At 29.2% G+C, this 144,179-nt stretch overlaps 1 protein-coding gene and 1 long non-coding RNA gene across 3 annotated transcripts; one reads left to right on the top strand and one right to left on the bottom strand.

Moving 5' to 3' along the window:
- The first annotated feature begins 58,360 nt into the window (after window positions 1–58,360).
- On the top strand, window positions 58,361–71,385 carry LOC147812730 (uncharacterized). Its single transcript, XR_015432383.1, has 3 exons — window positions 58,361–58,828; window positions 64,577–64,653; window positions 69,885–71,385. It is a non-coding gene; the product is annotated as an uncharacterized LOC147812730 (long non-coding RNA).
- An 8,560-nt stretch (window positions 71,386–79,945) lies between these two features.
- LOC107450413 (WD40 domain-containing protein denticleless) lies at window positions 79,946–130,697 on the bottom strand. 2 transcript variants are annotated; one of them, XM_043055936.3, is made up of 15 exons: window positions 130,496–130,697; window positions 127,265–127,341; window positions 126,125–126,164; window positions 119,407–119,493; window positions 118,237–118,419; window positions 116,612–116,674; window positions 113,679–113,761; window positions 105,252–105,331; window positions 105,062–105,162; window positions 100,314–100,415; window positions 96,601–96,713; window positions 90,481–90,570; window positions 85,599–85,707; window positions 81,767–82,167; window positions 79,946–80,266 (listed from the first exon to the last, which is right to left on the bottom strand). In XM_043055936.3, exons 1-15 carry the CDS (start codon window positions 130,575–130,577, stop codon window positions 80,195–80,197), a joined length of 1,683 nt encoding a protein of 560 aa, XP_042911870.2. In that variant the 5' UTR covers window positions 130,578–130,697; the 3' UTR covers window positions 79,946–80,194. The 2 variants fall into 2 exon arrangements, with proteins under 2 accessions (XP_042911870.2, XP_071042872.2); XM_071186771.2 differs by having other exon boundaries at window positions 81,773–82,167.
- Between the last annotated feature and the right edge of the window lie 13,482 nt (window positions 130,698–144,179).

Below are 144,179 nucleotides of genomic sequence, written 5' to 3'. Positions count from 1 at the left end.
AAAAAAAATTCTGTATGGCCTACAATTAATGTGTACTATTGTCTACTTCACTTATAAGCATTTCTCTCCATTGCCTTCTAAATATTATTAATTGTTGGTTTTAAGGGGATAATTTAGTGGACACTTTAGTAATTTTTTATAGTTTTTGGGTTCAAGTGAAGACTTTGATACTAATACCATATCGAAGGAGAGGTGTCAAAATTTCGAAAAATATATACATATGCTGAGAAATCTGTATAAAGCATTTTCTAAAAATATTTTATTCTGTCTATGTCACTCGATTTATAATAGTTAGCACAGGTGTCGCTAGGATCGATGATGGTGTAAGTTACGATATAAGGAAGAAAAAAAATTTCTGTATGGCCTACAATTAATGTGTACTATTGTCTACTTCACTTATAAGCATTTCTCTCCATTGCCTTCTAAATATTATTAATAGTTGGTTTTAAGGGGATAATTTAGTGGACACTTTAGTAATTTTTTATAGTTTTTGGGTTCAAGTGAAGACTTTGATACTAATACTATATCGAAGGAGAGGTGTCAAAATTTCGAAAAATATATACATATGCTGAGAAATCTGTATAAAGCATTTTCTAAAAATATTTTATTCTGTCTATGTCACTCGATTTATAATAGTTAGCACAGGTGTCGCTAGGATCGATGATGGTGTAAGTTACGATATGAAAAGGGAAAAAAAATTCTGTAGGGCCTACATTTAATGTATACTGTTGCCTACTTCACTTATAGGCATTTCTCTCCATTGCCTTCTAAATATTATTAATAGTTGGTTTTAAGGGGATAATTTCGTGGTCACTTTAGTAATTTTTTATAATTTTTGGGTTCAAGTGAAGACTTTGATACTAATACCATATCGAAGGAGAGGTGTCAAAATTTCGAAAAATATATACATATGCTGAGAAATCTGTATAAAGCATTTTCTAAAAATATTTTATTCTGTCTATGTCACTCGATTTATAATAGTTAGCACAGGTGTCGCTAGGATCGATGATGGTGTAAGTTACGATATAAGGAAGAAAAAAAATTCTGTATGGCCTACAATTAATGTGTACTATTGTCTACTTCACTTATAAGCATTTCTCTCCATTGCCTTCCAAATATTATTAATAGTTGGTTTTAAGGGGATAATTTAGTGGACACTTTAGTAATTTTTTATAGTTTTTGGGTTCAAGTGAAGACTTTGATACTAATACTATATCGAAGGAGAGGTGTCAAAATTTCGAAAAATATATACATATGCTGAGAAATCTGTATGAAGCATTTTCTAAAAATATTTTATTCTGTCTATGTCACTCGATTTATAATAGTTAGCACAGCTGTCGCTAAGATCGATGATGGTGTAAGTTACGATATGAAAAGGGAAAAAAAATTCTGTAGGGCCTACATTTAATGTATACTGTTGCCTACTTCACTTATAGGCATTTCTCTCCATTGCCTTCTAAATATTATTAATAGTTGGTTTTAAGGGGATAATTTCGTGGTCACTTTAGTAATTTTTTATAATTTTTGGGTTCAAGTGAAGACTTTGATACTAATACCATATCGAAGGAGAGGTGTCAAAATTTCGAAAAATATATACATATGCTGAGAAATCTGTATAAAGCATTTTCTAAAAATATTTTATTCTGTCTATGTCACTCGATTTATAATAGTTAGCACAGGTGTCGCTAGGATCGATGATGGTGTAAGTTACGATATAAGGAAGAAAAAAAATTCTGTATGGCCTACAATTAATGTGTACTATTGTCTACTTCACTTATAAGCATTTCTCTCCATTGCCTTCTAAATATTATTAATAGTTGGTTTTAAGGGGATAATTTAGTGGACACTTTAGTAATTTTTTATAGTTTTTGGGTTCAAGTGAAGACTTTGATACTAATACTATATCGAAGGAGAGGTGTCAAAATTTCGAAAAATATATACATATGCTGAGAAATCTGTATAAAGCATTTTCTAAAAATATTTTATTCTGTCTATGTCACTCGATTTATAATAGTTAGCACAGGTGTCGCTAGGATCGATGATGGTGTAAGTTACGATATAAGGAAGAAAAAAAATTTCTGTATGGCCTACAATTAATGTGTACTATTGTCTACTTCACTTATAAGCATTTCTCTCCATTGCCTTCTAAATATTATTAATAGTTGGTTTTAAGGGGATAATTTAGTGGACACTTTAGTAATTTTTTATAGTTTTTGGGTTCAAGTGAAGACTTTGATACTAATACTATATCGAAGGAGAGGTGTCAAAATTTCGAAAAATATATACATATGCTGAGAAATCTGTATAAAGCATTTTCTAAAAATATTTTATTCTGTCTATGTCACTCGATTTATAATAGTTAGCACAGGTGTCGCTAGGATCGATGATGGTGTAAGTTACGATATGAAAAGGGAAAAAAAATTCTGTAGGGCCTACATTTAATGTATACTGTTGCCTACTTCACTTATAGGCATTTCTCTCCATTGCCTTCTAAATATTATTAATAGTTGGTTTTAAGGGGATAATTTCGTGGTCACTTTAGTAATTTTTTATAATTTTTGGGTTCAAGTGAAGACTTTGATACTAATACCATATCGAAGGAGAGGTGTCAAAATTTCGAAAAATATATACATATGCTGAGAAATCTGTATAAAGCATTTTCTAAAAATATTTTATTCTGTCTATGTCACTCGATTTATAATAGTTAGCACAGGTGTCGCTAGGATCGATGATGGTGTAAGTTACGATATAAGGAAGAAAAAAAATTCTGTATGGCCTACAATTAATGTGTACTATTGTCTACTTCACTTATAAGCATTTCTCTCCATTGCCTTCCAAATATTATTAATAGTTGGTTTTAAGGGGATAATTTAGTGGACACTTTAGTAATTTTTTATAGTTTTTGGGTTCAAGTGAAGACTTTGATACTAATACTATATCGAAGGAGAGGTGTCAAAATTTCGAAAAATATATACATATGCTGAGAAATCTGTATGAAGCATTTTCTAAAAATATTTTATTCTGTCTATGTCACTCGATTTATAATAGTTAGCACAGCTGTCGCTAAGATCGATGATGGTGTAAGTTACGATATGAAAAGGGAAAAAAAATTCTGTAGGGCCTACATTTAATGTATACTGTTGCCTACTTCACTTATAGGCATTTCTCTCCATTGCCTTCTAAATATTATTAATAGTTGGTTTTAAGGGGATAATTTCGTGGTCACTTTAGTAATTTTTTATAATTTTTGGGTTCAAGTGAAGACTTTGATACTAATACCATATCGAAGGAGAGGTGTCAAAATTTCGAAAAATATATACATATGCTGAGAAATCTGTATAAAGCATTTTCTAAAAATATTTTATTCTGTCTATGTCACTCGATTTATAATAGTTAGCACAGGTGTCGCTAGGATCGATGATGGTGTAAGTTACGATATAAGGAAGAAAAAAAATTCTGTATGGCCTACAATTAATGTGTACTATTGTCTACTTCACTTATAAGCATTTCTCTCCATTGCCTTCTAAATATTATTAATAGTTGGTTTTAAGGGGATAATTTAGTGGACACTTTAGTAATTTTTTATAGTTTTTGGGTTCAAGTGAAGACTTTGATACTAATACTATATCGAAGGAGAGGTGTCAAAATTTCGAAAAATATATACATATGCTGAGAAATCTGTATAAAGCATTTTCTAAAAATATTTTATTCTGTCTATGTCACTCGATTTATAATAGTTAGCACAGGTGTCGCTAGGATCGATGATGGTGTAAGTTACGATATAAGGAAGAAAAAAAATTTCTGTATTGTATACATTTAAAGTATACTATCGTCTACTTCGACTGAAGGCATTCCTCTACATTGCATTAAAATTATTATTAATAGACAATTATAAGGGGATAATTTGGTGGACACTTTAGTAAATTTTTTATAATTTTTGGGTTCAAGTGAAGACTTTGATACTAATACCATATCGAAGGAGAGGTGTTAAAATTTCGAAAAATATATACATATGCTGAGAAATCTGTATGAAGCATTTTCTAAAAATATTTTATTCTGTCTATGTCACTCGATTTATAATAGTTAGCACAGGTGTCGCTAAGATTGATGATGGTGTAAGTTACGATATGAGGAGGAAAAAAAATTCTGTAGGCCCTACATTTAATGTATACTGTTGTCTACCTCACTTATAAGCATTTCTCTCCATTGCCTTCTAAATATTATTAATAGTTGGTTTTAAGGGGATAATTTGGTGGACACTTTAGTAATTTTTTATAATTTTTGGGTTCAAGTGAAGACTTTGATACTAATACCATATCGAAGAAGAGGTGTCAAAATTTCGAAAAATATATACATATGCTGAGAAATCTGTATAAAGCATTTTCTAAAAATATTTTATTCTGTCTATGTCACTCGATTTATAATAGTTAGCACAGGTGTCGCTAGGATCGATGATGGTGTAAGTTACGATATAAGGAAGAAAAAAAATTCTGTATGGCCTACAATTAATGTGTACTATTGTCTACTTCACTTATAAGCATTTCTCTCCATTGCCTTCTAAATATTATTAATAGTTGGTTTTAAGGGGATAATTTAGTGGACACTTTAGTAATTTTTTATAGTTTTTGGGTTCAAGTGAAGACTTTGATACTAATACTATATCGAAGGAGAGGTGTCAAAATTTCGAAAAATATATACATATGCTGAGAAATCTGTATAAAGCATTTTCTAAAAATATTTTATTCTGTCTATGTCACTCGATTTATAATAGTTAGCACAGGTGTCGCTAGGATCGATGATGGTGTAAGTTACGATATGAAAAGGGAAAAAAAATTCTGTAGGGCCTACATTTAATGTATACTGTTGCCTACTTCACTTATAGGCATTTCTCTCCATTGCCTTCTAAATATTATTAATAGTTGGTTTTAAGGGGATAATTTCGTGGTCACTTTAGTAATTTTTTATAATTTTTGGGTTCAAGTGAAGACTTTGATACTAATACCATATCGAAGGAGAGGTGTCAAAATTTCGAAAAATATATACATATGCTGAGAAATCTGTATAAAGCATTTTCTAAAAATATTTTATTCTGTCTATGTCACTCGATTTATAATAGTTAGCACAGGTGTCGCTAGGATCGATGATGGTGTAAGTTACGATATGAAAAGGGAAAAAAAATTCTGTAGGGCCTACATTTAATGTATACTGTTGCCTACTTTACTTATAGGCATTTCTCTCCATTGCCTTCTAAATATTATTAATAGTTGGTTTTAAGGGGATAATTTCGTGGTCACTTTAGTAATTTTTTATAATTTTTGGGTTCAAGTGAAGACTTTGATACTAATACCATATCGAAGGAGAGGTGTCAAAATTTCGAAAAATATATACATATGCTGAGAAATCTGTATAAAGCATTTTCTAAAAATATTTTATTCTGTCTATGTCACTCGATTTATAATAGTTAGCACAGGTGTCGCTAGGATCGATGATGGTGTAAGTTACGATATAAGGAAGAAAAAAAATTCTGTATGGCCTACAATTAATGTGTACTATTGTCTACTTCACTTATAAGCATTTCTCTCCATTGCCTTCTAAATATTATTAATAGTTGGTTTTAAGGGGATAACTTAGTGGACACTTTAGTAATTTTTTATAGTTTTTGGGTTCAAGTGAAGACTTTGATACTAATACTATATCGAAGGAGAGGTGTCAAAATTTCGAAAAATATATACATATGCTGAGAAATCTGTATAAAGCATTTTCTAAAAATATTTTATTCTGTCTATGTCACTCGATTTATAATAGTTAGCACAGGTGTCGCTAGGATCGATGATGGTGTAAGTTACGATATGAAAAGGGAAAAAAAATTCTGTAGGGCCTACATTTAATGTATACTGTTGCCTACTTCACTTATAGGCATTTCTCTCCATTGCCTTCTAAATATTATTAATAGTTGGTTTTAAGGGGATAATTTCGTGGTCACTTTAGTAATTTTTTATAATTTTTGGGTTCAAGTGAAGACTTTGATACTAATACCATATCGAAGGAGAGGTGTCAAAATTTCGAAAAATATATACATATGCTGAGAAATCTGTATAAAGCATTTTCTAAAAATATTTTATTCTGTCTATGTCACTCGATTTATAATAGTTAGCACAGGTGTCGCTAGGATCGATGATGGTGTAAGTTACGATATTAAAAGGGAAAAAAAATTCTGTAGGGCCTACATTTAATGTATACTGTTGCCTACTTCACTTATAGGCATTTCTCTCCATTGCCTTCTAAATATTATTAATAGTTGGTTTTAAGGGGATAATTTCGTGGTCACTTTAGTAATTTTTTATAATTTTTGGGTTCAAGTGAAGACTTTGATACTAATACCATATCGAAGGAGAGGTGTCAAAATTTCGAAAAATATATACATATGCTGAGAAATCTGTATAAAGCATTTTCTAAAAATATTTTATTCTGTCTATGTCACTCGATTTATAATAGTTAGCACAGGTGTCGCTAGGATCGATGATGGTGTAAGTTACGATATGAAAAGGGAAAAAAAATTCTGTAGGGCCTACATTTAATGTATACTGTTGCCTACTTCACTTATAGGCATTTCTCTCCATTGCCTTCTAAATATTATTAATAGTTGGTTTTAAGGGGATAATTTCGTGGTCACTTTAGTAATTTTTTATAATTTTTGGGTTCAAGTGAAGACTTTGATACTAATACCATATCGAAGGAGAGGTGTCAAAATTTCGAAAAATATATACATTAGGGCTGGGCAATGTCAGAATTTCGATATTGTGGTATATTGTGAGCTTCATATCACGATATTATGATATACCGCGGTAATTAAATTGTTATGTATATTATAAATGCTAAGACTATTTTGCAATTAAAAATTAATGTGTTTAAAGAGCATCATTTAAAAAAAATGGGGTACTTATCCTATATTAGCTCGCAGCATAATTATCCCATGGAATCAACTAATTATAAAGCATCATTATTTTAAAACAGAAAAATTTTATTAATATAAACATCAATTACTAATATAAACATCAACACAATTATAAACATCAAAACAGTTATAAACATCAACACAATTATAAACATCAACAATTATAAATGTCAACACAATTATAAACATCACAAGGAGATCCGACAATTTCGGATATTTTTAAAATCAGAAGCACGCTATTCTCAAAATGAAACCATGGAGGGTTGATATAACGCGCGGGTGTTTGAAATCCGATATCGCCAATACCACGGATATGACGCATGCGCTTTAAAGTCAAATGATACCACAATATATTGTAGGAGAAATTTCTAGCTGCCGAGAGGAGGTACCGTAAATATTACGCGCAAGCCTTTGAGTTCTTCACCCCTAAATCAATCACGTGCCATACCAATACCATACCATACCGCCACTTCCTCGCCGCCGGTCGGCCGAAGATATTGGCTAGCGGTGAGTACCGAGAGGTGCAGGCATACCGAAGTTCAATAACTCGGTATTGCCGAAGAATATACTTCCGAATATCATTACCGCGGTATCAAAGAAATACCGGTAAATGACGGTATTACGGTATATTGCCCAGGCCTAATATACATATGCTGAGAAATCTGTATAAAGCATTTTCTAAAAATATTTTATTCTGTCTATGTCACTCGATTTATAATAGTTAGCACAGGTGTCGCTAGGATCGATGATGGTGTAAGTTACGATATGAAAAGGGAAAAAAAATTCTGTAGGGCCTACATTTAATGTATACTGTTGCCTACTTTACTTATAGGCATTTCTCTCCATTGCCTTCTAAATATTATTAATAGTTGGTTTTAAGGGGATAATTTCGTGGTCACTTTAGTAATTTTTTATAATTTTTGGGTTCAAGTGAAGACTTTGATACTAATACCATATCGAAGGAGAGGTGTCAAAATTTCGAAAAATATATACATATGCTGAGAAATCTGTATAAAGCATTTTCTAAAAATATTTTATTCTGTCTATGTCACTCGATTTATAATAGTTAGCACAGGTGTCGCTAGGATCGATGATGGTGTAAGTTACGATATAAGGAAGAAAAAAAATTCTGTATGGCCTACAATTAATGTGTACTATTGTCTACTTCACTTATAAGCATTTCTCTCCATTGCCTTCTAAATATTATTAATAGTTGGTTTTAAGGGGATAACTTAGTGGACACTTTAGTAATTTTTTATAGTTTTTGGGTTCAAGTGAAGACTTTGATACTAATACTATATCGAAGGAGAGGTGTCAAAATTTCGAAAAATATATACATATGCTGAGAAATCTGTATAAAGCATTTTCTAAAAATATTTTATTCTGTCTATGTCACTCGATTTATAATAGTTAGCACAGGTGTCGCTAGGATCGATGATGGTGTAAGTTACGATATGAAAAGGGAAAAAAAATTCTGTAGGGCCTACATTTAATGTATACTGTTGCCTACTTCACTTATAGGCATTTCTCTCCATTGCCTTCTAAATATTATTAATAGTTGGTTTTAAGGGGATAATTTCGTGGTCACTTTAGTAATTTTTTATAATTTTTGGGTTCAAGTGAAGACTTTGATACTAATACCATATCGAAGGAGAGGTGTCAAAATTTCGAAAAATATATACATATGCTGAGAAATCTGTATAAAGCATTTTCTAAAAATATTTTATTCTGTCTATGTCACTCGATTTATAATAGTTAGCACAGGTGTCGCTAGGATCGATGATGGTGTAAGTTACGATATTAAAAGGGAAAAAAAATTCTGTAGGGCCTACATTTAATGTATACTGTTGCCTACTTCACTTATAGGCATTTCTCTCCATTGCCTTCTAAATATTATTAATAGTTGGTTTTAAGGGGATAATTTCGTGGTCACTTTAGTAATTTTTTATAATTTTTGGGTTCAAGTGAAGACTTTGATACTAATACCATATCGAAGGAGAGGTGTCAAAATTTCGAAAAATATATACATATGCTGAGAAATCTGTATAATTCATTTTCTAAAAATATTTTATTCTGTCTATGTCACTCGATTTATAATAGTTAGCACAGGTGTCGCTAGGATCGATGATGGTGTAAGTTACGATATAAGGAAGAAAAAAAATTCTGTATGGCCTACAATTAATGTGTACTATTGTCTACTTCACTTATAAGCATTTCTCTCCATTGCCTTCTAAATATTATTAATAGTTGGTTTTAAGGGGATAATTTCGTGGTCACTTTAGTAATTTTTTATAATTTTTGGGTTCAAGTGAAGACTTTGATACTAATACCATATCGAAGGAGAGGTGTCAAAATTTCGAAAAATATATACATATGCTGAGAAATCTGTATAAAGCATTTTCTAAAAATATTTTATTCTGTCTATGTCACTCGATTTATAATAGTTAGCACAGGTGTCGCTAGGATCGATGATGGTGTAAGTTACGATATGAAAAGGGAAAAAAAATTCTGTAGGGCCTACATTTAATGTATACTGTTGCCTACTTCACTTATAGGCATTTCTCTCCATTGCCTTCTAAATATTATTAATAGTTGGTTTTAAGGGGATAATTTCGTGGTCACTTTAGTAATTTTTTATAATTTTTGGGTTCAAGTGAAGACTTTGATACTAATACCATATCGAAGGAGAGGTGTCAAAATTTCGAAAAATATATACATATGCTGAGAAATCTGTATAAAGCATTTTCTAAAAATATTTTATTCTGTCTATGTCACTCGATTTATAATAGTTAGCACAGGTGTCGCTAGGATCGATGATGGTGTAAGTTACGATATAAGGAAGAAAAAAAATTCTGTATGGCCTACAATTAATGTGTACTATTGTCTACTTCACTTATAAGCATTTCTCTCCATTGCCTTCTAAATATTATTAATTGTTGGTTTTAAGGGGATAATTTAGTGGACACTTTAGTAATTTTTTATAGTTTTTGGGTTCAAGTGAAGACTTTGATACTAATACCATATCGAAGGAGAGGTGTCAAAATTTCGAAAAATATATACATATGCTGAGAAATCTGTATAAAGCATTTTCTAAAAATATTTTATTCTGTCTATGTCACTCGATTTATAATAGTTAGCACAGGTGTCGCTAGGATCGATGATGGTGTAAGTTACGATATAAGGAAGAAAAAAAATTTCTGTATGGCCTACAATTAATGTGTACTATTGTCTACTTCACTTATAAGCATTTCTCTCCATTGCCTTCTAAATATTATTAATAGTTGGTTTTAAGGGGATAATTTAGTGGACACTTTAGTAATTTTTTATAGTTTTTGGGTTCAAGTGAAGACTTTGATACTAATACTATATCGAAGGAGAGGTGTCAAAATTTCGAAAAATATATACATATGCTGAGAAATCTGTATAAAGCATTTTCTAAAAATATTTTATTCTGTCTATGTCACTCGATTTATAATAGTTAGCACAGGTGTCGCTAGGATCGATGATGGTGTAAGTTACGATATGAAAAGGGAAAAAAAATTCTGTAGGGCCTACATTTAATGTATACTGTTGCCTACTTCACTTATAGGCATTTCTCTCCATTGCCTTCTAAATATTATTAATAGTTGGTTTTAAGGGGATAATTTCGTGGTCACTTTAGTAATTTTTTATAATTTTTGGGTTCAAGTGAAGACTTTGATACTAATACCATATCGAAGGAGAGGTGTCAAAATTTCGAAAAATATATACATATGCTGAGAAATCTGTATAAAGCATTTTCTAAAAATATTTTATTCTGTCTATGTCACTCGATTTATAATAGTTAGCACAGGTGTCGCTAGGATCGATGATGGTGTAAGTTACGATATAAGGAAGAAAAAAAATTCTGTATGGCCTACAATTAATGTGTACTATTGTCTACTTCACTTATAAGCATTTCTCTCCATTGCCTTCCAAATATTATTAATAGTTGGTTTTAAGGGGATAATTTAGTGGACACTTTAGTAATTTTTTATAGTTTTTGGGTTCAAGTGAAGACTTTGATACTAATACTATATCGAAGGAGAGGTGTCAAAATTTCGAAAAATATATACATATGCTGAGAAATCTGTATGAAGCATTTTCTAAAAATATTTTATTCTGTCTATGTCACTCGATTTATAATAGTTAGCACAGCTGTCGCTAAGATCGATGATGGTGTAAGTTACGATATGAAAAGGGAAAAAAAATTCTGTAGGGCCTACATTTAATGTATACTGTTGCCTACTTCACTTATAGGCATTTCTCTCCATTGCCTTCTAAATATTATTAATAGTTGGTTTTAAGGGGATAATTTCGTGGTCACTTTAGTAATTTTTTATAATTTTTGGGTTCAAGTGAAGACTTTGATACTAATACCATATCGAAGGAGAGGTGTCAAAATTTCGAAAAATATATACATATGCTGAGAAATCTGTATAAAGCATTTTCTAAAAATATTTTATTCTGTCTATGTCACTCGATTTATAATAGTTAGCACAGGTGTCGCTAGGATCGATGATGGTGTAAGTTACGATATAAGGAAGAAAAAAAATTCTGTATGGCCTACAATTAATGTGTACTATTGTCTACTTCACTTATAAGCATTTCTCTCCATTGCCTTCTAAATATTATTAATAGTTGGTTTTAAGGGGATAATTTAGTGGACACTTTAGTAATTTTTTATAGTTTTTGGGTTCAAGTGAAGACTTTGATACTAATACTATATCGAAGGAGAGGTGTCAAAATTTCGAAAAATATATACATATGCTGAGAAATCTGTATAAAGCATTTTCTAAAAATATTTTATTCTGTCTATGTCACTCGATTTATAATAGTTAGCACAGGTGTCGCTAGGATCGATGATGGTGTAAGTTACGATATAAGGAAGAAAAAAAATTTCTGTATTGTATACATTTAAAGTATACTATCGTCTACTTCGACTGAAGGCATTCCTCTACATTGCATTAAAATTATTATTAATAGACAATTATAAGGGGATAATTTGGTGGACACTTTAGTAAATTTTTTATAATTTTTGGGTTCAAGTGAAGACTTTGATACTAATACCATATCGAAGGAGAGGTGTTAAAATTTCGAAAAATATATACATATGCTGAGAAATCTGTATGAAGCATTTTCTAAAAATATTTTATTCTGTCTATGTCACTCGATTTATAATAGTTAGCACAGGTGTCGCTAAGATTGATGATGGTGTAAGTTACGATATGAGGAGGAAAAAAAATTCTGTAGGCCCTACATTTAATGTATACTGTTGTCTACCTCACTTATAAGCATTTCTCTCCATTGCCTTCTAAATATTATTAATAGTTGGTTTTAAGGGGATAATTTGGTGGTCACTTTAGTAATTTTTTATAATTTTTGGGTTCAAGTGAAGACTTTGATACTAATACCATATCGAAGGAGAGGTGTCAAAATTTCGAAAAATATATACATATGCTGAGAAATCTGTATAAAGCATTTTCTAAAAATATTTTATTCTGTCTATGTCACTCGATTTATAATAGTTAGCACAGGTGTCGCTAGGATCGATGATGGTGTAAGTTACGATATGAAAAGGGAAAAAAAATTCTGTAGGGCCTACATTTAATGTATACTGTTGCCTACTTCACTTATAGGCATTTCTCTCCATTGCCTTCTAAATATTATTAATAGTTGGTTTTAAGGGGATAATTTCGTGGTCACTTTAGTAATTTTTTATAATTTTTGGGTTCAAGTGAAGACTTTGATACTAATACCATATCGAAGGAGAGGTGTCAAAATTTCGAAAAATATATACATATGCTGAGAAATCTGTATAAAGCATTTTCTAAAAATATTTTATTCTGTCTATGTCACTCGATTTATAATAGTTAGCACAGGTGTCGCTAGGATCGATGATGGTGTAAGTTACGATATAAGGAAGAAAAAAAATTCTGTATGGCCTACAATTAATGTGTACTATTGTCTACTTCACTTATAAGCATTTCTCTCCATTGCCTTCTAAATATTATTAATTGTTGGTTTTAAGGGGATAATTTAGTGGACACTTTAGTAATTTTTTATAGTTTTTGGGTTCAAGTGAAGACTTTGATACTAATACCATATCGAAGGAGAGGTGTCAAAATTTCGAAAAATATATACATATGCTGAGAAATCTGTATAAAGCATTTTCTAAAAATATTTTATTCTGTCTATGTCACTCGATTTATAATAGTTAGCACAGGTGTCGCTAGGATCGATGATGGTGTAAGTTACGATATAAGGAAGAAAAAAAATTTCTGTATGGCCTACAATTAATGTGTACTATTGTCTACTTCACTTATAAGCATTTCTCTCCATTGCCTTCTAAATATTATTAATAGTTGGTTTTAAGGGGATAATTTAGTGGACACTTTAGTAATTTTTTATAGTTTTTGGGTTCAAGTGAAGACTTTGATACTAATACTATATCGAAGGAGAGGTGTCAAAATTTCGAAAAATATATACATATGCTGAGAAATCTGTATAAAGCATTTTCTAAAAATATTTTATTCTGTCTATGTCACTCGATTTATAATAGTTAGCACAGGTGTCGCTAGGATCGATGATGGTGTAAGTTACGATATGAAAAGGGAAAAAAAATTCTGTAGGGCCTACATTTAATGTATACTGTTGCCTACTTCACTTATAGGCATTTCTCTCCATTGCCTTCTAAATATTATTAATAGTTGGTTTTAAGGGGATAATTTCGTGGTCACTTTAGTAATTTTTTATAATTTTTGGGTTCAAGTGAAGACTTTGATACTAATACCATATCGAAGGAGAGGTGTCAAAATTTCGAAAAATATATACATATGCTGAGAAATCTGTATAAAGCATTTTCTAAAAATATTTTATTCTGTCTATGTCACTCGATTTATAATAGTTAGCACAGGTGTCGCTAGGATCGATGATGGTGTAAGTTACGATATAAGGAAGAAAAAAAATTCTGTATGGCCTACAATTAATGTGTACTATTGTCTACTTCACTTATAAGCATTTCTCTCCATTGCCTTCCAAATATTATTAATAGTTGGTTTTAAGGGGATAATTTAGTGGACACTTTAGTAATTTTTTATAGTTTTTGGGTTCAAGTGAAGACTTTGATACTAATACTATATCGAAGGAGAGGTGTCAAAATTTCGAAAAATATATACATATGCTGAGAAATCTGTATGAAGCATTTTCTAAAAATATTTTATTCTGTCTATGTCACTCGATTTATAATAGTTAGCACAGCTGTCGCTAAGATCGATGATGGTGTAAGTTACGATATGAAAAGGGAAAAAAAATTCTGTAGGGCCTACATTTAATGTATACTGTTGCCTACTTCACTTATAGGCATTTCTCTCCATTGCCTTCTAAATATTATTAATAGTTGGTTTTAAGGGGATAATTTCGTGGTCACTTTAGTAATTTTTTATAATTTTTGGGTTCAAGTGAAGACTTTGATACTAATACCATATCGAAGGAGAGGTGTCAAAATTTCGAAAAATATATACATATGCTGAGAAATCTGTATAAAGCATTTTCTAAAAATATTTTATTCTGTCTATGTCACTCGATTTATAATAGTTAGCACAGGTGTCGCTAGGATCGATGATGGTGTAAGTTACGATATAAGGAAGAAAAAAAATTCTGTATGGCCTACAATTAATGTGTACTATTGTCTACTTCACTTATAAGCATTTCTCTCCATTGCCTTCTAAATATTATTAATAGTTGGTTTTAAGGGGATAATTTAGTGGACACTTTAGTAATTTTTTATAGTTTTTGGGTTCAAGTGAAGACTTTGATACTAATACTATATCGAAGGAGAGGTGTCAAAATTTCGAAAAATATATACATATGCTGAGAAATCTGTATAAAGCATTTTCTAAAAATATTTTATTCTGTCTATGTCACTCGATTTATAATAGTTAGCACAGGTGTCGCTAGGATCGATGATGGTGTAAGTTACGATATAAGGAAGAAAAAAAATTTCTGTATTGTATACATTTAAAGTATACTATCGTCTACTTCGACTGAAGGCATTCCTCTACATTGCATTAAAATTATTATTAATAGACAATTATAAGGGGATAATTTGGTGGACACTTTAGTAAATTTTTTATAATTTTTGGGTTCAAGTGAAGACTTTGATACTAATACCATATCGAAGGAGAGGTGTTAAAATTTCGAAAAATATATACATATGCTGAGAAATCTGTATGAAGCATTTTCTAAAAATATTTTATTCTGTCTATGTCACTCGATTTATAATAGTTAGCACAGGTGTCGCTAAGATTGATGATGGTGTAAGTTACGATATGAGGAGGAAAAAAAATTCTGTAGGCCCTACATTTAATGTATACTGTTGTCTACCTCACTTATAAGCATTTCTCTCCATTGCCTTCTAAATATTATTAATAGTTGGTTTTAAGGGGATAATTTGGTGGTCACTTTAGTAATTTTTTATAATTTTTGGGTTCAAGTGAAGACTTTGATACTAATACCATATCGAAGGAGAGGTGTCAAAATTTCGAAAAATATATACATATGCTGAGAAATCTGTATAAAGCATTTTCTAAAAATATTTTATTCTGTCTATGTCACTCGATTTATAATAGTTAGCACAGGTGTCGCTAGGATCGATGATGGTGTAAGTTACGATATGAAAAGGGAAAAAAAATTCTGTAGGGCCTACATTTAATGTATACTGTTGCCTACTTCACTTATAGGCATTTCTCTCCATTGCCTTCTAAATATTATTAATAGTTGGTTTTAAGGGGATAATTTCGTGGTCACTTTAGTAATTTTTTATAATTTTTGGGTTCAAGTGAAGACTTTGATACTAATACCATATCGAAGGAGAGGTGTCAAAATTTCGAAAAATATATACATATGCTGAGAAATCTGTATAAAGCATTTTCTAAAAATATTTTATTCTGTCTATGTCACTCGATTTATAATAGTTAGCACAGGTGTCGCTAGGATCGATGATGGTGTAAGTTACGATATAAGGAAGAAAAAAAATTCTGTATGGCCTACAATTAATGTGTACTATTGTCTACTTCACTTATAAGCATTTCTCTCCATTGCCTTCTAAATATTATTAATTGTTGGTTTTAAGGGGATAATTTAGTGGACACTTTAGTAATTTTTTATAGTTTTTGGGTTCAAGTGAAGACTTTGATACTAATACCATATCGAAGGAGAGGTGTCAAAATTTCGAAAAATATATACATATGCTGAGAAATCTGTATAAAGCATTTTCTAAAAATATTTTATTCTGTCTATGTCACTCGATTTATAATAGTTAGCACAGGTGTCGCTAGGATCGATGATGGTGTAAGTTACGATATAAGGAAGAAAAAAAATTTCTGTATGGCCTACAATTAATGTGTACTATTGTCTACTTCACTTATAAGCATTTCTCTCCATTGCCTTCTAAATATTATTAATAGTTGGTTTTAAGGGGATAATTTAGTGGACACTTTAGTAATTTTTTATAGTTTTTGGGTTCAAGTGAAGACTTTGATACTAATACTATATCGAAGGAGAGGTGTCAAAATTTCGAAAAATATATACATATGCTGAGAAATCTGTATAAAGCATTTTCTAAAAATATTTTATTCTGTCTATGTCACTCGATTTATAATAGTTAGCACAGGTGTCGCTAGGATCGATGATGGTGTAAGTTACGATATGAAAAGGGAAAAAAAATTCTGTAGGGCCTACATTTAATGTATACTGTTGCCTACTTCACTTATAGGCATTTCTCTCCATTGCCTTCTAAATATTATTAATAGTTGGTTTTAAGGGGATAATTTCGTGGTCACTTTAGTAATTTTTTATAATTTTTGGGTTCAAGTGAAGACTTTGATACTAATACCATATCGAAGGAGAGGTGTCAAAATTTCGAAAAATATATACATATGCTGAGAAATCTGTATAAAGCATTTTCTAAAAATATTTTATTCTGTCTATGTCACTCGATTTATAATAGTTAGCACAGGTGTCGCTAGGATCGATGATGGTGTAAGTTACGATATAAGGAAGAAAAAAAATTCTGTATGGCCTACAATTAATGTGTACTATTGTCTACTTCACTTATAAGCATTTCTCTCCATTGCCTTCCAAATATTATTAATAGTTGGTTTTAAGGGGATAATTTAGTGGACACTTTAGTAATTTTTTATAGTTTTTGGGTTCAAGTGAAGACTTTGATACTAATACTATATCGAAGGAGAGGTGTCAAAATTTCGAAAAATATATACATATGCTGAGAAATCTGTATGAAGCATTTTCTAAAAATATTTTATTCTGTCTATGTCACTCGATTTATAATAGTTAGCACAGCTGTCGCTAAGATCGATGATGGTGTAAGTTACGATATGAAAAGGGAAAAAAAATTCTGTAGGGCCTACATTTAATGTATACTGTTGCCTACTTCACTTATAGGCATTTCTCTCCATTGCCTTCTAAATATTATTAATAGTTGGTTTTAAGGGGATAATTTCGTGGTCACTTTAGTAATTTTTTATAATTTTTGGGTTCAAGTGAAGACTTTGATACTAATACCATATCGAAGGAGAGGTGTCAAAATTTCGAAAAATATATACATATGCTGAGAAATCTGTATAAAGCATTTTCTAAAAATATTTTATTCTGTCTATGTCACTCGATTTATAATAGTTAGCACAGGTGTCGCTAGGATCGATGATGGTGTAAGTTACGATATAAGGAAGAAAAAAAATTCTGTATGGCCTACAATTAATGTGTACTATTGTCTACTTCACTTATAAGCATTTCTCTCCATTGCCTTCTAAATATTATTAATAGTTGGTTTTAAGGGGATAATTTAGTGGACACTTTAGTAATTTTTTATAGTTTTTGGGTTCAAGTGAAGACTTTGATACTAATACTATATCGAAGGAGAGGTGTCAAAATTTCGAAAAATATATACATATGCTGAGAAATCTGTATAAAGCATTTTCTAAAAATATTTTATTCTGTCTATGTCACTCGATTTATAATAGTTAGCACAGGTGTCGCTAGGATCGATGATGGTGTAAGTTACGATATAAGGAAGAAAAAAAATTTCTGTATTGTATACATTTAAAGTATACTATCGTCTACTTCGACTGAAGGCATTCCTCTACATTGCATTAAAATTATTATTAATAGACAATTATAAGGGGATAATTTGGTGGACACTTTAGTAATTTTTTTATAATTTTTGGGTTCAAGTGAAGACTTTGATACTAATACCATATCGAAGGAGAGGTGTTAAAATTTCGAAAAATATATACATATGCTGAGAAATCTGTATGAAGCATTTTCTAAAAATATTTTATTCTGTCTATGTCACTCGATTTATAATAGTTAGCACAGGTGTCGCTAAGATTGATGATGGTGTAAGTTACGATATGAGGAGGAAAAAAAATTCTGTAGGCCCTACATTTAATGTATACTGTTGTCTACCTCACTTATAAGCATTTCTCTCCATTGCCTTCTAAATATTATTAATAGTTGGTTTTAAGGGGATAATTTGGTGGACACTTTAGTAATTTTTTATAATTTTTGGGTTCAAGTGAAGACTTTGATACTAATACCATATCGAAGAAGAGGTGTCAAAATTTCGAAAAATATATACATATGCTGAGAAATCTGTATAAAGCATTTTCTAAAAATATTTTATTCTGTCTATGTCACTCGATTTATAATAGTTAGCACAGGTGTCGCTAGGATCGATGATGGTGTAAGTTACGATATAAGGAAGAAAAAAAATTCTGTATGGCCTACAATTAATGTGTACTATTGTCTACTTCACTTATAAGCATTTCTCTCCATTGCCTTCTAAATATTATTAATAGTTGGTTTTAAGGGGATAATTTAGTGGACACTTTAGTAATTTTTTATAGTTTTTGGGTTCAAGTGAAGACTTTGATACTAATACTATATCGAAGGAGAGGTGTCAAAATTTCGAAAAATATATACATATGCTGAGAAATCTGTATAAAGCATTTTCTAAAAATATTTTATTCTGTCTATGTCACTCGATTTATAATAGTTAGCACAGGTGTCGCTAGGATCGATGATGGTGTAAGTTACGATATGAAAAGGGAAAAAAAATTCTGTAGGGCCTACATTTAATGTATACTGTTGCCTACTTCACTTATAGGCATTTCTCTCCATTGCCTTCTAAATATTATTAATAGTTGGTTTTAAGGGGATAATTTCGTGGTCACTTTAGTAATTTTTTATAATTTTTGGGTTCAAGTGAAGACTTTGATACTAATACCATATCGAAGGAGAGGTGTCAAAATTTCGAAAAATATATACATATGCTGAGAAATCTGTATAAAGCATTTTCTAAAAATATTTTATTCTGTCTATGTCACTCGATTTATAATAGTTAGCACAGGTGTCGCTAGGATCGATGATGGTGTAAGTTACGATATAAGGAAGAAAAAAAATTCTGTATGGCCTACAATTAATGTGTACTATTGTCTACTTCACTTATAAGCATTTCTCTCCATTGCCTTCTAAATATTATTAATAGTTGGTTTTAAGGGGATAATTTAGTGGACACTTTAGTAATTTTTTATAGATTTTGGGTTCAAGTGAAGACTTTGATACTAATACTATATCGAAGGAGAGGTGTCAAAATTTCGAAAAATATATACATATGCTGAGAAATCTGTATAAAGCATTTTCTAAAAATATTTTATTCTGTCTATGTCACTCGATTTATAATAGTTAGCACAGGTGTCGCTAGGATCGATGATGGTGTAAGTTACGATATGAAAAGGGAAAAAAAATTCTGTAGGGCCTACATTTAATGTATACTGTTGCCTACTTCACTTATAGGCATTTCTCTCCATTGCCTTCTAAATATTATTAATTGTTGGTTTTAAGGGGATAATTTCGTGGTCACTTTAGTAATTTTTTATAATTTTTGGGTTCAAGTGAAGACTTTGATACTAATACCATATCGAAGGAGAGGTGTCAAAATTTCGAAAAATATATACATATGCTGAGAAATCTGTATAAAGCATTTTCTAAAAATATTTTATTCTGTCTATGTCACTCGATTTATAATAGTTAGCACAGGTGTCGCTAGGATCGATGATGGTGTAAGTTACGATATTAAAAGGGAAAAAAAATTCTGTAGGGCCTACATTTAATGTATACTGTTGCCTACTTCACTTATAGGCATTTCTCTCCATTGCCTTCTAAATATTATTAATAGTTGGTTTTAAGGGGATAATTTCGTGGTCACTTTAGTAATTTTTTATAATTTTTGGGTTCAAGTGAAGACTTTGATACTAATACCATATCGAAGGAGAGGTGTCAAAATTTCGAAAAATATATACATATGCTGAGAAATCTGTATAATTCATTTTCTAAAAATATTTTATTCTGTCTATGTCACTCGATTTATAATAGTTAGCACAGGTGTCGCTAGGATCGATGATGGTGTAAGTTACGATATAAGGAAGAAAAAAAATTCTGTATGGCCTACAATTAATGTGTACTATTGTCTACTTCACTTATAAGCATTTCTCTCCATTGCCTTCTAAATATTATTAATAGTTGGTTTTAAGGGGATAATTTAGTGGAGACTTTAGTAATTTTTTATAGTTTTTGGGTTCAAGTGAAGACTTTGATACTAATACTATATCGAAGGAGAGGTGTCAAAATTTCGAAAAATATATACATATGCTGAGAAATCTGTATAAAGCATTTTCTAAAAATATTTTATTCTGTCTATGTCACTCGATTTATAATAGTTAGCACAGGTGTCGCTAGGATCGATGATGGTGTAAGTTACGATATGAAAAGGGAAAAAAAATTCTGTAGGGCCTACATTTAATGTATACTGTTGCCTACTTCACTTATAGGCATTTCTCTCCATTGCCTTCTAAATATTATTAATAGTTGGTTTTAAGGGGATAATTTCGTGGTCACTTTAGTAATTTTTTATAATTTTTGGGTTCAAGTGAAGACTTTGATACTAATACCATATCGAAGGAGAGGTGTCAAAATTTCGAAAAATATATACATATGCTGAGAAATCTGTATAAAGCATTTTCTAAAAATATTTTATTCTGTCTATGTCACTCGATTTATAATAGTTAGCACAGGTGTCGCTAGGATCGATGATGGTGTAAGTTACGATATAAGGAAGAAAAAAAATTCTGTATGGCCTACAATTAATGTGTACTATTGTCTACTTCACTTATAAGCATTTCTCTCCACTGCCTTCTAAATATTATTAATAGTTGGTTTTAAGGGGATAATTTAGTGGACACTTTAGTAATTTTTTATAGTTTTTGGGTTCAAGTGAAGACTTTGATACTAATACTATATCGAAGGAGAGGTGTCAAAATTTCGAAAAATATATACATATGCTGAGAAATCTGTATAAAGCATTTTCTAAAAATATTTTATTCTGTCTATGTCACTCGATTTATAATAGTTAGCACAGGTGTCGCTAGGATCGATGATGGTGTAAGTTACGATATAAGGAAGAAAAAAAATTCTGTATGGCCTACAATTAATGTGTACTATTGTCTACTTCACTTATAAGCATTTCTCTCCATTGCCTTCCAAATATTATTAATAGTTGGTTTTAAGGGGATAATTTAGTGGACACTTTAGTAATTTTTTATAATTTTTGGGTTCAAGTGAAGACTTTGATACTAATACCATATCGAAGGAGAGGTGTCAAAATTTCGAAAAATATATACATATGCTGAGAAATCTGTATAAAGCATTTTCTAAAAATATTTTATTCCGTCTATGTCACTCGATTTATAATAGTTAGCACAGGTGTCGCTAGGATCGATGATGGTGTAAGTTACGATATAAGGAAGAAAAAAAATTCTGTATGGCCTACAATTAATGTGTACTATTGTCTACTTCACTTATAAGCATTTCTCTCCATTGCCTTCCAAATATTATTAATAGTTGGTTTTAAGGGGATAATTTAGTGGACACTTTAGTAATTTTTTATAGTTTTTGGGTTCAAGTGAAGACTTTGATACTAATACTATATCGAAGGAGAGGTGTCAAAATTTCGAAAAATATATACATATGCTGAGAAATCTGTATAAAGCATTTTCTAAAAATATTTTATTCTGTCTATGTCACTCGATTTATAATAGTTAGCACAGGTGTCGCTAGGATCGATGATGGTGTAAGTTACGATATGAAAAGGGGAAAAAAATTCTGTAGGGCCTACATTTAATGTATACTGTTGCCTACTTCACTTATAGGCATTTCTCTCCATTGCCTTCTAAATATTATTAATAGTTGGTTTTAAGGGGATAATTTCGTGGTCACTTTAGTAATTTTTTATAATTTTTGGGTTCAAGTGAAGACTTTGATACTAATACCATATCGAAGGAGAGGTGTCAAAATTTCGAAAAATATATACATATGCTGAGAAATCTGTATAAAGCATTTTCTAAAAATATTTTATTCTGTCTATGTCACTCGATTTATAATAGTTAGCACAGGTGTCGCTAGGATCGATGATGGTGTAAGTTACGATATAAGGAAGAAAAAAAATTCTGTATGGCCTACAATTAATGTGTACTATTGTCTACTTCACTTATAAGCATTTCTCTCCATTGCCTTCTAAATATTATTAATAGTTGGTTTTAAGGGGATAATTTAGTGGACACTTTAGTAATTTTTTATAGTTTTTGGGTTCAAGTGAAGACTTTGATACTAATACTATATCGAAGGAGAGGTGTCAAAATTTCGAAAAATATATACATATGCTGAGAAATCTGTATAAAGCATTTTCTAAAAATATTTTATTCTGTCTATGTCACTCGATTTATAATAGTTAGCACAGGTGTCGCTAGGATCGATGATGGTGTAAGTTGCGATATAAGGAAGAAAAAAAATTCTGTATGGCCTACAATTAATGTGTACTATTGTCTACTTCACTTATAAGCATTTCTCTCCATTGCCTTCCAAATATTATTAATAGTTGGTTTTAAGGGGATAATTTAGTGGACACTTTAGTAATTATTTATAGTTTTTGGGTTCAAGTGAAGACTTTGATACTAATACTATATCGAAGGAGAGGTGTCAAAATTTCGAAAAATATATACATATGCTGAGAAATCTGTATGAAGCATTTTCTAAAAATATTTTATTCTGTCTATGTCACTCGATTTATAATAGTTAGCACAGGTGTCGCTAAGATCGATGGTGGTGTAAGTTACGATATGAAAAGGGAAAAAAAATTCTGTAGGGCCTACATTTAATGTATACTGTTGCCTACTTCACTTATAGGCATTTCTCTCCATTGCCTTCTAAATATTATTAATAGTTGGTTTTAAGGGGATAATTTCGTGGTCACTTTAGTAATTTTTTATAATTTTTGGGTTCAAGTGAAGACTTTGATACTAATACCATATCGAAGGAGAGGTGTCAAAATTTCGAAAAATATATACATATGCTGAGAAATCTGTATAAAGCATTTTCTAAAAATATTTTATTCCGTCTATGTCACTCGATTTATAATAGTTAGCACAGGTGTCGCTAGGATCGATGATGGTGTAAGTTACGATATAAGGAAGAAAAAAAATTCTGTATGGCCTACAATTAATGTGTACTATTGTCTACTTCACTTATAAGCATTTCTCTCCATTGCCTTCCAAATATTATTAATAGTTGGTTTTAAGGGGATAATTTAGTGGACACTTTAGTAATTTTTTATAGTTTTTGGGTTCAAGTGAAGACTTTGATACTAATACTATATCGAAGGAGAGGTGTCAAAATTTCGAAAAATATATACATATGCTGAGAAATCTGTATAAAGCATTTTCTAAAAATATTTTATTCTGTCTATGTCACTCGATTTATAATAGTTAGCACAGGTGTCGCTAGGATCGATGATGGTGTAAGTTACGATATAAGGAAGAAAAAAAATTCTGTATTGCCTACAATTAATGTGTACTATTGTCTACTTCACTTATAAGCATTTCTCTCCATTGCCTTCCAAATATTATTAATAGTTGGTTTTAAGGGGATAATTTGGTGGACACTTTAGTAATTTTTTATAATTTTTGGGTTCAAGTGAAGACTTTGATATTAATACCAGATCAAAGGAGAGGTGTCAAAATTACTGTTGTAATTATTACTATTGTAATTATTACTATTGTAATTATTGTATTGTAATTATTGTATTGTAATTACTATTGTAATTATTAAATTATTCTGGATGGCTGGGATAATTTTTAGTTGTATAGGTATGTTTAAAGGACTGTCATTTACTGTTCCATGCATTGTTTTCTTTTATTTACTTATTATCATCAATTGCTGCATTTTAGGGGGTCATTTGGCGGACAACTGACTAATTTTTTATATTCATTTGTCTGAAAGAGAGTATTTTGATATTAATACCTAGTGAAAAGGCTAGGTGTGAGATAGGTCACTAGTTAAAAAAATTCTTTTTAGCAACATTTAATGTAGCTTTTTCTTTTTTTCGGTTTTATGCATTGCTTTCTTCTGTATATATGTTATTATTACATTTAATATAATGGTCAAGAACAGGTAATAAATATATGTGATTTAAGTCCTTGGAATTTTTGGGTCTAACCAAACAATCCGCCAAAGCTTTACACAATGTTGCAGGATAGACTGATTTACAGGATGGTAATACTTTCTGAGGAGTTTTGCCTGATGGAATTTGCGTGTGTTGAAGATTTTGTTGACATGGGACAGAATTTATAGCGAGTATTATCGTTGGAGGTGATATGAAGCCGTGGTATCCCCAATTATACGGGGAAAGGGAACGACTATCTGCCGGGGTAGAGTAATTTGAAATCATCATGAAAACAAACCTATTGGCAACTTGGTGCAATTAAGTTACATAGATGGAAAACTGAGCGTGTTACGATATTTTGAAAGCCGTAACATAGAGCAAAAAAGTTGTTAATATTGAAGAAATGAATTGTCTTACAGAAATACTGACCCGTTTTTAATATGTAAGCGTTATTAAACTTTTAATTTTAAATAATTTTGCTTTTTGTCTTTTTTTTTGAAATATGAAATTTAACATTTTCTTTACGTAAATCGTACCTATAGCTACATAAATAAATATAAATTTAAGTTAATCTTATATTTACACATACTATACATTAAGTTAATCTTATATTTACACATACTATACATTAAGTTAATCTTATATTTACACTGTCTTGAGTAATTGGTAGTAAGTCTTTTTATTGAATACTTTAAAATCAATGTTACACTCAAACAATTTATTTTTTTCAATGTAGGTATTGTATTTTTCTTTTTCAGAATTCTTCACTTTAAAAATAAACAGTAAAAAGAAAACTTTAGAGATTATGACTCCAACTTTCATTTAAAATAAATTATGGCCAGGTGGTCAAATTACGTTTTCCTTTGAAAGCTGTTGGATTCAAAAATGCACACTCTAATCAATGTATTTTGACTAGAGATAGGTTGATGTGCCTACGTTTTGCTATTTTTACTTTTGATTTAGATCTTTTTTTCTTTTCTTAAAAAAAATCATGGAATTCAGACAATCCAACGAAATTTTAATTACGAAAATTTCCAACGCACAAAATAGTGTTTCTTTTTATCTCTTATTACTTTTTGAATTCTGATCAATCAAAAACTCTAACTGATATTTTGTTTACCTTCCATTTATTTAATCTTACTTAACACTAAATTAACTTTATTATTATCAATAATTAAAGTCGGGCACAATCTAAAATAGTTGATTCAATAAAAAATGTTCCTCCATCATTTTCTTTATCTTTTTTTCAGAATTTAAGAAACCCAGTTAACAACTTTAAAAGCAGAAAATCAATAATCCAATAAAGAAAAAATTAATCCAATAAAGAAAAAATTAATAAATAAATAAAAAATTTTATCAAAGTATGACAAATCATTATTGAAAAAAGTGAGATTATCATTTACTCTTCGTATTTTTAAAAATTCTGCAGTTGATGTATGATCTGAATTGAGAATTTATTTTTTCATTTACCCCGGCAATGGGATAGCAAATTTTAAAAATTTGCTTACGTTGTTTTCGCAATTTTCTAGATAAAAATGCTCAGTTTTGCCTTGCAGTTAGCATTTATATTTTATTCAATTTCTTTTTTATGCTGCTGTGAATGATCATAAATCCTGGTTTTAGAAGATGTGTGCCTGACACAAAGAGTAAAAAATAATGTTTAAGAAATCTTGGATAAAATGGGTAAAAAATTGATAAAAAATAATATGCATAATGTTTAAAATTCAAAATAAAATTTGAACTAAAAAAAATTATTGAAATCGACTATTGTGGTCGAATCACTATTGTGAAACACAGGACTCAAAGCAACGAAACTTATTAGGTAATTCGAAGAAAACAGAAAACTTTTGAAAGGTGATTATTATAGTATACACTTCCAACTTTCATTAGACAATGATTTTTAAATAATTTAGATGTTTTTCAATCCACCTTCATCATGAACGTTTGCATAATTTTGATAACGTTTTTATTTACCCGATTTAATATGATTTTGAGACCTCTCATTTATATTTAACTTCATTTTCGACAAACAGGGCATAAATATATCAAAGGGCCGGCCAGATGGTTGAGCGGTTAGCGTGCCTGACTGCGGGTTCGAATCCAGCTCAGGACATGAATGTTTATCAGTGTGTGTTGTTCTCTATTGAGTGAATGTGGCCCACCCTATAAACGGGTATCTGTGGCAGTGTGGCATTACCCACTGGGTCAAGTTAAATGAGTAATACTTCCGGCAACTTCACATTCGAAGGACGTAAAAGTTCAGTGACTGCCTTTAGAAGAAAAAATATTAAGGGTGACTGTTGTGTAAAACCGTGTAATAAACAAAGAACAATAGCGTGCATAACAAACTCCTAAAATTTAAATTACTATTTAGCAATCATAATAAAATCAAGTTAGTGAGTTAGTGAATAAAAAAATTATGGTCGAAAAATAATAATTAAAAATAATAAATAATTTACAATTCTGGGGAAAAGCTTTCAAAGGCACGACGTAGAAGGTAGTTTTAAATTTAATTAAAACAATCTTCTTTGTGGTTTAAACATTGTAAAAAAATGTTTTACTTTCAAAATTTATTTGGATAAATATTTTGAAAACACGACAATATATAAATAAAGATTACATAATTTTTTTGTTAACTATATAATACGATTTAATAATCGTTAACATTTAAACACAACAAAAAGCTGATTTCTCTGCATCGATTACAATCTGTTAGAAAGTCAAATGAAACTAAAACTCAATAATAAATTCTGGCAGATTAAAAAAGAAAAAAAAAGCACTTCCTTATTTATATTTGGAAGTTGTATTTGTTTATATTTCTAATCGGAGTTATTGATATTAAAACAAATGGGAGGAACTTTTCAATCATATAAATTAGGTATTTTTTTCTGTAGATATAGAACATTTTATTTGAAAAACATAAAAATTAATTACGATAAGAAAAACCTAATAGATGTATGAGGGTTTAACTTTTGATTCCATACAATCCAGTGAGATGTAAAAACTTTTGAAAATTCTTTTTCGAAAATTGCAACATCTTAGATTCGCCCTCCACACCAACTGTTCAGGTGTGCTTTTTTTGCATATTCTATGCAGCTTAAAAAATGGAATTAATTCACCTCAAAGCACTCGCTTTTTTTTCTGCGTCTATCTTTAAAACAATAGAGAGCACGCGTAAAATGTTTTTAATCGCCTCTTAATCTTGTCATATCTTCAAGGAATCACCAAAGGGATTTCTTTCGCATGAAGATTTCAAATTACGCACCTCGGAATGGTATGCTATAGCGTTGAGCTTTAGCTCGTTTTCTGGTGATAGTAAAGCATAAGCCGGGAGGGCACCATAAGGATACCGATGCATTGTACAACAGTCCACTAATTAAACATAAGATGAATGCAAAAAAAAACAACTTTTTTTTATTATTTATACCTGTTGAAAGAGGCATATATATATATATATATATATATATATATATATATATATTCTATATATATTCTTTTTTAATTACATTTGTGATCTAAATATAGATGAGCCTTTATTTTGTAATACGAGATAAAAAAAAAAAGTATAAATATGCTAAATAATTTCAAATACATTAAATAATTTTAAATATATTAAATAATTTTAAAGCTATTAAATAGTTTTAAATATTTTTATTTTAACCGAAATGTGTGGTGTTTTATTTGATATTACCTCTTCCTTTCTCTCCAAACATGGCTGTTTTAGAGCATTTTTGACCCACTGATTGAAAAGTACTAAAAATTATATTTAATTTCAAATGCAGTGAATGATCTTTTAAGCCTTTTTTTATCCAGACTTTTTTTAAATCCCTCTCTACCAAGAAAGTACTATCTTTCTTTAAAATTAGAATATCTATTCTTTAAGCTTTGAACAGAAGTTATATTGATTTTGTAACACGTTATGGCTAAAAGAAAGAAATAATAAAATTGAAAACGTCTAAAAAAGATTGAATAAAATTTGAGCTTAAATATCAAGTTATCGTTTTCAAATTCATAGTTTAATACTTCTTTGGCTGCATGCCAACTTTTTAAATTTGTGGAAGTTTTTTCTTATTTATTTTATTTTTCCTTCTCTTGTTTAAAATCAACAGATGGGATTTTTTTTTCCCTTCAGGTTTCCATATTTATGACAGAATCGTTCTTTTAATTAGTTTGGCGAAACCAACGCTTCGAAGTAATATATTTTTTTCGCTTAAAAGCTTTCAAAATCATTTTTAATTATTCTAATAGTGTTATTGTTTACAGTTCTAAACGTAAAATAAAAATTAGATAAAAATAGGATTTAAAAAAGGCCGGAAAGTATGTAAATAGGGTTTCAAAAATGTTAATAATAACAATAATTGTTTTAGGGGAAGGTGTATTTCAGGATAACAAATGTTTCTTTTTTGTTTTATTTTAAAAATGAAAAATAATTATCAATCAATGTTATACTTCAATTTAAAATAATAATTTAACTCAATATTAACAGCTTCTAAATAGAGGGTATTTGGAAATTACCTTTTTAATATACAGGTTGTTTATAAATTCCCGGACCCATTTTTATGTTTAATAACTCATAAAATAATGAAGATATAAACAAACTTATGGCATTTATTGATGGAATAACTCATATATTTTCCTTTTCAGGTTTGAGTATCTTTACTTTTGAAAATATCGTCTGCGCGTGTGGTTAATTTCAGATAATTTCATTTTCCAGTCTAAATATCTGTACTTTTCTAAACATCGTCTGCTTATTAATTGAATTTTTCTCTCTTTTGTTTTTGGCAAATATTGCAATGTTATGTTTACTTTTGATGTGTTTGTTATATGTAGTACTTTTCTATGTGATGTTTTATTCGAGCGGATATTAAGGAGAATTCATACACCACAAGAGAAAGCACAGATTTAATGGTGGATGCCGACATGCTTGCCGCTACCTGGCTTGTAATTAATTGACTATCGACTTGGTATTCTCCGTGTGACGAAGGGAGAACACGTGGAAGTTCATTGACAAGGGTTATGTTATTAATTTTAATCTATCTTTATTATTTTATGAGTTATTGAACATCAAAATGGGTCCGGGACTTTATAAACACCCTGTATATTTGAAGAAATTTTTCTAAATAGAAAATAAACAAAAGTAGTTGCCCATAAGGGATTGCAAATTAATATTAAAGAGAAGGAAGAAAATCTGACAAATAGTATAAATATTTCTTTAAAAATTACAGTATAAAATTTTACGGCAAAAATTTATTTCACAGTGGGCAGGGTTTTACTTATAATGCACCCAAACGTTCAGTACTTTTAATCGTAATTTAATTCCAAATTTTTTACGGTGTTATAATGGTAAATTAAATTATATCTATAATTGGACAAAGTGGCATCTTCTTAATTCTTACTTAACTTTGCAAAATTATGCTTTCTTTCAAGAAACATTTTTCAAACAACATAAAGGCATCAATATATATACCATATCTATTGATGCCAACCCAACATTCCAACCCAATTTTGAGTTTACGACTACTAATGTTCAACTCCGTAGCTTTGTAATTTTGAACTTATCCAGAAGACAAGGGAACTCCTGAATCAGTACCCCCAGAGGTTTTGATTTGTTATGGGAACATGGAGGACTTTGCGACCCCACAGATTTAACGTGCATCAGTCACCATTTACTACACGGGGAGTCTTCGGCCAGCGGGTATTGAATCCACGAACAGGCATCGATATTATAACAAATGCTCAAAATGTGTGTGTGTGTTTTTTTCTTTCGTTAAATGCTTAAGTTGTTAAAAATGTGTATCATATTTTCCCTTAAAAGTAGAACATGACTCAACAGCCTGTTCTGAGCCAGAGGAGAGAGTCCATATTGATTAATGATCCTCAATTTCGTGTCCAACAACATGATTGTAGTCATCAAACTAACTTTACTTTTAAGACTATAGTATTTTTTGCTTGATTTTATATATATTTTCACATTCAATCAGAATAAACTGTCCCTTAGTTTAGTTATCTCTGTTGTTATTCATGATAAGTGTATAATTAAATTGGTCACTAAGAAGGCAGCAACTGTTTGAATAAAATATGAATAAATAATTAGTATTACTCCTTTTTTTTTACATTACTGTGAAATCTGGTAAATTTTCAGAATAAAATCTCAACTTGTTTGCAACTAAACTAGCTTAAGGGAAAGAATATTTTCATACGTCTTTATTACTTCTACCTTTTATAAGTAAGTTTATTTTAATACACTTGTTTAGATTTCATAATTAATCAGTTTTCGAAAGGTTTATTTAAACAAAACAAAAAAACTTTTTTATTACGCTTAAATAGTTTTTGGTTAAATACTATGTCACTTCTACCTCTTAAAAATATGTTTTCCTTTCCTTAATTAATGTTGTTCTTGTTGTCGTCCCAGTGGCGCGATCTATGGCTAAGAATTTGACTTCTGCCACACCCATAAGTCGCACCCGTTTATTTGGCAGACCCATTAATTCGTCAAAATTTAATAATTTTGACTTAACACAGAGAACGATCCATCTCCAATTCAATACACCCAGAGGTACCGGTTTGTTATGGGAACATGGGGGACTTTGTGACCCTACATATTTAGTGTGCACCAGTCACCATTTACTACATGGGGAGTCTTCGGCCGGCTGTTTCCTTAATTAATACAAAAGTTTCTGCTTCTTCAAACATTTGCAATGCGGTTTACCAGAGTATGTTTCATTAGGGTGTCAATAGAGTGTGAACTAGATTTCCTATTACTATCATTATCGAAAAAAGTACTTCATTAATCATGTTTACTACTTATGAATTATCACACTTTCTCAAGATTCAGAATTGTATATTCTTAGATTCCCTATTAAAAAAAATGATAAAAGTTAACAGATTCGGATTAACAAAATAACATTTCAGTGAGTAAAGGGAAATCAAACACACTATCGATCACGATCGTGTAGGTGGGTTTGAATAAATCAAAACTTGTTTCAATTACCAGGAAAAAAAAACATTTTTTTTTCTTTTCCAATGCCCACCTGTGTTAACATCCGTCAATTCAGGCATATACAGGGCGATTTTGTTGGTCTCTCTTTCAGGGGCAGCATATTAGGTGGGCCAACGTCGCTCCCTCAGTGAAAACAGATAGTTCAGAGAGAAGGAAGGAACATCCATGCCTTGCACGGGATTCGAACCCAGAACCTTTCTGATGCAAGGACAGTTCCCTGCCCTCTACACAGGCCGGTCGGCCCGGAAAAAACAAGAGGAGAAAAAAAATCTAATCAAATTAAGTAATGTTATGCAAATTAAGTAATTTAGTTCCAATGACAATTTTAGTAAGGGAAAAACTTTATTCTGGTAATAAAAACCAAAATATTAGGCATTTAAACCTTTCAGTTGGTGGTAATTTTTCCGTTCATATGGTAATGATTTACCGGAAATTCTGGTTTTTAAAATTAAGGATTTTGCTACAACACATTTAGAAAAATATGCCAAACTGAAAAGTAAACTTAACCGAATAAACGGTTTTTATGCCATTCTCTAAGTATCGTGATAAAATGATCTAACTTTACCACATTTATCTTATTTTAGCATACATTGTAAAATCATATTTTATTGTAAATTGTCAAAATCATTCTTAGCTTCTGTAAAAATTATTGAGCTTTTTGGTGTTAACATAGAGCCAGGAACATGGTAAATTTTACCATATTCTGAAAGTTTTGACCATACTTTTTTCTCATTGTCGAGTGTAGTTTAAAGGTAATTTTTTAAAACACCCGCGAACTTCAAGGAACAATCAAACAGGTTTTTATATTTCTTCCTCAGTGGAGATTCGTTTTTAAAATATACCGGCACCCTTGCTTTTTACCTTGGTTTGATCCGAGAATTTTTACAGTGAAAGCTTAGACAGAGATAACAGTACCAAGGTGCGGAACTGCTGAGAGCTATTTGCAAGATCCTTGCAAAAATATAGTGTTTTGTGTTTTAAAATAATTTTTATGACAAAAAAATTGCAGAAAATTCATTTATAAGCTGCATAAACTTAAGTTTTGAAAAAAGGGTCTTTTAAACTTTGTGACTCCTTCTGTTTTTAGCCCGTAATAAAATTTGTCCCGGAATCCATAAGCAAGGTCCGACTTAGCCTATTTGGGGCCCGGGGTAAAAACTTCTTTGGGGGCCCCTATCTGCTTCACTTTTTTAGTTATAAAGAACCGAACTTTATGGAGGTATCTAAATTTTTCTCCTCATTATAGATAACATAATAAGAAAATTACCTAAAATAGCTCCCCCCAGTTCAATGGTCAGACGAAATATCGTTCTCTTCATTTTATTCATTGATTGACAATTCCATGTCCATCATTGCCGAATGCAGTTTTCTGATTGTCATCTAGCTTCGAAAAATTCATACCCTTGCTGACATTAGGACGGATTCAGCTAAATTTTCGCTATTACGATGGCTCAATTAAGTCAATCGAAAGCCCGTATTTTTGCAAACATATCGCATTTTGTGATACGTAAAAATACAAGTTTTTGATTGGCCAAATTTATCCATCGTAATTGCGAAAATTTATCTGAATTACTTCCTTGAAAGCCATAGATTTACGAAAGCTAGATTTTTTTGTGTTCATATGATAGATTAATGAAGAAGCTAAGATAAAACTGACGGATTTTACGCAGTACTGATATTTTGTTTTAAAAAAATGTTTAATTAAGAAAGAAACCTAAAATAAACTCTCAAATCGTTTCGGGGACCCCCTCTGATGTGGGGCCCAGGGCAACTGCCCCGTATGCCCTTGCCTTAGTCAGGCTCTGACTCTCCTTTGTCACAACCCCCCCCCCATCTCACCATACTGCATAAACGTACACTTGTAATTCAGTAATTACTATTTCCCAGCTTTTAAACGTTTGGAGAATAAATGGAAAGAAATAAGGCAAATTAGAATTTTGCAAAATACTACTTTTCCACTTAAAAACAACTACTTTTCTACAATAAAAGTTGCATTTCGTAATGAGCACACAAACCTGCATATGCATGTGTAACAATAAATTAATATCATTCATTTTAAAAAGAAAGAGGATTTAAATAATTCAATTAAAAATGTCATGTACTATTGAAAATTTCGATTCTCTTTCCCGCCGTTGACTTGGCGATCTGCCGTCTTTCATCTGTAAGAAATGAACTTAAAGCAACCCTAAAAAAAAGTAGTAGAGTTTTCATTTCACTCTATGGGCATATGCAAATTTTCTTTGAGCCGTTCTACTATTTGATTGGCTATCAAGTAAATAAGAAGGAGAAAATGAATTCATATCCATCAGGGTAACAATTTATAAAATGGTAAGTGCCCTGTTTAAGCGATGGTGACTTTTCGTGATTGGCAATTGTTTTTGTGATAGAGGTAATAAAGAATTTTAATATACTTTTTATTCAAGATACATTTTGTTTGCTAAATAATTTCCATTTACTTATATTTATATTAAAACCTTTGTATTTTTCGGATTTTCTTTCCACATCGAAAGAAAAATGTTGTGTATCTTTAGACGCTTTTACTAAACAGTTCCTTCAGACAGGGGCTCTCTTTACGTTCGAAATACTTTTGAATTGCATTTTTTATTCAATATTTAAATTTAATGTGTTCAGATAATATTTTTTTACTAATAAATAAAGGCATGATAAATGTGATATAAAGATATGTGTTCGGTTTAATATCAGAGACTGTATAAATGTTATTTCGGGTATTGTTTTTAGTTAATTAATTAAAATGATCAAGTTGAGAATTTCAAGAATGTAATACATTATTTTTCAGCTTCATTTAACACACTAATAAAAATTTTGTTGGCTTATTATAGAAATAGTAATAAAAATTAATTTACTTTTTTTTTCTTATGAAAACATTTAAATTATTATTAAGTAATGCCTCGTAATTTAAAATTAGCATACTTTAGTAAATATAAAATTTCAAAATCTATTTTTTTTTTAAAGCGATATGATAGAAATTTGTTGAGAAAACAAAATTAACGTTTTTAATTATTTATATAAATAAAAAAATCAATTGGAATTAACTGGAGGAAATTCTAATTTATTTTAAATGTTACATTAATTCAAAACTTACTATTTCCTACTTATTTAAAGTTCTCCCCATGTATAAATACTCCATAAACAAAAAGGAAAAATCGAAAATAAATCTCACAGATAAAAATAAACAAAAATACATGTATTAAAAACATTTATGTTTTTTCTCAGTTGATTTAATTCATAATTTTCGTGATAAAACATTTCAGTGATCATATGCGAATATATAGAATATTTTATTTTTCTTATCTGAGTCTCAAACATGACATTAAAGGACATACTAAGAGTTCAAAAAATATTATAAAAATTTTTTGAAGTCGTTAGCTGTTAGACCACACAGTTAACTTTTAGTTATTGTCTTTAAAATGAAAAAAAAAATTTTTTTTTTGAAAAAGTAATAATTTTAAGGACTTTTAGTACTTGATAGTATTTAATAATGCAATTTAGGGAAAAATACGTTTAAAAAATATTTCATTTTGGAGAAGAAAAAACGATTTTTTTAAAGTTGAACTATTATGGTCAAATGTTTCATTGTGCATGTTTAATGTATTATTCTGTATACTCACAAACTGTTATCAAAGTAATGCATCGGAATCATATAAGAAAAAAAAACATTACGGTTAACACTAGATTGCCTAAGGAAGTCATTTTGACTGCTTTTAATTTCAATTAGAAAAACAATGTTTTATATAATGACACAATTTTTTAGAATTTTGCACAACATATAATTTTTTTATTGTTAATATATACTTATAATAACTTGTTATATAACTGTAAATAATATAAAAAAATATTAAAAATTAATTTTAAACAAATTTCTTTACACATTATTTATTCTTTTGCAATCCAGTCCATTTTGGGCAATATAGGTACTATATACTAAGTTTCAGTCTTTTTAGTGTTAAAAAGTACCGAATGTTACACCCTCTTTTATTTTTGTGTACAAATTTAACGTCCCATTCGTTTGGGATCAGTCCCGTAGTGGACTGATCGTTAAGACGCGGTTCCCAGCCGATCACCGAAGTTAAGCATCACTGGCTGCATTCAATATACGGGTGGGTGACCGCTTGGATTAGTCTGCATAGGGACCGAGGGTGTGCGGTATTGGTCCTCGTTTAACTGTTCTACCGTAAAGTGCTGGATTTCGCGTGCAGGTCGTCGGGCTACCGAAGCGGGGGTGCCATTCCCTCTGCAGATTATCATCCTCAGGGATGTTTCCCAAACCGTCGCCAATAGCCCATTGTGCATCTCTAGTGCGACGTAAATGAACTACAACATCGTTTGGGATCATTGAACCCGAATTTAATGAGATCCAATTAGATTTAGGAGCAATTTAAAATTAATTACTAAATTATTGTTTTAAAATTTGAAAAAAAATAAATAAACTGTGCATGATATGAGTATTTAAAGAAGTTCTTTTATACTGCGCATGCACAGAAAAAATTTAATTATTATAATTTTGTAGTGAATTGTAATTGGTAACTAATGAAAAAAAGTCCGACTTTTACATTGTTAAAATTTAAAAGTTTTAAGCACTTAACTAAGTTACTTTTGTAATTATTTTGTTTTAAAAAAAAGGCTCAAAACGATAAAAAGTTTTCCGCAAATTTCATTTTGTATGAATTTGTATTATGTTATTTGCAATACTACAAAATTGACATTTGTAGAAAACCGCTGCTAGTTTTGAGTTTTCTTTTAAAAAGTACACGAACTACTTAGAAAAGTGCTTCAAACTTATAACATTTTTATGATTTTAGAATCGTACTTTTTTATTTATATATTTGACAAATATGATAAAAATAAATAGTATGATTTTTTTTAAAAATTTCTCTGCTTATGCGCAGCATAAAAGAACTACTTAAAATACGCATAGCATGTGGAGTTTTTAATGATTTTTTTTCTTCCAAATTTTAAATTGCTTCAAAATTTTTCTTTAATTTTATTGAATGCTTTTTTAGATTACAGTAGAAAAAAAAAGAAAATGTAAAACAAAAAAAAGTTTTTTTTTTAATAAACTGTCAATATTTCCATGTCAAAATCTAAAAGTGCATTAACATTTCATATGTATAGTATAGCAAACAATTTTGATTTATCCGTAGTTATTACGATGTCATGATCAAAATTACGGTCTGAAGTTGAGTAAAAAAAATTACGGATTTTGATAATTTCCATACTAATTTGCTAAACATAATTTTTTTCCTCATAACTATCTAGAATTATGAAATTCTGTTCACCCGAACCCATTTACTAATCTTTTTTTTTGCTCTTCTAACAAATATAAAGACAATGAAAAAGAAGTGTAAAGGATTTTATAGAAATATAAAATTTAAAAAAAGCCAAGAACTTTTATTTATCCTCTTTTAACGGACTATTTTGAAATTTTATCTTCACTCCTTATCAAAAAAGCAAGAAAACATAAACCTAATTCTGAAAATGCTCTGAACAGATATTTTTAGTGCTTCAAATACAAAATTATAAAGAATTCTAGTACTAATTTTTCCCAAAAATTAAAAATTGATTTCTAGAAGTCAATCTTATTTCATCATTTTACATAAATATCAAATTTCAGTGTTGTTTAATTTTTAATTTAGATATATTTAAATCCTATATCTATATATAAGTATAGGATTAGGTTAGGATATCTTCTATATCGTTTATCTAAATATTATGTTTTTATTCAATAGTAAATTTATGCATAGTTTTATGACTGTTATATACCAATATAAAATGATGTAGCATATACTGCTTAAAATTGAGTTAATATGAATTTTGTTAAGGTTAACTGAATATATTTCAGTGTTATTGCACTTCTGATTATTGATCTCTGGGTTTCAGGGGATAAAGCACTTGCCTCCCAGTAAAGTAACCTGGGTTCGAATCCCAGCGATGGCGGGTCGAAATAAATTTCGTAACGACTAGAGTGCTGGAGTAAAATAACCTCAGTGTTAAACGAATCATGGGATAGAGATTCTTCGCCGTCATTTTAACTGTGGAAGGTTTTCGGGGTTTTTCTCCTCATGTAACGCAAATGCGTGTTAGTCCTATCAAAATGTCCACAAAGGCAAATTTCTCTCAATCCAGGAGTTTCCTTGTCTTTTGGTTTGGATTCAAAGTTACAAATCTATGGAGTTGAACGTTAGTTTCATAAACACAAAATTTGGTCCGCTGTTCAACTACGATTTTAAAATAAAACAACCGCTATCAGCATTTTTATGCCTCCAAATTTTGCACAATTTGTTACAAGGATAGAAATTACGAAAATTAGGCGCTATATAGTGAGTAATAATCTCTTTACATTTTCACTGGTCTGTTTATGTCTCGATTACATTTTTTGTGAACAAAAAAGTACTAAAGTAATTTTAAATAAAAATTAAAATACAAAGAATGTGTATGTTCGCAATTATGATATTATAAATACAAGTTTCAAAATATCAGGTCGTTACTCAACTGCCACAAAAAGAAATCAAATATACAGGATATATAATATTGATCGCCGTTTCTCAGAACCCTCAAAACTTAAGTGAAAACAGTATGAGCATTAAGGTTTGAAAATTAATAGTGAAACATTGAAAAAAAATTCTTAAAAGTTTAAAAAAAAAAAGTTATTGAAATTTAAGAAATCTAGGGAAAGAGGGACAAAGAATCAAAACCTGTTTAGTTGCCGGAGAAAAAAGGAGTTCAACTGTGATCATTGGAAAGTTATTATCAGGCTATCAAACTGGTTTTGTTATTTTTTATTCAGTCTTTTTCGCTAGTGATTCAACTCTGCTTTTAATAATTAATTTCAATATAATATGTTTTGGTCACTTTACCTTGCCAATTTAGAATTTATTGGGCTTATATTGACTGTTTTATGTTTTTTTTTTTTAAAAAGTTACGAAGCCAGCTAATTAGACTGCTTAAAAGGAAACTGATTAGCATGTTAGTCAACTTTTATACAAAAACGTATAAAGTTGAGAAAAATGAAAGGGCTGCCAGATATACTCCTATATTTAAAATCATATTAACTTGTCAATATTTATTTTTCTCACCTCTCGTCATTTATTAGATTTTAATAACTCAGAATGGATAGAAAATATTTTTCTTTACTGAACTTAATGAAAGAAGTTGACTTTTGTACAAACTGATTAACTTTTTAACTTGTCTTTAAATGCCTCTTTTCATTAGAAAATTCGAAGTATTTAAACTCGCAAAGCTAGAGATTAAATCTAAATTTTACCGTATTTATTGATTGTTTAAAAAATTCTATCTGTGGTAAATTTTTTATACTTTACATAATGGATTTATTATTTAATAAAATGTAATTTTTTTCTCTCCTTACTCTTTGTCAGTCATAGTACGAATGCACAGTATTTAACCGTTTCCCTCTAGTAGAGTCGAAATCGTTCATAATGAACCCAGATATAATAAGGAGCCGGATTTAACGAAGAAAGCAAAAATACTTGGTTGGTAGACCCAATTCGAACTTAGTTCGCTTTTAAAGAGCAAACCCCGGTTTCAGCAATCAATATTTTTGTGATTCATTAGCAGGGGTCTGTTTAGAAGAAATTACGGACCCTTCACAAAATAATTTCTTTTAATCGGACCCTTCACAAATTTGTTTATCTTCATTATTGTTTTATTTGTTGCATCGCTAAATTAGTAGCTGCAATTGCTGTTTATTTTTTAAAATTTAATTTTTTTAATTATATATTTACAGTGTTGAGCATAATCTTGTATGTCTTTACAATTTAAAAACTCCTTGAAAAAGTTTTGCAATAGCGGACCCTATTTGCACAAATTCACAAAAGCGGACCCTGGTTGAAAGAATGTGACTTAACGTTTATTTTATATTCACTAATTACGAGTAATTTTTTCACAATTTTACGAAAACGGACCTTTTACAAAATGTCTGGACAGACCCCTGATAAGAATTACATTTAATTCCAACTCTCCAGCTCAGTTAATCCCTTCTTAGAACAATTCTTTTTTGATATTGATGAATTTTTTTCAACGTTTTTTTTTATTATTTTTTTATTTTTATTTTTTACTATTTGGGCCATAAAGCTTATACGAAGAACTGTAACACTATAATAAGAATAGTTCAAAGCAATTTAATTACTTTTTTTATATTCTACACAGAAATAAAAATACAAAAGAAATAAATACTGCATTTCTAATTTAGTAAGTAACATTGAACGTTTTTGATTTTTTCACAACCGCTCGGTTAAACAGCATATATACAGTCCCTTCGTGCCGCTTGCTGATTGCTATCTCCTATAGATTATATGCTTGCTATTTTGATGTGTGAAATATTGATATTAATATTATCCAATTTCTCTTTCAAGGTCATGAAACTAAGGAAATCGGAGCTTAAGCTCGAAGAATTTTGATGAAAAAAAATGATAAGTACCGGTTTTATTGCTTGATTTCAATTCTCTTTCTCTCATTTATATATATATATATATATATATATATATATATATATATATATATATATATATATATATATATATATATATATATATATATATATAATGCTTCGGAAAAAATCCGGATTTCAGGATTTCTCGCTAACTGCGATCCGGAAATCCAAGGTCCAAGAGTTTCAAGAAATCATCGATCACATTTATGTATTAAAATTCTTGTATATTTTATTTAAAAATCTTAGAACTAGAATTTATGCTTGGCATCTCATTTGTAAAATTTTTTCTGGTAGAATAATAAATGTAGTTAGAGATAAAAGTAAACTTATTCATAATTATTCTTATTATGAATAAGTTTACTGCATATTATGCTGCATATTATTTCTAAGAGTTTCATGTTTTGAAAATATCAATGATATAAATTTTTACAGACACTAAATTTTTGAAATGCATCATTATCATTAATTATTTTACTCAAGAAATTTTCAGTATTTTTGAATTGTGCTCAATAGCACCCCTGTACATGTATTAACGTTTAACGTTTTTGAAAAGTAACGGCCGCGTAACGTTTTTGAAAAGTGCTTAAAGGTACTTATTTTCGATTTTCGTTTTTAAAAACTCTTAAAGGTGCTTTTTTATGGTGTGTTTTTAAAAAATTCATACTTTTCCTTTTTCGAAAGTGATAATTTTTTTTTACCATGTCGTTTTTCGCTGCGTATTATGAAAAAGCGTGTTTTTCACATTGTTCTATTCAACGTCTGCACAATTCATTCAACCACATTCCATTTCGGCGTGCCATCATTACGTAACGTGTATCAGCGCCAATCATGTTGCGTGTTTGAGGAAATATTTGAAAGGTGACTACTGAGCTGAAGTTCGGTGAGATTCTTGCACTTTTATGTGCAACTCTGCTGCATTCTCAATTTCAGGTTTCATTTTCCACCCTCTGAAATCGAACCGAAAAATCTCTCGATCTTTTTATGGTGGTTAATATAATCAAGAATTTTTATTTTCTAATACTAATTGTTAATCGAATACCCCCTTCCCCAGGAAGGGGGTGGGAGAGAAAGACAGATGTAAACGAACTAAATTTTGTCTTCGGCAGACACTTCTTCCTTTAATCGTCCCAAATTAATATTCTGCGTTCAGCAGTATAGGCTAATTACCAAATATGTTGCATCACTAATTTAGTAGCTGCAATTGCTGTTTTTTTTTAATTTAATTTTTTTAATTATATATTTACAGTGTTGAGCATAATCTTGTATGTCTTTACAATTTAAAAACTCCTTGAAAAAGTTTTTTTGCAATATCGGACCCTATTCGCAAAAATTCACAAAAGCGAACCCTGGTTGAAAGAATGTGACTTATATTAAAAAAAGATTATTTTCATAGTTTCAAGTATTTATGCAGCTGGTAACATGGTACACAAGAGTTTTGAAAATATGTTGAATACAGTAGTCATGAAATTAAGAAAAATTGGTTGAAAGTTTTGATTAAACTTCATTTTAATACTAAAAAAATAATTTTTTCTATACATACAGCATTAAAGTATGTAGTCTTAAGTTTAATTTGCACAAAGAAAGAAGTCAGTCAGAGATTGTCGTTACCTTAATACATGTTGCAAAATTTGCAAATATGTACACCTTAGAAATTATATTTAAAAAATTTACTTTGTTTAAATTTCAGTTGAAAATTTATACAAAGATACTAAAAATTGGATTAAATCCCAATGAAATTAAACCTCAAATTAAGTCACAGAAAGAAAAAAAAATTACTTTTTTTTAACTTTGCGAAGAAAGTGCTCTCTTTGCTCAAATTTTTAGTTTTTATCAGGGAAATTTAAAAGATATTTTCTTTAAATATATATATATATATATTCTTAGCAATTTTTTTCTATTGCTTTTTAAAAATAAATAAGAAAGATGAAAAACAACAGGTGCTGCTGTACTCTGCGTGCTGGAGGATTTCTGCTGCCGGGTTGTTAACAAACTGATCTTGTGATTGATGTAATGTGTCATTAATAACTTCTGCGTTCAAAGCATTCTAAAAGAGTTACGTGTAAATACTGTTGAATTGATAACCTATTTAAGCCTTGAAATAGTCTTGAGCATATTGGTAGATATTGGCCAATTGTGCATTTTTGTTAATTATACTCAGAAAACAAGAGAAAAGTATTTTTTTTTAATAATTGGAAAAAAATTTAACAATAAATATAATTTTTTTAAAGATAGATAAAAATCTTTACAAAAAATTTTAAAAATTAAAAGCCCTAAAACAATATAGAGAAAAAATATAGTCTCTTCTAAAATTATATATATATATATATATATATATATATATATATATATATATATATATATATATATATATATATATATATATATATATATATATATATATATATATATATATATATATATATATATATATATATATATATATATACAATATTTATTTTACTTCATTTATAAATATAATTGTATATAAGCACAATAAAAACAAAAAGAGGATAAAAAGAGAAAAAAGAGAATGCTTTTAAAAATTTGGAAAAACAAAGCCTTAATTTCTCAGTTAAATATTAAATTAGTTTAGAACATGCAACATTAAAAAAACACTATTCTGCATTTTTCTTCACAGAATTGACTTATTATTTATATACCAAGACATGTGTTTATTAAGTTTTACAGAATTTGCATTTAAATAAACAAAACTAAATAAAGAAGGTGGATATATTAGCGAAAGGTTTATTAACTATCAAATTATTTTGCACGCAGCTTATAGAATGTTAGTAAGTCTTATATTACTTTAATTCATATTTTTTTAAGTATTTAAATTTTGAATATGAAAATTAATTTACATACAATAACTTCATCATTATTTCTCTTGATCAGAAGGTCAATCTAAATTAATTAATATTACTCTCGATATAAATTATATTATGTCCTGATTATGATTCAGAAATTATGTGTCGTTATCGGCACGGCTGCTATCGTGATAGTAAATATTTTTTTAATAACTATTCTCCTTTGTTTTTCTTTTCTTCTACTAATATTTTTATAAAAGATTATGTTCCTGCCAGTTCGATATCTTTTCACTTTCTTTTGAGTCATTATGCCCCAACCAATTCGAGTGATGAACTGGTTGATGATGGGGTATGTCTTCCAGAAAGTCCGGAATATGATTGAGTAATTCTGTATCGCTAGCGGTAAAAGAATTACTTGATCTATGTGCTTGTATTGCCGGGGCCGTAGTAACGATTTAGAAATTCATCTGCAGAGTGTAGTTGCAATGAATTTCTTAATCTAGGACCTGTCCGCCTTCCGGGCACTGGAAGCTTACTTGCTGTCGAGGTAATAATGCTTACTTTTTTCTAACATTTTTCTTTGTTTTGCTTTTTTTCTTTTCTATGATTTTTCTAGTTATTATGCCCCAACCAGTTCGAGTGATGAACTGGTTGATGATGGGGTATGTCTTCCAGAAAGTCCGGAATATGATTGAGTAATTCTGTATCGCTAGCGGTAAAAGAATTACTTGATCTATGTGCTTGTATTGCCGGGGCCGTAGTAACGATTTAGAAATTCATCTGCAGAGTGTAGTTGCAATGAATTTCTTAATCTAGGACCTGTCCGCCTTCCGGACACTGGAAGCTTACTTGCTGTCGAGGTAATAATGCTTACTTTTTTCTAACATTTTTCTTTGTTTTGCTTTTTTTTCTTTTCTATGATTTTTCTAGTTATTATGCCCCAACCAGTTCGAGTGATGAACTGGTTGATGATGGGGTATGTCTTCCAGAAAGTCCGGAATATGATTGAGTAATTCTGTATCGCCAGCGGTAAAAGAATTACTTGATCTATGTGCTTGTATTGCCGGGGCCGTAGTAACGATTTAGAAATTCATCTGCAGAGTGTAGTTGCAATGAATTTCTTAATCTAGGACCTGTCCGCCTTCCGGACACTGGAAGCTTACTTGCTGTCGAGGTAATAATGCTTACTTTTTTCTAACATTTTTCTTTGTTTTGCTTTTTTTTCTTTTCTATGATTTTTCTAGTTATTATGCCCCAACCAGTTCGAGTGATGAACTGGTTGATGATGGGGTATGTCTTCCAGAAAGTCCGGAATATGATTGAGTAATTCTGTATCGCTAGCGGTAAAAGAATTACTTGATCTATGTGCTTGTATTGCCGGGGCCGTAGTAACGATTTAGAAATTCATCTGCAGAGTGTAGTTGCAATGAATTTCTTAATCTAGGACCTGTCCGCCTTCCGGACACTGGAAGCTTACTTGCTGTCGAGGTAATAATGCTTACTTTTTTCTAACATTTTTCTTTGTTTTGCTTTTTTTTCTTTTCTATGATTTTTCTAGTTATTATGCCCCAACCAGTTCGAGTGATGAACTGGTTGATGATGGGGTATGTCTTCCAGAAAGTCCGGAATATGATTGAGTAATTCTGTATCGCCAGCGGTAAAAGAATTACTTGATCTATGTGCTTGTATTGCCGGGGCCGTAGTAACGATTTAGAAATTCATCTGCAGAGTGTAGTTGCAATGAATTTCTTAATCTAGGACCTGTCCGCCTTCCGGACACTGGAAGCTTACTTGCTGTCGAGGTAATAATGCTTACTTTTTTCTAACATTTTTCTTTGTTTTGCTTTTTTTCTTTTCAATGATTTTTCTAGTTATTATGCCCCAACCAGTTCGAGTGATGAACTGGTTGATGATGGGGTATGTCTTCCAGAAAGTCCGGAATATGATTGAGTAATTCTGTATCGCTAGCGGTAAAAGAATTACTTGATCTATGTGCAGGGGCGCCCATATGTTTGAATTTAGGGGGGGGGGGCTCATGAAAGAAAACGACAAATAGCTTAATGAATTAAAAAATTAATGAAAGGAAATTTTATCTATTTAAATATTTTTAATTTAATTCGCTGAATAATTAATTAATTTCGCTTTTAATTATACATGATTAATCAAATACGCATATGTTTCATTATTAATTAAAATAACACATTGGTTGTAACTTTTTAAATACACTAAATGGATAATGTAAAAACTTATCAAAGAGTTATAATTTAACAACATTATTAGTGATATAATCTTCAATCGGGGGTATAAAACGAGTGTTTCACAGGGAATCAAGACCAAAATTCACAACATTTATCAATGACCTAGAAATAAAATAAATATAAACATTAAATACCGCTTGATTAGTTAAAATAATATTTCAATTTAACAGCATAGTACAAATTTCGAAATTTCAAAACTTGCATGAAACGTTCTTCGGTTCTACATCATATGTTATGCTACTACGATCAAAAGCAAATAACTTTACAAAAAATTATTAAATAAATTTTTTTATTTCTAGCTTTTTTTATCACAAAGAGTATGTTATCATTATTTACAAATATATTGCAGAAAGAAATGGAATTTAATCAACAGTTCTATTGCAGAACTTTTTCTGAAAATGCAAATTGAACATTTCTTTTGCTTTTTGAAAACTTATCAATAGCTAATTTAACTAAATTTACATCCTTTATTCTATCCTTGTGAACATTCAATAAACATAAACTACTTAAACGTTCTTGAGTCATGGTACTTCTTAGCCATGTTTTGACTCGCCTCAGAGTGCTAAATGACCTCTCTACCGTACAAGTTGTTGGAGGTATTGTTAAATAGTATATTAAAATATTTTTGATAGATGGAAAAAATTCTGTTCTTCAAAAAATTCTTCAAAACAAAAATAGAAAGCTGGATAGATCTTTTGAAAAACCTAATGATATTGGGAAATTATATGTCATATACTTTAAAAATATTGAAAAAAACTTCAAGTATAAATTAAATGAAATATATTTAAAGAATTTAAGTTATTTATAACAAAATATAGAGAAGACAATTAAGAAAAATATCATAAACGTAAGCAACGCAAAAGCTAAAATCCGATAAAAATGAAATCGAAAAAAATATTTACAATTAATAAAATAATAAATCTGAAAGATTTGTGGTACTTTCAAAATTTATTACAAAGTTTTTATGAAGACTTATTATTTTATTAATGAGTAAACAAAAATAAACAAAACAAAAACAAAAAGTCCCATTTAGCTTAAAAATATTTGAAAAATAACAAGGACTGAAGAATAAAAATTATTATAGAGAAAAAAATCCGAAGAAAATAATATTTTAAAAAATAACTAACAAAAAATTTAAGTAAACTGCGAAGTTTGAAAATTAAAATGTGAGGAAAATGCATTTCTATAATACCTGACTAAATATAGAAAGTAAATAAAGTCAGACAAAAATCAAATTACTACGCCATGTATACTGACAAAAAATGCATTAAACTATGTCTGACGCACAAAAAAGAGGAATAAATTAAAAGATTATCGAGCAACCTTAGAATCGGCCTGTTAATAATTGAAAATTACAAATCGCAAACATGAGAAGGCTCTGACTAAATTGTTGGGACCATTTTTTTCCAGATTGCGGCTATCCCCATTATTTTAAGAAATCTGCATACGTTGAAAGAAAAATGTTTATTCAAAACGTTTTTGTGGGGAAAATTTCTTGACTACTTTTACACTACTCTAATTATTTCGCATACTCAAAGTTACGCTCTCGAGCCATTCAAGTTGAGTCTTGCGAAAATCCGAGTTTGATCTAAGAGCTTTGTTTAAAATTTGGTATAAAATAGAAAGCTTTAGCCTCTCGCTCGTTCACTTACATAAAAATAACGCGAATCGAGATTATTTGAAGTGCACTGCACAGAATCACAAATTAAAAGTGCGTGCGAGATATTACACGAAAGAGCTCTCTAATAACGTTTATTCTTGAACGAAATAATAATTTGTGTTTGGTGCGTTTTAGCCGCTTCTGTACATATTCCGTAAATTTTAACATTTAACTGACCAATTAGAATGTAAAAATTCTTTTATCTTTGTTTTTATCACTTTTAGTAAAAAATGCGATGCGATTATATAACTGAACAATGTTTTAAACTTTTTTTTAAGAATTGGGTGTAAATGTCAGCTATGAATTTTTGTTTGCTTCTTCGAAATGAACTATTGTTACAATTTATATTCTCTTAATTAAGATTCCTCAAAATTGTCAGGAAATCACATGAACAATCGGAACTTAAGGCGAGGATTTTCATTTCGAGCGATCCAGAAAACTAATTATTAGAACAGAAATTTACACTAAATGTATTAGCTATAAAATCGACGATGGCTCCTAATTTTTAGTTTGCCCAGGGACTTCTTTTTTCTCTTTCAGTCGAAATCTTAAAAGAAATTATCAATTTTTTTTCTCTGATGCATACTTCTATCATACTGATGCATGATCTTTGATGCATACTTCTTCCTTTTTGCATATTTTTAGCTTACCGAAATTATTTTATAGAAAATAACTTGTCTTTTGTACATAAATTTTAAAACTCTAAAAATTTTACTGAAATTAACTTTTAGTTAGAAGGGAAATTAACTTTTTAATTAGACTAAATATTATAGTTTTATTTTACGTAAACTAAATGAAAAACAAATTAGTTAAAGAACTTATAAAATTGGATATGATGAATTTGAAAACTGGTGATAAAAACAACATGCGATGTGCGTTATTTATGTTAATTGATGATAAAAACAACTATCTTAACACCAAAAGAGTTCTATTGATATTGTCTATCAAGGAAAAAAAATTTAAACGAAGCTATTAAGGATATAGTCCATCAAATAAAACAAAAATATTTTGATTCAGATTATTATTATTATACAGTATACAGAAAGCCAAGTATAATGGAATTAACAAGTCAGATACATACTGAAAATTGTATTTCGAAGGTTTTATAACATCAAAAAATGGATTTACTTTAAAACCAAGACTTTGATGAAAGTATATCTCTGTCGATATATAATATGGTTACCATATGACGTATGAGATAAAATAATAATTAAAAAAGAATAACATTTGGAGCTGATTTAATTTATAAAGTTATTACTTATAATTATTTTTTAACTTAATTTTTCAGACAATTTCAGTAAGTATCTGAATTGTTATATTGATTTTAAACTTTTATAACTGGCGCATATATCACTTGCAATGAAAGCTTCAAACTTAAAATTAAATAAATAATCATAAAAAAGTCTTTAATAAAGTATCGTTAGTCAAAAAGGTAATTATAACGCAAGTCATGAAGTTTCAAGTTTATAAAACTTCTTGAATCCGTTTAATATATTGTTATAAAAAATGAAATCACTTATTGGTTTCAAATCTAAAATTTTCAACACGTGTTATAGAAATTGGATAAAATTTTAGGGTTTTATGTATCACATATGCTATCCTTTTAAAAAGTCACAATTAAAAAAGTATTCGGCAGTTGTATCTTTAACATCGAGGGAAAAATAAAATTGCGTTACTTTAGTGTGTCTCAAAAATATAGCTATATTTCCTATCCAGTCCTAAAAATATAACTATATTTTAAAAAAGATTCATTTTTGAATATTTTGCCAATTGAAACTTCTGATTAGAGTGACGTGTATCTGATCAGAATATATATATTCACGTCATCATGCAATTATATATGACAAACAATCCTGACACAGGACTATTTATTTATTTATTTATTTGAAATTCCAAAGCAAATATCATACCAGAGAAAAACGTCATACGACTTTCTTCCTACGTAAAAAATTTTTTTTTAATGATTTGTCTTGACAATGAATATTATTTGCTTTCGGATTTTTAAAGAGAACAATAAAATTTTTTAAAAAAATGTGGAAAAATAAAATTTAAGCAGTTTTATGTGTAGGGTTTTTTCTCATCTTGTTCCAGTTTTATTTATCAGGATTTAAATCGAAATAGGAAACGGAAAATAAAAATATTTAAATATTCAATAGATAAAGAGAAATATTCACATTTTTAAGAAATGTTAAATTACAACAGTATTGATCGGATCAATTTTTTATCCTCTATCAGCAGTATTTATAATTTCAGCATTAAAATTTAAAAAAATTAATACTTTAAATTTAAAAAAATTATTCATGAAAAAAGCTTTCACTATGTTACTTCGCACAAAGTTATTAACACAATTTGACCATCCTATAAAATCACAATTAAAAAAAACTACAAAAATTACGCTGAAATTTTTTTCTCACCAATGCTACGGAAATAAATTGCCCCATTCTTAGAAATATATGTTTTGTTTAATTAAAGTTTTTATTACTGAAAATAATAAAATGTTATAGAAATTTTTAACGAAGCTTTTTTTAAGAATAATTTTTTTGAATAGAGGAAATAATTTTTTTGAATAATTTTTTTTTAAGAATAATAATTTTTATTGCTAAAAATGTAAATGGTAGTTACTTTTTTTTGTATTAAGATAAAAATTATCATTATTTATGCAAATTATAGTTGGTCTATGAAGGTTTTTTCAAATGATTTATTTGACATGAGAGAGGGAAAAAGAGAGAGAAAATGTGTAACGGATTTGGTGTTTGAATTCTGCTCTGCTCTGCTCTACATAATCAATCATATATAATGGTTATCATATAAGAAAAAAATAAAATGGTAAATTTAAAAAAGTAGAAAAGGGGGGAAAAAAACACCTTTCCGAGCTGATATAATGCCTTCTCCATCATGTTATTGTTTGGAATTAGCAGTTTTTCGGTCATTTTTATTTATTTATTTTAAGTATATTAAAATACAATATACATAACTTTTGTGTAATAAAAGCAAAAGATGTGAAATTAATTTCAATAAAATAAAGACAAAGATGATCTTAAAGAACCAATATTAAAATGTATCTCCTAAAAGTCGAAAGAATGATCGAAAATACAAAATCAAATTTTTTATTTCAACGTACTTTATTTATTATTTTTTATTGACTGTGATTTTTAAAAAAAAATTAAAGGTTGATTTTTCATTTCTGAATAAAAATAAACTTGTTAAAAGCAAAAAGAATTCGAAATATTATTTTACAATTAAAAAAATAAAAAAATTCCTAACATAAATTGATAACAAAATCCATACACAATAAACAGTAAAATCATGACCTAATCCACTATATAAATGAATTTGATATACGAACATAATAAAAACATTTACTATGCGAACAACTATATAAAACAATTCTAACATTACATAATTATTAAAGCATTAAATAATTTTATGAAATGAAAACATTTGCTTACCTCTTTCGAAATTTATTATACGTTCTATTGTTGTTCAACGAGAAGCTTCATTAAGAATTTGAATTATTGATGGATGACACGATTTAGGTTAAAAAGAACTGTTGCAACTAATTTATCAAACTGATGTAAAAAAACAACAACAAAAATCAACCAAATAATTTAAAACAATTAAACAAAATAAAATAAAAATTATGCTTTAATTTAAAATCAATAGCTTAAATTACGTAAGTTAAAAAAGAAAATTCAACCGAGAGCGTTAAAAGTCTCATCACAAAATGACCAGAGAAAAATGTCAAGAAGATTCTTCCCCAGTTTAGATCCCTTAAAAGCCTAAAACATCTGTTTTCTCAGAAAATCTAGATAATTGCTTGTTTGAGACAATTTATGACGAGATATCCAAATAAGATATGGCTTTGTGGATATCTGACATTTTAAAAAGAGGTCAAAGGAGCAAAGGGCCATAAAAATGAAAATTAAAGAAGCAAAAGTACTTTTTCCCATAGAATAACATGAGGTGGCTGTTTTTGAGGAGTCAAATAACTGTCTTTGTGGGGGGTTTGGCCACCAGAATTATATGCCAAGGTGGGTTGAAAGGAAATTCTTGAAAGTCAAGGGATTCTTTGAAACCAATTTTTATCAGTGGGAGGATGTATTTTATTACTCTTTCCAGGGAAGGGTAAAAGAAATGAAATTATTTCAGTTTTCTAAACATTTAATATATTTTATATGCAATGCGTTTTTTAGAAGTATTTTGTTTTTAAAATTGATTTTTTCTCTCGTTTAATTACGTATATAGAAAGTTATCATATGTAAAAAGAAGTCTTTGTCTTAAGAAAAAAACAGTTTCTTTTTTCTAAAATTACCAATTAAACTGAATTTTATTTTCACGAATGTCTAAATTTCAGAAGGGGCAAAAGACGTTATTCGCCCTTCAATAAAATTTGTGATTTTGAAAATTGCTTTAAAGTAGAAATAAATAGTACTTTTTTCTAAAATTACCAATTTAACTTAACTTTATTTTCACGAATTGCTAAATTTCAGAAAGGGCGAAGCACATTATTCGTCCCCTCAATTTAAATTCACTATTAAATAAAGTTTTTGATTTCGAAAATAACTTAAAAGTAGAAAGAATGTTTTTTTTTTTCTAAAGTTATCAATTTAACTTGACATTATTTTAACGAATGGCTAAATTTCAGAAGGAGCGAAGCACATTATTCGCCGCCCTTCAATTAAATTTCAGAGGAAAATGAAATTTTATACTTTAAAAATAGTTTCACAGTAGAAAAAAATAAGACTTTTTAAAAAGTTACCAATTTAATTTGGCTTCATTCTCATGAATGTCTAAATTTCATAAGGGGCTAAGCACACTATTCGCCCCCTCAATTAAATTTCAGAATAAATAGTGTTTTCTTTTTTTAAAAAAAACAACTTTGAAGTTGGAAAAAAGTTTTTTTTTCTAAAATTACCCATTTAACTTAACTTTATTTTCACGAATGGCACATTGTTCGCCCCCTCAACTTAAAGTCTCAGTAAAATAAAAATTTTGATTTCGAAAATAATTTTAAAGTAGAAAAAGAAATGGTTCCTTTTTTTTTTTTTTTTTTTTGAACTTGACCTCATAGTCACTAATGTCTAGATTTCAAAAGGGGCTAAGCACACTATTCGCTCCCGTAATTAAATATCAGAAGAAAATAATGTTTTGTTTTTTTAAATTTAAAAAAGTTCCTTTTTTTTCTAAAACTACCAACCTAACTTTATCTTCACGAATGGCTAATTTTAGAAGGGGCGAAGCACATCATTCGCCCCTCAATTAAATTAAATTAATTTATTAATTCGACCCCTCAATTTAGTTGGAAAAAAATAAGGTTTGTTTTCCCTCTAAGTTTACTAATGTATAATTTGACTTCATATTTGTGAATGTCTAAATTTCAGAAGGGGCGAAACGCATTATTCGCCCTTTTATTAAATATAAAAGTTTTCTTTTTGAAAAATAGCTTCTAAGTTGAAAAAAAGATCCTTGTCTTTATATTTATTATAATCTATTACTTTAATTTCTGAGGAAAATAGCTTCAAAGTTCAATTTAAAATGTTTTTTTTTCCTAATAATTAACTTTTTTACTATTTTTTGATTGGAATTTTACTTGATTTTATTTTCTCGAATGTTTAAATTTCAGGAGGGGCGAAACATATTATTTGCCCCCTCACTAAAATTTCAGAGAGGGCGACTGACAACCCCCCCCCCCCCACGGCTGGCACGCCACTGGGACTCAACGATTTGCACTTCTGTTCTTGCCCAATGTCCAAGAATCCCCCGTAGGCTCTGGGCTCTTCTTGAGTAGGCCCGGATGAATGACAGCTCTAATCACCGGTATCATTTGATGCCTATTTGCAGTAATTCGACCCCTCCGCGCGCCCTTCAAGCAAGTGATAACAAAAGCAAACATGATCTTGAATTGCTTTAGAAAATTTGGATTTTGTTGACTTGAAAAGGACTTTGATTCGAAAGGCTTTATGTTCATTTTTTTCAGAAATGCCAAAATTTCATTTTGTCCTATTTCGATTGGGCTCTAGTGAAAATCTGGGGATCTAGGGGGTGGGGCCTGGGCCCCTTCGGCCCTCCCCTATGGGCGCCCATGTCTATGTGCTTGTATTGCCGGGGCCGTAGTAACGATTTAGAAATTCATCTGCAGAGTGTTTACCTGCTGTCAAGGCAATAATGTTTTGTTTTTTTTAAATTTTTGTTTTTGTGTCTAATTTCTTGCGCAATAAAAAAATTTCCATTTAAATAATGAGGCGGAAATGCTTTTTTAAAAATAAAATCGTTTATTTTTTTGTGCAATTGCATTCCAAAAATTATTGTAATAAGATAAAAGTTTGACTTTTGAGCAGTCAATTTAAAAAGATAAAAGTTTGACTTTTGAGCAGTCAATTTAATAATTAAAGACCGTGAACAAACTGCATATAATATATTATCTGAAAAACTCACGCTTTACAATATTTTTTATTTAGAAGAAATATACATTTTTTTTAAATACTCTAATTGGTGGGAATGAGAGTTGATGACTGCCATAATTTAAAGTACTACATTTGTTTTGCTGTCATAAATAATAAAATAGAATGTGAGAGGAAGATTTGCTTGCATATCAAAAGTACTATATTTTTTAAGGTTATAAAAATAACTGTATTTTATTTAAAAAAGAATTTGCTGGAAATAATGAGATGAAAAATAGTATATATATAGTGAGTAATAAAAGAAATAATGAGTTCATTTTCCAGTTGTTACAATTAAAAAATGGTGTTAACCATGATGTAAATGGACCTAAGTTTGTGTACGCTAACCTGTGTTATTATTGTTCATATTGGTAAGAACCATCAATTAAAGTCAAAATATTATCTGTTTAAACCTTGCTGAGAGATGCTAAAAAAAATTTCAATGCAAGCCCAGGTAACGTTTTCTAAAAGCCAGAACAAACCATTAGTTTTTAAAAAAATTTCCAAAATAAAGACTTTATTGAACGAATTCCCTATACCAGGGGTGGCGAACCTTTATACACCAACGTGACATTTTTTTAAAAAAATTGTTTAATGAAATCACAGACGTGCCGTCAAATAATTTTGACTTGATGATTATCGGAAAAATAATAATACTAAATACTATCAACTTAAAACTCTTTATTTACATTGAAAAGAAAATACATTTTGCAATGTCTCAGCTATACGCGTAATTCAACTTAAAGTAGCATCAGTGGGACTTCTGTTATTGCAGATTAAATGACAAATAACTTATATTAGGTTGTAAGATATTAGTTTAAGCAGGAATGTTGATTATTTTGCTAGTTATTTATTGTTAGCTTGTTTTTTTATGGTTATTAATTGTTCTTTTAGCATTAATTGTTAATTTTTTTATTAATTGTTTATTATTTTGTTTGTTTTTTGTGAATTTTAATTTAATTGTTACTAGGACTGGGCTATAAATCGATGTATCGAGACATATCGATTTAACGCATATATCGGCAAGACGATACAGCGACGTTCATTCATGGCGATGCATCAAAAATCTGATTTAAGCCGTCGAGTAAAGACAACGAGCGCAAAACGATATAGCGATATAAGACACGCAAGGATATAAGATAACGATATAGCGATATAAGACTCTTCTCTTACGTTCCGATGTCGACTCGCGCTGTGGAAGACGATGTTCGTTTCGTTATGTTGAAATGGCCTTGATTGGTGAGCTGTAGAAACAGAATCAGAGTTTTGAGAAAACATATCGTTATATCGCATGTTCCTTTTCGCACCTCTTGGCTTTTTTTTTCTTTGTCGCAACTTTTCTTGTAGATTATTTTCAGTGGAACTAACTTCGTGATCACCGATGTTACCTTGTTCTGAAGGCAATCTATTATTGAAAAGAATATATAAAGAAGAGTTTCTTCATTCATTAAATAAGTTTCTTTTAAAAAAAATTCTTTTTATTTTTAATGAAAATTATCGGCAATCTAATTTAGGCGCCCATAAAGAATTGAATTTGTTAGGTTATTTTCTTACTTTCTTTTAATTTATTAAAAACTTTTTGGATAAAACTTCTAATAATTTAATGAGTTTTTTATTACTGATTTTAAATTTATAAATCTTGTTGTTTTTATTTTTAGAAATAAAGTTAAAACAAAATTTATTTTTGTCATTTGGATTTGGACATAAGTCAATCACTTTGTTTATACAAAAAAATTTGAAAGGTTTGCGTATTTTATTCATTTTTTTAAATAATTTAGCACTTCCGTTTTATTAGAGAGTATAATAATTTTTGTTAAAAAATATTCTTTTCATATTATTTGTTAATTAGCTAAATATATTATCGAATATCACATTTTTTTTTATTTTTAAGAAATTAAATCTTACTTTGTTTATCGTTCATAATTCGGTCATTATTTAATTTAATTATTTATCTGAAATGATAAGGTCCCGCTGTGCACTGATCGTTTAGACACGGTTCCCTGCAGATGACCGAAGTCAAGCATCACTGGCTGCGGTCAGTGTGCGGGTGAGTGACCACTTGGATCAGTCTGCGTAGGGACCGAAGGTGTGCAGTATTGGTCCTCGTTACACTGTTCTACCGTAAAGTGCTCGACTTCACGTGCAGGTCGTCGAGCTACCGAAGCGGGGGTGCCATCCCATCTGCAGAGGATCAAAATTGTGATGGCATGTGTTCGGATCATCCTCAGGGATGTTTTCCAGACCGTCGCCAATAGCCCATTGTGCAGCTCTAGTATGACGTAAATGAACTATAATATAACTATAATAACTGAAATGATAATACAGTAGGAAACCGATTATCCGGAACGATCGGGACCATCGCTATTCCGGATAACTGATTTTTCCGGTTTTCTGAATCGCTACAAAAAGCCGTTTTTTTTATTGTCAAACTCAACTAAAAAAAATATATTTGGAAATAATCTTAAAAAAAAGAAAAAACGATGAAGTAATACACTAATGATTGTTTCCAAAATGATGGTAAGGTAAACATCTTTCAAAAAAGAAAGAAAAATCTCGAAATCTTATGACGAAAAACAAATTTTTTTTTAAAAAAATGGCGACAAAATTTATCGAATTTCGCTCCGGTTTTTTGATTTTCCGGTTTTCTGATTTCCGGATAACGGGTTCTGTACTGTAATAAAAAATAGTGTTCTAGAAGCGTTTTTTTTTTCTAAAATTTATTTAGCACTTTGTTTTAAACACAATGATAATTTTTAACGTTTCATTTAGAAATTGAACATTACGATCGAACTTAATAATTATGTAATTATTTATGCATAATAGTACAAGAAAATATTAATTTGTAAAAAACGCTTTAAAAAAAGTTTTTAGCACTTTGTTTTACGCGTATTATGAATTTCCAAACAAACATTTCAATAAATATTTTAAGTAAGATTTGAACATTGTAGTCAATTTATTTAATATCTTTCTTAAGCAAAACATGTATATCTTCAAATTTATAAATTGATTTAAATCAATCTGAGTATGAAGTTTTGATAGAAATCTGACTTTCTGTGCCTTACAAGTAAATGAAATTCAAAAATACTATATCGCGATACATCGCTATATCGCGATGCAAAACTGACGATGCATCACGATTAGGACTGGGCGATATTAGAAATTATATATCGTGATATATCGTCAGTTTTGCATCGCGATATAGCGATGTATCGCGATATAGTATTTTTGAATTTCATTTACTTTAAGGCACAGAAAGTCAGATTTCTATCAAGACTTCATACGCATATTGATTTAAATCAATTTATAAATTTGAAAATATATATGTTTTGCTAAAGAAAGATATTAAATAAATTGACTAAGATGTACAAATCTTACTTAAAATATTTATTGAAAAAATGTGTGTAGATACAGAATGAAATATTTGCACTTCTTTATCGTTTATAAGGTATAAGCAGTCTTAATTTAAGTTAACTCCTAAAACACCCTTAATGAAAAAAAATATTGTTATTAAACAAAAGCTGATTTTAAAATTTCAAAATATATTTTAATTAAAATAAAAGTTAGATTGACTAAAAGCCGAAGTTTAAAATTAAAAATGTTCGAATTTTAAACTAAAAAGTAAACATAAGATTTGTAATAATTTCTTAAAATTTTCGTTCTCTGAAAGATTTCTCAGTTTAAAAATAAAAAGGGAATTTTATAAAGATATCTAGCTGAAATTATTGAAAGAAAATTTAAAAAATTTAAAAAAAAGTTTGTTAAGAAATTCATTATACACTTAAAACAAAGTGTTAAAAATATTTTTTTTTTTTAAAAAAAGAAACTTTTTTTAACAAATCAATATTTGCTTGTACTATTATGCGCAAATAATTACAGAATTATTAAGTTCGATCGTAATGTTCAAATTCTTAATGAAGAAGTAAACACAAGTTTTGTTATATTTTCTAAAAATGATCCCGCAAATAACAAAAGATTTCTTAGTTTAAAAATAAAAAAATAAATAAAAGTGAAATTTATCAATATATTTACCTAACAGCATAGGAACAAAATTTAAAAAATAAGTTCGTTAAAAAATTATTTGTATGCTTAAAACAAAGAGCTAAATAAATTTTAGAAAAAAAATGCTTCTTAAACACTATTTTTATTATTATTTCATATAAATAATTTAATTAAATTAAATAATGACCGAATTATGAACGAAAAACAAAGTAAGGCTTAAGTTTCTTAATTAAATTCTTAAAAATAAAAACAAAAGAATTGTGATATTCAGTAATATATTTAGCTAATTAACTAATAATATAAAACGAAAATTAAAGAAAAATAATGATTTTACTCTTTAATAAAACGAAGTAGTAATTGATAAAAAAAAAAAAAAAAAGAAATGAATAAAATTCGCAAACTTTTCAAATTCTTTTGAACAAATAAAGTTTATTGATTTATGTCCAAAAAATAAGTTTTGTTTTAACTTTATTTCTAAAAATAAAAGCAACTCAAGATTTATAAATTTAAAATCAGTAATAGAAGCCCATTAAATTATAAGAAGTTTTATCCGAAAGGTTTTTAATAAATTAAAAGAAAGTAAAAAAATAACCTAACAAATTTATTTACTTTGTAATTTAATTCCTTATGGGTGCCTTAAATTAGATTTCCGATAATTTTCACATTTAAAAATATAAAAAAAGTTTTGTCAGAAAATAAATAAAAAACTTACCTAATTAATGAAGAAACTTTTCTTTATAAATTCGTTTCAATAATAGATTGCGTTCAGAACAAGGTTACGACGGCGATCGCGAAGTTAATCCCATTGAAAATAATCTACAAGAAACGATTTCAAATCGCGAAGGTGCGAAAACGAACATGTGATATAACGATATAAGGTCTCAAAAGTGATTCTGATTCTACCGCTCATCAGTCAAGTCCGTCTCAACATAACGAAACAATATCGTCTTCCACAGCGCGAGTTGGCATCGGAACGTAAGAGAAAGTCCTTGCGTGTATCGCTATATCGTTATATCGTCTTCTTCACTCGACGGCTTAAATCAGATTTCTGATGCATCGCTTGGAATGAAAGTTGCTGTATCGGTTTGCCGATATAGGCGTTAAATCGATATGTCGCGATATATCGATTCATAGCCCTGTCCTAATCACGATATATAATTTCTAATATCGCCCAGTCCTAATTGTTACATATGCTTCATAGTGTGTGACATTTGTGTAATAACAATTCATAGTGCAATAACAATTGTGATCGGTGCCGCGCCCGAAATATTGTGTCGCGTGCATTAAATGGCACGCCGTCCCTGAGCCCTATACTATCAGTAGAGTTTTTCCCATGGCCCCCCTCAGAAAGACCCAAAGAAAAAAATAAAATAGTGAATTGTAAGAAGGAAAAAAAAATATTTTGAAAATAAGTTGAATGATAGTGTTGAATAATAGTTTTGAATAATAAATAATTGCCCAATCAATTTAAACAAAATTTTTAAGTCATACAACCCATAAGACTACTTTTAAGCTATACGTATATCTAATTCATTCCTTTTCAGGTAAAACTCATAAATATTTTAGTTTTTCTTTTAGTTAACAGAAGTATTGAAGACTACAAATACTTTCCTTAATACTTTCATCTGTTGTTTACTATTGATACAAATCAGGTAAGCATATTAATAACTTTTATTATGCAATATTATATAAATAAAATCATTTTTTTAAGTATGCTTGAAATAGATTATAATTTCAGAACTGTATTCGACGGATGAAAATTGAATTGCTTTTATTGCCTAAATATATTTTTTAATTCTTGACTTATAGTAGGGGATGTAGTACAAACTGCGACCATCGTAATGATGACTATTTGACTTGAAATTAAAAAGCAATTGGTTAAAACAACATAAGAAATTTCATAAGTGTCTTACAAAATAATTTTTATAAATTTAAAAAAAAAAACGAAATTTTAATATTGAAGTTGCAAAATGCAGGAATAATAGTTTGAGATGCCAAAAATTTTAGATTCTTCAAAAAAAATTTCGAGCTTTAATGTGTTCGAAACAAAACATGGAAGCTCTTTCATCAATGGATATTTTAAAATGTTTTACACTATATTTTAAATGTTTTACACTTGAGGGAAAGCTACGATTTTAAATTATATACCATCATGCCATGAAGAATTATCTGGTCCTTAGAGCGGACAAATAACTTTAATATATACATAAATAGTTATTAATCCTTTAAAAGAAAATCACCGATTTCGTGACATTTTCCCACTTAAATGAAAATTATCAAAATCAATGCTTTATTTTCATTTTCTGCAATTTTTTTATAGCTCAGATAATGCAACATGGAGTTAAATAAAACGGTGGCTTTCCTCCTTATTGATGTTTTATGTCAATTACAGAATTAGCATAGGAGGTGTGACCAAATATAGGTTAAACCTGACCTAACAAGCACAGTCATGAATGACTGTTGGAAACTGTCATCAGTTATAAAAATAGTATATTAATATAAAAAAACATCCTTTAATGCGACAACAGAGCTTTCTAACAGAAGCACTTGTGCTGGCAAGAATAGTTTACCAAAACAGCTCACCATCTTAGACTCTGGGTTAAATTTCTGTTTTCTCGATATATTTTTGTACTCAACAAACTTTTGATGATATAATATTATTAGACGGCACAATACCTCTCAGAAGAGGTAAGGAAAATAAAAAAATTTTTTTATTAGATTTGGTGAAATAGAGCCTGGTTATTTTTTAGTGCTTCTAGGAATTTTTCCACAAAACTTTAAAGTAATAAAATAATACGATTTGAGTGGGTAATTTATAAATACATACTTCTCAGTTTTTAGATTTTTCAAAACATAATCTTGTTGCACTATTAATGGATGAAAACTAATGTGGATAATGCTGAAAATTTCCTTTAAGAGTAATTGCATAAAAATAAAGACACTTATCAAAAAATCTAAAAACCAATTACTGTTTACTATGTTAACATCTTTCAAAAATTGTTGATTGCAGAATTGTATTGCCATAATTTTATGAGAAAAATTTATGGAGAAACAATAATACTGAACACTTTATATCTCAAATTCTAATTATATTTTGCATGTATGGTAAGCCCTTATAGAGAAAATATTCTTTATCAGTTTATTTGTAAGAAGGATTAAGAAACCTCTTCGAAAGTTGAGTTCCTTTGAAGAACAATCTTTTCCTATTTCTGTGACGTCTTTTTTATTTAGTTTTTATTTTTGTTTATAATTTTCTGCCGACGCAATAAAAAATATTTTCGTTAAAAAGAAAAATTTTGTAAATCGATAGTCGAGTACAGGTCTCTGTGACATGAGGTCATAAGAATAGAAATTGTTTTATAGTTATTCAGAAGACGATTTATGAAACATACTGTGGTTCCTATTGTTAAAATTGGTTCCTTAAAATACCATTCGTATTTAGTATGTTGTCGTCAGTGCGATGAAATATTGACGGCTTAAAATTACTTTTAGATGGCAGATCATGTACAGAAATTGGGGATTATAATTAATTAATTAATGTAAAATAAATAGTACATAAAAATTAACTTAATAAAATGTTAGGGGGAATGTCCCCCCAATGTCGAACCAAGAGGTCTTCTAACCCCTTCAGGTACGCTGTCGATTCCAGAAAAGTTTAATATATCGTGCTATTTTGGCCCACAGTATCATGCGTGAAAAGAGCCTTTCTGTCTCCAGCGGTGCGTAATCTATGGGAACATGGAGAACGTTGCGACTCGACAGATTTAACGTGCATCAGTCACCATTTACTACACTAGGAGTCTTCGGCCGGCGGGGTTCGAACCCATGAGCTCTCGGACATGGCCCAGCGCCCTACCGACCGGGCAATCCCGGCCTTTGTTTAGATATTAATATATCAGGCGACTACTAAACTAATGGTAGTTTAGTAGTCGCTACTAAACTAATGGTTGCTACTAAAACTAATGGTAGGCGAATACGGCTAATATTTATTTTAAAAACAGCTAAAATGTGACTATTTTCAGAAATATTGGAACAAATTTCAAAAAGAGACAACTATTTATTGAAAAAAAATATTGTTAACAAACAGGCGGGTAGCATGAAAACTAATGAGAATATATGAATTTGAAAAATCATTTGGAAATGATCCCCTCCCTCGAAGAAAAAAAAAAAAGATAACTGTGGAACCTCGGTGGCTCAGGGGATCTCGTGTTGGCTGGTCGATTCGAGTTCTGCTCCCTCCCGGCTTGCGCTGATAAAATATCCTTAGTGGTAGACGGATCATGGGTTAGAATCTACTTACCGACAGGCTAACCGCAGGAATATGTAATAATAAAGAATAAATTAATGAAAATATAACATTAATAATAAATTAATAAAATAGTAACTCTTAAAAATTTTTGTATTTTGATTTTATAAATTAATACTTATTTCGTTTTATATCATTTTATGAAATTAATAATCTTGTGCAACACAATTCATCCAGAATTAGACATCGTGGATCAAATACCGATAGCAGCATTCTTATAGCTTATTTATGGATGGCTTAAGTATAGACTTCTTATGGAAAACTGTAGTTCAGATGTAATGCTTGATGAAACACTCCTTGGACCTGAGTCCATGAGACAACTATGATAAAACGGATTGTTTCTTGTAGTCGAAAATTAGACGTAGGATTGAAACGAATGAATAGCTTAATGAATAAACATATTTAATAAATACTATTTACCTTTATTTACACATAATGTGTTTTAGTTAAGTTTGGCATTAAATATTTATGATTTTAGCTCAGAAACAAAATAAAAAGAACAAGAAAAGCAATCCCCAAATTAGGAATGAAAGTTGGTGTTAGAACTTACGACATTTTTTTTTCTAGGTACGCATAAAATACATATATTTAGTATTCTTTTTCGTAAGTTCAAATGATTTTGTTTTTGAAATTGTTTTTGGAGTTCTAAAAGCTTCAATGTTGAGAGTAGGTTATCATACTATTGAGTCCAAATATTTTTTGAGTTTAACAAGATAAATGTTGTTAAGCCTTTATTGCCTACTATTCACTGTCTATATTCTTAATCTAAGCTCGAACACACTATCGAACATTATTTTCTAAAGCTTGCAATGATTTTGACAGCTACTTGTGCTTTGGTAACTATTTAAAAAAAATTGATAATGATCCTAATTTGGATACTCCATGATTAGTTTTCGTATCTATTACGAGCCATAACGAAATTAAGTATTGCTCAGTAGTTGATTAAAAGGCTTCTTCCGTGTAGAGATGAAATGTGTGTATGAGAAAAACTTAGTCATCGTAAAAATTAGATTTGGAAGAGAGGGGCGTTAGATTCAAGTTTGTGTAAGAGATCTCTAGTCCTTCAAAAAAATTATATGCGTTGGAGACCTTAGGCGTAACCACAGATAACCATGTTGTTCGCCATGATAATGAGTAAACAAAATCTGTGAAAGTTCATGTCAATAATGTGTATTTTTTATAGTGAAATATTTTATGGTTGTGTAAAGTTTTACTGCGTTGTAGTTTTAAAATCCGGAATTTTTGTAGGCTTTTAATTCGTAATTTAATTTTAAAATAGGTTACTTCTAAAAGTATAATCACATTAAGTTAATTATGTTCACTAATTCTATTAAATTTAGTTTAGATAATTAGTGAAAGGTTGAAAATTTTTATCCGATTATGTAATTATTCATTAAGCCAAATTGTCAAAAAATAAACAAACAGTCAATATCATCATATAAGCTATTTTTAATGCTTTAACTCAAACCGTAAATAATTCTTTTCGTGCTCATGTTTTTAACTAAAAGAGAACTTACTTTAAAAAATGTAAATGCTAATTGCATCACATTTAGGATTTAAAAACACATTTTGATCTCAAAAATCTAGTAATTTATACGATTTTTTTTTTCATTAACTGAGTAGTTAGGTGATTGAAGTATTTTATAAATTATCTTAAACATTCGATTTCCTTAAAATTTTATATAATAAAATATAATTTTATATTGTATAATATTTTTCTGCTTCACCGAAACTGGCGCTTTTCGCACTTAAAACCTTACGTACGAGAACGTTCGGAACATAATTTAAATTTGCTCCCATTGAGTCATATTTCAAAGTAACATAGTTTTGGTCTCAAAACATCGAAATAATTTTCTTCAGCTGTTTTTATAAAGAACTGTTCTAAAAGAAAACATTTTTTCTCGTAAAATCTGTGATATGTCGACATTCATTGGTCCATTTCACTCAAAATAAGCTCATGCGTTTTTTTAACTCTTTCAAAATGTGAAAATATTGCCCATAATATTAAATTATGAAATATTTTTATATGTAGATGAAAAAAAAATATCACATTTTCAATTAAATATTAAATCATTTAAAAATAATGATTAGAAATACAATTACGGTTGACATTCTTTTTTTTTCTGTGCGTACAGGCGTTGTTGTAAACACGAAGCTCGTCTGTTATTTTAAATAGGTAATGTATGTATTTGTTACTATTAAAAATATCTTGTAGAAAGATGTTGAGGTTTGTCGCAGACAAAAATTCTGCCTGGAGGGTCACTATAACGATGAAAAAAGAATATAATCTCTAAGCTTTTTTTTTAAGACTTCGAAGTCGGTGCACAAAAAATCAGTGATTACTCAAATGCAAGATTTCAAACTCGAAAAATGACGTCGAAATTGCTAAGAATTACAATATAATAACGAGATAAATGGCAAAAGAAGCAAAAAAAAGCATTTGAGGTTTATAAAGAATCCTGTCTTATGCAGAGTGTTCCGAAAAGTCTGCTCTTAATATGTATTTTTTAAAATCCTTTTGTAGAAATGAAAATAAAAAGTATACACATGAGGAGTCCTAAATTAATATTCAAGAGAAAAAATAATGAATAAGAGGAATGTAGTAATCATCAAAACAGATTTAATTGGACGTCGAAACTTAAACATGTTTTCAACAATCTTTTAACTTATATTTGTTTCCACAAGCAATCAAACTTGCCTTGTTATTTATTATATACACCTTCCTGTGCTGTGATTTGTCAGATTTCGATAATGTTTTCGTCCCCCCCCCCCCCATGGTTAAATAATAATTGCGATCCCCAATTTGTTTTCATTTATGATTCTCAATAGAAAAAATAATGTGTTAATGTCTGCCTTTATCAAACATTCAGTCTCTACTTTTTTAAGGTTTTTTTTTCAACCTGTGTTCTACTTTTATTATCAGAGGATACAATTTAGTCAGCTATTTTCAGCTACTATTTTTTTACAGTTAGTCACTTGTGACATATTCAATATGTTGTATATCAGTGTCCTGAGTAAATTTTTATTCTGATGTGTTATTTGAAATTTTGAGTATTTCATTTAAAAATTTCTTTTTTTTCTTTGCATTTTACAGGATTAACTGCAGCCTTTATATCTATGAAGGGGAGTTGTAGGTTTTGCGTGTTACATCATTTTTCTTAAATGGTTCTGGTAAGAATTTTATTTAATGCTTTAACCATTTTAAAATCTCTTTAAAGTGAATAAAATGTTTTTTGTTTTAATATTTCCTATGTAATTGTCTGATAGCTTTTTTGGGCAATTAAGTGAAAATTTAATGATTTAATTAGACTGTTTAATTTAATGAAGACTGCTCCACAATCTTGAACATGCCCAATTCATTCTGGAAAACAGTCTTTTTACAGAAGCTATTGTTCTCTGCTGTATTAAACTTGGGCAGATAACTTTATCAGTTTTGGAAATTTGTCCCAAATGGTGCTCTTCCTTTCCTGAGTTTTAAATCCCTTAAATAAGAATGACGATGTCGTGATTTTTAAATCGCGTGAGTACGAATCGAAATTGATATTTTAAATTGCAAGAAGACTCACAAGGTCTGATTTTTAAAACGCGTGAGTATGAATCGCAATGTGGTATTTAAATCGTGTGAATACGAATCGTGGTGTATGATTTTTGAATTACGAGAAGTGTAACAGCGAATGATTTTTTAAACGCCAGAATACAAATCGGAATATGCGATTTTAAATCTCATGAATACGAATCACGATGGATGATTTTTAAATCTCGTTAATGTCAATACGGAACGTAATTTTTAGCGAATCACGATGTGTGATTTTTATATTGCGGGAAGAATCAAAATGTATGATTTTTAAAACGCGTAAGTACGAATAGCGATATATGATTTTTAAATCATGTGACTATAAATAACTTGATTTGCGACAAAATCGGCACAAATAAACCACGTCATTATTGATTATCTAAACGAGCGATTTGTAATAATATCGCTCTAAAACAGTGGTTTCCAACTGGCGGCCCGCTAAGCCATTTTTTGTGGCCCGCGAACTAAAATATATTAGTTGTCGTTCTTAGCGGACAATTTTTGTAAAAAATCTATATGGGTTTAAAATACTTTTCTTCCGTTTAAAAAAACCTAATTTCTTCGTTTTTGAGAAATTTAACGTACCAACGGTGCAAAAAAAATTATTTCTCAGGTTTTGCATCCAAGAAAATATTTATTTAAACACAAAAATAATCGTGTATGTTGCTCTTTTTTGTTTCTTTTCTTTTTTCTTTTTTTTTGTATTTTGTGAAGGTAATTTAGCATGTGCGTACCAGAAATTTTTTCGAAGAAATTCTCCCATTTAGCTTTTTAAAACCATTTATTTTGGATGAAATTACTTACATTTGTAAATTTTAAAACGCATGAAAGAGTGAATGAATATCAAATTTTATTTAACTTCCCTGAATTGAATATTGCATGAGCGGAAAAGGAAAAAAATTTAATTTCATATGATCGAGAATTTTTTGTTGTTGCCATAATTCCTAATAAGTCAAAAAATTTTTAATTTATCACAGAATTAAATTTAAAAGAAAAAAATTTCTTGTCACTAAGTTTCTGATTAAGAGAAGATTCAAAATGATACGTAACAAGTATTCGTAATGCTAGTATACGTAACAAGTATTTTGTAATGCTTGTTATTTTGCTTTTTAATATTAAAAAAACTTTGATAAAAATCTGACTGTAATATTCAATGTTCCTTCAACCATAAAAGAGTCCTGTGTAAAATTTTGATTAAGTTGTGGCCCGATGTTTGACTGGTGATTTTGATTGCGGCCCCGGCCACATGTAAGTTGGAAACCCCTGCTCTAAAAATATCAAAATTTTAAATATTTCGTGGAAATGCGTAGCAATGGTCATTTAAATTTGCGATAAAGTTTGCGCAAATAAAGCTTTAGTCAAAAACGAATTTATACAAATGCCCCATTCCAAACTTTCAAGACGTAAAATATCTTTAAAAAAATCGTGATTTCAGAAGCTACGTGAAAATGGGTAGCATTGAATTTATGATAAATTCGGCACATATGGCGAATGACGAAAGTGATAACTAGAATTCAAAATTCGTTCGTGTATTGTAATACTGTCGTGTTAAAAATATGATATTTTCAAGACTATGCGTAAATTCGTAGTGTTAACCATCGAAAAAACAATCGAAAACCTACATTGGTTGAGATTGGGTGTGTCAAAAACTTAAACGAGCAATCTCAGACTTTTTTTTATTTTTCAAAAAAAAAAAATTTAGTTTCATTTTATTTTTTTTAAATTACTTACGGTTGCTGCTCAGGGCGCATGTGCCGCAAGGTGTGTACCCCTATATTTATGAAACTTAATCTCATAATTGCGTGTTTTCGTAGTTAAATATTCTGCAAATTATCAAATTATATGTTTCGCATTTTTCAAAATCTTATTCTCTACGCAATCAAGTAGATTATATTTTCAATAATATCCTAATCAATTGTTTTAGTAATTAAATTTAAGTTTTTCTTTAAAAAATAAGCGTTCGTTTTTTAATTATTATATTTTATAACCGTCGCTTAACAGCCGACCCAATATTTGGGTTTACGACTACTAATGTTCAACCCCGTTTGAAATTTTGAACCAAATCCAGAAGACAGGAGAACTTCTGGATCGAGTATTGGGAGAAACATGCCTTCGTGGAGGACTTTTTGATGGAGCTAACCTGCATTTGTGTTACATGGACAGGAAAACCATGAAAACTTCCCCGCCCCCATTGTTTAGCCTGACGGCACAGGGACTCGTCAGCACTGTGGTCATTGTATGCAAATTTCGAGATGTTACTCTCGCTTTTGGACTCTTACAATTAGTTAATAATTGGAAAAGTTATAACAATTATTGTTTTTTTATTATTACTATTACTTTTTATTCTAACTATTATAACTAAAACACGTTTTTCAGATAAAATGTATTAATTTTACAATATATTTCTCACTTGAACTCAGTCCAGAAGACAAGGGAACTCCTGGATCAAGTATCGGGCTAGATTTCGCTTTAGTGGAGGGCTCTCTGGGGGAACAAAGCTGCATTTGCGTTACATGGAGAGGAAAACCATGGAAAATTATCTCGATTCGCTCGACGGCACAGGGACTCGACGAATTATAAGTTATTATTTTTTCAAATTAAGAGCCAAAACCATTGTCGTACGTAAAACTTACGTGTAAACTTATTTCAATTCAATATACTTTGTTACTAAATGAAAAATACCAAGACTCTAAAGTGAACAAATGAAAAATGACATTTAACTTCAAAAAATATGAAGATGTCAATAAAAGTCGAAATGTTTTGGGACCTCAAAATTCACGTCACTAGTCATTTACGTTAAGCAAGTTCTGAGATTGCCAGTGTTTAAAGCAAATGTTTAACGTTCTCAAATATATGCACCCATTTTCAAGACTCGCCAGATGTGAATGAGGAGAACAGGAGTGATTTGAAACAAAAAAATGTTTGGTTGCGAATGGAGGGCTTTTTGGTAGAACTAACCTGCATTTGCGTTACATGGAGAGGAAAGCCACTAATTTTTTATTTTTAGTTTTTAATAAAAGAAAGCTTAGAATTGTTTCCAGTTAGTTGAAAATTAAACCTTATTAAGGAATTAAATACATTCTGCTGCTTTAGAATTACTTGATGCAAAACAGCTGACTATTTAGTAAGCATTATTATTTATTCGAAGAAATGATTATAAATCATTAATTATCTTTTTTATTGTTTCCTATTAGAATAATGAAAAATAAATGCATATATGCGCAATGCAAAAAAAAAAAAAAAAATACATGTTACTTTTCTTTTTAAATGGAGAAAAAATTAATGTGTTAAAATTTTATTTTGACGTTCAAACTTATTCTTGCCCGCTATCTTTAAGAAAGTTGCCTTTTTTAAAAAAAAAATGATGAATTTTTTTTTTAAAGAATCTTGTAATACTATTTTTAAACTTTAGCACAACTCACAAAGTATTGTTATAGCAGGAAAATGGTCGGTAGGTCTTATTTTGTTTAACAGCAAGTACTAAAAATGGAAAATTGTAAAAAAAATTCCAAAACTTTGCTAATTTTAGAATCGTCATATCAAAAATTCTTTCTTTTTCTAACTTCAGGCTTTTCTTAATACTCAAATAAAGTATAGAATACATTTATGAATTTTAAATTATTTTATAGCTGTAATTATCATGTTCAGAAAATAGTTTCAATATACGTTTTTGTCCTCCATAAATTTTAAATAGAAATTGTTCTTATTTCGCAGTAAAGAGTTAATTCATTAAGTTCATCGTGTTTTCTTTAATGTTCATCGTGTTATCATTTATGTTTAATTTATTTTTGAACCCCAGAATTGAAATAATTTTGGAGGAATTAATTTACTGCTAGAAACAATTTAACTTATTAAAATTATTGGAAATCAAATTTATTTCTTTACTTTATTAAGACGGCAGGAAAGATAAGGAAAAGCAGTGATGAGAATTGCATATAATCATATAACTTGCGTAATTTTAAGTAAGAAATATTTAAAAAAAATTAATGGGAGTATAATATAAACTCTATCATAATATGTCCTTAAGTATATCTTAAAACATATCTAAATTAGATTTTGGATCGAAGAATAAAAAATATATTTTCAAAATTTTCGAATAGGGCGAAGATGTTAAGTTGTTCGAAATAATTGACCTTTTAACTATTTAACTTTGAATCAAGGGAAGATTTATTTCATTGTTTCATTCGACTTTTCAGATATCAATTGTTGACGGAATTGTTTAACTTGCCAGCTGTTAAATAAAAACAATAAAAAATAAATAAGTAAATTACACTATTTTGACTTTTTAGAAAGTTGTGACGAATTACAAGTTATTAATTTTTCAAATTAGAACCCAAAACCATTATCTTACGTAAAACTTATTTTAATTCAATATACTTTGTTACGAAGTGTATAATGCCAAGACCCTGAAGTAAATTTTTTGATTTGTTTTGTATTATTGCAATTAATTTTAGTAAAATATTAGTCTATTTTTTTTATTCATTTTTTAATTTAGTTATAATGTTTTTCTAATTTATTTTATTTCATTTATTTATTTTATTTTATTTCATTTAAATATTTTATTTTATTTGTTTATTTATTTCTGTTTATAGATTTATTAATTTTGCTTAAATGTTAGAATTTGATTTTCTTTCTTTTTTCATATTATTTATTTTTTATTTTTGTGACTTTTGGAAGTTTATAAAATTTTTCTTAGTTTATTATTAAATTGTTGCTATTATTTAATAGCTCTATCACACGAAACCAAGAAGCGAAGGCCTTTGTTATCATTCTATTATTGTAAAAAATGTGTTATAAAGAGGTAATAATAATGTACTTTTTATTACAGTGTCTACAACAAGGGATCGGGGGTGCCCCCAGACTTGTCAGCCGAATTAAACAACGCTCTTCAACCTCATTTCCGAGGATTTCAAAATGGACTAAAAAAGATAGACTACAAAAAGAACAAACTTTTCCGTATCAGTTTAAGAATCGACTATCTGTTAAAATGGTGTATTTCAAGAGAATTGATTATTCCCTGTACCGAATATCTTGGTTCTAATTCTGCAGTTTTAAAAAAAAGCAGTGTGATATTCATTATAGTAATTAATATTACTGCAGGTTATTCCTATACTTGTGGATGTAAGTAAAATAATATTTGGTGTTGGTGTCTTTATTTACTTTCGAAACATAAATTTTAAAATCGAATCCTCGTAGATACATTTTAAATGTAAGGAAAGTTATTACGTGTTTTCTTAGCATTTCTACACATGTCGAAAAAGTTATTTTCAATTTACCCATATAGTTTTATAAAGAATATGTTCATATTATAGACTTTTAATTTGCTTGATATGAGCTATCACGTCATATTATCTATCAGGGTAGGTAATTACAAAAATATTTAATTACAATAATATTAATAAGGAAACTTTTTTTTTTTACTTTTTTGGGAAAGAGGGTTCAAAAATAATATTGTTTGCATATGATATGGTTGCAAAACAAGCGACTCACCAGCTGCCGGTTTACCCCTGTCGTTTAGTGATGTGTTGCTCGCGACAGCCCCAGAACGCAATAAAAAAACTTATAAATTTTATGTATTTATAATTATTTTTTTTGGAAAATAAAATACTGATATTTTTATGTAGTGCATCGAAGTTTTAGAAGCGTCAATGCAGTTTTTCGATCACTTTTCGCAATATTTTTTAATGCAGCAAAATAATAACGTAAAATACTTTCGAATTAATATAATCGCTTTTAAAGTTCTATGATACCTTTTCTTAGTTAATGTAAGTTGCTTTTCTTACTTGTTGGTTTACTACATGTTTCCTAAAATCCCAATCTTTTAAATACGATATTATAACTACTCGCAAATTTCGAAGCGAGTACTTTTGATGTGCTATAGTGTCAATTTTATTGTAAATCCAAGTTAATATTTTTTATTTTTTTTTTATCCTGTTTTGTATTCTGTACTCAAATGTGCGACTTTATTTTTGCTACAGCAAATCTAAAAGGTTTATTCTTTTAACAGATATTGTTATTCTTTTCCCCGGGGCTTCGAAAAACCTGATATTTTTAATCCGTATAATAACGACTCGCAATTTTCTAACCAGGCAATTTAATCATCACTTTTGACATTTGGTTTATTTTTTGCCGATTTAATCATCAATCCATGTTTTTTTTTTATTTATTAGCCCTTTTGATTCATGACTGTACTCATTCGCTTGAACGAGAAAAAATTAAAAGGACACAGTATTTCACTTGCATGCATAGCAATATAAATTGTGCGTAATAAGTGCAAGCACAAAATTTTAATTCTTAACTTTTAGTTTGATCGTCTCGAGATTGGTTTTGAATACAGATAGTATATATATATATATATATATATATATATATATATATATATATATATATATATATATATATATATATATATATACAAGAAATCCATAACGTCCAGTGAAGGAACGTAAATGTTTTTCTTTTTTTTACGTATTTACTAGACTAACATTTAAATAATTGAATAAATTTCAATATTGAGTCTTCGGTATCAACCGTTCTATGTAGTTACTTTATGAATGAATAGATGGCACAATCAAAATTTTAATGAAAATTTCCCGTTAACAAATATTTTTTTTTAATTTGCCATAATTTGGTATTTAACATGAGTAGAATCTGATTATTAAAATACTATCAACTATAGAGCGAAAAAAATCGATATTAAGGACAAGCAATTGTATTAAATAGAGTAAAAAATAATTGTTTTTAAAGAGGAGAAAAACGTTTCGCTAATTCACTTTTTCAAAGCGAAAATTTAAAACATTTCACTGTGGCAGAATTCATAATATGTAAAAGAAGCTATCAAATTATCTTTAAAAATAGTTAATCTTATTAGTAAACATACAATAAATTCGAAATAGCTTGTACATGTTATATGCATAAAATTGTTTTGTTTTTTATTAATTGAAGGGTTGTTAGCTATTTTTTTTTCAAGCCAGAATAATAGCAAATATTAAAACAATTGTAAAAGCTTCCTTATCAATTTACGATTAATTTAGAAACAGCCTATTCTATCAATTATAGTGGCGCTATCTGTCAATCTATGTAGCAGAACTCCCAAACGGCTTTATAATTTTTTTTTAGCATGAACTTTATATAAGGATTTCTTTATTATCCTTATTGATTTCCTTATTATAGGAATGAAATTTAGGCTAAAAATATCTAAAGAATGTAAATTTTAGAATGTTGTTGGAAAAATAATTAATTTAAAGTAGTCATTCTTTTACTTATACTACTCATTTACATTTACTAATGATAATTGAAGTATAATCATTGAAATAAAATCAAATACTCGAGTATTTATGAAATGTTGCTGTGCAGTCACATAACAGTCATTCATCTAAAATAATAATTCCTTTAAAAATATTTTAAATGTGTCCCTTTAAAATTTACTATCCGATTGTAATTAATATAATTTTTTTTGTTTCAATTATTTTATACTTTAAGTCACAGATAGTTATGCCGTTAAGAGGCCAGATAAATCCCATTTTGCTTTAAGAAACAATGTTAACATTATTTAAGTAAATATGGTGTCTTGTTAATACATTTTAGTATGGGAACGTACTTCTTGCAAGCCTCTTTTACTACTTGCCTCCATATCAGTGTCTTACATAGACGCGCCCTTGAATGATTTGTAAAACCGGACACAATTTTTCTTTAAAATAATAATATGAGAAAAATGACATTCTGGTACTTAAAATCATTCATTCTATTTTAGTTTATTTAAAATTATTTTAATATCAATTTAATTAATAATTGCGACGGAAAGGTGGAATTTAGAAAAAGTGCGAAATCAGAACACTTACCACTTTGAAATAAAATTTTTCTTATAAATATGAGGAAAGAGATACACAACTTTTTTTTTGACTGATGGCAATTATGGTTATTTTAAATTAAACAACCATGTTTCAGATACATTACTTTTTATCAGTCAACTAAAGTAACATGTTTGCTGCTTAAAATTAAAATTCTTTAAAAAAAAAATTTATTTCAAAGCCGAAGAATACCAAAAAGGTGAGGTAAGTATTAAATCAAAAAACAGATTTGAAAAAATATAAATATTGGGGAAACGTGATGACTTTTTTTAATCACATTACGTAATACAAAAGTGCATTTTAAAATTAATTAATTAAAATGCTCTTGAATTGAAGTAAAAAATAGATGATTGTTTTATTGGGCAACATAAATGCCAAATCAAATATTTTATTTCAAGAAATTAAATTGCTCGTGGGGGGCGCATTTTGTTTTTAAAAGAGTTTCTTCCATTTAATAACAAAAAGTTTTATCACATGTAAAGAAAAAAGTATTTGTCTAACGAAAATAAAGTTTCTATGTTGGAAATTTTTTTTTTTTCTGGAATTACCAATTTAACTTTCTTTTCATGAATGTCTTTATTTCAGAAATAACGAAGCCTATTATTCGCCCGCTTACTTTAATTTCAGAAGAAAGTCAAGTTTTATCACTTCTAAGTGGAAAATTCTTTTCTTCTCTAGTAAGTTTGTTAATTAAACTTGACACATTATTTGTTTTAATGTCTAAATTTCAAAAAGAGCAAAATACTTCATTCGCCCTTAAACTAAATTTCAGAAGAAAGATTTCTTGTCGAAAAATAGCTTCTAAATTGAAGTAAAAAAGTTCTTTTTTTTTAAAAAAAATAATTAATTTAATTTTGCTTTATTTTCACAAATGTCTAAAGTTCAGAACGAGCGAAGCCAATTATTCGCCCTCTCATTCAAAGTTCCGAGTGAAATAAAGTTTAAAATTTTAAAAATAACTTCAAAGTTGAATTTTTTTTTAAAATTATCTATTTAACTTAACATTATTTTAATGAATATCTAAATTTCAGAAGCGGCGAAGCACGTTATTCGCTTCCTTACTTAAATTTCAGAGGAAAATGAAGTTTTTTACATAAAAGATCGCTTTGAAGTTGGAAAAAAAAGGCTTTTTTTTTTTTCTCTATTTCTAATTTCAGAAGGGGCCAGACTTATTATTGACCCTTTAATTAAGTTTCAAAAGAAAATAAGGATATTCTTTTGAAAATATCAAAATATAAAAAAAAAGTTTTTTTTTTCGCAGCTAATGTTCAAATTTCAGGAGGGGCGAAATATGTTCTTCTTCCCCTCACTTAATTTTCAGACTGTTCCCTCTGCCCCACCCCCCGTATTGTCACGCCAGGAACTAGGGGCGATGAGTATTAAAAAGTAAATAAATTAAAATAATGATAAAAAGTTATCGAATGTAGAAATAGAAAATTTATACGAAACCAATCGTTCAGATGATGAATTATGTAAAACAAATTAAAATTAAGTGAAGATCTGTCAGCCAGATTCTCTCAGAACAAAGAATTTTCTTGAATGCGGATCTCTGACGAAAATTCACGATTCAACTGAAAGCACAAAGAATTCATTGTTAAGTTAAACAATAGAGTTTTCAAATTTTAATTATCAACGCATTTAACATTAAGAGGGAGGGAGGCGATAGGCCAAAAAATGTAGGCGTTATTTGGAAACCATTTTTTGGGCTAGGATATCTGCCATAGTGAAAAAATGGAAATGCTCTGTGTCGACATTTTGAACGTAGTGTAATTTCGCGTTTAGGAAAAACCTTTATCAGAAAGTAGGTTTTTATAAAATGTTAATTATTTTTAGTACTTAAAAATTTGAGCAAAATGGGTCAAATATTTTACAAAATATCAAATTTCAGAAAAATTCGTTTTTTTAAAATTTGAAGAATTATTCGATACATTTCGTTCAAAAAGATTCCAACCTTTAGACTACCCTGACCCATATATTCGGACCATACTTCCTAGATTGAAGCTACTCCCTATATTTGAACGACATTAATACGAATGCGAAGAAGTGGAATGTTTATTCTGAGAAAACACGTTATCTTGTCTAATTTCGTAACTTAAGAAAATTGCTAAGAGTCCATTAATATTATAAGAAAAAGCTTTTTATTCGGCTTTTCATCACGGAAACCGCCGTATTTTAAAGGGTATATGGAGCCCAATAAAAATTCCAAGCATAAATTTAAAAATAGTGAAACCTCCGTTAAGCGGACATTCATGGGACCAAAAAATTTGTCCGCTTATGAGAGTTGTCCGTTTACGGGAAGGGTACCCTAATAACGAAATTTAACACCGTAAATTGTTTTTAGAATATTCTAAAGATGTAGAAATAATTAAATAATATCTACAAGGATATTTATTTAAACAATAAGAAAGATAAAAAAGAATATATAAAGAAGTTTGATATAAATACATAATTCTGGATGTAGCTACAGATAAATAAATATAATTTTCCTATTAGCATAGATACTCAAGTTAGACATATGATACCAAACAGGAGCGTACTGTCCTCAGTCCGTTTCATTTATTAGGTTCACATCCCCTTACACCTACTTATCATTTGATTGGGAACATGGTTAATACCTTCTTGGAAAATAAACCTCCCATGATTCACAGAAAAAAAAGTAATGCATACCTGTAAGTCATGAGAACCTATGGAGATGATTATTCACAATTGATCAGCTATCAAGTGTCTAAATATTATTAAGCTATCAAGTGTTTCATTTAAATAAACACCTCAACGATTATACTTCTGTTCTCTTTTTTTTATGTGTTAAATACAGTCCTCAAATTGATAAGAAAATTAAAGAAATTTTCAATGGGGAAGAAGCATTGAGAGAAGTCATTTCAACTTGAGGGGTCTCATAACCTGTGTGGTCCAGATGAAAAGATGCCGATGTCAGAATTAATTCAGGAGTGCAGTACCATTTTCTCTCCTTTTTTTACAAAGATAAGGCAAGGTGACAGGAGAAAGATTGATTTTTCGGTTTTGAAATAGCTTAACAATATTTTTAGTTACGGATAAGGCAAAAAGTTTTATTTACATGCTTTAAAATTTGTGAAAAGTTGCATTTTTTTAGCTTGCAATTCATTTAGAAAAAGTAGTGTCCGGTTTGTAGGGATAAAAAACAACGTTTCATAACCAAAATGACTGTCCGCGTCCGGTTACAGGAGTGTCCGCATTGCGGAGAATGTACGTAATGGTTTATTCATAGAAGATTACCGGGGAATTAAAAATATGTCCGTTATAGGAGGCGTCCGTTTTGCAGGAGTGTCCATAACAGGAGGTTTCACTGATGTTACTGTGAATGATCGAAATCTGGAGAATGTCGACTTTCACCGGTGAATGTCAACAATCACATAGTCGCTTTGGTGAATGTCCGAAATATTTGTTATATCCAATTTTATATTAATTTATGCGTTGATATTATAATCTAATATATATAATTCTCTTACGTGGCTCCCAAATTTCGGCTGTATTTCTTTTCCGGAGGTGGCAACGTTTGCTTTGTTTTGTTTATGTTTTGAAAACACCAAAGCATTCGGCCTTTTAATGATGTGTTTCTGATCTAATATATATAATTCTCTTACGTGGCTACCAAATTTTGGCTGAAGTACTTTATACAACTAAATAAGATTCTTTTCACAACACTTAAATATTTACTTTATTTTCTTCATTTATAGAGAAAACAGTCGGCAAAGAATTCTGTTAGGTTAAAAAGCATTTTGCTAAAAAAATAACGAATTCTAAAAGAAATAAAAATAAACAACTTAAGAAATAAAAATGCTGTTGCCAGCCATAGAATTTTTTGAAAGTTAACTTAGCAACATAAATCAAAATGACATAGAAGCGCAACTAGATCAAAATTATGATACCTGAGCGCTTGGCGTAACAAATCCTTCAATTCTAAAAGTGTTGTATCGCCAAATGCCCAAATTAACAATTGTGTTCTTAAAGAAATTCTATAAAAAGTTTTAAATAAAAAACCTACTTCTACAACTGCTTCTTGAAGAACTTGGCTCATTGATTAAAAATATTGTTTTAATTTTACAGTACTAACTTTACTTCTACTTTCATTATTGCTATGACCCTCTTTCATTACATTTTACAACTTCATGCTAAATTTGAGGACTTCAAGTTGTTTTGTGGTTGAATACTGACATTTAGAAATGTGTACATAAAAAAAATAATATTTAGAGGTTAAGAGTTGCCCCAGAAAAATTTGAATTGTTGACATTGAATTTAACAATGGAAACAATCGTTTTTGTGAAAAATTCAATTGTATTGTTGACATCAAAACTAAAAATATTGTGTTTCAACTTAACAATACTACCTTAATTTATACTTTAGAACTGCGTCGGAGAAATTTGAATTGTTAGCAATGACTTAAACAAAAAGTTTTATTTTAACTGACAAATACTATATTATAATTTTAACTTTTTCTATGACTATACTCATTTTCTTACTCTTTTCTTTGTTTTTTATACATTTTATGTTTTTGTGATAAAATAAAAAACTTATAGTTGTTCTGCTTCTGAACACTGATCAAAACACAAAATGATGGGCTTCATCAACAATCAAAAATATATATATTTATTTTACAAATTCCATATTATTAAGGTGCCGCTCGTCAGAGAATTAAAAATACAAAATTATCTTACTTTTTATCGAATAGATATTTTAAAATTTACGACAGTGGTACATCCTCGCTATTATGCATGCAAAATTAATAACATTGCGATCAGATTCTATGAGAAAGATACAAAGGTGAACTAAAAAAACAGGGTGTGTAGCCAAATTTTTCAACATAAAATAAGCTCCTTTTAAACACTTTTCAAGCACTCAAAAACTCTTTTTAAACACGTTGAAAAATATCATAATTAGACAGGGTTGGCAAGCTTTTGACAATTGATGGTTTTATTTACTGTGCTGAAGATGATGGAGTTTAACAAACGATGAATTTAACAAGAGAAATGAAATTTTCCATCGCTAATAGAGAAAAAAAATTGACAATGTTTAGTTGGTCCCCGTAATCACCAAAAATTCGAGAGATTTTTCGGTTCTTTTACAGAGGACGGAAAATGAATCTGAAATTGAAAATCTCTTGCAAAATGCCGCAGGGTTGCACATGACAGTCAGAAATCCTTACCACTGAATCCAGCTCAGTATATGCAAGTGTGGACCCGCAAGTATTTCATCAAACATGTAAAACAAATGGTGTTTTCATACACTACAGACCGGCGGTACGGCAAAATAGATTGGGGTTGAATTAATTGTGAAAAATTTGAACAAGACAATGTCTTTTTGCATAATTTGTGGCGAAAATCAACATGGTAAAGAAAATTAAGCACTTTTTAAAAACACCCATGGAAAAAGGCTTATACGCGAATGGGGTAGTATATGATAGCAGGGTTCCCACTCAATTTCAGAGCAAAAATTCCCTGACTTTTCCAGGTAAATTTCATTGAAACTCTGGACCATATTTTAATCAGAAAACTTTGATTCCTTTATTTGTAACGTGAAATATTAGATTTTCTGTGTAAAAAAAAATATTAATAAATGAGGAAGGGAACATTTCAGTTTGACAAAAATGTGAAATTTTTATAATAAATAATAGTAATAGATGTAACAATTATTTAACTGGATTCTCAATAATTGATAACTGTTACTGACAATTTTAAGACTGGTTATTTTCCAGGTATAATATAAGAACATTCTAGGTCTTTGTAAAAAAATTCCAACTTTCCCTGATTTTTTAAGTTAAAATAAATTCCCTGACAATTCCAGGTTTTCCCTGACCGGAGGCAACCCAGTGATAGGTAAGCTCTTTGCGAACAACTCTACCATGCAGTGTCATGTGACGGCGCAGCTGTGATCATGTTTGTGTAGACTGGTAATTCATTTGCTCGCCAAAGCTTCTAACTTAAGAACGTTTTGAAACATCGCAGCTTAACGAAATTTTTCTATTTCTTTGCTTACCCATCTTTATTATGGTCAGTCTCCAACGTCTGGCTAGAAAATGCCACAAGATGGCGGATAATTCAAAGACTCGAGGTGGGCCAATCACTGACTACCTGCTGTTGTCTTATTTCACCTATATAATGAAACAGAATACAAAGTTTGCAAGTTTCTACACTGAAAACAATTTTTGTTAAAAAAAATTTATGCACTTTTTACTATACTACTATTATTACTAATTTTAATATAATTACTTTTTTTTCTGATATTACCAAACAGGGAACTAAGTAAATTACAATGAATCTGGTAGAAGCAGTTAAGGTATTATATAAAGTAATATATACATTTAATTTTGAGGGAATTTTTAATATTCACGGCGAAACTAATACAGGGTGCGTAGGCAAATCTTTCAAGAAAAAATAAACACCTTTTAAGCACTCAAAAATATTTTTAAGCACTCTATACATTAACGAAATGCAAAATAATTTTCAAAGACTTTACATGATCATGATAAAATAACTAGTTTCTGACAAAAAACTCTTCTCTTGATTATATTAGCCATTATAAATGATCAAGAGATTTTTCAATTCGATTTCAGAGGGTGGAAAAATGAAGCCTGAAATGGAGAATATCTTGCAAAATACATGAAAGTGCAATAATCTTACAAAACCCAGCTCACATGCGGACTCGCAAGTATTTTATCAAACCTGTAAAATGATCGGTGCTTTCATACGTTATGGACCGACGGTACGCTGAAATAGATTGTGGTTGAATGAATTGGGAAAACATTCAATCAAACAATGTGAAAAGCACTCTTGTAAAAGGGCAAACAACAAAATAGGGAAAATTGAGCACTTTTTGAAAACACTCAATGAAAAAAAGCACCTTTAAGGGCTTTTAAAAAACAAAAATGAGCACCTTTAAGCAATTTTTAAAAACTCTACGCACCATGTAATAGTAAGTACGAATAAATTGTATAAAAACCTGAATCTTCCTAAGCTCAGTGAAAAAAAAATTACACAAAGTTTGTCTCAATAAAATGTTTCCATGACGGGTGCAATAATTTATTTATTTTGTACACAATTCATATATATATATTTTAACATTGACAACAAAAAACAAAAGCATTCTGTTTACAGTTTCCGTTAAGTCAAAATCCAATCTAAAAATTTAAAAGCCCATTAAAATATTTCACTGTCATTATAAATATTGGGTTAAGTTCATTCACTCTATTTACAAATTTTTGCTTTCTTTAAATGATTTGATGGACACAGATAGATGGACACTGAGAATAACATTATTCTTTGGGTGACAAGGATGAGGTAAAATAATTTCTTATATTTCCTTCAGAATTCTGATTCTTCTTAGCCTAAAGTGAAGATACAAAAATATAACTATTGGAGAAAAAGAATAAATACAGAGTGCATAGCCAAATCTTTCAACAAAAAATAAGCACCTTTTCAGCTATTATTGAACACTCAAAAAATATTTTTGAGCTCTATATAACAAAATGCAAAATAATTTTCAAAGACTACATGATCATGATAAAATAACTAGTTTATGACAAACTATTTTCTTGATTATATTAGCCACCATAAAAAGATCGAGAGGTTTTTTGGTTCGATTTCAGAGGGTGGAAAATGAAGCCTGAAATTGAGAATATCTTGTAAAATGGAGCAGAGCTATGCACCATGATTAAGGAATTAAATAAAATTAAAACAATGAAAGCCTTGAATGAAATAGATAATAATTTATAAAATATTTAAACTAGTAACATGTAATTTCATGAAATATTGCAAATTACATAACGTTTAAAACGTCCTACCCAAAACCCTTTCATTCAAATTATGCCACAATTACAAAAATATATTGAGAAAAATAAAATGGTTAATTTTTGAACAAGAAACAAAAATGAAGACGAGTTTTTGTTTTATTAAAAAAGTTTATTATTATTTTTAATATTGCATTCATTTATCCTTATGCAAAAAAACATTTTATCATTATTAAAAGCATAATTATTCATATTAAAAGGATAAAGGTATTCAGTTTTGTTGTTCAACGAATTGTAGCTTTAAACGTTATAAATCTTTTCCTCTTATATTATATTATTTTCCAACAGGGTTGCCACAGAAAAAAATTAACAAAATAGTTGCTTTCAGTAGTAAAGCATGAAAATAGTTGCCTAAATAAGAAGAAAAAAAATTTCAATAACATTAGTAAAATTTTATTAAATGAATTAGTTGTCATATAACATGATCCATTTAGTCAGGTTGGTTCTAAATATGATAATTCTTCTATAAGCGTTAGAGTTCTAGCAAAAAATTTTTATATAAAAAAATTAGTATATTTAAGGAAAATTAAATATTTTAATTACTAGAATTCAGTCAAAAAAATACTTAAATTAAAAAAACAACATACTTTTTCTAAATAATTTTCCCTTTTATAAATGATTGATTTAGCAAATATATATACATATGTGAAAAGTGATAATTCAAATTCGAAAATCACACATCCTACAATCATATTAAAAATTGGGTTTCTTAAAATTCAGCAGAATTTGGTAGCAATAACCATTGAAAAGGCGATCGAGATACAAAATAGACTTACCATGGAATCTGTGCAAATTGAGTGCACATGTTGTGGTTGAGTGTCCATGTTGTGGTTGAATGAATTGTGAAAATTTTGAATAGAACAATGTGAAAAGCACACTTTTGCACATTGTACCATGGAGAAAATCAACATGGTGAGAAAAAAAATCTCATTTTCAAAAAGGGAAAATTAAGCACTTTTTGAAAATGCTACGCACCATGAAAGTAATAATATATAAATTTAATAATAAAATGAACTTATAAAAATATAAATTTCTTACACTAACATTTGAATTCCGTCTCCCTCTTTTGGAATGCCTCTGAATATCTGGTGTGGTTAATGTTTTTCGCTTCAACTGTCCAAAGGAAGCATCTTTTGAAGAGAAACTCAACTGATTTTCTTTTCCATTAGATTTTGAATGCGAAGGAATGCTGAGAGAAGTAGGTGAAGGATTGATGTTAGGATTCATATTTTTAGATGGGGACAACACTTGCACAGGCAGAACTAGGTTTTCATTACAATTATGAGTCATTGGTATCTCATTGATCAGTTGAGAATCGTCAGGAGATGATAACGGTTGAAAAAAACTTTTAATAGTCTTCATCACAGGAGTTTTTGGTGAATGATTTCGAGTAGTTTTTGGAGGTGAATCACCAGGAACAGAGCTTGGAGGTGAAGTCACTGAAACAATAAAAATTTCATCCATATAATTGTGTTTTAATTAAGCTTGTTAAAGAAATTAAATCAACAAGAAAATATAGTTCAATACTCATAAAAAAAAAACAAAATTATTTGGGTGCTTATAATATCAGGATTTGCAAAAATCAAGATTAAAGAAGAAAAAAAAAGAAAGAAATCAGGCCTATATGGTTTAAATAAATTTTTTCTCTCCTTCGTTTCAAATTTTCAATTGTTATTAAAATACTTTTTATTCATCCACTCAAGTTCAAATACATTTTTTTAAACTTTTAGTGGATGACAATTAATGTTAATGCAGTTTTTTCAAATATTAACTCATTCATTAAATGTAATTAATTAATATTAGTTTTATATGGGAGAAAGAAATTGTAATTATTTAATAAAAAGTAACTAAAATAAAATGCTTTTTTGTTGACTTAAATTTTGTTTTGTTTTTTATATTACTTGTTTACATTTACAAACCAAAAATGTAATAATGTATTAATATTTTTTAAAATCATTATTGTAGTCAAAATTTTTAGCTAAAATAATTAAAGTTGTTTAATTATTAAAATAATCATTGAATAGATAAAATAGTTAGGCTTTTCAAGCTATTATTTCAATAGTTAGGCTTGTGAATTAGATATCTAAAAAAGAGTAAATTAGTTCAGATCAGAAAACATAACTGAAAAAATTATTTAAAGTCATTTTGTTTAATATAGTCTTGACATACACTAACTACATATTTAACAAGTTTTGAAAACATTGTAAAGCATGAAACTAAATGGGTATAACTTAAAAGCGTTTCTTTTTTTTTTTTGCCAGCAATATATTTAATATATATTTAATAAAATATTAAAATTAAAAAGTTTCATCTACGTTTAATCTCTGTCTTTTTTTTATCAATTTTAAAATATAATAATTTATATGCATATCCCTTTTATTATTTCTTAGAATGTAATTTTCATTATCAATGAAAAAAAAATGACCCCCTAAATAATGTATCTTTTTAATTTTATACTTAAATTAATATTTTCTTTTAAAAAATATCCCTTTGATTTAAATATATAATTTTTAAAAAAAATTACAGGTTATTTAACTCAATGCATTTTAATAAAAATTTGAAAAAAATTTCATACTTAAATTTATATTTTTTATTAAAAAAAATCAGTTTATTTAAATAATTATTACAGTCGGACCTCTATTTAACAAAGTTGATAAATCCCGCTAATAAGTTCGTTATATGGAAAATTCGTTAAATAGAAAATCACCTTTTGACATACTTAAAAAACACGAAATAGGTTTTAAATTCATAAACACTCGACATAATTAAAATACAAATTGATACACCTTTATCTTGTAAACTTAGTATCTACTATTTATTATATAAATCTTAGCCATAAAAGAAATCTGTATGGAAAACAAGAATAGAGCAAAACATTATCCAGTGTTACATTATCATGCTACATACATTTTCAACTAAAAAAAGAAATCTAAATTTATGTATAAAATTATAACTGTATTTATTTGTTGTATAAAAATATAACTGCTAAGTAATTTCAAACATACATTACCACATGCATTCTTAAGTTTAATTGCTACTGATAAAATCCGTTAATTTTGTCTGAGCTTTTCGTTAGAAATGCAAGCAGAAAGGGATTTTACTGCTTTCTCTAAAAGTTGAGGGGACTTCAAAAACCAATTCAAGGTCATTAAAATGCGTTAACATGCTTGAAATGTTCTGAAATATTTTGGGAAATAAGAAAAGTGGATCTCAAGGAAAATTTCGTTAAATAGAAAATTCACTTCGCTATTTGGAAGATATTTTACGCAGAAATTTCCAAGATGTTCTTGGTTCCTAGAAAAAATTCGCAAAATAGAGAAATTCGCAAAATGGAAGTTCGTTAAATAGAAGTCCGACTGTATTTCTTTTTTACAAAAAAAAAATCACGATTTATTTAAATTAATGCTTTTTTGTGAATTTATGAATGAGATATGAATGTAAACTAATAATTTACATGCACATCCTTTTCATTATTTCTCAGTGAAAACCCTTTATTATTACTGAAATCAGATTCTTAAGAATGTATCTCTTAATTATATTGAAAAAAAATTTCCTATGCTTAAATTAATAATTTAAAAAAAATAATAATAATCAGGCGATTTAAATCATGCTAATCCTGATTTTATAGACATAAATATTATGTTAACAAATATTTTTACTTATACAAGAGATCATAATCTAATAAACAAAAATTTAAATATCAAACTTGTCAAATAGGAATACACAAACATATTCAATAGGTTAAAACCATTGTTTTAGCGTAGCGAACATTTAAAAATTAAATCATTTTTTAGTAATTCACATACTTAATATCTAGTTATTAACTTACTGTCTAGTTATTTAATAATATTAAGAAGTAATAAAACCGTGGTATATCATATTGTAACAACTCTAACTTTTAATATTTTTTTACACGTGTTGCGTATAGCAGAATAAAGTTTGAAGCAAAACTTTTAGAAATTCAAACACAAAAAATAAATAATGTAGGTAACTGTGGAAAGTAATGCTATCGATTGAAATAAATTGTTGTAGTTGGGGATTTTGTAAAATTTCTGTTGAAGAAGTTGATGTATTTACCATTAGTTGAAGAGGATGTTTGGGGGAAAGATTTTGTTGTATATTTTTTATTAATTTGAAAGTATATAAATGTGTTTTGTCAATTGAAAAGTGAATCTGACATTAAAAACATACATGAATACTCTGATATCAACATGATATTCACAGGGGTGATTGTGAACCCAACTCAAAAATCCTGAAAATTTCTCGTGTAAAATCATTAATGACCCATTTCAAAAAATTTATGTCTTTATAAATTTAAATCATTGTTATTTTCAAAACAAGTATAAATGGCAAGATGCCACGTTCTGGAGTCTAATATTTTGAAATCAAATAAACAAGAATTTTTATACATAAATGTTCTCGATGATTTCTTGAAACTTCTGAACCTTGGATTTCTGGAAACTTCCGAACCGCGGTTAGCGAAAAATTTGGAAATCCAGATGTTTTGCAGAGCACAATCATCTCTGTATTCATACAGTTATATTACACCCATATCTGCCATCATGGATAAGAAAAAAACCAGGAGATTTTACAATATAATATAAATTTAATGATAATTGTTTCATAATGTACTAAATAATTTTTTAGTTATATCATTTTATATCAATATAATTTCATGATAATTGTTTTGATTATATTACAATAAAGATTAAAAAAGCATCCGCAAAATTGGAGAATCAACAACAATGTATCCAAGCACGTGCTTCATGCGTGCAACTATATTATCTAACTAGGTTAGATGGATAACTGGACACTGAAAAAAATCATTATTTGAAATTAAAGTTACAATTGAATTGGTGTTGTAACTTACTGAATTTATATTTAGATGCGGTAAGAAGAGATTTATTTAACTGTTCAGTATTTTCATGATTGATAGTTCGCCAAATGAGTATCCTGTTGTCATCTCCACAAGTGACAAACTGTAAAAACAAACACAAATTACAAAAATGTAATTCAGCACTTGAGTTATTATCATGAGAATTACACAGTCAAATTCAGGGTGCATAGCCAGATTTTTCAACCAAAAATAAGTACCTTTAACGCACTCAAAATATTTTTAAACACCTTCCACAAAAAATCATAATTAGGATTTGTGCAACAATAAAAATTATTTTTCTATTGTTTAAAGTTGTAAATTTATAAACATAAAATCACTCAGATTCAAAAAAAACATTTTCAAAAACTTTACATAATTAGGATACAGGGGTGATTGTGAAGCCAACTCAAAAACCCTGAAAATTTCTTCAGTAAAATCATTAATGACGCATTTCAAAAAATTAAAGTGTCTTTATAAATTTAAATCATTGATATTTTCAAAACGTGAAATTCTAAATAAATTATATACAGTATAATTTAAATGAATATTCATGTATAAGTTTACTTTTCTCCCTAATCACATTTATTATTCTACAATAAAAAATATTTATAAATGAAAGAGATGCCAAGTATAAATTCTAGTTCTAATATTTTTTTAAAAAAATATGCAAGAATTTTTATACATAAATGTGATCAGTGATTTCTTGAAACTTCTGGACCTTGGATTTCTGGAAACTTCCAGACTGCGGTTAGAGAAAAATCTGGATTTTTTTAGGGAAGCACTATCATCTCTGATGATAAAATAGTTTCTGATAAATATTGATATAAAATTGCGAAATCATGCATTTTTAGTAATTTCGAACAAAAATTGACATGGCAAAGAACAAATCTCTTTTTAAAAGATAGAAAATTAAGAACTTTTTACAAATCCCAAATAAAAAAAACCTTTAAGGGCTTTTGACCCACTGGCAGTTTAGCCAATGGGAAGAAGTTTCATCCCAATACACCACTTTTCTATCTAATAAAGTACGAAAACCAGTTTTACTGTGCGGAGAAGACTACAGGTTAAAATACGACTTTTTACGTGCAGAACCGTCAGTGGGTTAAAAAGCGTAAATCAAAAATAAGAACTTTTTAAAAAGACTGTGCACTCTGAAATTGTATAAACAGGGTTGCCACTCAAATCTGGAAAAAAGGTTCCCTGTCTTTTCCCTGTATAAATATATATCCCTGTGGCAGAATTTTTGGGGGATTTCTGAGACAAACCTCTCTACCACTAATATCTTTCTGAAATATACTTTTAATAATAAATAATATACATGTTATTAATTAAATTTAAAGTAACAAAAACATAGTATCTACAACAAAAAAATTCCTATTTGGATATAATAAAATAGTACGTATTTTTTTTTTTAATGAATATGTAATATTTTTTTATTCTAATATCATGGCCGATATTCTCACATTTTGTAAGAGGAAAACACACAAATTATTTCTTTTTTCCAATTTCGTAAATCATCATCATATATAAAAGAAAAAAAAATTTAAAATCGTAAAATCCGTGAAAGAAAAGAAAACCAAAATTTTGTAATTTTTATTTTTCCCAAATATGAATCACGAAAAAATCACGAGCATTTCTTCCTCTCTGATGCGTGAAAAAGACTTTTTTGAACATAATTGTGGAGGAAAAAAAAATTTTCAAACATTTCTGCACAAAAATTTTTTTTTACTTCAATATTCTTTTTTTTTTTCATTCTTCTCAAATAAGAATCGAAAAAATTACGAACATTTCTTTTCTCGCCGAAGCGAGAAAAAGGTATATATTAATTATAATTTTAGAGAAAACAAATTTCGATAATTTTTGCAGAAAAGAAAACCAAAATTTTTACTTTCTAAGAAAAATTATTTCTGTGACGTTCACACGTTCTTCGACAATGTCGCCATATCGCAGTGATTCTGCCGCGGGGATATATATTATACACAATATATTAAGAGAAAACACAAAATCACTGTGCAAATTTGTGAGCTATATTAGGATAACTAATACTAGTTTTGATTGCTGAAAAAACAAAGAACAGTTCAACATACTTAAAAAAATAATAATACAGCAAATGAAATAGTATAGTATAGCTGAACTATCTCTACTAAATAATCAATAATTTGCACATTGAGAGATGAACATTTTGTAAAAAAAGTATTTTCCAAGCTTATGAGAAAAAATTAAAAATTCCCTGCATTTTCCCTATTATTTTATATGATTTTTTAATTCCCTGCATTTTCCAAGAGCAAAAAAATTCAAAGTATAAAGTACTAATTGAATAACATTATTTTTGATAATAAAAAAAATCCTAAAATAAAGACAAAGCAAATCATTTGTATGCAATTCTTGCGACTTTTTTTGGTAAAAATGCTGGATCGAATACCAATACAAGGTTTCCCAAAGTGCTGGCAAATTTTGAAAAAGACTCAATTAAAATATTTGGAAAGTGTATAATTAATCTTGTCTATTTAAAATATCTAGCTAATTAGTGAAATTAACACCAATAATATCCAAAAATGAAAAACAGATTTTACAAGTAGACATGAAATCATAAATAAAAGGTATGTAATGCGCCAACAAGTAAATTTTGATTGCACTATTTAAGTCAAATAAATATTTTTCTAAAAAAGAAAACAAGTAAAATCATACTTAATATTCACTACTTGATTTGTTCATTTACAGGAATGATATAGAATTTTAAAGATGGAAATTTATATAAAAAGAAATGAAAAACTTATGAAAAATAAACTATTTAAAATGTAAATCATACTCCATTATCAATCTCTTTAACTAAAAATGCTTTTGATCGCACCAGTTAATTTATTATAATTTTACTTTGCAAAAACACAAAATAAAACATAAAATTCAAAATTCGGTTCCTAAAAGCGTACATATACAGGACTACCAACACTACAGTTTTTGTAAAATATTTTATAGGGCAGTCATCATCAATGGCTCGACAGCCCAGGGTGGGCCTTGGCCTTCTCAATAAGTTTTTTCCAGGCTAACCTTTTTCCTGCTAGTGTTTCCCAGTTTTTAGTATTTGAGATCAAAAGGCCTTTATCTAGGTCATTTATCCATCTCAAATTCGGCTTGCCTCTTTTTAGTGTGCCAACTGGTCTGGCATTGAAAATTCTTCTTGTAGTACGGTCTTTGTGCATTCTGATAACGTGCCCTGTCCATTTAATTCTTTGTCGTTTAATAAAGTTAATGATGTCAGGTTCACTATATGAGTGATAAAGCTCTAGATTTGATCTTCTAAGCCACACTTATAGGATAGTACACATTTAAAAACTAAAGCTTTCGGAATTTTTGCTGACATTTTAAAAACCTCATTCCGAGAAAGCCACAACAAAGCAAGGTTTTGTGTAAACTTTTGAATCATTTATATGCAGTGGTGTGGGAAAAAAAAACTTTATTTGCAAAAAAACTAAATTTGCGAAACTAAGAATGATAAATTAAAAGATTAACTTAGCTACCACTAGAAGAAATTTCCTCAAAAAGCTGGCAAATTTTATTTCGATCACAACCCAGCATTACGATTTTGGGAAAGTATGTTCAGAAATTATCCTTATTTAGAAATAATTAATCATATTTAGAAATTACCCATATTTAGAAAAAGCCATATCTGGTAAGGATGAGGTTATGTTGGGTACCTTTGAGAGAACGGTCTTGAGAAATATTTTGGGTGGAATTTTAAAAAAAATGGTGTGTGGCTTGGAAGAACAAATTTAGAACTTTATCACTCGTATAATGAACCTGACATTATTAACTTTATTAAACGATAATAAAATTGGCAGGCCAGGTTATCAGAATGAACGAAAACCGTACCACAAAATGAGTTTTCAATGCCAGACCAGTTGGCACACAAAAAAGAGGCAGGCCGAAAATGAAATGGATAGTTGGCCAAGAAAAAGATCCTTTGATCTTAGAAACTAAAACTTGAAAACACTAGCAAGAAAAAGGTTAGCCTGGAAGAAACTTCTTGAGAAGGCCAAGGCCCACCAAAGGCTGTCAAGCAATTCATGATGATGTTTAGAAATTTCTGATTAACAAAATTTTTTGATTGGAAATACTGGTTTTTCAACAGGAAAAAATAAGAATGTAAAACCGGTGTGCCAGTCAATTTAGTTTTTATTTACGTATTTTCTGCATTTTGAGATAAGTAGTACTATATTTTTGTCATATTTTGTGTAAAATAGTTATGTTTGTTCAAATAATTGTAATAAATAATAATTTGCAATAATTGTAATAGTTCAAATAAGTAATAATTGTACCTAATTAGTATCAGATAGAGAAATTTTGACACATTACGTTTTGTGGGATATATTGTCCCATATATTGTACCATTGGGACAATATTATCTATTAGTGATACAAACATAAAAGACAAAATTTTCGATTTTGCTTTGACTATTTTATAACGGCAACTTCTCGCTTCTATAACATCTGGTAAGACAACTTCTGGTAAGAATAAATAATTTGATGCATTTATATTATTTTCATTATTCATTCCATGCAATAAGTAGGTATTTTTACAATATTCAAAACGATTGAGACATATTGTCGAAGATTTCTGGGAAAACTTTAAACTCATAGTATACTTAGTGCTTAGTTTAATATGCCAGCATTAACATAAACTGCTTCTAATACTTTAATTTAAATGCTGCAAAAATCAAGTTGAAGGGGGTAAGTACATAAAATTTGCCCATTTTTACATCTCTTTAAAAAAAATACATGGGTCTGCTCAGCAATTATCACCCTTAATGTAAAGAAAGGTAATTTGTTGGAACATAAGACAGAAAGACATACATTAATACACATAGAAAATAACATACTTTTGTAACATCATGCGATCCCCAAGCTACTGTAGTAACTTCAGAAGAATGTCCCGGAAATTCCCATTTCGGATAACCAGGAAGATTAACCTATTAAATAACAATAAATATCTCTATTATTGATCATACATGATTAAGAAAATATGATTAAGATGAAATGATACATGATTAAGGAAATAAATTAAAAGGTAAAAATTCTGTTGAAATTGAAAACACAAAATGCAATTTTTCTTAAATGCATGTGTATAACTTTTCTTACTTTATAGCATTTTTTTAAAACAATTATATTAGGAGATTTCTTTTTTATTCAATTCCTGCTATTAGTTCACACTCAGTGGCGTAGCGAGGGGGGAGCAAGGGGGGGCATCATGCCCCGGGCGCTACTCACAAAGGGGCGCCAAATGGTCAACAAAACAAAATTGTTGGATAATTTTTATTTTTATTATAATTTATTTCTGGAAAATATATTTTAAATTTAGTGCCAGTGAAATATAATAAGTGTTAATTCGTAAATAAAAAGGAACACTAATCAAACTGTAATAATATATTCATAACAGAAATGACACGTCTCTTCTAATGGCAGGGCTGACTCGGCCTGTGTCTGTCAGCACTTCCTTATGGCATCTACGCTGTGTGGTTACATATATTATCTCCAAATATTTGCAGGGTGCTCCAATTCTGTTGGGAAATATACTAACTTTTAGTTTCATAACTTCAGTTCATTTCTGATATGAAATCTTAAGGAGGAATGATCGTGTGCAGCTCAGATTACAAGATCCTAGAATGAATTTTGGAGAAGCGTTCCATGATCTTGAATCATTAGCGACTGAACTAGCCAAAATTCGAGACAAGCTCTGTGAAGAGGCAATAGAAAAAGCGAAGTCTCTTTGTGAAAAATGGGATATTGATGCAACAATACGTGTAAGAAGACGCCGCAAAATGCCCAGAGAATTGGCTAGAGATGTCAGTCTTTCCGCAGAAAGTGAAATTTCTCGCGTTATGAAAAGCGTTCTTGATCATCTCCAACAAGAAATATATACAGGATTTACACGATTAAGTGACCTTAATTTCAAATTTGGATTTCTACTAGACGTTGAAAATTTATTAAACAAGGATAATGTTGATAACGACCTTGAAATTTTTTTTTAAAAAATTGGGTGAATTTTATAATACAGATTTCAATGGAATAGAACTCTGACTGCAAAATGTTACTCCGCAGTAGAAAAGAAATTGAACTTAAAACTCCATTAGAATCTCTTACTTTTATAATCCCGCATGGAGAAGATGTTTTTCCAAACCTGAGAGTGGCACTTCAAATACTCCTGACTCTCTCAGTATCAATTGCTAGCTGCGAATGGCCATTCAGCAAATTAAAATTAATTTTGACATATCTACGATCAACGATGGGACAAGATCGCCTAAGTGACTTAGCATTTTTAAGTGTGGAAAGAGAAAAATTTGAAATGATCAACTTTGATGATATTATTGATAAATTTGCTTCATCAAAAGCGGAAAATTTATACATAGCAATTAGTTTTATTAATGTATTATAATTATATTATTAAATATATGTATCTCCTTAGAGATAATAAATATTTACTTTTTATTGTTTTAAAACTGCATGTTTTTAAAATATTTCTTTATAAATATGTAAAATAAATAATGGGTATCTTTTGAACTAATTCTAGATGATCATATACATTTCAAAATCTAGTCTTCTTTTCTCAACTACATTTTTTGTCTCAAATTTAATTACTACTTTGCCTATGACTTTATTTATTTTACTTAATTTATTTACTACTTTGCGAGTATATTTTACCTCTAATATTAGATGGTTTTCGAATGAGGGGGGGGGCGCTAAAAAGGTATTGTGCCCCGGGCGCGAGTTAAGCTCGCTACGGCACTGTTCACACTCTCCCTATAACTTGTTCAAATTTTCAATTGTTAATAAAATACTTTTTAATCATCCATTCAAGTTCAAATAAAAAAATTTTAAAACTTGTAGTGAAAGACACTTGATGTTAATACAGTTTTTTTTTAATAAATATTAATTCATTCATTAAATAGGGATGAGCGAAAAACGAAATGGAATTTTCTGATGGGTTAAGCGTTAATCATTGTTTTAAATTTTACAATAAGATATTCAGTTTCTCACATATTTTAATAATAACATCAGTGATAATTTCTAACTTATAGCTCTACTATTGATAAAGACAAATAGAGAAAAATTGAAATCAATACCTCTGTTCACCTACAGTTACAAACATTAGGCCTTAAACCAGGGGGGGGGGGGCGGCAAGTTTCTTCCATAGTGGAAAAAACTATGCCATAAGAAACAGAGAAGATATTTCTGGTGATAGGTGAGAAGATACTTCTAACTCAAATAGAATAAATGGAAGGAAAAAAAAAACAAATTTTTTTAAAGAAAGAAATAACCAATATTAAAACAATTCCTAATGAGTTTATAATTGCAATTTAGCTTAAATGATACTAGTAATTTCCATTCTATTAAATAGATCTTCTTTTTTTAAATAAGTGAAAATTTAAATTTAATTAAACTTATTAAATTAAACTTAACCAATTTCTTGAAAAATTAAAACTACAAATAACACTAATTTTTAATAATCAAATACTGTTAAGGATGAATACTCAAAAACTGCTCTTAAATAATATATGTTGATATTAAATCTCTATATAAAACAGAAATAATTAAGAAAATTGTTTTTTCTTTAAGTATTTATGAAAAAAATTGTTAGTTTTCTGATACAATATTATATTTAAATTCGGTCGTATTAAATAAATTATATTACCATTTAATTAATTCTGTTCTACTACTGTTAATTCCAGGAATATTAAATTTAAGCTTGAAATATTTATGATACTTATTGCAGAACAATTCTATTAGTTTTCTTCCATTTCATCCAGTTACTTATCCTGGAAGATGCAACCGATAAGATTTGTGTTGAGCACTAAGTTCGACTTTTCTGAACTTATAACTCCATTTAAATCCCCCCAGAGTATTAAAATAATTATATATTTTATTTTACAACATAACAGTTAAAGTAAATTTAAACAAATATCAAGTGTTAATATAGTGCAAAACAATTATTAAGAAAGAGCTAGGTCACATACACACATATTTGCACCTAAGCATTTTAAGACAATAAGAGTAATAATGTTTTACATCAAGTATTGGAGAACATGCTATTCACATACATACACTAACATAACACAGCCAATCAGTAAAATGTAACAGAAATATTCATAAATGAATACTCAACTTTCCAAATTGCTTAATGTTACATTCTGAGCATTTAAATAAAATTTTAATTCCACACACAATATAAATATAATTTTAATTCCAGCATTTAAATAAAATTTTAATTCTAATTTTAATTGCACATGATTGAAATCCAACTGTATGTATTAAAAACAAATTTTCTCTAACAATTAAAAACTAACACCTCTAAAAGTGAAACATTTTTTAGTCTGTGAATAATAATTAATTTTATCTAATTATTATTTATATGTTTCTTGGAATTTATTGATTTGGCAAGTGATACTTATAAATTAATACTGAATGAATATAAATTAACACTGATCTACATTATAGAAACATACTGTAACTCATACAAAGAACTACTAATCATACCAAGAACTAATTTAAATAAGTATAAGTAATTTACATAGCAGACAACAAATAAGAAAAAATCCAGTAGATTTTACGAAATAATATGAATTTCATGATAATTGTAGCAAAATGTACTAAATATTTTACACATAGGGAATTTTAGGGATTCTTATAGTCATCAACTGCAATATTTAGAAAAACTGCAATATTTAGCATTAAAGGAAGTTGAAATGTTATGTATAATGTTTACTCATAATTTTCAATAGTAATAGGCATTTAATTCATCAAAGAAAGTTAAAAAATTATTTAATTAATTTCAAAAGCAAATTTTGAATGAAAATAAACTTAACATTTTAGAACAAAAAAAGTTTTAAACAAATATTTATAAATGAGGCTTACTTCAATATGTATTAGTAACACTTATTTAAATACTCAAGAAAGCAATAATCTGTAAAAAAAGTTCTATTTCAATAGGGATTTTTTTAAAAAACTTACCCAATTTTAGGGAATTTTCTAAAATATAAAAAAATTAGGAGAATTTTTATGAAACCAGCTGACCAAGAGAAACTGGCAAAATCCATTAGTCTACTGGATAAACCAGCAGAGTTGGTAGCTATGAATTTAATGTTTTAAAAAGCATATCGTAAATGGAACAAGAAAATTTTTTAAAAGAGTTGAAATAATACTTATTAATAAGAACTATTTATTAAAATAACATTGCTGATTAAGAAAAAAAATAATAGCATCACCGAATTAAGTTTTCATAATGCCAAATAATGGTTTGAAATAGATTTGTGTTGAAATGAGTGATCATTATTACAACTCAATCAGATCAGATTTCCACTCAAATCAGATTTCAAATTTCCCTGATTTTACCAGGTTTTCCATTAAAAATCTTAAAATTTCCAGGTCAGCGTGCTATTTTTTTTTATTTTTTTTTATCATTAATTGTAGGTGGGTACAAAAAATGTGTCAATATTATGAAATATTTCATTTAAAATGTTATTTTCAATATATCATATTAAATAGATGGAGAGAATAAAACATTTAGTATTGTAGAATATGTTGTTTTTAATGAATAATTTTTTTTTAATATTATTAAGTAGTTTTGGCACAAAATGTACCAAATAGCAAATACAGAGTGATCCTTGGATAAGTACTGTTTAAAATATTTTCATTAAGTAAAAGAAAATAATTCCACGTGATTATACATCAATAAATTTTTATATTTATTTACATTTCAATATAGAGCCATTCTATACCGTATTTGATCCAAACAGTGCTCTTTATAAAATACATTGATACAATTTTCTTTAAACCAATATCCAAAGACAAATGTTTAAATAATGTTGTTTGTTTTGAATTAGCATTATTATTTTAAGAGATATCCAGTATTTGTAAAGGCAAAATTGTCAAATTTCTTGATGCATATTCTATAGAAAAACACATTTTTTCTTATTATAATGTTTAAAGAATTTCAATCTAACCACATGGTTTCTTAGTTTAGATTAGTCAATTGTTTTTGTTTTTACAATTGGGTGATTCGATGGTGTCGAACATAGAAATTAAAAACAGAAGCAAATATCCTAACCGCTTCTTCCACCTCCACAATCTTTGCCTTTCCTAAATTGCAGTCCCATAGCATGGGTCTGTCCAGGCCGAATTTACTACCGTTTAGCGGTACCTTCACAAATTCAATTTTAGGTAAAACGGTAGTTTCACAAATTCAACTTTAGGAAAAAAGGTAGTTTCACAAAATGCTTTTTTTTTAATTTCATTTTTGTATCCCTTACGAAACGATAAATCTATATTTTTACCATGTTTTTGTATTGTTTTTTTAATATAATTTTTAATTTTTCACAAGTTATGTCAAAATTTTCACAAAATAGGTACCTTTCAGAAAAACCTAGACAGACCCCAGCATAGTCTCCAAAGAAGTCAAAGGTTTCTACAATCGTTTAGCAACCATGGGAGAAATTTAGGCGGCATTCTAGTTTAACAGGGTTATAATGGAGCAAATTTTGATGCAAGCAAGGTATTGTTAAGTTAATAATACTTCAACTGCTTGGCAATAAATTTCGGTCTAGAAAATGGCGGTATAATGGATAAAATAACTTAAATTAAGAAAATTAGTAAATAATTTAAATTAGTGAAATTGAAAAAAATATCGCAGAAAAAATTTCCAGCTTTTCTTTAAAATTCTCTGATTTTTCCAGGTTTCTATAAAAAAATTCCCTGATTTTTAAAGGTTTTTTCCAGTATAAAAAAATTCCCTGATAATTCCAGGTTTTCAAGGCTTTCCAGGTGGGTGGCCACCCTGTATTAATTGCTAAGATTTCATGAATATTCATAGCTGATAGTGAATTTCCCTGAAAATTCCAGGTTTTCTCTTTGACCATCCAGAATTAAGTTATTATTTTCACCTGTCTTGATGTTTTGTTTAAACTTAAAGAAACATGGCAGATAAGTTAAAATGAAATAAAACTTACTTTCCAAACATAAGCTTTATTGCTGCTGGAACCACAAGCTAAGTATTGATCATCAGCACTTAAGGCTAACTTTATGTAATAGGTATTACACTTGAATCCATCATAAACAGTTTCTATTAAAATACAAATGAAATTTGATATATTTACCAACTTAAAACATTTTTAAAAAGGAGTTGTTAAAACTCCCACAAAAAATTACAATTATGGAAATAATAAGTTTACATTTGGTTACTGCACAGTGAGAAATAGTTTTACGTGTTGGCAAACAGTTACAACTTCAGAGAATGTTGTACTTCGGGAGAAATCCTTCATAAATACTCTTTTTCACTTACTAAAATTATTTAAAATTATGTATTGAAAAATTGCATTCATGTGAACTTAGAATAAACTATGAAGTTTCAAATGCTGGAGAAAAAAAATTTAAAACATCAAAATGTAAACAAATTATGACAGGATTATTTAGGATTTATTATTTACAGGGCTGAAAGCCCAAAATACAAAAATTAAGGACAAAATTAAGAATGCTGATTCTCCAATGGGAGTAACTTGTAATACCAACAAGGATTCGCAGACATAAAATTGGTTATAGTTTTAGTGGTACTTGCATTTAAGTGAAAAAAGAAGAAAAAATTTTAAAAAAAACTAAAAAATTTTTTAAAAGTTACATTTTTTTTTTATTTAATACAAAAAAAGGAGAGAAAATAGTTTAATTATGGAAAATCATTAAGACACCATACCAGGGAAGATTTTTTTCATCACAAATTCTTTTTCGCGTTCATTACTAATTTAAAGGAAAGAAAAAGTAAATTCATGCAAACCTAGAATAAGTCATGAAGTTTCAATTAATGAAAAAAAAATACTTCAAAATGTTAAAATGTAAACAAATTATTAGAAGAGAACTTCACCGTTGTGTAATTCAAAGTTCTCATAATTTATTTTCATTTGTATATTTTAAAATTTTATTTTCAGTATTTGGCTTACTCTGTCTGAACTCACTTTTTCTACATTTTAAACGAGTAATAAAGGAAGGAAAAAGGGAATGTGCAATGCCAGTTTTCTTCCGCAGTATGGCTTCCTTTTAAGTAGTAGAAAAATATGAAGATTCTCTTGAGAAAAACAGTAGAGTATGATATAGTGATAAAGAAGGGAATAGAGAGATAAGAACTTTTTATATATTTCTCCAACATCGAATGCTTTTATACCATCAAATCAAAAATAATTGTCTCTAATACTAGAAGTAGATTAATATTGTATTTGACGGGCTATGAAGACTTAGTCATTCATTTTGTTATTTACTATGTTTCATAGTATATAACATAATTTTTCAATTCGAAATTTCAATTCCTTTTTCGATAAATAATATTTTTTCTTCCAGTTAACTTCAACAAAAATTTGAAAAAAATTTCAGGTCATTTATTGAAATGTTTAATAATTAAGGACATTTAAAGAACACTTTCTTTTTTTCTTTAAGGAAATTTAGGTATTTCAGAACAACTTTGAGCCCTGTATTGAGGATCAAATAATTTAGGATTACACATTGATGAAGTCCTCATGCAAAAGTTTGTTGGCATTTTGACAGCATTTGAAACTCTATGGTTAACACAAGGTGTACCTGAAGCCACTTTTCTTTTAACTTAAGAATATCAATAGAGGGGAAAGAGAATTTGCCATGAAAAGTTTCTCCCTTTTTATAGCATCCTCTTAAGTGACTTTTATTTTGAGGTAATAGTGGCGAACAAAATTAATAGCTGAAAACAACATATCTGTATAATGATCACAGTAGAGCTATGGAGTAGCTCTACTAATGATGTGGTTCACCACATCATTAGTCAAGTCACATTTTCACTAATGATGTGGTTTCACCAATATAATTATAAAATTGTTAACACACAACATTGAAAAATGTGTTTCTTTAATCTTTCAGCACACTATGTTACAGGCACAATATTGTTACAAAATGTTCATATTTTTCTAAAAAAAAAAAAAAAGAGAATAAGAATAAAATATGAGTAATTTTTAATTTAATTTTTACTTCCCTTTCATTTAAAAAAGCAAATTCAAATAATAATTACATATGGATGAGAAATTTGATGATACCTAGTTTAAATTTATTCTTTAGAAGTGAAAAAAATCTATATATAACTAACTCTAAGTGGCAGTCAAAAGTGTTATTAAAGTTTCCTAATTTCCACTCAACAATCGGGCATATTTTAAAAAATCAACAGTAAAAACAACAGGGTTAACAGTTTAACAGGGTTTGCTTTTTATAAGATGACTGAGAGACTGAAAAGGGGTGCCTAGCCAGATTTATTAACAAAAAATAAGCAAAGCACTCAAATATATAAAATCTACAAAATGCACAAACATTTTCAAAAAACTTTACATAATTGTGATAAAATAACTAGTTTCGCATAAATATTGCAGAGAAAATCTTTTTAAAAGAAAATTTAGCACTTCTTGCAAACCCTGAATAAAAAAAAAGCACCTTTAAGGGCTTTTAAAATATGTAAATCAAAAATAAGATTCAAAATGTGCTTAAAGCACATTTTAAAAATGCTATGGACCCTGTGAAACAAGTTTAAGTCTGAAATGGTGAATGGTCTGTAAATTTGGACTATTGTACGTTTGCAATTTTCAAGAATTAATTTTTGTCATTAATTAGTATTAAAGGAAATTGAAAAAAAAATTCAAAAAATTATGTATTCCAAAATGACTAAGTCTTAAAATGCATCAAAATACTACCATCAAAAAAAAGTTTAAAGGATTGACTGCAATCTGAAAATGAAAAGGAATACAACTTTATTAATTCGTTTTTAGATAATAAAAACTGCAAATTTTCATTTTGAAAAAAAATTATGAGAAAGAAAATTAAAGGTATTAAAATTTCGTCACTCTAACAGTTGAGTGGCAACGCAGCCTCTACTCTTATTAAAGAAAGAAAATAAGATAGTCTGTTACAATAACGGAAAAAAATGCATATGAAAGAAACAAAAATAACATACAATGTTGAGCAATTTATACAATTTAATGCAATTTAAGTACTAAATTAAGTTACTAGTAATAGACAATAAACTTACAACACACTTAATCTACAAAAAAGTAGACTAAGGATGAAAATTCATTAAATGCACTTGAAATTTTGAATATTAACGGTAAAAGTGTATACTATTCCCTACTTTAAAAAAAAGGAAGAAAAAAAAATTGTCATTAACTTGCTTCTTCTAATTTATAAAATGACACTATGTCTGTGCAGAAAGACTGTGCCAAAATTCTTTATGTTTCATGGTCTCGCTGACGGAAAAAATAATTCTGCAAATATCTCAACTTATTTAGGTATATATAATCTATCTGCTATCATTGAGAGTTTTTTCCTGCAAAATAGTGTTAACTAATCTCTGCTACAAAAGGTAAGTATATTTAATTATATTTTTAATTATTGAACTAATTCTTTTTTTTTTCACTCCATAACCTGAAAATTAAAATGTTCTGTGAGGTGGGATGTTTCAACTTACTCAACGGTATAATTTTTTTTTTTCATATCCTGTCTATGACTTTTTTTGTTTTGTTTATTTGGTGTGCTATAGTGCCTAAGCCGAATCACTGTAATTGACATATTCAATGCTTAATATGCTAAAAAAACAAATTATTTAGAGTCAGTGAAATATTGTAAATGAGTTTAAAAAACAAAACAAACAAAAAAATTTTTTACTCACCAGCATCAGCATATGTATGGGTATTAAACATTAATATTTTGTTGGCTGTGCTACTAGCATACAGCTTCTTGAAAGTAGAATCAAAAACAAGACTTGTGAAGCCTAACATGAAAAGAAAATATGATTTTATGACTGTCAAAATAAAAAATAATTTGATAATAAGAAACAAATTTCAACTTAGAAAATTTAGATAAATAGCAACAAAAGTGATTGTAAACCCAACTCAAAAATTCTGAAAATTTCTTGAGTAAAATCAGTAATGACGCATTTCAAAACATTAATGTCTTTATAAATTTAAATCATTGATATTTTCACAACATGGAATTCTAAATAAATTATATGCAGCATAATTTAAATGAATAATTATGTAAGAGTTTACTTTTACCTCTAATCACATTTATTATTCTACCAGGAACTAATATTTACAAATGAAAGAGATGCCAAGTATAAATATTCTAATAATTAAAAAAAAAGAATTTTTAAACATAAATGTGATCGATGATTTCTCAAAACATCTGGACTTTGGATTTCTGGTAACTTTCGAATCGCGGTTAGTGAAAAATCTGAAAATCCAGATTTTTTCCGGATCACAATCATCTCTGTATTAAATAGCTACACCATCTTCAAAATTTTACAGATGTAGTTGGTACTCTATTTATGTCGCATTAGAGCTGTACAATATTATCTGTAGTTCTTCCTTGAGGATGCTCCAAAGACACGCCATCCAAATTTCGATCTTAAGTAGTAGGAATCAATAATGATAATAAAGAATTTAAAAAATTTCCAATTAAAGTAAAAAAATTTTTTTTTTCTTTTAAATCTACTTTTGCACAAATAACTTTAATTTACCTCCTACCTGTACAAATTTCATCTTCACACATGAACTCAAAGGAGAAATTTAAATAAATGTTAAGTAGCTATAGCAATTACAATTGCTTTCGTTACAATTGCTCGTTCGAATTAAACAGGCTTCCCACTCAATTTCAGAAAAAAAATTCCCTTAATTTTTCAGGTATACCAGATAAATTTCAATGAAAATTTAGATCCTATTTTCAGCAGAAAAAGTGTTTCTTTTATTTGTAACGTAAATATTAGATTTTTTGGGTAAAAAAATTTTATTAAATGAGGAAAGGAGCATTTCAGTTTGACTAAAATGTGAAATTTTTATAACAAATAATTGTAATAGATGTTAGAATTATTTAACTTGAATTTCAATAACAGATTAATGGTACTGACAATTTTGAGATTAGTTATTTTCCAGGTATGATATAGGAATATTCTAGGCTTTTTGTAAAAAAATTGCAACTTTTCCTGATTTTTGGAGTTAAAATAAAATTCTCTGATAATTCCAGGTTTTCCCTGCTCTCCTTGCCCCATGGAAACCCTGTTAAAAGGTTCCAGAAGATAGGCAGAAATGGTTTTTTCCCAAGTTTTCTAAACAAAAATTTAAATAATTCATAAACTATAAGTAGTATGTTACATTACAAAGAATGAAGTTAAGTTCATTTAATAAGTGCACAAAATGCATAGTTAGTAAAAGTTTTCAAACTTAAATATGGTACAATTATAAACCTATCTTTTCTTTTAAACAATAAACAAAATGCAGATAACTGTAAAGACACAATTAAGGAAAGAAAGAAACATTGAACATTTATTATAATTTTTATCATTTGAAATTATGTTTAAAAAATTAATATAAATAAAGTGTCATCACCCTTATCAATTAGAAATGGGAAATTACCTTCAAATTCAATATATAACATTTACAAAAAAAGTTAGAAAGCACAAGAAGAGCAGGCAAATTTTTATTTATAAATTTGACTAAATAAAGGAATTTGATTAACACATTGTCTTCATTAACATATTATAACTTCTGATACGTAAAAAATACAGGCGTGGCTATTAAATATTAATTATTAAAAAATACCTATACCAGTTAGAACTTCTATTTACAATAAAAATTAAATAAATAAAACATTTTCTACTATTTAGAAAAAAGAAACTTACATAAAATAATTTTGCTTGCCTCTCAGCATTGCATGGTAACCTTTACAAGAAACTTAGCGATAATATTAAGATCCCATAGCTTCATTTATTAGAAAATAATATGCCATTTTCATAACTACAGGGATGAGATTGGGCGAAAGGCAAAAAAGCTGCATTTTCAAGAGAAGTAAATCTTATGTGATTTATAGCAAAAATACCAGTAACATATTCTCATCCAGTTTCGCTGATGTTGTAATCAGGGTTTCCGCTACGGTAGCTTTTTTCGCAAAATGCGAAAAGATCCCTCAAAAATGCTAAAATTCAACAAAGCATTTTCGCTAAAGGATTTTACTAAATTCCATTAAAAAAAAAAGCTTCCGTGAAAAACCATGACGCTAACATCCATGAAAAAAACTTGATCAAACAAGAAGGAGAAAAATTCTAAATATCTTTCGCAAGAAGAACCATGACGCTAGCGTTCACGAAAAAAACGTTATCAAACGAGATGAAGCATAGCGATCAACAAAAATGGCTAGAATATATGAGTTTCACCGAGAAGAAAAGAAAAATAAACTAACCACAAGACTAAAAACAAGTTTTCCCTCCCCCTCAACCTTCTGCTGCAATACTGCTGGACTGAAACAGAGGGAAAGATTCCGTAATTTGATGCACAATTTTTTAAACTGTATCATTGAAAATATTACTGATAGATTGGGAGATTTGGATAAAATCGAAATGTTCAATATATTTATACCTAGCAGGATGCCCCATAGTTCGGAAGAATTACAGCATTATGGTGTAAAGGAAATCCGTTGCATTTTCAATTTGTTTTCGGAATCTCCCAGAAAAGATTTTCAGTTTACAGAAACTGAATTACTTTGTGAATGGGGATTATTTAAACACATCTTAATGCAACGATGTAAAAACATGTCATTTAATGAATTACTTTTATTTTTATATACCAATGATGTGTCTGAACAGTACCCATTAATAACTTCTGTTATAGAGTATTGTGCAACAATACCAATGAACACTGTTGACTGTGAAAGGGGCTTTAGCTGCCTTAATTTGATTAAAACTAATATTCGAAACACGTTGTTAATCAACCATGTAAACAATTTGTTAATGATTAATATTGAGGGCCCTGAAAGTGCATTTAACTTTCAAGAAGCATTTGTAAAATGGGCAAACATGAAAGAAAGGAAGATTGTTAATTATAAACCAAAATATTTTGATAAATAATAAATGTGTTTTTTTTGTTATAGGTATTCTTTTTGATATTCTTGTACATTAAGCTATTCTTTATCAGATAACTTACAGTACTTGTTTGATATAAAGTAATTTTATAAGCCTAATGGCATTTTAGCATTTTGCTAAAACTTTTTTTCAGATTTTAGCCTTTTTGCTAATGAATTTTTAGACTCAGCTTAAACCCTGGTTGTAATGCCGATATATAGCAATAATCGTCGATAGAAAAACTCCCACCTTCATAGTAACTAATTTAAGAAAAAAAAACTTACTTTATACATGAATCTTGATAAAGGATTTTAAAATTGCGTGAATACAAATAGCGATCTTGGATTTTAAAATCGCGCGAACATAAACCACGATAATGAAATCACATGAATGAAACTCGATATTGGATTTTTAAAATGTGAAAATACAAATCATGAGGCGTAATTTTCAGATCGTGTAAATACGAATTATGATGCATAATTTCTAAATGGCTTGAAAACATATCCAAAGCCCAAATTTTAAATCATGTGTAAATACGAAAATAGATGTTGGATATTATAACCGCAAAAAAGAATCACGACATTGGATAAACTCGCATGAATATGAATCATTACATAAAATTTTAAAAACGCCTCAATACAAATCGCGATAATAGATTTTAAAATCTCGTAAATAAGAATTGAATTGAATGATATAGAAATCGAGTGAATAAGAATCATAACCAGCGACTTTTAAATCAGGTAAATACGAAAATTGATGGTTGATATTAAAATGCAGCGACGTCTGGATAACGAAAATACGATCTAGCGGACGGGTAAAATTGAGGAAAAATCTTATTTTCTGCTCGTAAAAGCTAATAGCTGTAATGAGTAGATATGCGGAACTGTCGGCAGCTACGTAGTTTGAATTTTCTATTTATCCTTTGATATATTATATCTATATATCAAATCGGAAATAAATATAACTATTTTATTTCAAAGGCAGAATCTTCAGAAAAAGCGGGATATTTATTAAAAAAAGTTGAAACTTTAAGAGAATCGGAGTTTCTGATTTTAAAAAAAAACTGAAATTCGAGAGACAAAAGTGAAAAAAGGCGGAAATCCGCTAAAAAGTGGAAAAATGTCGTCCCTGTAGCTATTAAGATTTCAATATTAAATAGGATACAATTTTAATATAAATTAGGATACAATTTTAAGGCAAAAATTTTACAATAGCAAATTATTTTTCAATATATGAGAAAAAATATATGGAAATTTACTAGTCGCAAATTATTTTTATTTGTAGTGACAATTTTTGAAAATATTTTCTTATTATTTTTATATTTTGTGTTGATTTTTAATATAATTTCTAATTTTCGCAAATCATGCCTAAATTTTCACAAAACAGGTACCTCCAAAAAAAAAAGAAAAAAGAAAGAAACTAGGCAGACCCGTGATAACACCACATTTCAAACATGGATAAATGTGTAAAATCATGGACCAGACAAGAGATGGAATGGAAAATATTTGAATAGAATCATGGCTTACCATAACCATGCGTTTTATCGTCTTTATATTTCATTTGATAACGGGGAGAAGGGTTGAGATTTGATAGGTAAGTTTTTCTCATATCCCAGATCTTCACGACACTGTAATGAAATAAATAGTTTTTAAGGTCAAAAATATACAAACAAACTTTTTTTATGCACTTATTTTATATGAGACACAATAGTTATACCTATCAGTTGAACCAGTTGATGCCAAATTAATGCTGTCCTGGAATGCAACTGCAGACACGCTATTACTTAATTTTTTACTCTAAAGAAAAGGGAATACAATTAATTAATACAAAAAAAAAAGCTTCTTAACAAAAAAAATTCAGTGAAACCAGTAAAGTTGACCACAAGTGGGACAACACTTTGATGGTCTTCTTGTAGGGTTTCCACTTTAATTTTTTTTTTTTTAAATAGTAGCTTTAGTAGCCTTATATAAAAATTAGTAACCAAAATAGTCTCCCCAGTGGTCAGGAAAACTACATTATTTTTGTAGTTGTAGTAAATTACAACTACAAAAGTTTTGTAGTTATAGTTAACAACTAGGAAATAAGCGGTGTTAGTAAACTTTTTTTTAATAGCAATGAAAAATAATATGCTCAAGTACAGGGGTCAGAAAAACTTAATTATTTTTGTAGTTTACTGCAATTACTTTGTAACAAATGTGGTGAACTACATCTACATTTTTTTAATGTAGTGACTACAACTACTTTGGAATTGTAGTAACTACTTTAACAGGGTTCCCACTCTATGATGAGATTGAAATTCAAGGACTTTCCAGGACTTTTCAAGGACCTCAACAAAATTTTCAAGGACCTTAATCTAAGACCAATTTCAAAAATTATTCTCTTCTATTTCACTAGAAGCAACAATGCTTGTTGTGGCAATAATTAATTTCAAATATAATACCTAAATGCTTTGCCTATATAGAGAGAAGAGAGTATATGTATTATGGACTAAAATTTATATTTTTCAGGGATGAGATTAGCCAAAAGGCAAAAAAGCTGAATTTCCACGATCATAAATTTTACGCAAGCGCAACCCTTTGATAATAAATTCCAGACAGTTTAAGGTAATAAATAATGTGTTGACATACAATTTTGTACTAATCTATTATTATATAAATGATTACATTGCTACTTAACATTTAGTGAAAATAAAAATTACCAATTGAAAAAATAAAGCTGGAAATTATAATTTTCCTCAGTTCACATGAGAGACATTTATTACTTGAAAAACTACCTGGTTTAGCAAATTAAAACTACTGAGAATATACATTAATATTTCATTTCTTTTAATAAATACTGTTATGTGATTTATAGCAAATATATCAGTAATATTACTTTTTAAATTATATTGGAAAAAAAACTTTAACAATGGACCGAATCATTATGTTAATATTATAGTCTAATCTAACTAGAGCCCTTTGAAACATATCAATAACAGTGAAGTAGAAATATATAGTAACTCCTTTACATACAAAAATTGCTATTTTAGTTTGAAAAATTACATGACAATCAGTAACTATTTAGATAATTGTTTTTTATTTGATAAGAATTTTGCCTTTTATAGCATAAATAACAGCAATTATAAATAAAATTTTGATGATGAGTTAATTAACTCTTTTTCCAAAAAAAAAAAATAATAATAATTAAATCCCTTTTTAAGTGATTGCTTTTGTTTGCTATATCTTTTATGTTTGCTATATTTAGTCGTTAGTCCATCTTCAAACATCTTGTGACAAATCCTATTTTTTCTTCTTTGCAAGCACAGAATGTAAGTTTTGAATATATTCCCTTCCAGTTTCTCTGATGTTGTAACACTTACATATACTAATAATCGTCGTTAGAAAAACAGTCACCTTTATAGTAACTAATTTTAAAAAATAATTTACTTCTTACAAGAATCGCGATAGTTGATTTTAAAATAGCGTGAATATGAATAACAATTATGGATTTTGAAATCACATGAATATGAAACTAGATATACGATTTTGAAAATGAGGAAATACAAACTGGGATATAGAATTAATAAAACGTGTAAATACAAATCACGATTCATACTTTTTAGATTGCGTAAATACGAATCATGATGCGTAATTTTTAGATTGCATAAATAAGAGTTATGATGCACAATTTTCAGAATGCGTGAATGCGAATCCCAATGCCTTATTTTAAAATCACGTATAAATACGAAAATCAATGTTTGATATTATAAACCGCATGCGCAAATCATGACATTGAATTTTAAACTTGTGTGAATACCAATCGCTACATAGGTTTTTACAAAGGCGTAAATACGAATCACAATATTGGGATTTTAAATCTCGCAAATGAGAATCGCAACGTACAATATTCAAATCGCGTGAATAAGAATCGCTACACGTAAATATGAAAAGCTATGTTTGATATTAAAATCGTGTGAATAAGAATGGAGATATTAGCAGATTCCAGGCTTGGAACCTCTAAAAGGCTTGTCAGAAGCAGCGTCGCTTGTACTACAAAAATCGGATCTATCGGGAGGGCGGGTAAAAAATTCGGAAAATCTTATCAGCTGCTGTAGTAAAAGGGGAGAAAATAGCTATAATAAGTAAAAATGAGAAAGGATTGCTAGCTATGTAGTTTGAATTTTCTGTTTCTCTTTGAAAATCGGTGAATTTTCTGAAAAAGCGGAATACTTATAAAAAAAGTGAAATTTTTAGAAAAATCTGAATTTTTGATTTAAAAAAAATGAAATTCAAGAGATAAAAGTGAAAAAAGAGGAAAAATCTCATCCCTGATTTTTTTAAAAACAACCCTACTGGTTTTACATATTAATTCACAAAATCATTTTCAGCACAATCTATAACTAATGGTAATGAGGTGTTAATGGTGAAATCCTTTAATCCTGTGTATTTCCATGTGAAGGCTGCATGAAAGACAGAGTTAAATCTTAGGTATTCCATATTCCGTGACTATTCCATAACCCCCACCTCTCCTCTATTAAACATCGTTTCTGAAATTATTCATCCATAATTTAAACAACCTTCTCTAAATGTTATGCAGCAACAATTCTTTCTGAAAATAAAAATTAGAAGGAACATATCCCATTTTCACCATGTTTAAAAGCATTATTCGTTATGTGTAATCCACAACTACCAATGAATATGAGCTGGTGGGAATATTTCTCTTTTAATTCACACTGAAGCTTCTAATAGAATTTCCAATTGACATAGGGTCCATCCATGGATAATTGAAGTATTTTAGAGAGCTTTTAACCATCATCCATGCATTTGTAAAGAGAGGACAAAATATTTTCCGCAGTTCCATGACCCATAAATTGGAAGGTAAGATACTTAGTGCAAACTTTATTATCAATTCCTTACCATAATGTCCATCTGCTTAGATTGTAGAGACTGACTTAACGTCTCATCAAAGAGTACAGTGTAGCAATCAACATTCTTCAGCTCATTTATAAGAATCCCTTTGAAGTATAGTGCCAATCCAAAGGAGCCCAAATAGGCTCACTTTGTGGCACTACAAAAAAATTGTCTCGCTATACAGCTATCAGCAACCATTTTGGAGAACAATTTACTAATCTCTTCACAGGAGTTACATGAATAATTACTAGTGATGCACTTCAGACTCCAGAGAATTTCAGCATCAAGCACATTCGACCAGATAAGACAATGTTACTTCGGCCACTAAAGTTTCTGTTTCACATGAGGCACACGTTGTTGAAGGAGTATTTACACCAGATGAATTAGATGTTGATGTCTTTGGAAAAAGAGAACTCAGGGCATGAGACTGCTTTTTTGTTTTACCTTTCTTTGATGTGTGATTTCAGAGCAGATTCTTCCATTTTCGCGATATCGATCTCCTTCATGCATAATCGGCACTTGGCTCTGAACTTCTTTTCGGGCATCGATAAAATCCATTCTTTATAAGCTTGATTATCCATCCGTTGGGGATTAAAATAGCACTTCCCAGGCATAACTAGTCTAAACTACATAACACAAATACGAAGCCGTGCCTTTGCGAATACGCTTTACAATAAAGTTTTGAAATGACGCAAACGTAAGGACAAGTGCGGATGGTAAAACGGCAAATTTATTGAAAACTACAAGGTACATATTGTTACGAAATTTGAGAGTATTCCAGTTTCGTTCAGAAAAAAGAAGATCTAAGCATATGTGACAGAAGATGAAGTGGAGTCTCGCCCCGAACGCATTGATTGTCTGCTGTGCTCCGCGTGCTTGGCAGACACCAAGACGCTAGGCCCGGTTAGAAACGGTGGCGTTAAAAACCACGTGAGAGAGTTCGGGAACAAAACAGAAAGAACGAGAAAGATCCGTGGGTGTTTTATAAAAAGGGCCGCCGGCAGTATTGGACAAATTCAAGGACCTATCAAGTTTTTCAAGGACCCAAGACGTTTTTCAAGCACTTTCAAGGACCTAAATTTAGCAAAAAAAAATTCAAGGACTTTCAAGGACTCTCAAGGACCGTGGGAACCCTGTTTAAAGAGAACTTTGGAGAACTTAATTTACACCTATTTTCAAAAGGGATTTGAAAAAGAAATTTGCTTGGATTAAATATAAGAGAATTAGAATAAAAATAGATAAAAAATATATTTATGTTTACATCTGCAAGTTTACTTGCCAACAATTTTTTTCGAAATTGCTCATTTAACCTTCAACTGTTTATTCCTTTGTCTACAGCAAATATTTAATTTAAAACGAACTTTGGCACAGTAAAAAATGACACCATTTCTTCTAAAAGCTTCGAGAATGATTTCTCGCATTAGGCCAACCAGTGGTCGGAAAAACTACATTATTTTTGCAGTTTGCTCCAATAGTTTATTGCAAATGTAGTTAGCTACAACTACAACGATTTTTTTTAAAATATAGGAACTACAAACTACTTTCGAAGTGCAGTCACTATTTCACTACTTTAAGGATCCGAACTTTGCTCAAGAGATTAATTTACATCTATGTTCAAAATGGTTTTGAATAAAAGATTGGCTTACATTAAACATAAAAATTTATTCAGAAATATTTATTTATGTTTACATGAACCAGTTTGTTATTCTAAAACAATTTTTTCAAAGTTGTTCATTTATTCAACTTTTTATGTTCTTCGTGAGAGCGAATATTTAATTTAAGAAGTGCTAAGAAATTATAAAATACTTGCAGTTTTATTTGTTTAGTGCTCTTTTATTTCTTTGAAGAAATTGAATACATAGAAAATATGTTTCCCTAATTTGAAATAATATCAATGTCTCAGGAGTATACATTCACATGTAAAAGTGTGACTTAAGTGGTTAATTATCTATTTTTCGTAATAGCAAGATTTAATATTTGTTATACGTGATTCTAAATACGTAATTCCACTTTACTCTCAGCTGCAGTTACAGGGACATTTCATTGCCTCTCTTGACGGACCCGCAAAGTATTTTTATCCATCAAATTCAAAAAATTATTTCAATTAGAGATGTGTTTCTTTGCTAAACTGACATTAAAAGTTTGCTAACATTTACTTAACTAACATTAAGAGTAGTGGACATGAACCCAGTGGCCGAATTTTTTCAAGCTATCAGTGACAAAACTAATATATTTCAAGCACTAAAAATTCTAGCACTAATATCTTTCTGCAAGATACTTTTAATAATAACTAACATGTATGTTACTATTTTAACATATCAAAAGCGCTGTGTTTAAGTATAATTTTTTTTAAAATTGAACATGTAATAAGTTTTTATTCTAATATTATGGGTGATATTATCACACCTTGTTGGGGGAGAAAACGTACTAAGTATTTCCATCTTCGCATTTTGTAAATAATCACCACAATTAAGTAATTAAAAATCATGAAAACCGTTGTTGAAAAAAAAAAAAGATCGACTCCTCAAAAAGGGGTAACTCAAGTGCATAATAAATAATTGTAATATCACATAAAAAATATCGGATTTAAAAACTGTTGAGAAATAAATAGTAATAACAGCCAAGCATTTGATAGAATCATTGCCTTAAAAAGTAAATACTCAAAAACATGATTCCAATGACTATCTAAATGCATGATTCAAACATTATGTGCAAACTTCAGTAGAAAAGAAAACTAAAATTATTTACTTTTTAGAAGAAAAATCTTTCTTCGGGAACTCTGTAACATTCTGCGATAATGTTTCCATGATTCTGCCACGGGGGACATGACTACATTAGTTTCACTACTTGCAGTTTACTACTGCAGACCACTGGTCTCCAATAAGATGCCATTTTTATTCGTGTAATAGTGTTGTGAATGATTTTTACAATGAACCAACAAACTTCAAAAGCAAAACTATGTTTTTTCCTCCTTATAAAAGTATCACAATTAAAATAAAAAGGAAATTAAATAGAGATACATTTTTAAAGTTCAAGGTAAATAAATTGATTTTGATTCTGAAAAACCACTGTAAATTAAACAGGTGATTAAAATAAACAATTGATCTAGATTCAAAATAAAGATTAATCGTACTATAAAAATTTTTAAAAAATTAAGTGTTTAACAACTTTAAAGATATTTTACAAAGTTTTCAAATATTAATAATTTTTTCCCTACATGTAGTCTGTTTGAGTTTACTAATATTATAACTTTAAAGAAAAAAGTTAGTGCTCATTAATAAATGCTAAATAACATTAGATTTTTATAATAAGTAGATTAATTAAAAACAAAGTATATAAAATTATGAAAAAATACATAGCTTTAAAAAAATTTCTATGAAATGATTTTAGATAATTTTATCTTTAAACAAGATATTCAATAAACTGAATATAGTATAAGTTCATAAAATTAACTAGATATGAGCATACAAATTAATTTAGGAAAATAAGGATTTGAAATAAAGCATGAAAAAGAAAGCGGATTTTTTTTAACGTATCAGAAAGAAAGGAAAAAGGTCAAAAGATTTATCGTTTTTTAAATTATATATGAAGAAATATGACCTAAATTTGCAAGAAATCCCCACTTTTTAAAAAATAGTTGTTTTGGGATGCTTTTTTGCTCAAAAAAGTTACCATTGCCAACCAACGACAAAAAATTAGCAAGTCGTTGCTATTTAGTTGCCATTGGAGGCTCTAATTTAGAGAAATGGTCACAAAAGAGGAAATAATTTTCATTTGCCAGTTTGGTACATCAAAAGCAATTTAAACAAATGATCAACTTAATAGGTTTCACTTAACATAATAGAATTTTTAATTATGAACATTTATAAATACTAAACAATTTTCTATTTGAATTACATTATAGATTGAATAACATACTTCTTTATACCTTAATTAAAAATTATTCTCAGAGTTGGCAAGGTTTAGGGCAGAATGGATTAATCCACGGTTTAAACCGTCCTGTCCAAAACCCTTTTATTCAAAATATGTCACAATTTAATTTATTATTTTTCACAAATATTGTGAAAAATAAAAGGTTAGTTTATGAACAAGAAACAAAATGAAGACAAGTTTTTGTTTCATTAAAAAATTAAATTATTATTCTTAATATTGCATTTATTAATCCATGCAAAAACGTAATTTATCAAAGCATATTCATTCATATTTAAGGGATAAGGTATTCACTTTTGTTGTTTAATGAATTGTGGAGCTTCGAAATTTATAAATCTTTTCCTATTATATTATTTTCCATTAATAAGTTAAAGTTAATTGTATTAAAAGTAACAAATATTTATTAATATATGTTAAATACTATCATGAGTACAATTGTTACACATATAGAACTTTTATCTATTACCAATGTTCAAGGTTTCGGACACTTTAAGGCAGTTTAGGGGAGTTTTAGTTAATTTAGGACAGTTTAAGACAGTAAAACTCATGTGTCCTGTCCAAACCCAGTTAGCATTCAAAACCTGATTTATTCTGGATTCTTTCAAGAAAAAATAAGCACATTTTAAGTACTTTTTAAGCACTTAAGAAATATTTTTAAGCACTATATTCATTAACAAAGTGCAAAATAATTTTCAAAGACTTCACAAGATCATGATAAAATAACTAGTTTCTGACAAGGAACTCCTTTCTTGATTATATAAGCCCCCATAAAAAGTTCCAAAAGTTTCGATTTGATTTCAGAGGGTGTAAAATGAAGCCAAAATTGAGAATATCTGGCTAAATTCAGCAGAGTTGCACATGAGAGTGCTAGAATCTCACTAAATGCAGCTCAGTAGACGCACATGCGGACTGGCAAGTATTTCATCATGTAAAATTATTGGCACTTTCCTATGATACGACCGGCAGTACGACAAAATGGATTGTGGTTGAATGAATAGTGAAAAAGTTGAATAGAACAATGTAAAAACCAAGCTTTTTCATAAGTGGCGAAAATCGACATGGTAAAGGGAAAAAAATCTAATTTTCGAAAAGGGAAAATTAAGCACTTTTTTAAAAAACAACACTGGAAAAAGCATCTTTAAGCATTTTTTAAAAACACTAAGAGCCATGATCATATATTGAATAGCATACTTTTTATATTCTTATTAAAAAGTATTCTGGATTGCAATCCAAGAGTGAGAATAAATTCTTTAAAGCAATGGTTACAAGATATCTATGATTTTCAAATGTGTACACAATGACACAAAAGACGAAGTATACTTACAAAAGGAAACTTGGATTTGTTGGCATCTTTCCTTCTGTGAGCAGATTGTATTTGGATAGATGGTTTGTACACAGCATTTCCATCTAATAAAAAAATTTACAACTTTATCTTAAGAGGACACCATACTGCAGAAGATCTAATAATATGAATAAATCTAATAGTATGAATTATAATTAATACTTCTATTTTTAAAGGGAAAAAAATCAAATTTTGAGATTTGGTTAACATACAGCCTGAAAAGGACGCCATGCCGCCTTTCTCCTTCATTACTAATTTAAAGTGTAGAAAAAGTGAGTTCAGACAAAACTAGAGTAAGCCATGAAGTTTTAAATACTGAAAGGAAAATTTTAAAATATAGAAATGAAAATAAATTATTACATGATAACTTAATATTACGCAACCAAGAAGGTTTCTTCCAATAATTTATTTGCTTTTTAATATTTTGAAGTATTTTTTTCAACAATTGAAACTTCATGACTTAATTCAGATTTGCTGAACTTACTTCTTCTTCCCATTATATTTTAAATTAGTAATGAAGGAGAAAGAAAATTTGCAACAAAATTTTTCTTCTATGGTATGGCGTCCACTTAGGCCAGAGGTCGCCAAAGTGGTCTAATAATAATTAATAAACGTATATTTATTGGAGTGAAACAAGTATGTACGTACCACTGCGCAGTGGCACGAACTCAGCGCAGTTTATAAGTCATATGCATATATGCGCTTGTCCAAATGTCACGTGTGACGAGCATTGACGTTACAAATGCAAATATCATACGCAGTTTCAACTATCTTTGCAAACTGTGTTGAATATTTGCAGTGTCATTATTAAAACTTTTATAGTTTTGGATAATTAGTTATTGTTTCGATAAAACCATTCGTTTGGTTTAGATATCAATTTTAATTATCAATGCACAAAAAAGAAGGTAAGCATTAATGATATGGATTAGTACAGCCCGCGACAAAACTATAGCATACTTTGTATTTTTTTACGAAAATTGCAAAATTGACCAATTTTGACGAAAATTAAAATTGACCAATTTTGAACCAATATAGCGAACCTTGCAAAAAAACACCAGGCCCACCCATCTTATTGATCAAGAAGCAGTAAATCTTTAGTTACTTTAATTATTATATCTACTTATGCATAATTACTTATTATTTAATAATAAGGTATTTAAATTTCAATATTAATATATTTTTCATAAAACTATTGTTACATAATGTACTATTACTTTAATAAATGTTTAAAATCATAAAATAAATGTACAAACATAGTATCTAATAGAGTTTTATTTTAATTAACAGAAAATTACTTTTGCGGGGGTCGATGGAGATTTCGAAAAATTATATAGGGGTCGATAATCAAAAAAAGTTTGGCGACCCCTGTCTTAGGCATTTTTATTAAAGAATGAACATACATAAAATTACTGAACTATTTTGTTTTAATGAGGAAGTAAAAAACTTCATACTGTTAAAAATCATAATTAAGCAATAAGTTAGTACATTTAATTTTTATGTTTATAATTTAATGAATGAAGAGTTGCCAAATGTATATACACCTAAACTTTTATTATTGTTAGAGTCTACAACCTGCAAACAAGGGGGCCAAATGTAGGCTTTCACCTTGAAAAAATCCACATAACTAGGATAAGAAGAAATTATAACTTAAACATTCCAAAGTGAAGATGTACTATTTCAAGATGTAAAAGGAATTAAATTATTCACCATTTTTTTAAATAAATTACATAAACCACAAAACAAGTTTAGAACAATTTTAATTCAAAATTTTTTTTTCTTCAAAAAAACAAAAAATAAAGATGTGCTATTTCAAGATGTCAAAAGAATTAAATCATTCAACCCTTTCTTTTAAAAGTAAATTACTTAAACCATAACATATTTAGAACAGGGTTGGGGTTTTGGACGTCCTAAACTGGTTTTGGACAGGACACGTGGGTTTTACTGTCTTAAACTGGATAAAACTGTCCAAAACCTTGAACTTTGGTAAAAGGTAAAAATTCTATAGGTGTAACCATTGTACACATAATAATTACATGTATCAAAAAATATTTGATATTTTTCATACAATTCATTTTAACTTAATAAAGGAAAATAATATAATATAATAGGAAAAGGTTTATAATTTTTGAAGCTCCACAATTCATTGAACAACAAAAGTGAAAACCAAATTTAACTTGCTTTTCACAAACAGAATTTTATTTAAACTTTAAAATATGATTTAATATATTACATTCCAGAATGACCAAAAATTTATAAAAGAAACACAAATGATTTTAACTAATTTAAATGATTTTATCTAAGTTGTATTGTTTTATCTGGCAATATTAAAATTAAAAATGTAACTTGCTTTTCACAAACAGAATTTTATTTAAGCTTTAAAATATGATTTAATATACTACATTCCAGAATGACCAAAAATTTATAAAAGAAACACAAATGATTTTAACTAATTTTGATTTTATCTCAGTTGTACTGTTTTTTCTGGCAATGTTAAAATTAAAAATTGAACTTGCTTTTCACAAACAGAATTTTATTTAAGTTTTAAAATATGATTGAATACATTAAATTGTTGAATGACCAAAAATTTATAAAAGGAACACAAATGATTTTACCAAATTTTGTAAACAAAGATAAAATTAAAAAATATCTTTTTATATTTACTGTTGGAAAAATTACAAAAAAGTTAACTGTATGTTAAAAATTGGAAGAAAAAAATTTAATATGGGGACATAAAAAAAAAATCAGGAACTATTCTGTAATTTCCTAAAAATCTGCACAAATTATGCAAAGTCAATAGTAATTGGCTTTTCTACATTTTTCTGTGAAAAAAAAATCCTCTTGGTACAAGTATAAAGAAGAATCACAAGTATAATAATCTTGGTACACAAATACATACTAAAAATAATGATACTTACATGAGTTATCCCTGACGTCCCACACACAAATAGTACCATCTCTTGAGCCAGTAGCAAACATAGCTGGGAAAAAAATTTCCATAAATAGGAATTAATTTTATGTAAAATAATTATTTAATTGATAAATTGAAAATAAATAGGAATAGCCTAATGCCACTCATGGGTGCATAGCCAAATCTTTCAACGAAAAATAAGCACTTTTTAAGTACTTCTTAAGCATTAAAAAAATATTTTTAAGCGCTACATACATCAACAAAATGCAAAATAATTTTCAAAGACTTTACATGATCATGATAAAATAACTAGTGTCTGACAAAGAACTGTTTTCTTGATTATATTAGCCAACCCTGAATTCATACAAATATACACATATTTTAGGATGTATATGAATTATTGCTTATGTTTATGCAAAATAAAAGGAGAATATTTAAATTTAAAAACATTCTAAGTACCTTATGGTTTTTTATAATCCTGATTTTTTGATATATTTACCATAAGCAATTGATTAATAAATTTTTGACATGCTTGATCTACAAGGATTTTATTGTAAATCAGTGGTTTTTCAGCAGTTATTGCAATTTATTTCTACTTTGTTCATAAAATCTTCAGATTTTTCATAAAAAGTTATTGTTAATTAGCGACGTTCAATAAGGAGATAAATATTTAACTCGTCGTTTTGCGGATATGTTATCGACTGTAAACAGTTAGGATTGAAGAATCCAGGTTTCGTTAATAGAAAATATTTAAAACATGCTAATCTCAAGTCGATAATTTTCTTTGTGAATCCACATAAATTTGTTTATCACTTTTTTTAGAGTATTGCTAATGAGTTTTATATGATACTTAAAACTCTAATTTAATTAAGAAAATAAAAAAAGTATAATGTATGAATATTTCAAGCAACAAATTTCCTGTCCATATATACAATTTTGGCGACATGCTGTAGTGAACCCAAATTTTAAATAATTTGGTACAATTGGGTACTTGTACTTCAAGAAGATCTCCCATGCCCACACATGTGATATTAGCGCCAGCTAATCTTCATCAGCAAAATAGCGTATTAAAGTTGCGCTAAGTTTCTCTACATAAGTTAAAATGCTAATTATCAATAAATTAACTAAATAGAGAGCCGTATCGCACATGGAATTAGCTGAAATATATTTCCTTTTCGTCTACATCTTTAACTTAAATTTATTATTTATGTATTTTATTGTAACAGTTATATATTTTTGTTTTCTGCACCAGGGAACTTCGGTGCATAATTAGTTTGTTTATGTTCAACATGGCTTCATACCTGCCTTTGTGTAAATATATAGCGAAAGAATTGAAATCTTTGAAAAAGAATGTAGAATGTGTCACTTGAGAGAACTGATACTTGACGGGCTTGGCTTACTCGAAATAGAATGGAAACATACCAGCCAACACTGGAGAAATAAAATAATGGAGATTTTACTAGTAACATTTCTTAGTCTACGAGTAAAGTTTAGCGTAGTAAAAAATATATGATAGACCCACATTACCTCACTTGAAGGTATACCATTATGTAAGCATTTGCAAAAATAATTAAATGCATTTTTAAAATTTAAATAATTCAGAAAAGCTAAAAACATAACACCATATCATACCATTATCATTAGGGCATACATCTACAGATTTAATGGATCCGGTATGTCTTTTAAAAGTTCCTATATTCTTTAGTGTATTCATATCCCAAAGACATGCCCTGTGGTCACCAGAAACTGTGATGAGGTGATAATCATCAGAGAGCCAACAAATATCATAGATTGCATTATGATGGGCAGTGAATGCTAAAGAACAACAACAAAAAAATTCTTTTAACATGCTCCAATGCAAATATTTGTATATTTGGTGTATATATATATATATATATATATATATATATATATATATATATATATATATATATATATATATATATATATATATATATATAAGTTCAAAATAAAGAATAAAACAAAGAAAAATTATAGACATGAAAAAAAAGGGGGGGGGGGAATAATAAGTAAAAAATAACAAACAACAGATTATATAATATATATAATAATAATTTAAAAAAAAAAAAAAAAAGGATGAAATTTTATTTAAAAAACCAGAAAAATAAAACCGGGAAAAAAAGATATAATCTTTTCTTCAGCCCACACGATTATATCCGCAAAACAGAGTGCTTTCTGATATTGTATCAATCTTGTATTTACTTATTTATTTATATATATATATATATATATATATATATATATATATATATATATATATATATATATATATATATATAGGTTAACAAAGAAAAATTCTCTTTCAGTTATTAAATAATAACTGTTTTTCCCCTTTTAAAACTAAAAATTTAATTTAATTAATAAATTAATATTTGGAAAAACTATATAAACATCAAGTGTCATCAACTACATATTTAATTTGAACTTGAATGGATGAATAAAAAGTATTTTATTAACAATTAAAAATTTGAACAAGATATAGGGAGAATGTGAACTAATAGTAGGAATTGAAAATAAAGTAAAAAGATAAATATTGTTTTTGTTTTAAAAATGTTTAGATAAATTGTGTAAACTTAGAAGCAAAAGCGTCACAGATAACTATGTTTAATAAGCAATTTAACGTATAATTAGAAGGGGCAGCAAGTGCATAAAATAAAAAATTTCGTTATTTTTTGCAAAATTACATTAAAAAAATAAAAAATGTCAGATAGCATGTTTTACTACCCACATTTGAAGAAATGTATAAGCAATTCAAAATGTCTCAAACATTTTATTTCTTACACTTCACAATATTTTCATCCTTGCAGGTGTCAATCAACATAACATCTCCATCTTCATTAGCAACAGCCAGTAAATCAAAATTTTTATCTGCAAAAATAAGGAAAATAATCAAATGAGCCTTAAAGATACATCATATGGCGAGTGATTCTAAAATCATGAGACAACTTCGGAGAAGAGGTATGGCACAGCAAAATAGAAAATATTCTTTCACTTTTGCCCATCAAGCCAGTCATCAGTGCCTGATTTATCATAAGCCCTGATAAAACTAGAGCTAGTCCCCTCCCCCATTTTAGGGTGGGGAGGGGCACTCCTAAATGTTACAAATAATTTCTTTTTGTTTTTTCCTTAAGAGGACGCCATGCCACGGAAGAAATTTTTCATCGCAATTTCTCTTTCTCCTTCATTACTAATTTAAAAGAAAGAAAAAGTAAGTTCAGGCTGTTAATTGTGTCAGCTAGAAAACCATGGAAGTCCGAGGTTTGGGTTGAAGGCCGGAGGTAAGAAGATCAAACAGTGTAGTTCCTACGCGGAAGGATACTTGCCGACAAACACTACTGATAACCACTGCTGAGAGTGAACAGTCTTCTCTCCGTTATTTAAGGAGTTGATCTTTTCAGGGATGAGATTAGCCAAAAAGCAAAAAAGCTGAATTTCCACGATAGTAAATTTTACGCAAGCGCAACCCTTTAATAATAACAGTTTAAGGTAATAAATAATGTGTTGACATACAATTGTGTACTAATCTATCATTATATAAATGATTACATTGATACTTAACATTTTTTAGTGAAAATAAAAATTACCACCTGAAAAAATAAATCTGGAAATTATATTTTTCCCCAGTTCACATAAGAGACAATTATTACTTGAAAAACTACCTGGTTTAGCAAATTAAAACTACTGAGAATATACATTAATATTTCATTTCTTTTAATAAATACTGTAATGTGATTTATAGCAAATATATCAGTAATAATCAGTAATCTTTTTCCCCAAAAACAAATTAAATCTCTTTTTAAGTGATTGCTTTTGTTCGCTATATCTTTTATGTTTTCTACATTTAGTAGTTAGTCCATCTTCAAACATCTTGTGACAAATCCTATTTTTTCTTCTTTGCAAGCACAGAATGTAAGTTTTGAATATATTCCCTTCCAGTTTCTCTGATGTTGTAACACTTACATATACTAATAATCGTCCTTAGAAAAACAGTCACCTTTATAGTAACTAATTTTAAAAAAATGTACTTCTTACAAGAATCGTGACAGTTGATCTTAAAATTGCGTGAATATAAATAACAATTATGGATTTTGAAATCACATGAATATGAAACTAGATATACGATTTTGAAAATGAGAAAATACAAATCACGATTCATAATTTTTAGATTGCGTAAATACGAATCATGATGCGTAATTTTTAGATTGCATAAATAAGAATTATGATGCATAGCTTTTAGAATGCGTGAATGCGAATCTCAATGCCTTATTTTAAAATCACGTATAAATACGAAAATCAATGTTTGATATTATAAACCGCATGAGCAAATCAACACATTGAATTTTAAACTTGCGAGAATCGCTACATAGGTTTTTAAAAAGGTGTAAATACGAATCACAATATCGTATTCAAATATTAATTCAATTTTCAAATATTAATTCATTAAATAAATTTAATAATTTTAGTTTTATATGATTGTAAATTGTAATTATTTAATCAAAAATAACATATTTTAAAGATAACATCAGTGATAATTTCTAACTTATAGCTGTATATGAACAAAAAAATAGTCATGATAAAAGTTTGGGTTGTCATCAGCATAATATTAGTAAGTTTGGGTTGTCATCAGCATGATATTAATAAGTTTGGGTTGTCGTCAGCATAATATTAATAAGTTTGGGTTGTCATCAGCATAATATTAATAAGTTTGGGTTGTCGTCAGCATAATATTAATAAGTTTGGGTTGTCATCAGCATAAAATTAATAAGTTTGGGTTGTCATCAGCATAAAATTAAGTTTGGGTTGTCATCAGCATAATATTAATAAGTTTGGGCTGTCATCAGCATAAAATTAATAAGTTTGGGTTGTCATCAGCATTAAATTATTTTTGGGTTGTCATCAGCATAATATTAATAAGTTTGGGCTGCCATCAGCATAAAATTAATAAGTTTGGGTTGTCATCAGCATAAAATTATTTTTGGGTTGTCATCAGCATAATACTAAAAGTTTGGGTTGTCATCAGCATAAAATTAAGTTTGGGCTGTCATCAGCATAATATTAATAAGTCTGGGTTGTCATCAGCATAAAATTAATAAGTTTGGGTTGTCATCAGCATAAAATTAATAAGTTTGGGTTGTCAGCAGCATAAAATTATTTTCGGGTTGTCATCAGCATAATACTAAAAGTTTGGGTTGTCATCAGCATAATATTAATAAGTTTGGGTTGTCATCAGCATAAAATTATTTTTGGGTTGTCATCAGCATAAAATTAAGTTAGGGCTGTCATCAGCATAATATTAATAAGTTTGGGTTGTCATTAGCATAAAATTAATAAGTTTGGGTTGTCATCAGCATAAAATTATTTTTGGGTTGTCATCAGGAATGTCTAATGTTTTTTTAAATTTTATTATGTAAAATTTAAGCAAAAAGATAAAGTAGTTATTTAAAGAGGTGTCTAATCTTAATAACTGTTTTACAATTATTATTGTGTACAATAATTATATTGTGTACTAATCTATTATTATAAAAACGATTACATTGATACTTAACATTGAGTGAAAAAAAAATTACCAATTGAAAAAATAAAGCTGGAAATTATATTTTTCCTCAGTTAAACAATAATTATAATGATAAGAGACAATTATTACTTGAAAAACTACCTGGTTTAGCAAATTAAAACTACTGAGAATATAAATTAACTAGCTGCCCTTACTGTGGGAGCAACAATGGCCAGTCTAATATGAAAGAGTGGCCAACAAATCTGCCCTTCAGGTGCCTGTATGACCTATGTCATTATCCAGGTGGGCATTGGAAAAAAAAAATTTCCTTTTATTTATTGCTAAGAATGTTTTTATGCTATTTTTTACTCAATATTCGAATAAATTTTTTTAAATTAAAAATAACGATTTTACTTTTTTTTTAAATTTAAAATATTAGCAAATTTTAATAATAATTATTTATTCTGTTTAATTTAAATACCTATGAAAGAAAAAGGATAAATTATAAAAATAGAGAAGTTAAGCTAAATAAGTATGAAAATTGTGTTAAAACTCTCTATACTATTTGCATCAAATTTTATTTATTTTACTAGGAGGCTCCGCCCCCTGCTCACTAACGCTCCTCAACCCCCGAGAATTGCTACGCAATCCTATGTGGTTCACGCTGTGAACCATGGCTCTCTGCGCTCGCTTGCCAATGAACACAATGTTCTAGCACAAAGACATAGTATATTATCATCAAAGACATAGTATTTTATCATCAAAGACATAGTATTGTACTTATGTAGAAGTATTCTATCAATGTTCTTATTTGCTTTTAAAAAAGTATATTAGCTATTTAAATTGTACATGGTGAAAAAATCAAAACATTAGCTAAATAAGAAACATATTAGCAAAATAAATTATCTGAGATAATAACCCTCAAAAAGTCTTTCATTTTCAAGAACACAAAAATTTGCTTTATCGCCAAATGAAATATTTTTTGGTGATCAGCATTATTGAAATCAATTTCTATATTAATTAACATTTGTGATAAAGTACATAGCATTTTAGAACAAAATAAGGATGTTTTACATACAATAAATTAAAATGCATGGCTGTTAGCATCACCCGAGAAATACCACGTGGAGGTCGCCATGCTGCATTTCTAATCGGGGTGTTTTGATTTTGTCAGTTCCCCTTGCCTACTGCCAATAGAACTTTCAATTAAATTTTTTTCCAAAAAACATTTTTTTCTGCAAAGCTCTAAGAAATTAACACTAAGCATTTAGAATTTCTTTGAAAACACAATTAAGATTTGGCATCTTGGAGCAATTACTGAAAGGCTGTCAAATGACTTAACTCTTGACAGGCCAACATAAAGTTGTCCATGACTAAAAACTTGACTACATCTTTAACAGTTATTATTGCACTTGATCTCTGCAATCTACGCCTTCCATAACATTCCTTAATACTTTCTTTCTATACAAAAATTGCTATTTTAGTTTGAAAAATTACATGACAATCAGCAACTGTTTAGATAATTGTTTCGTATTTGATAAGAATTTTGCATTTTATAGCATAAATAACAGCAATTATAAATAAAATTTTGATGATGAGTTAATTAACTCTTTTTCCCCCCAAATTTTTTTTTAATTAAATCCCTTTTTAAGTGATTGCTTTTGTTTGCTGTATCTTTTATGTTTGTTATATTTAGTCGTTAGTCCATCTTCAAACATCTTGTGACAAATCCTTTTTTTTTCTTCTTTGCAAGCACAGAATGTAAGTTTTGAATATATTCCCTTCCAGTTTCTCTGATGTTGTAACACTTACATATACGAATAATCGTCGAACGAATCGCTACATAGGTTTTTAAAAAGACGTAAATACGAATCACAATATCGGATTTTTAAATCTCGTAAATAAATCGCAACACGCAAATATGAAAAGATATGTTTGATATTAAAATCGTGTGAATAAGAATCGAGATATTAGCAGATTCCAGGCTTGGGACCTCTGAAAGGCTTGTCAGAAGCAGCGTCGTTTGAACTACGAAAATCGGATCCATCTGGAGGGCGGGTAAAAAATTTGGAAAATCTTATCTGCTGCGTGTAAAGGGGAGAAAATAGGTAAAATAAGTAAAAATGAGAAAGGATTGGTAGTTATGTAGTTTGAATTTTCTGTTCCTTTTTGAAAATCGGTGAATTTTCTGAAAAAGCAGAATACTAATTTAAAGAAATGAAATTTTTAGAAAATCTGAATTTTTGATAAAAAAGCTGAAATTTAAGAGATAAAAGCGGAAATCCGCTAAAAAACGGAAAAATCTCATCCCTGTCTTTTGCAATCAGAGTTGCTGCAGTTTCAGGAATCTCGTCCCGATACTCTGTTTTCCCCACTTTCAGAGGAGATGCTGGCTATTGACCAGTTAATTGTTCTTAATAGCCACTTATAAAATGTTTTTATGAATAACCTTTTCTGAAGTTTGTTTGTTGTTAGATTGTAAGCTTTATATTTAAGAATGATGTTCTAGTGTACTAGTATTTTTATTTGACATTTTCCAAGCTATCACTAATCAACACAGGCAAATCAAGAGCAAGTCATGAAGTTCCAATTGCTGAAAAAAATACTTCAAATTATTAAAATGCAAACAAATTATTAGAAGAGAACTTCTCCGTTGCGTAATCCTAAGTTATCATCCCATAACTTACTTTCATTTGTATATTTTAGTAATTTCTTTTCAGTATTTGAAACTTCATGGCTTACTCTAGGTTTGTTTGAACTCACTTTTTCTACACTTTAAATTAGTAATGAAGAAGAATTTGTAGACGAAAATTTTCTTCTGCGGTAAGGCATCCTCTTAAGAATTGTCTATTAGAGTATGAGCTAACAAAAATTTACAAATATATTGTAATTTACATCTATTATAATTAATTTAAAAACACTTCATAATTAAACAACATGTAAATTTAGTTTAAAGTAATGACATGGGGCCACAAAAGTTCTGTGCTTAAGGTCCCCGTATTCTAGATCGGGCCCAGCCAGTACTTGTTCTTTCTTATTCATTTTTTTTGCAACAATAATTTTTTATTTCATTTTTTACTTTCACAAGGAAAGGTTTTGAGAAAAGATTCATCATTTTTATAGTAAAAAAAATTTGTTAGCAATTTTTTTTAAAAATTAAAACAAAAATTTCTTCAGTACTGTCTGAATTTCACCTGAACCTCACTCGCGCGATCAGACATATTCCACACTCCTGTTCTTTTGATGTACATGTACCCTGCCTCCCCTCCGAGTTTGTATTGCAGTGACACAGCAACATTGCTGTAGAACGTTCGAGTTCTTGCAGAAAGATTTTTCTTTTGAAAGTAAAATAAAAAAGATACTTTTCTTCCCTATAGAAATTTACACACAATATTTGTATCAGGCAATTAGAAAACCACTTTTTGATGTGCTCAATTAACATTGATAGTATTGTAATTCGATGTAATGTTTTGATTGTATTTTTGGCAGTTATTGCCATTGATTTCTCCATAGTTTTCAAACCCGATATTTTTATACAATACTATTTATTACAACAACATAATCTTGAAACGAAACATGCATTTGAGGAGTCCGATTCGTGTAATTTTGTCGATCTTTTTTTCGGCAATTACTACTACATTCATGATTTTAAATTTTTTTCTTTATTATGATGATTATTTACAAAATGCAAAAAAGGAAATAATTTGTGTGCCGCCCCTCCCTAACAAAATGCGAGAATATCCCCCATAATATTAGAATAAAAAATTATTGCATGTTCATGTAAAAAAAAAAATTATACAGTTTTTATTCTTCTGTAAACACAGAGCTTTTGTTATTTTAAATTAGAAACTTATATGTTTGTTATTTATAGAAATAACATGCAGAAAGATATTAGTGCTAGGGAGTGTTGTGGTAGATAGCACAAAAAATTCTGCCAGAGGGGTTTGTTCTATGATCTTAGAATCACTCTGTATAAAGCTTAGATGACTACTGAACTCTCATTACCTTTACGAAACTTGCTTGCAAACGGCGGCACAAGTCCAGTCTAAAACAAAACAAAAAAGAAGTTTCAAAGCATAACAAAAACACATGTAAGCTTTTCAGACAGTAACAACATTCAAGGTGGTATAAAATATGTTCAATAATAACTGGAATGGATTTATTGCTGAGTTTACAGTACAGTTACTTAAGCAACAGGAAAAAGCAACGCTACACTTAAGAGCCATTTTTGAAAAGCAATATTGCAGCATAGTTTTATTGTCGGTTAGCAAGAACGCATTGACTGGTAACTTGTATTCGTTGACATGAGTGTTGGGGTATTTGGGCCTGCCCTAATCCCTCAGTCCAACTGTTAAAATTATTTATAAAATTGAATACTAAATAAAAATTGTCCTCTCAATATAAAGGATTGCCTGCTGTCCAACTATCATTTACTTTTATCAGTTTACAACTGAAGCTATATTTATGATCATTCAAAAATATAAAAAAAAGGATCGTATCTTTGTCTACAAGAAAAATGATTTTTTAATGTCTTTCCCATAACAACTCATCGATTTCTCAGTCTTAATACAAAAGCAATATCAAGATCATACTACGCCATAAGGCACAAAATACTTTTTAATAGCATAGTGGGGCTTTCCAGAGAACTCCTCCAGACACCAGTCTCGCGTCTTGGCGGGAACTATGGTTACGAAGAAAGGTCACTTCGAATAGGGGTGTGGGGTGAATAGCTTTGTCTTAATCTTAGCATAGGTCGTCGTAAGTAACCCAATCGACACCATCCTTCCTCCATTTCCCTCCCATTAGAAATGTGCTCTAGCTTGTTACCATAGCGGCAGACAGTCCCAGAATTTCAGTTTGGAGGAGTTCTCCTCAAAGCCACACAATAAATATACCTTTTATTTGAGGCTTAAGATGTTATTTATCCTTTTATTTTAAATAAACCTAAAAAAGAAAAAGAAAGTTTTTTTTCTTTTAACCTTGGTTTATTTTTATTAGTTTAAGGTCGCACAAGACTATGCTACATATTTAGAAATCTATTTTTATGAATACCATCATTCATACAAAGCACTGCTTACAATTTAAAAAAAATATCCATGAGCAAACAAGAATATTTACAAAACAATAAATAAAGTAAACACATACTTCTCCATAGCTTTCATAAACGTCTTTTTCTTGACAAGCAAGCCTCTGTATTACGCTGTCTAAATTAGGTATAGAAGCTGAAAATAAAGAATTATAACAAATTGGTTAAAAATGAAATTTTGCTATTACAGGGTTCCCACTCTTTAAACAAAGCAAAAATTAAGGATTTTTTCCAAAAATTAAGGACCTTAAAAATAGTATAATTGTCTATCATCGAATATACCACCAGTGACAGTGACAATTATTTACATTTCTTAAAAAAAATCAACAAATAAAAAAAATTAATAATTTTTTTTAAATTATAATGTAAGTAATGATATAATTGTACAGTAGGGCAGTGTTCCCCAACCCCCGGTCCGCGGACCGGTACCGGTCCGTGGATCAAATGGTACCGGGCCTCACATTTCATTGAAACTGAATTTAAATTCCTAGATTTATACTCCAAATTAAATATATCCGTGTTCCATTAAAATTTTATTTAAAAAAAGGGGCCCCCGAAGGTAGTTACATAATTTTTTTAATGCTTGTAATGTATCATTGTCTCCGATTACCCCCAGATGGAATCGTCTCATTGCAAAGAAACAAGCTCAGGGTTCTCGTTGATTTAACCTTCTAGTAAGTTAAAATGTTAAATAGCTTAATATTTACTTTTTGGTGTAACTGTATTTTATTTTGAAGGCATGTTTAAATATAATTAAATTAAAACTAATAAATCAAAATAATCTAAAATATAAGCAATCAGCGTCCCCCCACCCAGCGGACGGCGGTAAAATTATATAACGTTGACTGGTCCGCGGTGATAAAAAGGTTGGGGAACACTGCAGTAGGGAACCGATTATCCGGAACGATCGGGACCATCGCTATTCCGGATAACTGATTTTTCCGGTTTTCTGAATCACTACAAATACACAAATGATTATTTCCAAAATGATGATAAGGTGAACATCTTTCAAAAAAGAAAGAAAAATCCTAAAATCTTATGAGGAAAAAAAAATTTATTTTTTTTAAATCTGGGGAAATTTATCGAATTTTGTTCCGGTTTTTTGGTTTTCCGGTTTTCTGATTTCCGGATAACGGGTTCTGTACTGTATTAATTAACAGGGTTCATTAAAGTAGGGCCAGGCAATTTTGGCAAGCCCGGATTAGATTTTTTTTTAAAAATATTTTGAGATTGTTAAATGGTAACATCTGTGAAACTAATTCGTATTCCACTTTTAATGATTTCATTGAAATTAAATAGTAAAATTAAGTACAGAAATTAAGATTTGCAAATTTTTTCATACATTAAAAAAGGGTAATAAAGAAATTATTGAAACAAGTTTTAATATTTCGCTGCTAGACATGCATCACATATTCAGTTCTGTGTCAATCATGCTAAATATTTAGTTATGCCTAAAAGAAAAAGGCAAACATTTTGTCTCTCTAAAATGCTGTACACTGAATGCATGGCCTCATTCTAGGTGTTAAAAGAAATACATTTTTTAAAAAATATTTTTGTAAGATGGAAAAAAATCTTTCCTATCAAGTAGTAATACTGAGAAATTAAGGACTTATAAAAACATTGTACTAAAATTAAGTATTTTAAAGGGCCCTTATTTTCCAAAATTATAATTAAGCAGTTTTTAAGGATCGTGGAAACCCTGTATTAAGAGTATTAGAGAACGCTCTTAACTATAAAGTGTAAGCATTTGCCTCAATCTTTGTAGCCGCCAGGGTTGGGTTTTTGCCGTCAAAAATTGGTTTTTGACATGACAGTGGTAAAAACCGTGTTTTTACCGGTAAAAACTGTCAAAAACCTACTGTTTTCTATAATTTATGGCATATAGCGGACAATATATTATTTTCACTTAATTGCCTTTATACCCTGACCCAATACATGTATATAGTGCTATTGATTTTGCAACTATATACGTGTATTCTTATAGAAGGATATACATTCATACAGAAATATTGTAATATACTTATTGAAAATAGTGATACTTAACTTTTATCATTATAGCTTGATTTGCAAAGGATTAAAAATTTTGCACTTCTTAATTGTTAGAAATAAGCAAACAAACAAAAAAACTTGGAACTATTAATAAATTCAAGAACTAAAAAGAAGAATTTAAAATTTGGCATTTCTTAAATATTAGAAATAAGCTTAACAAAACTTTCAAAACTAGTAACTACTAACAAACTCTAAGTCAGGAATGACTTGACATTCGTCAGTAATGTAATATACCAAACAAAATGATGCTTGGAAATGTTGAAAATTTTGTTTAGTATCCTAATATTTTACTTCAAATAGTATGATTTGATATAATCATGTTGGGAAAATGCAAAAATCTGTTCTTAAATATCTTTTAGCAACTTTTTTTCTAATTTTATTGCCCAAAAATGAATTAATTTTAAATCATAAGCAGTTAAACTCAAATTAAAATACAGTTTTCTCAGAACTATGGGTTTTTGACATGACGGTAAAAACCATGGTATAAACCGGTAAAAACCGTCATGTGTCAAAAACTTGCCAACTCTGGTAGCCGCCTTTTTACGCAGCAAGCTATTCTTATACAAGGGACATTTTCGTATCGTGATCTGTCGTGCCAACTACAATCGCCAAGGTGCCAAATACATTTCAAACTTGCAAATTTTTTTATAAAAAACATGTAGATGTTTGCTCGGGGGTGGCTACGAGTTATACCTTTAGAGTTGGTCCTTTTCTGTGATGTTTTTGTTTTAGTTTCTCGCCGGCCACTGCCCGGAAGTTTCTAAAACTTGGCGATTATTCTGCTGCAGATCACGATAAGGAAATCTCTTCACTGGATCAATAAAGAAATACTTTCTACCCCTTTTTTGAATTAAAAAACGAAAATATACATATTTTATTTAGAATAAACCATTTTTATATTTACAAGGCTAGGGAGCGACAAAAAAATTACATTTTTTCTGGGAGTGGCAGGATTAAAATAAAATTCGATGTTCTCCCTGTTCTATGGCATGATTCTAATATAGAATCTGCAGGTTCAAAGGAGATATCTAGTACAACTTTTTTAAAAGTACCTACTATACAAGTTTTCATTTTAAAAATACTATAGAGTCGGAAGATTAGAAGTGGGTGACAAATTTATACATAGAAAAAAGATATTAAATAAAGATACAGATTCGTGACAACAGTAAAAACAAAATCCTAAAAAAATCAGAGATTGATCAACATTAAAAATCAGATCAGTTTGTTAAAAAAATCAGTACCTTGCAACTGTTTAAGATTAGATGGGTAAACATTTCGTGTATTTCCTAATTCACGGCTAGGAAAAAAATTTAAAAGATGCATATTGTGTATTAAAGTTGAATAATCGCAAACAGAAATAAAAATTACTTCTTTACTGTTTTTTTGTTTTGTTTAGTAACTGAATTATCGCGCTAGTTTATGTGCGGTTGCCGCTAAAAACTATATTCGCGATCACAATGCTCGAGTACGCCATCTGGGGAAAAAACGGGTTCCATGTCTTAAACTTCCCCCTTCCTATGGCAAGGATGATCCAGTTTAGCCTTGCCTTGTTCAGCATACATTTTTTATAAAAGTTCTATATAATGGCAGCTTACGTGCAGTAAATTAAACTTGTTAATTTTCTCAATTTCGTCATTTTTTTTTCTTCTGAATTAGTAATTTCCTTTTGTATGGCAGTATAGTTTGTAATAATATAATACCTGACCGATTTTTAATATTATTGGTTAATAATAAGGGGAGATATGGGGCCCTATATCTATGCAGTATATGAGCAAAAATTTCTCACTTTTCACGCTTTAAAACGCAATTAGAAATATATGCACACGTACTTCCATAATATTTGTGTATAATTATCTCCTTTGGTATGGTACTATAGTATGTTACAATTTAAAACCTGACCTAACTTGTTACAGTACAGGAGAAATACTATATAATAATGTTATGAGAAATACTATATAATACTGTTTACTTCTTTCTAGTGTGAATAATTGCTTAAATAGGGCGAAATTACTGCTCATACACTGTACATATAAATTGCCTCGTACCTCCCCTTAATATTAACGTTTAATTTTCGGACTCGACCAGATATTATATTATCATATACTCAGGGGCCCCCACCAGAGGGGGAGGTGGGTGCACGATGCGCCCACTTAAAGCTTGGGGGGGATTTTTACACTAAATAAAACGAATAGTTTGGGGGGGGATTTAGAATTTGCCCGAGAATGCGCCCAAGAGCTTGGGGGGTGGGGGCCACTGCATATACTAAACTACCATACTAAAGAAAATAATTATAAATAAATTAGGAGACTCACCATGTGACACTATTGAATTGTCCATTTCATAAATTATTATTTTTCTTTTTCGAAATGCGAATAATAGCATAAAAATTGTATAATTCTTGCTCATATACAATACATAATGAAGGCCCATATCTCCCCTTATTATTAACCTATGTTTTTCAATCTGGCCACCAGATAGTAAACATATAATATTTCTAGATAAATTAGTGAACTCACAAAGTGGCACAATATGGTTTCATAGAAAAGCACAAGAAATTCCCGAATGCTTGTTAAAAGGCGGACAACCAGGCGTGGTGTGGCTGTTCGGGTGAAGTGCCTCGAAGGGTCGGAGTTCATGCCTCGGTCTTGGTCAACATATAAAAAATACATTTTATAAAAATAAACGTATTTTTTATTTATTTTACATTATTGCAACGTTAATGAAATATTTCTTTTTTGTAAAATTACTATTTTTCCTTTCTTAAGCTCGTATAAAAGCGATGAAATTTTAGAAATTGTTGCTCATATATTATACATATAAATGGTCCAATATCTCCTTAATATTAAAGTATAATTTTTAAACTTGATCAGATACTATATCATAATATACTACCCATGGCGAATTAGGGGCCCACAATGTGGTTCCATAGAAAAAGAGCGGAAATTACTGACAACCTTGTTTTGAGTTTGACAGACAGGTGTGCTGGGGCCCTTTGGGTTAAGTGACACAAAGCTAGAAATAGGTAGTTTCGAAGGTCAGAGGTTCAAACCCCGGTCATGGTAATGTTTGAAAATTATATTTGAAAAAACAAATGTTTTTTTATATTTATTTTACGACATTGTAACGCAAAAAAAAAAATTCCTTTTCTTAATTTTTTTAAAGTATTTAAAAAAGGGGATATTGCTGCTGATATACTGTCTGTATAAAATACCCCATATCTTCCTTTAATATTAACTTATAATTTCCAAACTCGAACCCAAATTAGGGAACTCACGAGGGGGCAAAATATGGTTCCATTGGAAAAGCGCTGGAAAGTACTATATAAGTGGATATGTAAATTTATATACACTATGTATACTTAAAATAGTGTATTAAAACAAGTAAATTCGAAGGCACTTTTCAATGTTAACAAACGGCCCGATATCGGACCTTAATATTAACCTTTAATATTTCAAATGGGCCACGTATTATATTACCTAGGAATAATGTACCCTACCAAAGGAAATAATTATAGACCCTATAGGGGGTACACAATGTGGCCCTGCATTTTACAATGTATGAACGCGGGGCAGGTATGTGAAGCGTGGTGCAGTTGGTAGCGCTGTGGAAAAGGATGATATGTAGTCCTGGGTTCGATACCCTGCAAGGGTCGACTTTAAATTTTTTTAATTTCTTTTATATTATGTTTTTTAATATACTTTTCAACAATTTAGCGTGAATGAAGTGTTCAGAATATATAAATAACTATTTTTCCTTTATGAAATAGCGAATAGTAGCTAATGAACTGATAAATTTTGATTATTTATTTATTTATTTTATTTAATGTTATTTTTTTAACTTCTTTCTCAACATTTTTAAGGGAATTACGTGTTTTATACGTGAAAAGAATTATTTTTCTTTGTTAAAGAGCGAATAATGGCTGAAAAAAAGACAAAAGTCGTATCAGGAGGTACGCACACGACACACCCCGTTACTCCCTATAATATTAACCTATAATATTAACCTATAAATTTCAAACTCGGAAGGAAATTAGAGTCTAATGTAACAAGCAATTGAAGCAAAGGAATTTTTTATAGGCTAATTAGTGGGCCCACAATGTTCCAAAATATGTTTTGTTGACTAAACTGGAGGAGGTGCTTTAAGCTAAATATACGCAGAACACGAATGTGAAGCGTGGTGCAGTTGGTTGCGCAGTGGGCAAGGATGATTTGTCGTCCCGGAAGACTTGGGTTCGAAACCCTGCAACGGTCGACTTTAAATTTTTATTATTTATTTTATATTATGTTTTTTAATATACTTTTCGACAATTTAGCGTGAATGAAGTGTTCAAAATATGTAAATAACTATTTTTCCTTTATGAAATAGCGAATAGTAGCTAACGAAATGATAAATTTCGATTATTTATTATTTATTTATTTATTTCATTTAATGTTATTTTTTTAACTTCTTTCTCAATATTTTTAAGGGAGTTAAGTGTTTTATACGTGAAAAGAATTATTTTTCCTTGTTAAAGAGCGAATAATGGCTGAAAAAAAGACAAAAGTCGTATCAGGAGGCGCGCACACGACACACCCCGTTACTCCCTATAATATTAACCTATAAATTTCAAACTCGGAAGGAAATTAGAGTCTAATGTAACAAGCAATTGAACCAAAGGAATTTTTTATAGGCTAATTAGTGGGCCCACAATGTTCCAAAATATGTTTTGGTGACTAAACGGGAGGAGGAGCTTTAAGCTAAATATACGCGGAGCACGAATGTGAAGAGTGGTGCAGATGGTAGCGCTGTGGACAAGGATGATATGTAGTTCCGGAAGTCCTGGGTTCGAAACCCTGCAACGGTCTACTTGAAATTTTTTTTATTTATTTTATATTATGTTTTTTAATATACTTTTCGACAATTTAGCGTGAATGAAGTGTTCAGTATATATAAATAACTATTTTTCCTTTATGAAATAGCGAATAGTAGCTAAGGAACAGATAAATTTTGATTATTTATTATTTATTTATTTATTTTATTTAATGTTATTTTTTTAACTTCTTTCTCAATATTTTTAAGGAAAAAAGTGTTTTATACATGAAAAGAATTATATTTCTTTGTTAAAGAGCGAATGATGGCTGAAAAAAAGACAAAAGTCGTATCAGGAGGCACGCACACGACACACCCCGTTACTCCCTATAATATTAACCTATAAATTTCAAACTCGGCCTGAAATTAGAGTCTAATGTAACAAGCAATTGAACCAAAGGAATTTCGTATAGGCTAATTAGTGGGCCCACAATGTTCCTAAATATGTTTTGGTGACTAAACGGGAAGAGGTGCTTTAAGCTAAATATACGCGGAGCACGAATGTGAAGCGTGGTGCAGTTGGTAGCACTGTGGAAAAGGATGATATGTAGTCCCGGGAGTCCTGGGTTCGATACCCAGCAAGGGTCGACTTCAAATTTTTTTAATTTATTTTATATTATGTTTTTAAATATACCTTTCAACAATTTAGCGCGAATGAAGTGCTCTGTATATATAAATAACTATTTTTCCTTTATGAAATAGCGAATAGTAGCTAACGAACTGATAAATTTTGATTATTTATTATTTATTTATTTATTTTATTTAATGTTATTTTTTTAACTTCTTTCTCAATATTTTTAAGGGAAAAAAGTGTTTTATACATGAAAAGAATTATATTTCTTTGTTAAAGAGCGAATGATGGCTGAAAAAAGGACAAAAGTCGTATCAGGAGGCACGCACACGACACACCCCGTTACTCCCTATAATATTAACCTATAAATTTCAAACTCGGCCTGAAATTAGAGTCTAATGTAACAAGCAATTGAACCAAAGGAAATTTTTATAGACTAATTAGAGGGCCCACAATGTTCCAAAATATGTTTTGGTGACTAATCGGAAGGAGGTGCTTTAAGTTAAATATACGCGGAGCACGAATGTGAAGCGTGGTGCAGTTGGTAGCGTTGTGGACAAGGATGATATGTAGTCCCGAAAGTCCTGGGTTCGAAACTCTGCAACGGTCTACTTTAAATTTTTATTATTTATTTTATATTATGTTTTTTAATATACTTTTCGACAATTTAGCGTGAATGAAGTGTTCAGTATATGTAAATAACTATTTTTCCTTTATGAAATAGCGAATAGTAGCTAACGAAATGATAAATTTCGATTATTTATTATTTATTTATTTATTTCATTTAATGTTATTTTTTTAACTTCTTTCTCAATATTTTTAAGGGAGTTAAGTGTTTTATACGTGAAAAGAATTATTTTTCTTTGTTAAAGAGCGAATAATGGCTGAAAAAAAGACAAAAATCGTATCAGGAGGCGCGCACACGACACACCCCGTTACTCCCTATAATATTAACCTATAAATTTCAAACTCGGAAGGAAATTAGAGTCTAATGTAACAAGCAATTGAACCAAAGGAATTTTTTATAGGCTAATTAGTGGGCCCACAATGTTCCAAAATATGTTTTGGTGACTAAACGGGAGGAGGAGCTTTAAGCTAAATATACGCGGAGCACGAATGTGAAGAGTGGTGCAGTTGGTAGCGCTGTGGACAAGGATGATATGTAGTTCCGGAAGTCCTGGGTTCGAAACCCTGCAACGGTCTACTTGAAATTTTTTTTATTTATTTTATATTATGTTTTTTAATATACTTTTCGACAATTTAGCGTGAATGAAGTGTTCAGTATATATAAATAACTATTTTTCCTTTATGAAATAGCGAATAGTAGCTAAGGAACTGATAAATTTTGATTATTTATTATTTATTTATTTATTTTATTTAATGTTATTTTTTTAACTTCTTTCTCAATATTTTTAAGGAAAAAAGTGTTTTATACATGAAAAGAATTATATTTCTTTGTTAAAGAGCAAATGATGGCTGAAAAAAAAACAAAAGTCGTATCAGGAGGCACGCACACGACACACCCCGTTACTCCCTATAATATTAACCTATAAATTTCAAACTCGGCCTGAAATTAGAGTCTAATGTAACAAGCAATTGAACCAAAGGAATTTCGTATAGGCTAATTAGTGGGCCCACAATGTTCCTAAATATGTTTTGGTGACTAAACGGGAGGAGGTGCTTTAAGCTAAATATACGCGGAGCACGAATGTGAAGCGTGGTGCAGTTGGTAGCACTGTGGAAAAGGATGATATGTAGTCCCGGGAGTCCTGGGTTCGAAACTCTGCAACGGTCTACTTTAAATTTTTTTTATTTATTTTATATTATGTTTTTTAATATACTTTTCGACAATTTAGCGTGAATGAAGTGTTCAGTATATATAAATAACTATTTTTCCTTTATGAAATAGCGAATAGTTGCTAATGAACTGATAAATTTTGATTATTTATTTATTTATTTTATTTAATGTTATTTTTTTAACTTCTTTCTCAATATTTTTAAGGGAATTAAGTGTTTTATACGTGAAAAGAATTATTTTTCTTTGTTAAAGAGCGAATAATGGCTGAAAAAAAGGCAAAAGTCGTATCAGGAGGCACGCACACGACACACCCCGTTACTCCCTATAATATTAACCTATAAATTTCAAACTCGGCCTGAAATTAGAGTCTAATATAACAAGCAATTGAACCAAAGGAATTTTTTATAGGCTAATTAGTGGGCCCACAATGTTCCAAAATATGTTTTGGTGACTAAACGGGAGGAGGAGCTTTAAGCTAAATATACGCGGAGCACGAATGTGAAGAGTGGTGCAGTTGGTAGCGCTGTGGACAAGGATGATATGTAGTTCTGGAAGTCCTGGGTTCGAAACCCTGCAACGGTCTACTTGAAATTTTTTTTATTTATTTTATATTATGTTTTTTAATATACTTTTCGACAATTTAGCGTGAATGAAGTGTTCAGTATATGTAAATAACTATTTTTCCTTTATGAAATAGCGAATAGTAGCTAACGAAATGATAAATTTCGATTATTTATTATTTATTTATTTATTTTATTTAATGTTATTTTTTTAACTTCTTTCTCAATATTTTTAAGGAAAAAAGTGTTTTATACATGAAAAGAATTATATTTCTTTGTTAAAGAGCGAATGATGGCTGAAAAAAAGACAAAAGTCGTATCAGGAGGCACGCACACGACACACCCCGTTACTCCCTATAATATTAACCTATAAATTTCAAACTCGGCCTGAAATTAGAGTCTAATGTAACAAGCAATTGAACCAAAGGAATTTCGTATAGGCTAATTAGTGGGCCCACAATGTTCCTAAATATGTTTTGGTGACTAAACGGGAGGAGGTGCTTTAAGCTAAATATACGCGGAGCACGAATGTGAAGCGTGGTGCAGTTGGTAGCACTGTGGAAAAGGATGATATGTAGTCCCGGGAGTCCTGGGTTCGATACCCAGCAAGGGTCGACTTCAAATTTTTTTAATTTATTTTATATTATGTTTTTAAATATACCTTTCAACAATTTAGCGCGAATGAAGTGCTCTGTATATATAAATAACTATTTTTCCTTTATAAAATAGCGAATAGTAGCTAACGAACTGATAAATTTTGATTATTTATTATTTATTTATTTATTTTATTTAATGTTATTTTTTTAACTTCTTTCTCAATATTTTTAAGGGAAAAAAGTGTTTTATACATGAAAAGAATTATATTTCTTTGTTAAAGAGCGAATGATGGCTGAAAAAAGGACAAAAGTCGTATCAGGAGGCACGCACACGACACACCCCGTTACTCCCTATAATATTAACCTATAAATTTCAAACTCGGCCTGAAATTAGAGTCTAATGTAACAAGCAATTGAACCAAAGGAATTTTTTATAGGCTAATTAGAGGGCCCACAATGTTCCAAAATATGTTTTTGGTGACTAATCGGGAGGAGGTGCTTTAAGCTAAATATACGCGGAGCACGAATGTGAAGCGTGGTGCAGTTGGTAGCGTTGTGGACAAGGATGATATGTAGTCCCGAAAGTCCTGGGTTCGAAACTCTGCAACGGTCTACTTTAAATTTTTATTATTTATTTTATATTATGTTTTTTAATATACTTTTCGACAATTTAGCGTGAATGAAGTGTTCAGTATATGTAAATAACTATTTTTCCTTTATGAAATAGCGAATAGTAGCTAACGAAATGATAAATTTCGATTATTTATTATTTATTTATTTATTTCATTTAATGTTATTTTTTTAACTTCTTTCTCAATATTTTTAAGGGAGTTAAGTGTTTTATACGTGAAAAGAATTATTTTTCTTTGTTAAAGAGCGAATAATGGCTGAAAAAAAGACAAAAATCGTATCAGGAGGCGCGCACACGACACACCCCGTTACTCCCTATAATATTAACCTATAAATTTCAAACTCGGAAGGAAATTAGAGTCTAATGTAACAAGCAATTGAACCAAAGGAATTTTTTATAGGCTAATTAGTGGGCCCACAATGTTCCAAAATATGTTTTGGTGACTAAACGGGAGGAGGAGCTTTAAGCTAAATATACGCGGAGCACGAATGTGAAGAGTGGTGCAGTTGGTAGCGCTGTGGACAAGGATGATATGTAGTTCCGGAAGTCCTGGGTTCGAAACCCTGCAACGGTCTACTTGAAATTTTTTTTATTTATTTTATATTATGTTTTTTAATATACTTTTCGACAATTTAGCGTGAATGAAGTGTTCAGTATATATAAATAACTATTTTTCCTTTATGAAATAGCGAATAGTAGCTAAGGAACTGATAAATTTTGATTATTTATTATTTATTTATTTATTTTATTTAATGTTATTTTTTTAACTTCTTTCTCAATATTTTTAAGGAAAAAAGTGTTTTATACATGAAAAGAATTATATTTCTTTGTTAAAGAGCAAATGATGGCTGAAAAAAAAACAAAAGTCGTATCAGGAGGCACGCACACGACACACCCCGTTACTCCCTATAATATTAACCTATAAATTTCAAACTCGGCCTGAAATTAGAGTCTAATGTAACAAGCAATTGAACCAAAGGAATTTCGTATAGGCTAATTAGTGGGCCCACAATGTTCCTAAATATGTTTTGGTGACTAAACGGGAGGAGGTGCTTTAAGCTAAATATACGCGGAGCACGAATGTGAAGCGTGGTGCAGTTGGTAGCACTGTGGAAAAGGATGATATGTAGTCCCGGGAGTCCTGGGTTCGAAACTCTGCAACGGTCTACTTTAAATTTTTTTTATTTATTTTATATTATGTTTTTTAATATACTTTTCGACAATTTAGCGTGAATGAAGTGTTCAGTATATATAAATAACTATTTTTCCTTTATGAAATAGCGAATAGTTGCTAATGAACTGATAAATTTTGATTATTTATTTATTTATTTTATTTAATGTTATTTTTTTAACTTCTTTCTCAATATTTTTAAGGGAATTAAGTGTTTTATACGTGAAAAGAATTATTTTTCTTTGTTAAAGAGCGAATAATGGCTGAAAAAAAGGCAAAAGTCGTATCAGGAGGCACGCACACGACACACCCCGTTACTCCCTATAATATTAACCTATAAATTTCAAACTCGGCCTGAAATTAGAGTCTAATATAACAAGCAATTGAACCAAAGGAATTTTTTATAGGCTAATTAGTGGGCCCACAATGTTCCAAAATATGTTTTGGTGACTAAACGGGAGGAGGAGCTTTAAGCTAAATATACGCGGAGCACGAATGTGAAGAGTGGTGCAGTTGGTAGCGCTGTGGACAAGGATGATATGTAGTTCTGGAAGTCCTGGGTTCGAAACCCTGCAACGGTCTACTTGAAATTTTTTTTATTTATTTTATATTATGTTTTTTAATATACTTTTCGACAATTTAGCGTGAATGAAGTGTTCAGTATATGTAAATAACTATTTTTCCTTTATGAAATAGCGAATAGTAGCTAACGAAATGATAAATTTCGATTATTTATTATTTATTTATTTATTTTATTTAATGTTATTTTTTTAACTTCTTTCTCAATATTTTTAAGGAAAAAAGTGTTTTATACATGAAAAGAATTATATTTCTTTGTTAAAGAGCGAATGATGGCTGAAAAAAAGACAAAAGTCGTATCAGGAGGCACGCACACGACACACCCCGTTACTCCCTATAATATTAACCTATAAATTTCAAACTCGGCCTGAAATTAGAGTCTAATGTAACAAGCAATTGAACCAAAGGAATTTCGTATAGGCTAATTAGTGGGCCCACAATGTTCCTAAATATGTTTTGGTGACTAAACGGGAGGAGGTGCTTTAAGCTAAATATACGCGGAGCACGAATGTGAAGCGTGGTGCAGTTGGTAGCACTGTGGAAAAGGATGATATGTAGTCCCGGGAGTCCTGGGTTCGATACCCAGCAAGGGTCGACTTCAAATTTTTTTAATTTATTTTATATTATGTTTTTAAATATACCTTTCAACAATTTAGCGCGAATGAAGTGCTCTGTATATATAAATAACTATTTTTCCTTTATAAAATAGCGAATAGTAGCTAACGAACTGATAAATTTTGATTATTTATTATTTATTTATTTATTTTATTTAATGTTATTTTTTTAACTTCTTTCTCAATATTTTTAAGGGAAAAAAGTGTTTTATACATGAAAAGAATTATATTTCTTTGTTAAAGAGCGAATGATGGCTGAAAAAAGGACAAAAGTCGTATCAGGAGGCACGCACACGACACACCCCGTTACTCCCTATAATATTAACCTATAAATTTCAAACTCGGCCTGAAATTAGAGTCTAATGTAACAAGCAATTGAACCAAAGGAATTTTTTATAGGCTAATTAGAGGGCCCACAATGTTCCAAAATATGTTTTTGGTGACTAATCGGGAGGAGGTGCTTTAAGCTAAATATACGCGGACCACGAATGTGAAGCGTGGTGCAGTTGGTAGCGCTGTGGACAAGGAGGATATGTAGTCCCGGAAGTCGTGGGTTCGAAACCCTGCAGCGGTCTACTTTAAATTTTTTTTATTTATTTTATATTATGTTTTTTAATATACTTTTCGACAATTTAGCGTGAATGAAGTGTTCAGTATATATAAATAACTATTTTTCCTTTATGAAATAGCGAATAGTAGCTAATGAACTGATAAATTTTGATTATTTATTATTTATTTATTTATTTTATTTAATGTTATTTTTTTAACTTCTTTCTCAACATTTTTAAGGGAATTACGTGTTTTATACGTGAAAAAATTATTTTTCTTTGTTAAAGAGCGAATAATGGCTGAAAAAAAGACAAAAGTCGTATCAGGAGGCACGCACGCGACACACCCCGTTACTCCCTATAATATTAATCTATAAATTTCAAACTCGGAAGGAAATTAGAGTCTAATGTAACAAGCAATTGAACCAAAGGAATTTTTTATAGGCTAATTAGTGGGCCCACAATGTTCCAAAATATGTTTTGGTGACTAATCGGGAGGAGGTGCTTTAAGCTAAATATACGCGGTCCACGAATGTGAAGCGTGGTGCAGTTGGTAGCGCTATGGACAAGGATGATATGTAGTCCCGGAAGTCGTGGGTTCGAAACCCTGCAACGGTCTACTTTAAATTTTTTTTATTTATTTTATATTATGTTTTTTAATATACTTTTCGACAATTTAGCGTGAATGAAGTGTTCAGTATATATAAATAACTATTTTTCCTTTATGAAATAGCGAATAGTAGCTAAGGAACTGATAAATTTTGATTATTTATTTATTTATTTTTTTTAATGTTATTTTTTTAACTTCTTTCTCAATATTTTTAAGGAAAAAAGTGTTTTATACGAGAAAAGAATTATTTTTCTTTGTTAAAGAGCGAATAATGGCTGATAAAAAGACAAAAGTCGTATCAGGAGGTACGCACACGACACACCCCGTTACTTCCTATAATATTAACCTATAAATTTCAAACTCGGAAGGAAATTAGAGTCTAATGTAACAAGCAATTGAAGCAAAGGAAGTTTTTATAGGCTAATTAGTGGGCCCACAATGATCCAAAATATGTTTTGTTGACTAAACTGGAGGACGTGCTTTAAGCTAAATATACGCAGAACACGAATGTGAAGCGTGGTGCAGTTGGTTGCGCAGGGGGCAAGGATGATTTGTCGTCCCGGAAGTCCTGGGTTCGAAACCCTGCAACGGTCGACTTTAAATTTTTTTTATTTATTTTATATTATGTTTTTTAATATACTTTTCGACAATTTAGCGTGAATGAAGTGCTCAGTATATAGAAATAACTATTTTTCCATTATGAAAAAGCGAATAATAGCTAATGAACTGATAAATTTTGATTATTTATTATTTATTTATTTAATTCATTTAATGATATTTTTTTAACTTCTTTCTCAATATTTTTAAGGGAATAAAGTGTTTTATACATGAAAAGAATTATTTCTCTTTGTTAAAGAGCGAATAATGGCTGAAAAAAAGACAAAAGTCGTATCAGGAGGCGCGCACACGACACACCCCGCTACTCCCTATAATAATAACCTATAAATTTCAAACTCGGCCTGAAATTAGAGTCTAATGTAACAAGCAATTGAACCAAAGGAATTTCGTATAGGCTAATTAGTGGGCCCACAATGTTCCTAAATATGTTTTGGTGACTAAACGGGAGGAGGTGCTTTAAGCTAAATATACGCGGAGCACGAATGTGAAGCGTGGTGCAGTTGGTAGCACTGTGGAAAAGGATGATATGTAGTCCCGGGAGTCCTGGGTTCGATACCCAGCAAGGGTCGACTTCAAATTTTTTTAATTTATTTTATATTATGTTTTTAAATATACCTTTCAACAATTTAGCGCGAATGAAGTGCTCTGTATATATAAATAACTATTTTTCCTTTATGAAATAGCGAATAGTAGCTAACGAACTGATAAATTTTGATTATTTATTATTTATTTATTTATTTTATTTAATGTTATTTTTTTAACTTCTTTCTCAATATTTTTAAGGGAAAAAAGTGTTTTATACATGAAAAGAATTATATTTCTTTGTTAAAGAGCGAATGATGGCTGAAAAAAGGACAAAAGTCGTATCAGGAGGCACGCCCACGACACACCCCGTTATTCCCTATAATATTAACCTATAAATTTCAAACTCGGCCTGAAATTAGAGTCTAATGTAACAAGCAATTGAACCAAAGGAATTTTTTATAGACTAATTAGAGGGCCCACAATGTTCCAAAATATGTTTTGGTGACTAATCGGAAGGAGGTGCTTTAAGTTAAATATACGCGGAGCACGAATGTGAAGCGTGGTGCAGTTGGTAGCGCTGTGGACAAGGATGATATGTAGTCCCGGAAGTCGTGGGTTCGAAACCCTGCAACGGTCTACTTTAAATTTTTTTTATTTATTTTATATTATGTTTTTTAATATACTTTTCGACAATTTAGCGTGAATGAAGTGCTCAGTATATATAAATAACTATTTTTCCTTTATGAAATAGCGAATAGTAGCTAATGAACTGATAAATTTTGATTATTTATTTATTTATTTTATTTAATGTTATTTTTTTAACTTCTTTCTCAATATTTTTAAGGAAATTAAGTGTTTTATACGTGAAAAGAATTATTTTTCTTTGTTAAAGAGCGAATAATGGCTGAAAAAAAGACAAAAGTCGTATCAGGAGGCACGAACACGACACACCCCGTTACTCCCTATAATATTAACCTATAAATTTCAAACTCGGCCGGAAATTAGAGTCTAATGTAACAAGCAATTGAGCCAAAGGAATTTTTTATAGGCTAATTAGTGGGCCCACAATGTTCCAAAATATGTTTTGTTGACTAAACTGGAGGAGGTGCTTTAAGCTAAATATACGCAGAACACGAATGTGAAGTGTGATGCAGTTGGTAGCGCTGTGGAAAAGGATGATATGTAGTCCCGGAAGTCCTGGGTTCGATACCCTGCAAGGGTCAACTTTAAATTTTTTTAATTTATTTTATATTATG

This window comes from Parasteatoda tepidariorum, chromosome 3, assembly GCF_982258835.1.
Source record: "Parasteatoda tepidariorum strain Cologne lab strain chromosome 3, Ptep-v5.0, whole genome shotgun sequence".
Classification (NCBI taxonomy): domain Eukaryota; kingdom Metazoa; phylum Arthropoda; class Arachnida; order Araneae; family Theridiidae; genus Parasteatoda; species Parasteatoda tepidariorum.
Note: the sequence above shows the minus strand (reverse complement) of the source record. Positions and strands in the feature narration are given on the sequence as shown.

Excerpts from the sequence above, each read along its gene's own strand:
- LOC107450413 (XM_043055936.3), bottom strand. The coding sequence starts at position 130,577 with ATGCATCTTTTAAATTTTTTTCCTAGCCGTGAATTAGGAAATACACGA. Across the intron at positions 113,762-116,611 it reads GGACGTCAGGGATAACTCAT|ATGGAAATGCTGTGTACAAA; the intron begins GTAAGTATCATT and ends TTTTTTTATTAG. Across the intron at positions 105,332-113,678 it reads ACAAATCCAAGTTTCCTTTT|AGTAAAAAATTAAGTAATAG; the intron begins GTAAGTATACTT and ends CCTTTTCTTTAG.